At 41.3% G+C, this 141,104-nt stretch overlaps 12 protein-coding genes across 20 annotated transcripts; 8 read left to right on the top strand and 4 right to left on the bottom strand.

Annotated features, from left to right (window-relative positions):
- Window positions 1-21,286: 21,286 nt before the first annotated feature.
- On the top strand, window positions 21,287-22,754 carry LOC120050753 (zinc finger protein 462-like). Its single transcript, XM_038997315.1, has 2 exons — window positions 21,287-22,563; window positions 22,697-22,754. The coding sequence occupies exons 1-2, from the start codon at window positions 21,287-21,289 to the stop codon at window positions 22,752-22,754; spliced, it is 1,335 nt and encodes a 444-aa protein (XP_038853243.1).
- Window positions 22,755-23,219: 465 nt separating this feature from the next.
- On the top strand, window positions 23,220-30,574 carry LOC120056786 (zinc finger protein 462-like). Of its 2 annotated transcripts, none has more exons than XM_039005029.1 (9): window positions 23,220-26,461; window positions 26,616-26,896; window positions 27,343-27,461; window positions 27,716-27,868; window positions 28,154-28,403; window positions 28,672-28,808; window positions 28,972-29,195; window positions 29,363-29,987; window positions 30,094-30,574. In XM_039005029.1, exons 1-9 carry the CDS (start codon window positions 23,375-23,377, stop codon window positions 30,219-30,221), a joined length of 5,004 nt encoding a protein of 1,667 aa, XP_038860957.1. In that variant the 5' UTR covers window positions 23,220-23,374; the 3' UTR covers window positions 30,222-30,574. The 2 variants fall into 2 exon arrangements, with proteins under 2 accessions (XP_038860957.1, XP_038861038.1); XM_039005110.1 differs by having other exon boundaries at window positions 23,223-26,461; window positions 26,619-26,896.
- Window positions 30,575-31,133: 559 nt separating this feature from the next.
- Window positions 31,134-40,575, top strand: mfsd10 (major facilitator superfamily domain containing 10). Of its 5 annotated transcripts, none has more exons than XM_039004637.1 (13): window positions 31,134-31,234; window positions 34,703-34,874; window positions 35,391-35,487; window positions 35,749-35,852; window positions 36,058-36,216; window positions 36,439-36,627; window positions 36,853-36,967; window positions 38,382-38,493; window positions 38,632-38,740; window positions 38,861-38,951; window positions 39,046-39,093; window positions 39,206-39,295; window positions 39,430-40,575. In XM_039004637.1, the coding sequence occupies exons 1-13, from the start codon at window positions 31,218-31,220 to the stop codon at window positions 39,531-39,533; spliced, it is 1,407 nt and encodes a 468-aa protein (XP_038860565.1). In that variant the 5' UTR covers window positions 31,134-31,217; the 3' UTR covers window positions 39,534-40,575. The 5 variants fall into 5 exon arrangements, with proteins under 5 accessions (XP_038860565.1, XP_038860709.1, XP_038860785.1 ...); XM_039004707.1 differs by having other exon boundaries at window positions 31,149-31,234; window positions 34,707-34,874; XM_039004781.1 differs by lacking the exon at window positions 39,206-39,295.
- A 1,908-nt stretch (window positions 40,576-42,483) lies between these two features.
- LOC120056306 (selenocysteine insertion sequence-binding protein 2-like) lies at window positions 42,484-52,183 on the top strand. The gene is made up of 18 exons (XM_039004559.1): window positions 42,484-42,681; window positions 43,267-43,406; window positions 43,635-43,827; window positions 43,942-44,017; window positions 46,003-46,226; window positions 46,320-46,410; window positions 46,505-46,629; window positions 46,801-46,944; window positions 48,186-48,293; window positions 48,407-48,505; window positions 48,706-48,838; window positions 49,016-49,179; window positions 49,466-49,619; window positions 49,720-49,966; window positions 50,073-50,293; window positions 50,565-50,719; window positions 50,901-51,066; window positions 51,383-52,183. Exons 1-18 carry the CDS (start codon window positions 42,673-42,675, stop codon window positions 51,502-51,504), a joined length of 2,571 nt encoding a protein of 856 aa, XP_038860487.1. The 5' UTR covers window positions 42,484-42,672; the 3' UTR covers window positions 51,505-52,183.
- Window positions 52,184-52,596: 413 nt separating this feature from the next.
- Window positions 52,597-68,346, bottom strand: prlrb (prolactin receptor b). Its single transcript, XM_038997307.1, has 7 exons — window positions 68,183-68,346; window positions 67,582-67,751; window positions 66,111-66,283; window positions 65,736-65,877; window positions 53,787-53,883; window positions 53,600-53,669; window positions 52,597-53,421 (listed from the first exon to the last, which is right to left on the bottom strand). Exons 1-7 carry the CDS (start codon window positions 68,344-68,346, stop codon window positions 52,597-52,599), a joined length of 1,641 nt encoding a protein of 546 aa, XP_038853235.1.
- An 8,798-nt stretch (window positions 68,347-77,144) lies between these two features.
- On the top strand, window positions 77,145-84,508 carry malt1 (MALT paracaspase 1). Of its 2 annotated transcripts, XM_039004284.1 has the most exons (17): window positions 77,145-77,504; window positions 77,899-78,065; window positions 78,269-78,390; window positions 78,890-79,037; window positions 79,324-79,508; window positions 79,722-79,818; window positions 79,977-80,024; window positions 80,580-80,603; window positions 80,780-80,824; window positions 81,004-81,207; window positions 81,425-81,602; window positions 81,760-81,831; window positions 81,943-82,070; window positions 82,356-82,505; window positions 82,615-82,772; window positions 83,178-83,303; window positions 83,583-84,508. In XM_039004284.1, exons 1-17 carry the CDS (start codon window positions 77,356-77,358, stop codon window positions 84,030-84,032), a joined length of 2,451 nt encoding a protein of 816 aa, XP_038860212.1. In that variant the 5' UTR covers window positions 77,145-77,355; the 3' UTR covers window positions 84,033-84,508. The 2 variants fall into 2 exon arrangements, with proteins under 2 accessions (XP_038860212.1, XP_038860291.1); XM_039004363.1 differs by lacking the exon at window positions 79,977-80,024.
- Window positions 84,509-84,542: 34 nt separating this feature from the next.
- LOC120056202 (complexin-4-like) lies at window positions 84,543-89,032 on the bottom strand. The gene is made up of 3 exons (XM_039004481.1): window positions 88,968-89,032; window positions 87,197-87,284; window positions 84,543-85,307 (listed from the first exon to the last, which is right to left on the bottom strand). The coding sequence occupies exons 1-3, from the start codon at window positions 89,030-89,032 to the stop codon at window positions 85,080-85,082; spliced, it is 381 nt and encodes a 126-aa protein (XP_038860409.1). The 3' UTR covers window positions 84,543-85,079.
- Window positions 89,033-98,706: 9,674 nt separating this feature from the next.
- mrps30 (mitochondrial ribosomal protein S30) lies at window positions 98,707-101,390 on the bottom strand. The gene is made up of 5 exons (XM_039004038.1): window positions 100,763-101,390; window positions 100,439-100,584; window positions 100,174-100,279; window positions 99,365-99,541; window positions 98,707-99,174 (listed from the first exon to the last, which is right to left on the bottom strand). Exons 1-5 carry the CDS (start codon window positions 101,358-101,360, stop codon window positions 98,912-98,914), a joined length of 1,290 nt encoding a protein of 429 aa, XP_038859966.1. The 5' UTR covers window positions 101,361-101,390; the 3' UTR covers window positions 98,707-98,911.
- Window positions 101,391-101,917: 527 nt separating this feature from the next.
- Window positions 101,918-104,199, top strand: hint2 (histidine triad nucleotide binding protein 2). The gene is made up of 5 exons (XM_039004165.1): window positions 101,918-102,052; window positions 102,377-102,517; window positions 102,666-102,770; window positions 102,946-103,018; window positions 103,133-104,199. The coding sequence occupies exons 1-5, from the start codon at window positions 101,966-101,968 to the stop codon at window positions 103,222-103,224; spliced, it is 498 nt and encodes a 165-aa protein (XP_038860093.1). The 5' UTR covers window positions 101,918-101,965; the 3' UTR covers window positions 103,225-104,199.
- Window positions 104,200-105,240: 1,041 nt separating this feature from the next.
- On the top strand, window positions 105,241-120,221 carry LOC120055809 (long-chain-fatty-acid--CoA ligase ACSBG2-like). Of its 2 annotated transcripts, XM_039003916.1 has the most exons (16): window positions 105,241-105,389; window positions 106,104-106,182; window positions 107,388-107,462; window positions 107,627-107,901; window positions 108,524-108,795; window positions 109,321-109,409; window positions 109,611-109,731; window positions 109,986-110,066; window positions 110,430-110,579; window positions 112,821-112,988; window positions 113,170-113,351; window positions 113,598-113,831; window positions 114,036-114,253; window positions 117,495-117,634; window positions 117,847-118,090; window positions 118,597-120,221. In XM_039003916.1, the coding sequence occupies exons 3-16, from the start codon at window positions 107,398-107,400 to the stop codon at window positions 118,680-118,682; spliced, it is 2,325 nt and encodes a 774-aa protein (XP_038859844.1). In that variant the 5' UTR covers window positions 105,241-105,389; window positions 106,104-106,182; window positions 107,388-107,397; the 3' UTR covers window positions 118,683-120,221. The 2 variants fall into 2 exon arrangements, with proteins under 2 accessions (XP_038859844.1, XP_038859760.1); XM_039003832.1 differs by lacking the exon at window positions 106,104-106,182.
- Window positions 120,222-122,215: 1,994 nt separating this feature from the next.
- On the bottom strand, window positions 122,216-129,770 carry LOC120055690 (flavin reductase (NADPH)-like). Of its 2 annotated transcripts, none has more exons than XM_039003706.1 (5): window positions 129,725-129,770; window positions 127,621-127,776; window positions 127,252-127,453; window positions 126,816-126,980; window positions 122,216-122,582 (listed from the first exon to the last, which is right to left on the bottom strand). In XM_039003706.1, exons 1-5 carry the CDS (start codon window positions 129,755-129,757, stop codon window positions 122,419-122,421), a joined length of 720 nt encoding a protein of 239 aa, XP_038859634.1. In that variant the 5' UTR covers window positions 129,758-129,770; the 3' UTR covers window positions 122,216-122,418. The 2 variants fall into 2 exon arrangements, with proteins under 2 accessions (XP_038859634.1, XP_038859552.1); XM_039003624.1 differs by lacking the exon at window positions 129,725-129,770 and adding an exon at window positions 129,564-129,690.
- A 497-nt stretch (window positions 129,771-130,267) lies between these two features.
- On the top strand, window positions 130,268-140,548 carry LOC120055593 (N-acylethanolamine-hydrolyzing acid amidase-like). Its single transcript, XM_039003511.1, has 11 exons — window positions 130,268-131,015; window positions 132,475-132,639; window positions 132,829-132,952; window positions 133,138-133,228; window positions 133,311-133,396; window positions 133,518-133,690; window positions 137,050-137,112; window positions 137,200-137,266; window positions 138,458-138,486; window positions 138,859-138,928; window positions 140,182-140,548. Exons 1-11 carry the CDS (start codon window positions 130,849-130,851, stop codon window positions 140,200-140,202), a joined length of 1,056 nt encoding a protein of 351 aa, XP_038859439.1. The 5' UTR covers window positions 130,268-130,848; the 3' UTR covers window positions 140,203-140,548.
- The last annotated feature ends 556 nt before the right edge of the window (window positions 140,549-141,104 follow it).

Here is a 141,104-nt window from a genome sequence, read left to right as displayed (position 1 = left end):
TATACATACAGTTTATACAGGTTTATACCAATTTCCGATATAAATAGCCTAAAATATACAGTACCATTAAAAAGTTTGGGGTCACTTAGAAATGTCCTTGTTTTTGAAAGAAAAGCACATTTTTTGTCCATTAAAATAACATAAAATTGATCAGAAATACAGTGTAGACATTGTTAATGTTGTAAATGACTATTGTAGCTGGAATGTCTACATAGGTGTACAGAGGCCCATTATCAGCAACCATCACTCCTGTATTCCAATGGCACGTTGTGTTAGCTAATCCAAGTTTATAATTTTAAAAGGCTAATTGATCATTAGAAAACCCTTTTGCAATTATGTTAGCACAGCTGAAAACTGTTGTTCTGATTTAAAGAAGCAATAAAACTGGGCTTCTTTAGACTAGCTGAGTATCTGGAGCATCAGCATTTGTGGGTTCGATTACAGGTTCAAAATGGCCAGAAACAAAGAACTTTCTCCTGAAACTTGTCAGTCTATTCTTGTTCTGAGAAATGAAGGCTATTCCATGTGAGAAATTGCCAAGAAACTGAAGATCTCGTACAAAGTTGTGTACTACTCCCTTCACAGAACAGCGCAAACTGTCTCTAACCAGAATAGAAAGAGGATGGGGAGGCCCCGGTGCGCAACTGAGCAAGAGGACAAGTACATTAGAATGTCAAGTTTGAGAAACAGATTCCTCACAAGTCCTCAACTAGCAGCTTCATTAAATAGTACCCGCAAAACACCAGTCTCAATGTCAGCAGTGAAGAGGCGACTCTGGGATGCTGGCCTGATACAGCCTGGATTTGAACCAAGGACTGACACCTCTTGCACTGAGATGCAGTGCCTTAGACCGCTGTGCCACTCAGGTGCCCTTGGCTCAAATATACTGCTTGCTTATCAGTAAACAATGAGAATTATGTGTGCAATTATCTTGTGTCAATACTGTAGAGCCAAAAGCAGAGTTTCTGCAAGGTATTTACGATCTGGTTGTTTAGTCATAAAACCGGGGGGCGTTGCGGCCCCCCTCTGGTGGTTTACCCTGGTAGGCTTACTTCCAACGGAGCAGTCCACCACAAGAATGGGCAGCGGATGTCCGGGTTGGGGATCACCGTTCCGGACCCGTCGTCTGGTGATCCAGGCTGGTAGATCTGGGCATTAACTTAGGAAGATGTTAACAACGCACACATTCACAAAATATATAATTACGTTTCATCCCCAAATGCGTTGTGGCACTAACTGATGGATGTATTGGAAACTTGTTTATGGCTCTATCACTTCCTAAGTGTCAAAGACAATGAAACAAAAAATTGAATAAAAGCATAAAGAAAAGATATACAAAATATAGTTATAACACCTTAATCATCTAATGGGACTGTATTCCATATGTGCCCACGGTCTTGGCAAAATGACCCTATCATGGCATTGTCTAATGTCATATCTAGGGTGTTCCTACTTGGTAGTGTGTTGCTTAGGGCACTATCCTAAGTTGATAACTACATGATAAGTCTACAGCTGTAAGGCACCTAGCTTCGGACAGTCTAAAGGGATGACCTATGGACCTCTGGGGAGAAACTAGTGAGTACTGTAGCTGTAGAGTCAAAGGCCTCAGGGTAAATGTTGAACTTTACTAAGGCTGGTATTTGGCTTGGACTCTTTAAGTGATCCTAGCATAAAACCTCATTAAATGTTCTGTTGTACTTGTGCGTTTATCCTTACACAAGCGCACATACCAAGGGAAAGAAAACCAAGTATCCTGGTAGGCTGCAACCTGTTCAGGATGAGTCTGACGTCATTAGATAATTTCCATGTCAATGCCTTGAGGTTAGTAAGAATTGATGTCGACCTCAAGACATATGTTAAGGGGACCTGTAGTAGTTTTACTACACGTCAATGTGTCTTACACCATTGTAGTGGCGATAGGTATGAAGGAGTCTATTTCATAGCTATGTTATCCACGGAGAAGCTAACCTCACGACGGAGGTACTCTATAAGCACTGAACCAGTCGTACACGGTGTGATCATGGTTCATGACTATTTAGGGGATTCTATTTATTAGAGGCATGTGTGTTAACCATCAGAAGAGTGTTTTGGAGATTCCCTTCCACGTGTTGCAATCTGAGTGACTACTAACTCCTCTGATGCTGTCATCAATAGCAATTTGACTTGTGAGGTGTCACGCCCTGACCTTAGTATTCTATGTTTTGTGTATTATTTTGGTCAGGTCAGGGTGTGACGAGGGTGGATATGATTGTTTTGTATTGTCTAGGGTTTTTGTATGTCTAGGTGTGTGTGTGTAGTCTAGGCATATGTAGGTCTATGGTGGCCTAGATTGGTTCCCAATCAGAGGCAGCTGTTTATCGTTGTCTCTGATTGGGGATCCTATTTAGGTTGCCATTTTCCAATTTGGTTTGTGGGTTATTGTCTATGTGAAGTTGCATGTCTGCACTCAGTGTTTATAGCGGTCACGGTGTTGTTTTGTATTAGTTTGTTCAGTATGTTTCTTTATTAAAAGAAGTATGTATTATAATCACGCTGCGCCTTGGTCTCCTCTCTACGACGTTCGTGACATGAGGTCTCTTACCTTCTTACTGATTGTGGCTGGACTGACTGTGCTGGCATTGGTACTGGTACTCAAGGGGACCAGTTATCCTACTTATTTATTCTGAAATGTTATCCTACTGGAACACATGAATAGAGCATTTTACTAGTTGCATTGTAGTTGAAACTACACATGGCAAGCAATGCTTATTGTTGCCATTTGTTTTGGAGGTGGAAAGTCCGCTGGACTTCTTTTACGACCAGTGTGGTACACCTCAGTGATATCTTAGATGTATTCTAAGGTTATCCCTGTCGAGGGGCCTGTCCGCTCCTCTCTGTTCTCGTGGGGAAGTTTACAACTAGATTTTTCCTGCTCTGGCGGCCTCGTACAGTGTTGCACCTAATCTCAACCCCCCCACCGGCCTCGATGAGGCTCGTCCTGGGTCTGGGCTAGTATTCCCCCCCCACCAGCGGTTGGTGTTGGTATCAGAGGCACAAACGAAAAGGTTGGACCCTTTGTACGAGTTGTCAGCAGCCGCATTGTTATTAGATTGGCTGTAACCTTTCAACCAAATCTCCTGGTGTTTGTGCTTCAAAACACTCAGTGGCTGTCGAGGCCTGTCAGTCACCACAGCATCCTTGTGTGGCAACATCTCCAGTACCTGCAAACTGAGACAAGGATATCTGTCTGCGATATCGCACAGCGTTTCACCAGTGGGAGTCATCAGGTCAGTTGCGGGACTGATACCGTTAGTGTCATTGTAAGGGGTTTCAGTCCCCCACAAAGCGGGAAATGTATCATCGGAAGCAGAGTACACTCTGTACGTTGATGCTTTTATTGCTGAGACGGCCGCAGTGCTTGCGGAAGTGTCCAAAGGACAAGAGAAGTTCATCTTAACTACAGCATTGCACGACTCCAAGAAGGAGGGAAGTTGCTCATTCACAGAGACTGCTGGCTTGAAATCATGAAAAGAATGGTCAATCAGGTTTGCTGATTGAATGTGACGAGATATCATAATATCTCCTTGGTTCAGATTCTGCAGGTTTCGAAATGTCTTTATCCCAAGGGGTGCTGTCGACAGATACCTGTCGTGGATGACTGCATTGCAGCTAGCGTTAGGAGAAGACAGTGTGGTCATTGGAGACGGCACTGTGACCTGTGACCATATTTAGTTGGTTTTCCAGTCCATCAATGGGAGTAATAACCTAACAAATGAACAACTCTTAAAAAAATACTAAGACTTTAGATTGTCTTTATTAAGATATCCACTATATCAAGTTTTAGCCAGACCACCCATCCAGCCCGAGCCGCCTGCATGCCCGACCCCCACCAGTCTAGTACATAATCCAACTCTCTCCCGACACAATGTCCTTCCCAAGGGAAAGGTTTGGAAACAAAAGTAGAAAAAAACAAAGACACATACACCTCAAATACATTAACACACAGAAACAAAAAATCTTCCATATACACTGAACAAAAATATAAATGCAACATGTAACAAGTGATGGTCCCATGTTTCATAAGCTGAAATAAAAAATCACATACATTTTCCATATGCACAAAAAGCTTATTTCTGTCAAATTTTGTGCACAAATTTGTTTACATCCCTGTTAGTGAGCATTTTGTAGATAATCCATCCAGGTGTGGCATATCAAGAAGCTGATTAAACAGCATGATCATTACACAGGTGCACCTTGTGCTGGAATAAATAAAAAGACACTTTAAAATGTGCAGTTTTGTCACACAACACAATGCCACAGATGTCTCAAGTTTTGAGGGAACGTGCAATTGTCATGATGACTGCAGGAATGTCAACCAGAACTGTTGCCAGATAATTCCATTTTTATTTGTCTACCATAAGCCACCTCCAACGTCATTTTAAAGAATTTGGCAGTCCGTCCAATTCACAATCGCAGACCACGTGTAACCACGCAAGACCAGGACCTCCACATCCGGTTTCTTCACCTGCGGGATCGTCTGAGGTTGGGAGTGTGTGCTGAGGAGTATTTCTGTCTGTAATTAAGCCCTTTCGTGGGGGAAAACTCATTCTGATTGGCTGGGCCTGAGTCCCCAGTGGGTGGGCCTGGCTCACAAGTGGGTGAGCCTATGCCCTCCCAGGCTCACCCATGGCTGCACCCCTGCCCAGTCATGTGAAATCCATAGATTAGGGCATAATGAAATTATTTAAATTGACTTATTTCCTTTTAATGAACTGAAACTCAGCAAAATCTTTGAAATTGTTGCATGTTGCGTTTATATTTTTGTTCAGTATAGTTCATATCACAGGCCTAATAGTACTGTAGCTCTTTTTACTTGCACACAATTTAGCTGGATCACCCCGTCCTGTCCCTAGGGGTCCAGTGCCCCAACCCAACACACCCCACTCAGCTGTAGGATCTTAGTGAAACATTGGTTTCGGATGTGTTAGACCAAGGGCAGAGGGACAACCCACAGGATGGCTGACCCCCAGGACCAGGCCTGAGCAGCCCAGCAGCTAGGGATTGCTTAAATAGATATCTCCCCTGACAATTACATGTTTTCAATACAGACTCCTTTGGTCTTCCTGTATTCCATATAAGGTATCCAGACGTTATGAAAGTTTCCCAGTTTACCCTTAATCTTGTAATAAATCAAATCTGGTGATACATAACTTGACATTTCTGCCATCCATTGTAACATTGTGGGAGGATAACCAACATTCCAATTATCTGCAATGCATTTCTTAGCCACTATAAATGCTTGGTTACAGTTTCTTCTGACAACAGTCTCCAGAATCAACATTTCCAAGTAAACAAAAACAGGGAGAAGGGACAATCTGTAGACATGATGAGATAAAATAACATACTCTTTGCCAGAATTCAGCCAGAATTCACAAGACCATAACATATGCAAATACACCTAGGTTGGAGTCATTAAAACTTGTTTTTCAACCACTCCACAAATTTCTTGTTAACAAACTAAAGTTTTAGCAAGTCGGTTAGGACATCTACTTTGTGCATGACACAAGTAATTTTTCCAACAATTGTTTACAGACACATTATTTCACTTATAATTCACTGTATCACAATTCCTGTGGGTCAGAAGTTTACATACACTAATTTGACTGTGCCTTTAAACAGCTTGGAAAATTCTAGAAAAGGATGTCATGGCTTAAGAAGCTTCTGATAGGCAAATTTTCATCATTTTAGTCAACTGGAGGTGTACCTGTGGATGTATTTCAAGGCCTATCTTCAAACTCATATAGATACTTTGTACCTGTTTCCTCCAGCATCTTCACAAGGTCCTTTGCTGTTGTTCTGGAATTCATTTGCACTTTTAGCACCAAAGTACGTTCATCTCTAGGAGACAGAACACGTCTCCTTCCTGAGCGGTATGACGGCTGCGTGGTCCCATGGTGTTTATACTTGCGTAACCTGAAAGGCTGCTCAGCAAGGAAGAAGCCACTGCTCCAAAACCTCCATAAAAAGCCAGACTACGGTTTGCAACTCCACATGGGGACAAAGATCATACTTTTTGGAGAACTGTCCTCTGGTCTGATGAAACAAAAATAATTATGTTTGGCCATAATAACCATCGTTATGTTTGGAGGAAAAAGGGGGATGCTTGCAAGCCGAAGAACACCATCCTAACCGTGAAGCACAGGGGTGGCAGCATCATGTTGTGGGGGTGCTTTGCTGCAGGAGGGACTGGTGGACTTCACAAAATAGATGGCATCATGAGGAATGGAAATTATGTGGATATATTGAAGCAAGAGACATCAGAGATTGTAACATTCTCTGTTTCACGGAAACATGGCTCACTCAGGATATGTTGTCAGAGTCGGTACAGCCTGTCACGTTCGTCGTAACATTGAAGAGAGGAGGACCAAGGCGCAGCGTGAAATGAATACATATTTAATAAACGAAGACGAAGAACACTTGACAAACTATAAAAAACAACAAACGAACGTGAAGCTATATAACAAATAGTGCTGACACTAAACACTACACATAGTCAATCACCCACAAACTACCTAATGAATATGGCTGCCTAAATATGGTTCCCAATCAGAGTCAACGATAGACAGCTGTCTCTAATTGAGAACCATTCTAGGCAACCATAGACATACATACACCTAGACTGAACACTGCCCCATAAACATACAAAAAACCCTAGACAATACAAAACACATACATCCCCCATGTCATACCCTGACCTAACTAAAATAATAAAGAAAACAAAGATAACTAAGGCCAGGGTGTGACACAGCCACCCGGTTTCTTCATGCATCGCACCGACAGAAACAAACATCTCTCTGGTAAGAAGAAGGGCGGGGGTGTATGCCTTATGATTAACGACTCATGGTGTAATCCCAACAACATACAGGAACTCAAGTCCTTTTGTTCACCCGACCTAGAATTCCTTACAATCAAATGCCGACCGCATTATCTTCCAAGAGAATTCTCTTCGATTATAGTCACAGCCATGTATATCCCCCCCAAGCAGATCCCTCGTCGGCCCTGAAAGAACTTCACAGGACTCTATGTAACTGGAAACCATACATCCTGAGGCTGCATTTATTGTAGCTGTGGATTTTAACAAAGCTAAACTAAGAACCATACTTCCTAAATTCTATCAGCATATCGAATGCGCGACAAGAGCTGGTAGCTTTCCGGTTCATTGCTACTCAAACTTTCGCGACGCATACAAAGCCCTCCCCTGCCCTGCCTTTGGCAAATCTGACCATGACTCCATTTTGTTGCTCCTAGACAGAAACTAAAACAGGAAATATCCGTGCTCAGGTCAATACAACGCTGGTCTGACCAATCGGATTCCACGCTTCAAGATTCCTTCGGTCACATGGACTGGGATATGTTCCGGATAGCCTCAGACAATAACATTGATGTATCCGCTGACTCGGTGAGCAAGTTTATTAGCAAGTGCATCGGAGATGTCGTACCCTCTGTGACCATTAAAACCTTCCCTAACCAGAAACCGTGGATTGATGGCAGCATTCGCGCAAAACTGAAAGCGCGAACCACCGCTTTTAATCATGGCAAGGTGACCGGAAACACGACCGAATACAAACAGTGCAGCTATTCCTTCCGCAAGGCAATCAAACAAGCAAAGCGTCAGTATAGAGACAAAGTTGACAAAGTCTCAATTCAACGGCTTAAACACGAGACGTATGTGGCAGGGTCTACAGTCAATTACGGATTACAAAAAGAAAACCAACCACACTGCACACTGCCCTATCCCATCTGGACAAGAGGAATACCTATGTAAGAATGCTGTTCATTGAATACAGCTCAGCATTTAACACCATAGTACCCTCCAAACTCGTCATTAAGCTCAAGACCCTGGCTCTCGACCCCGCCCTGTGCAACTAGGTCCTGGACTTTCTGACGGGCCACCCCCAGGTGGTGAAGGTAGAAAACAACATCCCCACCCCGCTGATCCTCTACACTGGGGCCCCACAAGGGTGCATTCTCAGCCCTCTCCTGTACTCCCTGTTCACCCATGACTGCGTGGCCATGCATGCTTCCAACTCAATCATCACGTTTGCAGGTGACCCTACAGTGGTAGGCCTGGTTAGCCAAAACGACGAGACAGCCTACATGGAGGAGGTGAGGGCCCTCAGAGTGTGGTGTCAGGAAAATAACCTCTCACTCAACATCAACAAAACAAAGGAAATGATCGTGGACTTCAGGAAACAGCAGAGGGAGCACCCCCCCATCCACATCGACGGGGCAGTAGTGGAGAAGGTGGAACGTTTTAAGTTCCTCGGCGTACACATCACGGACAAACTGAAATGTTCCACCCACACAGACAGCTAGAGCGCCTCTTCAACCTCAGGCCAAAAATATCATCAAGGACAACAACCACCCGAGCCACTGCCTGTTCACCCCGCTATCATCCAGAAGACGAGGTCAGTACAGGTGCATCAAAGCTGGGACCGAGAGGCTGAAAAACAGCTTCTATCTTTATTTTATTTATTTTTATTTCACCTTTATTTAACCAGGTAGGCCAGTTGAGAACAAGTTCTCATTTACAACTGCGACCTGGCCAAGATAAAGCAAAGCAGTGTGACAAAAACAACACACAGTTACACATAAACAAACGTACAGTCAATAACACAAAATAAAATAAAAATCTCAAGGCCATCAGACTGTTAAACAGCCATCACTAACATAGGGAGGCTGCTGCCAACATACAGACTCAAATCTCTGGCCACTTAAATAAACTGACTTAATAAAGGTATCACTCATCACTTTAAATAACGCCACTTTAATAATGTTTACATATCCTACATTACTCAACTCATATGTATATACTGTATTCTACACCATCGACTGCATCTTGCCTATGCCGCATGCCATCGCTCATCCATATGTTATTTGTACATATTCTTATTCATCCCTTTACATTTGTGTGTATTTGTGTGTATAAGGTAGTTGTTGTGAATTTGTTAGATTACTTGTGTGTCGTCGGATGAAGAAGGAGACCAAGGTGCAGCGTGGTAGGCGTTCATGATTTTTAATAAACTGAACACCGCAACAAAATAACAAAGTAGAAAAAACGAAAGCTCACAGTTCTGTCAGGCAACAAAACAGCTAAACAGAAAATAACTCCCCACAAAACCCAAAAGGAAAATGACAAACTATATATGATCCCCAATCAGAGACAACGATAGACAGCTGCCTCTGATTAGGAACCATACTCAGCCAAAAACACAAAGAAATAGAAAACCTAGATTCTCCCACCCGAGTCACATCCTGACATAACCAAACATCGAGAATAAATAAGGATCTCTAAGGTCAGGGCGTGACAGTACCCCCCCCCCCCCCAAAGGTGCGGACTCAGGCAAACCTGAACCTATAGGGGAGGGTCCGGGTGGGCATCTACTCTCGGTAGATCGGCTAACTACGCTCTTCGCTGAAGGCTCTGGACTGCAGATCGTCGCTGGAGGCTCTGGACTGGGAACCCCCGCTGGAGGCTCTGGACTGCAGCTTGTCGCTGAAGACTCCGGACTGCAGATCTTCGCTGGAGGCTCCGGACTGGGGACCGTCGCTGGAGGCTCCGGATTGGGGACCGTTGATGCAGGCTCCTTGCCATGGATCTTCATTACAGGCTCTGGGCCATGGATCATCACTGGAGGCTTCGTGCCATGGATTACCACCACAGGCTCTGGGCCATGGATCATCACTGGAGGCTCCGGGCCATGGATCATCACTGGAGGCTCCGGGCCATGGATCATCACTGGAGGCTTCGTGCCATGGATCATCACTACAGGCTCCGGGCCATGAATCATCACTGGAGGCTTCGTGCCATGGATCATCACTGGAAGCTTTGGACCATGGATCATCACTGGAGGCTTCGTACGTGGAGCCGGAACAGGTCACACCGGACTGAGGAGACGTACTGGAAGCCTGGTGCGGTGAGCTGCCACAACACGTCCTGGCTGGATACCCACTCCAGCTCGGTGAGTGTGGAGAGCTGGCACGAACGCAGTGGGCTATGATGGCGCACTGGAGGCATAGTGCGTAGAGCCGGCGCAGGATATGCTGGGCCGTGAAGGCGCACTGGAGGTCTGGAGCGCAGCGCTGGCACTACACGTCCTGGCTGAATCCCCCCTGTAGCACGGCAAGTGCGTAGAGCTGGCACAGAATATCCTGGACCGAAGAGACGCACCGGAGGCCAGGAGCGCTGAGCCGGCACAATCCGTCTAGCTAGCACTGCGACTGCGGGGAGCTGGAATATAGCGCACCGGGCTGTGACTGCGCACTGGAGACATGGTGCGCATCACCGCATAACACGGTGCCCGACCGGTCACACACTCCCCACGGTAAGCACGGAGAGTTGGCTCAGGTCTAAACCCTGACTCTGCCAATCTCCCCGTGTGCCTCCCCCCAAAAAATGTGGGAGCTGCCTCTCGGGCTTCCGTTCTAGCTGTGACCCCTTGTATAGTTGCTCCCTCCTTGCTGCCTCCGTCTGCTCCCATGGGAGGTGATCCCTCCCAGCCAGGATCTCCTCCCACGTCCAGGATCCTTTACCATTCAGGATGTTGCTGATAATGGGCCTCTGTATGCCTATGTAGATATTCCATTAAAAATCAGCCGTTTCCGGCTACAATAGTCATTTACAACATTAACAATGTCTACACTGTATTTCTGATCAATTTGATGTTATTTTAAAGGACAAAAAACTATTCGGTTGACGCTATACAGTCAATGGGTCAATAAGCTGCAGTCTTATTTCATTGAAAAGCAAATATATAATATAAAATATAATGTAAAACAACATTCAATAGGTTCAGTGGTGATTTTAGCATGTAAATCTTGGTGGGGCAAACTCCCATATATTATTTTTATGCATGCCAGCAAAGCCACTACACAACACAACACTAAACAATACATGAATTGCACTATAACGGTGACAAACGGTGCCCACAAACTGATAGGGCCTAGGTAAAGCTGTCCCAACAGCAGAGCTTTCTTTTCATCACCATGGAGTGAATCCTTACCACTTACCACCTTACCACACCTGGCTATCAGTGGAGCCATGGTGTGGTATATCTCGAAGTGATATCTCGAAGTGCTGTACAGAAACCCAGCCTAAAACCCCAAACAGCTAGTAATGCAGGTGTAGAAGCACGGTGGCTAGGAAAAACTCCCTAGAAAGGCCAAAACCTAGGAAGAAACCTAGAGAGGAACCAGGCTATGAGGGGTGGCCAGTCCTCTTCTGGCTGTGCCGGGTGGAGATTATAACAGAACTATGCCAAGATGTTCAAAAATGTTCATAAGTGACAAGCATGGTCAAATAATAATCATGAATAATTTTCAGTTGGCTTTTCATAGCCGATCATTAAGAGTTGAAAAACAACAGGTCTGGGACAGGTGGCGGTTCCATAACCGCAGGCAGAACAGTTGAAACTGGAATAGCAGCAAGGCCAGGCGGACTGGGGACAGCAAGGAGTCACCACGTCCGGTAGTCCCGACGTATGGTCCTAGGGCTCAGGTCTTAAATTCACACAATTCAAACAGTTCAATCAGCCTCATTACTGCCTTTTAAAAAAGCATAGCTGATATGGCTGACTTGCTTAATGTGGTTTCAACTGACAATTGATATGTATAAACTATGGCATAAGGGGACAACGAGCGGTTAAGAGGCAATCCGTAATTCCGATTAAGACATTGATGAGCGAGCAAGGACGGACGTAGTCAATATAACTATTTGTTCAGCACTTTTGAAATGTACAGCGACAGAACATGGGTCGTTCTTACAGTATTCTCCCTGTACACCAAGTCAAAAATAAATAAATAAAGGGGGCATATAAGCAGACAATGAAAACTCTTACAATATTTGATGATAACATTTCTCTGAAACAGGCTATAGGCTACATGTGCACCACCAACTCAGAACAGTAGGCTAAGTTATAAGGGGGAAAGAGATCAAATTATTAGGGTAAGGCACATGGGCTACTAACAGCTTACTACATAACACACACGTAGTATTACTTTCTTAGTTACAGTTTACATATCTCCCTGGCATATTACATAATTTATGCAGCAGCACACAATACACATTTTTGGGCTCACCTTGTGCTGTGCTCACTTGAACAGGAAGGTGGCGCGGCGGTCCTTGTGGGCAAATTTTGTCATCACACTTTGTCATCAAAGTCTGGCATTCTCTTGATTTATGGTGCTTTCAAGACAACTGGGAACTTTGGAAGAAAAAAACAAGGTTGAATCATGACGTCAGTGATCTTCAGGTCGGAGCTCTAGAAAGAGGCCTTGGAATTCTGAGTTGGATGACCTTTCAAAACGCATTTTCACAGTTGGAGCTTGTTTTTTTCAGAGTTCCCACTTGAATTCACTGAAGTCTGAGATTTCCCAGTTCCGAGTTTCCAGTTGTTTTGAACGCAGCAGAAGTCATGCTGGATTGACAGCATGGCCAATGTATTAAAACTTTTCTGGCCCATGGTGTTGAATGTTCATTCTTTTAAGCTTGGAAAAGAGACCCTTAAACCCAGACTTGGACCACACATCCACTCCACTGAATAGCAAGCTAGTGATTGCTTTGCAACACTTGCAGTTAGCCACTGATTCCTTCCAAACCACTCATTGTTGAATTTGCCATTTCCAACTTTTTGTGTAATGTTTATGTCCAATGGCCGATGAGCACCGATATGCTTTATCTATAATTTCTCTTCATATGACAATGATTGAAATGGATTTGCTATTAGATTGTCGACGTGATTCATGATGAAGACTGCTTCTCTAGCTTGCTAGTTAGGATTTTGAAAGTATGATTTTGGCATGATCAGTCTATTCAAAGCTATGGTATATATAAAGTGATTTGACATCTTTTTATCTGTGGCCAATGACTTTGCGCCTTCTTGGATGGGCACTTCTAATGTAAGTCTATGGCAGCACCCAACAGACTTGAATTTTCGAGCTCTCCCCGTAGATTTTGCGGTGACGTAGTGTCCCCATGAGTGACAGAACACTGAGCCAATCACGGCGCAACTAGAGAACATTACCAACCTCCGCTGGCTTCTCCACCACCACAGAAAGCACTGAGTCAGACTGAAACACCTGCATTTTGGAGCTGCCTTACTTACTGTATGCAGACTTATTAACTCAATGATTTTTTACATTGTTTGCAAACTGATATGTGACACGTATTAATGCCAAAATAATCCTTGGGATGTCCCTACCCTAAATCATAAACCTAACCTTAACCCTTACCCTAACCTTACACATAACCAAATCCCTTACCTAACCTTAACCATTTTAAACGTCAACTTCAATGGGGTAGGGACGTCCAAAGGAAACTGAATATCACGGACCATATGTTTATCATCTGAGAGCTGTATCCATGAATTCTGTGCAAGGGACACAAGATAAGAGAGACTGGTGTGAGAGACAAGTAGTGGCCTGACCATAGAATTAGGAATTAGAATACTATTATGACATAGCCTGACAATAGATAGATATGTTTTTTTGGGGGGGGGGGGATTGATCCGAGGCCTTTGAGACCCATGGCCCGCCAGTTGCCATCCAGATCCTCTATATCAGGCAGTGTCAGAGGAATGCCCTAAAAATTGTCAGACTCCAGCCACCCTAGTCATAGACTGTTCTCTCTGCTACCGCACGGCAAGCAGTACTGGAGTGCCAAATCTAGGTCCAAAATGCTTCTTAACAACTTCTACCCCCAAGCCATAAGACTCTTGAATAGCAAATCAAATGGCTACCCGGACTATTTGCATTGTACACCTCCCCCCACCCACCCCCTCTTTTACGCTCTCTGTTTATTATCTTATCTATGCATAGTCACTTTAAATCTACCTACATGTACATATTACCTCAATTACCTCGACTAACCTGTGCCCCCTGCACATTGACTCTGTACCAGTACCACCTGTACATAGCCTCGCTACTGTTATTTTACTGCTGCTCTTTAATTATTTGTTATTTACATTTTTTACTTATCTATTTTTTACTTAACACTTATTTTTCTTAAAACTGCATTGTTGGTTAAGGGCTTGTAAGTAAGTATTTAACTTTAAGGTCTACACCTGTTGTATTTGGCACATGTGACAAATAGAATTTGATTTGATATCTCTTGATCTGTTTGACTCTGTGTTGAAATTGAATACCTCTGTGGTTATTGTGTTGTGTTGTTGTGCTTCCCATTTGAGTTCTGGATTGTGATTCCTATGATTTTTGTGTTGTGTCAAAACCTGACTAATTGTTGTAACTACTTTTTTGGCTAATTTTTTCTATTATTCAAAGGCACTGTCAGGGGAAAAACTTTCACATCCAAGGCTACAGATGGAGAGACAGAGAAGTACTTCATAAGGTGGATGCAGCTTGCACCAGACAGAGACAGAGGCAGAAAGGAGAGGACCTAACACGGCAAGGAAAGGGCGGATAGACCCAGGGAGACAGAACATTTACATACACACATACATTCATGCAAGGGATAAACACTGACGCTTTGTATATTATCTGGAAATAATGGAAGGCATGATACTGCCCAAGTTTATTAGTTCCAGATAATGTACAGAGCGGAGGCGTTTATCCTGCTTATTCCACAGTTGCCAAAGAAAACAAGCACACATTTACTGGTAAAAAATGACGGTTTTCATTGAGATTCAATGAAATTCAAATTCATACTATTTCATCCTTCCACTAAACATGGTTGTTAATTCTATTGGTTATGTTTCTAGAGAAGCGGATTGTTGTTCATACTGTTTGTTTGATTGCTATGCAGGCTGGCAATGTTCTTATCCCTTGCTTGCTGGCTAGCCAACTATGGCTAACACAGTCATGTCAAATCAAATCAAATGTTATTGGTCACATACACATATTTAGCAGATGTTATTGCAGGTGTAGCGAAATGCTTGTGTTCTTATCTCCAACAGTGCAGTAGAATGTGTCTGCAGATAGAACAATATCAAAGTAGCTGCATTTGTATTTAATCTGTAATTTAGTGACAATTATTTGGATATAAATGCTACCGTAAAATTAGAAAATGTAAATAATTTTTTTATGTTTATGTTGTTCATAGTTCGGTTGATAGCTACAATATTACTGCCTACATTTAATATAATATTTTTTTTGTGGTGGTGGGGGAGGAGGGGTAGAATCGAGTGGATTTGGGCCATTGCTGCGCCGATTCTGGCCCTAAAATGGCAGCTTTGGCTCATTTCAGTTTGCCAGATCTGGAACGATTGGCTTGGGCCTAGTCTGTACCGTCATTGATTTCGGACTCTGGCTGCCAGACCCGGGCCAGAAGTTTAAGATCTGGCATGCCAGAATCAGGCCAGATGTGGCTAGACCTTTGTGCTACCTGGGATGGTGCAGTTGGTGAGAAGAAACTGCAGCTACATGAAGACGACTTCATCAAAAACTGCATGACCTTTGATCAAATGATTTCAGTAAAGTTCAGGTAGTTGACATGTCGGAACATTTTTATAATCATAATGCAACACTCTTTGAAAGGCTGTGAATAATGATGGTCAACAACTTGACAAAAGTGATCCACTCCAATGCGCCCAATGAGAGAAGTTTCCTTAATTGTTAATTTTCTCAAAATCTAAAGACACAACCTAGATTTGAGCCAATGTTTTAAGTAGTTGAACATATTATTACTCCAACCAAGTGAAAGTGGCAAACTGACACGTTTTTATTTTCGTCAAAAAAACTTTCTTTCGAAGGTGTGTCTTTGATTTTGACGGCATGCACATGCGCAGTTCGGCGCGAGAGACCCTTTTTGACGCATGCGCTTAGCTAGACAACGTCGCCATGACATCGCCTACAAGCGTTATCGGGGATTTCTATTGGAGAAGCAGTTTCTGGTCATCTGCATGATTGTGCTGTCTTTGGCTTTATCGTTGATTGACAGATTTATTTGCATTGCACGCCACCCCTGGCACTATCGTGACTGCTAAGTTGTTTTGTGTGTAGCCCCTCTACCCCGGCGTTGCTGGTTCGCAGACGGAAGAGGACACATGAGGTTGTTGTAGGAGCGGGAGAAAATGGCGACGAACATCGACTACAGAGCTAACACATTGAGGAATCGAAAAATTGTCTGAGTCTCACCGATTCTCTGTGGAAACGTGTGAGTAGGCTATTCAATCTATTCCATTAACGTCTTGGTAAATGTTCATTGCGGGCCACGTTTTGTAGGTGTTTGCTTCGTAACATGTTTCATGTTTCTGAACTGGATCAATAGAAAGGCAAAGGGGGTTCCGATTCCACTCGCCTTGCAATTTTAGTTCCTGTTCGACAAGTGACAGAGCTGGGACTGAAATGGTGTAAACTTGATTGTTCACAAGTTTGATTCTAATAACAAATGCAGCAAGTGTTATTTGGTAAATCTGTGCAGTTTGCAATATGTTATCAGAGGTTGCATTTAAGAGACAATCTAGATATATTATGTCAATGCAGCCAGAGAGCTCAGCTCAAGCTTTGGCTACCTAGCTAATACTGTTGTGTTAAAGCAAATTACCCATTCTAGTATAAGGCTGCAAATGTCCAAATATTCTAGTTCACAATTTCACAGTGGTGTTGTCTCGCATGTATGGATTGTGTGCTGAAGTGCCCTAATACTTTGATCTATTGCTGGGTTGAGGATTTCATAGGAAAGATCAACTGACATTTTGTGGTTAATCATTTTGTGGTCCTCTTCGATCTGAGGACTAGGCTTATAAACATGCAATGTCTGAAGACACACAGTGTGGCCACTTAGGTGTGATTGCAAAGCAATACACAACTCTAGATTTCTTACATACTCATATTATTATATGATTTATTCTGGTCGCTCTAGCCCTTAAACGAGCTAATAACGCGAAACCAACTTCCAAATGTGCAGACTGCCCAAAATACTTGAACTGTTCAAGCTAAAGATACCAAACCAACTTTCAAACGTGCAGACAGCCCCAACTTAAATTGTTTAAGAAATTATTTTTGATAGCATCCATACTTTTTGTACTAGAACAATATTTAAATGCACTCCCAATGCATTTCAATGGCAATAAAAGGGCCATAGACTTACATGGGGAACATTTTGGCACGCATCTCCACTTACACGTTTAAGCTATCAACACCAAACCAACATTGAGATGTTCAGACTGACCCAAATTAGATTGCTTGCATTCAGATTATTTATACTTTAACTATAACCGTTTTAAATTTGATAAAATTAACATTGGTTTGATTTATACCCTGACTACACGACTCGAGCGCTGCAAAATAAATTTAGAAATCTATGTTATTCAATTATTGCGTGCGTCAACGAGCGTCTGCGTTGCCAGGGGCTAAAATAGAAGTCCTCTCTATTTCTGATGCAGATTGCAGCTGCTAGTCCTGCCTCTCCCATCTCCTCATTGGTTTATAGAAGCAGGTACCCATGTGCCATCTCCTCATTGGTTTATAGAAGCAGGTACCCATGTGCCATCTCCTCATTGGTTATATCCACGTGGGTGATTGAAAGACGAACTGTGTTGCCGGTCGTCGTGGTAATACTATGAAAGTTTAGATGCCAATCACCATATAAGTTCAAAGATGAAATATGCCTGGAAGGAGGAGAGATGACTTGAAACGATTCGGTTGACCGTTTTATGTGTGGATTAATTGTCGGAGTAGAGGACCTTGTGCATTTCAGATAAAATAACAACTCAATGTTTATATCCCAGGACAAATTAGCTAGCAACAGCAAGCTAGCTAAATAGGACAAATTAGCTAGCAAGTGCAAGCTAACTAGGTAAATTGCCATAAATGTTTATTGCTTCTCGACCTGTCCCCAAATTAATGTTGATATTTTGACCTGCGTTTCCTGATCACGTTTGGTGTAGGGAGACAAAATAAATGTATGCACGATGGCCCATGCGCGCAGCCGGTTTGGGTTCCGTGTTAGAATCACAGTAATACAGTGGTAGCTATTTAAAATGGTCCTGCTCCAATTTAAGCTACAAGACCAACTTTAAAACATTCAGGCTATCCTAACTTCAAATTCTTTAAAGTTTTTATTAACTATATACATTTAGCATAAATTAGCATAAAATTACTCACCAACAGGAACCCTTGCTAAGTCAGTTAAGAACACATTCTTATTTTCAATGACGGCCTAGGAACGGTGGGTTAACTGCCTCGTTCAGGGGCAGAATGACAGATTTTTACCTTGTCAGCTCGGGGGATTCAATCTTGCAACCTTACAGTTAACTAGTCCAACGCACTAACCACCTGATTACATTGCACTCCACGAGGAGCCTGCCTGTTACGCGAATGCAGTAGAAGCTAAGGTAAGTTGCTAGCTAGCATTAAACTTATATTATAAAAATCAATCAATCATAATCACTAGTTAACTACACATGGTTGATGATATTACTAGTTTATCTAGCGTGTCCTGTGTTGCATATAATCGATGCAGTGCGTATCGTTGCTCCAATGTGTACCTAACCATAAACATCAATGCCTTTCTTAAAATCAATACACAGAAGTATATATTTTTAAACCTGCATATTTAGCTAAAAGAAATCCAGGTTAGCAGGCAATATTAACCAGGTGAAATTGTGTCACTTCTCTTGCGTTCATTGCACGCAGAGTCAGGGTATATGCAACAGTTTGGGCCGCCTAATTTGCCAGAATTTTACGTAATTATGACATAACATTGAAGGTTGTGCAATGTAACAGGAATATTTAGACTTATGGATGCCACCCGTTAGATAAAATACAGAACGGTTACGTATTTCACTGAAAGAGATGATAGTTTCCGGATTCGACCATATTAATGACCTAAGGCTCGTATTTCTGTGTGTTATTATGTTATAACTAAGTCTATGATTTGATAAACAGTCTGAGCGGTGGTAGGCAACAGCAGGCTCGTAAGCATTCATTCAAACAGCACTTTCCTGCTTTTTGCCAGAAGCTCTTCGCTGTGCTTCAAGCCTGTCAACTCCCGAGATTAGGCTGGTGTAACCGATGTGAAATGGCTAGCTAGTTAGCGGGGTGCGCGCTAATAGCGTTTCAAACGTCACTCGCTCTGAGACTTGGAGTAGTTGTTCCCCTTGCTCTGCATGGGTAACGCTGCTTCGAGGGTGGCTGTTGTCGTTGTGTTCCTGGTTCGAGCCCAGGTAGGAGCGAGGAGAGGGATGGAAGCTATACTGTTACACTGGCAATACTAAAGTGCCTATAAGAACATCCAATAGTCAAAGGTTAATGAAATACAAATGTTATAAAGAGAAATAGTCCTATAATTCCTATAATAACTACAACCTAAAACTTCTTACCTGGGAATATTGAAGACTCATGTTAAAAGGAACCACCAGCTTTCATATGTTCTCATGTTCTGAGCAAGGAACTTAAACGTTAGCTTTCTTACATGGCACATATTGCACTTTTACTTTCTTCTCCAACACTTTGTTTTTGCATTATTTAAACCAAATTGAACATGTTTCATTATTTATTTGAGGCTAAATTGATTTTATTGATGTATTATATTAAGTTAAAATAAGTGTTCACTCAGTATAGTTGTAATTGTCATTATTACAAATAAATAAATATAAATCGGCTGATTAATCGGTATCGGCTTTTTTGGTCCTCCAATAATCGGTATCGGCGTTGAAAAATCCTAATCGGTCGACCTCTAATAATGACACCATTCTTGTGTGTTGATAAGCTAAAAGTCACTACTTTTTCAGTAATGAGAATGTGATATTGTGCACAGAGACAGAACTATAAGAATATCACTAGCAAACCATAAGTTTTAAGTCTCGACCTGTGACTGTACTTGTTTAGCAACACTTTTCAGTGTGACTAACTGTACTTACAATTTATTAAATGTATACATGACAGTGAACTTGTGGGACTTCCTGCAAAAATGTTATCTTCAGATCAGCTATAGGCCTAAATCCTATTCAGATAAATCACACCTATTGTCTTATTAAGTCATTTGGATCGGTTGTAGAGTCGCTCAGTTGTGGAGAAGTTGGTAAATGTCTCTCCTTTTATCAGTATGTTTGCATTTTACATGTTTAGTCTGGTTTTGCTAGTGTGTTATGTGTGACAATATCATCAAATTTTTATGCTCCCCCGTATGTTTCTCTCCCATTTGTCAGTAAAGTTCTGGGATCAAGAAACTCGCAGAGCCAGGGGAGATGGAGGAAGGTATGACTTGTTGTTCTTCTAATTTTTGACTTGTATACTCGATAAAAAAATTCTGCCAACAGCCTACCCCATAATACAAGTTGTTAACTGGAGAATGGTGAACTCTATCACCTGCCTTTTTAGGTGCTTGGTTGGTCTGATAATAGTTAGATACATAGCACATGTAATAATTCATATCTGATACACGTATTATTCTGCAGTTGTATAGATTAAGCTCTTTTATACACCCACAGATTCCGGGCGCCTCGACAAGTCTGATCAAATGACCCACGGTCAACCAGCCTCTCAACAATCCATGTCTCCAAGTCAGTCATTCCAGTGTAACCATTGTGTCCTCCTATTCAAGTCAAAATATTTCCTCCTTGAACACATGAAGAAGGTGCATGGCGTTGATGTGGATCCTTCACAAAATTATGGGAGTTCTAATCCCTCAGAGAGTTCCACACAACCTCACAGTAGCACTCTCTACAACAATTCAGAGGAGAGTTTCTCTTGCCGGCATTGTATGTTTACATCTTCCAGTTGGTCTGTTCTTATCAAACATGAAAGAACAAATCACAAGGTTTCGGTAAACAAGACCCTGAAAACACAGAAACGGTATTTAAGGGGCAAGCTGCTTAATGCCAAAGTGCCACTGCCAGGGAAGAAGAACCAACACAATGTGTCAAGACTCCAACGCAAACAAGGGGAAGTGGGGAGATTGAATTTCCCGATATCCAAGTCTACCTCAAAAACCATAAACATTCCTAGCTCTAGTCTATTGCTGGAGAACCTGCAAACTCAAGTGGGATCCTCAGAAAATATTTCCAAATTCAAAATTGCGCATGGGTCATCTTTAAATTCCTCACAACTGAAGTTGCCCAACCTCTCAAGGCCATCACGTGCGCATGATGTGACCCTCATGTCACATGCGCCTTTCCTTAGCTATGACCAAGATGGTGGTAAAGGTGTCTCTAAAGTAACTGAAGAGAGATCTCATACAGAAAGTGAACAGAAGGGCTCTCACTGCTGCTCACTCTGCAACTTTTCTGCAACTTGGCTAGAAGATCTTCACACTCACCAGCGAAGTGAGCACAGTTACCTTTTTTACAGCATGGGGCTAAGTCTGCTGGACGGAACAGCGACAGAACAGCGGGATCCCAAACCTGAAACGTATAATGAAATGTCACTAACAGAGCCATTGGCTAATGCCACCAAGAAGAGGATGCATGATGACACCGCTTTGAGTCCTGCTAAGAAAAAGATCAAAACAAGCCCTGAAAGTACAGTCATCCAAAGCAAGCTGTCAGGGGGCACTGCTTTCACCTTTGAGGTTAGCGAGGATGAAGAGGGTGATGCCTGGAGAACTGAACTAGATGCCTCAGGAACTGAAAAAGATGAGCATGATCAATTGGAAAATAGAGAAAGCAGGGACAAACAAAAAATACTTTATCGTTGCAAACATTGTGACTACAGTCACAAGTCATCTCGCAGTTTGAGCACCCATTACCAGAGAATGCACCCTTACATCAGGAATGACTTTCAGTACATCATTAATCCAGATGATTGGACTGCCACCTTCCGTTGCTTGGAGTGTCCTGTTGAGTTTGCCACCCCTGATGACCTCAAGAAGCACTATAGGGATCATCACCCAGAAGCTCCAGATGTGTTCATGATGCGATCAGATCAGCTTGATTTGGTGTACAAGTGCTTTGCCTGCCCATTCACCATTTCTAATGGCAAATACTTGAAACCCCATTACAAAAACAAACATCCAAAACTGAAAATGAGCAGTCCTTTAATGTACTGCAGTTTTACTGCCAAGCCTTCTAAAGACGAACCCTCTAAATCACATTTAGGGCAAACCTCCAGCCTAAAGAATGCAGAGGTTGTCTCTCCTGAGAGGTCTCTGACCCCATGTAAAGAAACTGTTAATATCAACTCTACACCCCCAAAAGAATGTTCTGCTTCCATGGGAGTGGATGAGGAACTGTACCACTGCAAACATTGTGCCTTCAGCAATAAGTCAGTGGTTGTTGTGCTTGTCCACTACCAAAAAAGCCATCCGAAGTCAGGATTGACAATTGATGACATAAAACAAGAATCTCTTGCCACTTCCAGGGAAGCTAAGGATGAAACACAGGCGTTTCCTCAAAATATGGTTTTGGAACCATTCAAACTCCCAGAAGTAAAGTCCCCCAACATGTCCCTCTTTAAACCCGATGTTGCACAGGACGATGTAGAGAACATGTTTTTCTGCCAGCATTGCAACTATGGCAACCTCACAGTGAGGGGGGTGTTGAATCACCAAAGGTCAAGACACAGTGATCTCAATGCTACTGTTGAACAGATCCATTTCCATACTGCGGAGGTTCATAGTCAAAGCAAAGTGTCACAGGGCATAGGAATAGTCTCACATAGCACTCCCCTCCAAAAAGATTTAGCACAGGAACATGTTTTAAAGCCATTCAAACTCCCAGAAGTTAAGTCTAACACATCCCCTCCCATATCCAATGCTTCGCAGGCAGATGATGAGAGTTTGTATTTCTGCCAGTTTTGTGGCTATTGCAACTCCACAGTGAGAGGCGTTATGAATCATCAGAAGTTGAGACACAGTACTCGTAAGTCAACTGCTGAACGGATCATTAAACATACTGCTGCGATTCGTAGCAACCCCAAATTGAGAGGGGGTTTGAATCATCAGAAGTTAAGACACAGTACTCGTAAGTCAACTGCTAAACGGATCATGAAACATACTGCTGTGATTCGTAGCAACCCCAAATTGAGAGGGGGTTTGAATCATCAGAAGTTAAGACACAGTCATCTCAAGGTGACTGCCGATAAGGTCATCAAGCACACTGCTGAGGCTCATGGTCAAAGTGAAAAGCTTCAGTCTACTGGATTTGACTCATCAAACTCCTCTCTCAAATCCACTGTTGAGAACGAGATAGCTGACTTGTTTTTTTGCCAGTACTGCAACTATGGCAACCCCAGAGTTATAGGGGTTTTGAATCATCAGAAATTAAGACATCGTTGTCTTCAGACATCAACTAGTCAGATCCTTCAATATACATCTGAGCTTCGTAGTCAGAAAGATACATCTCAGTCTGCTGGATTTGACTCCTCTCTCCTCACATCTGATATTGGAAATGAGGCAGGCAACTTGTTTTTCTGCCAGTTTTGCAACTATGGGCATCCCTCAATGAGAGGAATTTTAAATCATCAAAAGAGAAGACACAGTGAACTCCAAACAACACCTGGCGACATCTTCAGGCATACTGCTGAGGTTAGAGGGCAAACCGAAAAATCCAAAAAGTCTAAGAGAGTCAACTTGACAAAGTCTTCTCACATTTTACCTCTTCCTCTTGTGACAGAAGAGGCTGTGTTATTCTGTCAGCTTTGCAACTATAGCAACCGAACCATGAGGGTGGTTGTGGAACATCAAAGGAAAAGACACCCAGATCTTAAAGCAACTGCTAAACAAATCCTTGAATATACTGCTATGATTTTGTCCCAAACTAGCAAATCGCCTAACTCATCTTTCTTAACATCTGATGTTGTCCAAGAAGTGTTAGATAAGTTCTTCTGCCAATATTGTGACTATAACAATCCCACAGTGAGGGGGATTTTTAATCATCAAAGTAAAATGCATTGTGATCTTGAAACAAACGCTGCGCAGATCTTAAGGCATACTGTTGTCGTCCGAGAGCAAACCGAAAAATCTCAGCCAAAAGCAGTGAACTCACCTAACTCTCCTCACCTCTTGTCTCATCCTCTTTTGAAGGACGAGGTTGAACACATGTTTTTCTGTCAGCTTTGCAACTATAGCAATCCAACGGTGATAGGGGTTTTGAATCATAAAAGGAAAAGACACCTTGATATGAAGCCAACTGCTAAGCAAATCCTTGAATATACTGCTACTGTTTTGGGCCAAATGAGCAAATCCCACCCAGTACGAAGAAACTCGCTTATCTCATCCCAAGAAGAAGAGAGAAAGTTGTTTTACTGCCAGCATTGTGACTATGACAGTCCGACAGTTAGGAGGGTTTTGAATCATCAGAAATTAAGACATAGTGATCTGAAGGCAACTGCGGATCAGGTTGTCAGGTATACTGGAATTGTTCCCGGCCCAAATAAAAAATCAACAATGCAACAGCCTAACATGTCCTCCATGAAAGTCTCACAATCTCGCAAGCAGAAAGCTGCACTGCTCAGGTCCTTGAAGTGCCGCAAATGCTCTTATACAACTCCCCATATATATCTTTTGAAAAGACATCTGAGGAATAACCACCAAGAGAAAGCCCCAATCACTACGATTATACATTGGGCTTACCAAGATGGCCATTTACAGGAAGGTTATCACTGTGAGTGGTGTGCTTGTTCACATACTGAAGCGAAGGGACTCCTCCGGCACTACCGGCAACGTCATCCAGATAAAAAAACTGGACTTGAATCCATCATCCTGAGGTTACATGCCGGCCCTAAGACCTCTCGATCTAAAAAAACGAAGCCTAACCCAGAACACAATGAAAAACATGATCCGATTATCCTCAGGTTTGGGGATGTTCCAAAGACCACTCCATCTTTTCAGACCGGAGGAGGTGACACAAAAGTCTATCCATGCCGAGCGTGCCCCTTTAAGGATACTTCCATGGGGGGTATAAGCAGCCACTACCGTGCAGTTCATCCATGGTCTGTCAAGGAAGATGGGTCTGTGTTAGATGTCATTAGTAGTAGGCAGACCCAAGAACCGGAGGTCCATGAACAGCTTGATGTTCATGAAACCTTGAGTTCAAGCGAGACATATCGGTGCCCTGTCTGTTCCGGAGAGTTCAACACCCTCCATGGTATGTCTACTCATTGTGGAAAGAAACATCCGGAATATGATATGAAAGTCCATGAACAGCTTGATGTTCATGAAACTTCAAAGCCAAACCAGCGATATAGGTGCCCTGTCTGTTCCGGAGAGTTCAACAACCTCCATGGTATGTTAACTCATTGTGGTAAGAAACATCCGGAATATGATACATCAACTTATGAAAGGGAACCTGAAGCGGAACCTAGTACAAGTGAGGGGACTCTGGTATTCAAGTGTTCAATCTGTCCGTATGTGAACTCTCACGCTCATGGTGTTCTAACTCACTGCCAGATGAGGCATCCAGCCGTCAAAGCCAGAACTGAGAGACTTGAACAAGAAATTGTACACTTCACTGACCCAAATGAATGCCTGAAAGTCCGATCGGGTAAGCGGATGGGATTGGCAGGCTTCAGGTGCAATATGTGTCCAGTCATCCATGCAAAATTCAAGAAGTTGAAGGCTCACTATGAGATGGATCACAAACGATCTGCCGCAAATATATTCAAACCGGCTTTGAAACAATCCGCTGCCATTAAAAAACAATTGCTCTCCAAATACAGAGGCTCCCAGACCTCAATTGCCCAGGCTGCCATTTTAAAAAATGGAAAATCCATCATAGTCAAGTGCCACCTTTGCAAGTACCTTTGCACCACTAAAAAGGGCCTTGCCTGTCATCTTCGCATTAACCACAGTACAGTGGCTCCAATTGAGGACAAAGAGTTTTCCTACAAGTGTGCACTGTGCTCGTATACAACTTCGATTTGTAAATACCTTGCAGCCCACTATAGGAGGCAACATGGCAATGCTGCTTTCACCAACCACTTTGTTCCAGCATTCAGACCTCACCGCATTCTTCCAAACTCACCGGACCATAAGGCTTCTTTAAGTCAGGAAACCAAATCACCTGGTGAGAAGATAAGCTGTTCTCGCTGTTTTTTCCAATGTCTTAGTGAAAAGGGCCTGGTCTCCCATTATGCGATTTGCCACCCAGGAGTCTCTCCCAGCAAGCACAAATCTAGCAAACTTAGCCCGAATAACACACTGCACTCTCCCCCCAAGCCTAGAAATCATCCCCAGCAACAGAAACCTGTATGCAAATTATTTGATCCACAATGTGAGAAAGGCAAAACATTGCGTCCAGTTAAATGCAAGAAATGCGTGAAGTTATCTTTCAACTCAAATCTGCTGCTAAGTATCCACTACACCAATTTCCACAACGAAGATTTCACACAAGACTTCACTATACTTTCAAAGACTTCAGAGGATGGCACAGAATTCTACAGATGTGGATACTGTAACCTCCAAATCCAGGGCAGTGCGGACCTCTGCTCCCATCTCGACCATCATAATGAGGAGTTTCAGAAGCTGGCAAATGGACAGAAGAGGAAACAACACCTCAGTGCCCCACCGCCAAAGACCAAGCCTGTTAAGGTAAGTGGCACATAATGCAATAAAGTGCAACCCTATGCATTTGTGATTGTTTGACAGATGGTAGGACTGTGCAACATTGGAAAAATACATCTGTTTTTGCCCTTTATGGAGCCTATGTGCTCCTCAATCTTAATCATTTCTTTCTGTCTTTCAGCAGGAAAGACAAGAACTGCCCGAGGTTCTGACAGCAGAGGAATCGGACAGTCATTGGATTGTGACACAGGTGGAATCTGTTACAACAGGGATGGGTCCACTGGTGTCCCCTTCCCCTGTCCCATCGACAACAAAACCAGAGGGGGGGTCAGTAGGAGAGGAGTGCAACCACTGCGGGCGAACTTTCATGTCTTTGAAAGGTTTACGCTCACATGAGCGGAGCCATGCAGCTACAGCAGCGCTCAAACGGCTGGACAATGTACCTCATCAACAGAAGCAGATGTGAGAGGAAGAGATTTCTATTGTATATTTAAGCAATAAGGTCCAAGGGGGTGTGATTTGATTTGATATATGGCCAATATACCACAGCTAAGGGCTGTTCTTAAGCACGACCCAACGCGGAGTGCATGGATACGGCCCTTAGCTGTGGTATATTGGCCATATACCACAAACCCCTGAGGTGCCTTATTGCTATTATAAACTGGTTACCAATGTAATTAGAGCAGTAAATATGTTTTGTTATTCTCGTGGTATACGGTCTGATATATCAGCATTCAGAGCTTGAACCACTCAGAGGGGAGTATTTATAGTATGTGATTGATTCTATCTTGTAATGTTACCTTAGGTACCACCATACAACATTCTTTCTTGTTTGTATATAAACCATGAAGATTTGCTTAACCATCTGGATAAATCAATTTGTGAAATGTTTGCTAATGTCTCTTCAGGTTTGACTGCCATATTAGACATCGACCCGGGACCATCAAACCCTTCCACTGTGGGCTCTGTCGTTACAGAACTAACATCTTGAGCCTCTTGAAGAATCATCTGCTCAAAGTACATGGCGGTGAGACAACCTTACTGCTACAGCACAGAGACAACCTTACTGCTACAGCACAGAGACAACCTTACTGCTACAGCACAGAGACAACCTTACTGCTACAGCACACTGTCATTGTCACAACTTTTCAAAGGCTTACGAAAAAATGTATCTGTCAATTTGACAGAATCTGATACTATATGAAATGTTAATCGAAATGGCAAGAGCTGTGGAAAACATCTTAAACCTGTTTGCTTTTTTAATCTGTCTTGCTGGAGTAGCTCAGGACCCATCCAAGAACCTCCCTTCCTCCGTGACCTGTAGCGAGAACAAGGAGCACACCCTGAGGGCTGCTGAAGAGACCCAGAACCTGCCAGAACCTCAAGAAGGCAACCAAATGTCTGATGATTCTGAGGAATCAGACCCCACTGAAAGCAAGTGCTCCCATTTACGTTCATTGTTTAGGATTTGAATTATTAAACTTCATGATTAGAATACTTCCTCTAAAATAAGCAAATTTGTTATGCAGCATACAGACAAGACAATCAGTATAGCTATACAAAACCTGATTTTTGAAAGATGCATAATGTCTTGTATATATACTCCTCAAGAGTATTTTGCCATTAGCACCTCCCCTACCTTTCTGTAAATCAGAGAAGTCATCTGCTGAGTGTCTGAATGTAATGTGGTACTAATATCCAGTGTATTTTCCGTTACAGAACCAGTATACTCGGAGCCCCCAGATGTTCAGAGGCAGCTCAACCACTACAGGCAGGTGGCTCAGGCCAAGGCCTCTAGCAGCGCTCCAAGCCCACAGACCACCAGGACCACTCAAGATGGCTTATTCGTCTGTGAGTTTTGTATCTACACCTCAACACACATCAAGAGTATGCGTCGACACTACATAAATCGCCACAATGGGAAAAGGCTCGTGAGGTGCAAGGACTGCTCATTTTTCACAGGCTTCAGGTAATATATTCTTTTCAGAAGAATCTGCTCAAATGCCAATGCTTGCCTTTGCTGTGTCATATTTGTTGCTTAGTATACATATTATTGCTATGTCTAAAGAATAGTGATTGAACAAGAAGCACCTGTGACACCTAGTATTGCTACATTAACTGACTCTTTAAATGATGTACAAATGCTTCTTGGTCTCAATTGTTGCCATCTATTAAGCCTCAGTATGCTATATTGCCAAATTTGTGATACCATTCTTTTCTCTGAATGCTTACATTAGGAAGAAGTTGGATATGCACATAGAGACGGCACATGCCAGTAGCCCAACAGAAGCTCCGAAGGAGCTACACTGCCCTCTCTGTCTTTACCACACCAAAAACAAAAACCGCATGATCGACCACATCGTCCTCCATCGTGGTAGGTGTTCTTGTGGTATTGTTCAAATAAATCCATGCTTTATACATCATGACACTCATTAGACACCTTTTGTGGCTGTCTACCATTTATTCTGTCTTATACTTGTCAGTATCATACCCAGACTTTACACTGCTGCTCCTGGTTTGTTTATTTTTTTAAACAGAGCAGCCAGTGGCCCCTATAGAGGTGCGTCGTCCGAAGCTGTCGCGATATCTCGAGGGCATCGTGTTCCGCTGCCACAAGTGCACCTTCACCAGTTCCAGTGACAAGAAACTGCTACTGCACATGCTCAAGCACGACGATATCAAGCCCTACAAATGCAGACTGTGCTACTTCGACTGCACACAGCTGAGCGAGTTGGAGGCACACCTGTGCGATAAACACCAGGTTAGTGTTCTAGCTACACTCTCCTTATACCCCCTCAATCAGAAACAGCTGTATCAAGTCTTCTCTGTAAGACTTGATATATTGTATCAAGTCTTCTCTGTTGAGTCATTTGTCCTTCTGTATCTGATGTAAATATGTAATCTTTCTTGTGGTGTTCTCTCCGGGAGGTTGTGAGGAACCATGAGCTGGTGGGACAGGTCCATCTGGAGGAACTGGAAACAAGACTGAGCAGAGTCAACGAGGAGGGAGAACAATTCATGGACTGTAAGGAGACCCAAGGGCAACAAGATGAGGTGAACAAAGATGCCGATAATGAGGTGGCAGAGAACACAGCCCAAAACAGTGAATTCCAGGATTTTAGTAATGACGAGAACCAAGAGGGACAATATAAGCAATCCTATGAGAAGCTAGAGAATGAGGACAAGGAGAAGGTCGAGGAACATTTAATGGACTGTGAGGAGGAGAACCAAGAACCTGGAGAGATGGACATAGAAGAACAAAACAACCAATATCATGAGATGCCAGTGCTTAAAGATGAAGCCTGCAACTATCATGAGATGCCAGTGCTTGAAAATGAAGAGGGCAAAGAGGAAACACACAGTAATCATGGTGAGACACAGGAAAATGAGGAGGCAGTGAAGACTGACCGTCTAAAACCTGAGTGCGATAATAAACCGGAGCAAGGGTCTGAACAGGATGAAAAATATGAAGAAAACCCCAAGAGTGGCGAGAAGCAAGATCACGAGGTGGAGGAAAACAACAAGGAAAATGGCAACATATCTTCACCAAAAGGTAAGTCAATTTTGACATGAAACTATTGACATCCAATTAATCAAACTGTTTCTGGTACCCTGTCAGGTTTTTAACTCTGCTTCTTATTCTGTTATCATTCCTGTAGATGCCTCCACTACCTTGAAGATAATTCCAGTGACCAGAAATGAGAAAGCACTTTCCTGCGAGCTCTGTGGCCGAACTCTCATGAACAGCACTGAGCTGGAACGGCATGTGATGCGCCATGGCTTGTAACTCTGTGTCGGTGCAACTGATGAGGATGTATTGACACTGAGGGTGTTGCTGCTTAGAAATGGGAGACATGTCATAACAGGGCTGCTTTTAACAGCAAGCTGATTATGTGAAGTTCAATTGAATGTAATGTTTTATTGTCACTTGTTGCATACTGTTTCCACCTGTAACTAACTTTTCTTGACTGGAGACACTGCAGCTATTGTTGTAAAGGACAGTCTTTCATTATTGTATATTATGTCATGCCAGAATGACCGTACACATTTCCAACATATTGGCTGTTTTGATGCTTTGTAAATATGTTGATCTTGTTGTCTTTTAACATTTCTGTAATAAATGACTTTATCCTAAAGCTATTATATTTCATTTGTGAAAACGCTTTTCCTCGTTTTAAGGATATGAAGTGTTCCTTAACCAATCAAGACAAAATATTTTTAAAGGAGGACAAAGCAATGATAAAATCATTGACTAGGGAAAGAAGTGCAATAGTTTTTGTAAATATGTGCAATGAATGGTGGATAGTGGCAACAGCTTCTGTGATTCTGCATTGACTAAACAAATTCATACGTATTATTTTTCTCATATAAGTAGCCACAGTTTGTGTTCATAGCTGGGCCCAGTATCCCAAAAGCATCTTGAGGCTAAGTTAATCGTTAGAACCATTGAGATCGATGGTTCTAACGAAATGTATGCCTTTGGGAAACTGGGCGCAGGGCGTTTAAACATGCGCGGTTGTAAGCGGCTCATTGGGACGTCCCTATCCCATTGAAGTTTAAATGTAAAATGGTAAGGATTAGGGTAAGGTATGACGTCGCAAAGATTCCGCATAGAACTGACCCATGCATTGATCAGTGAAGGCATTGCTTCTGTGCGTATACGTCACATTCTTGTCATCGTAAATGATAAATGAAACAAGACACCGCTTCCTGGTCCAGTCAGTTGGAGACTTCGAGAATCAGATGAGTTCACAACCCTAAAGCAAGCTGCTCGCAAATTGATATGCCACTGGATTTAGGGTAAGTACAATGCATATGAAAAATGTATGGGGAATCTCCATGCATGGCTGATCACATTGTAACAACTAAACTCAACTCCATGGTGAAGGAAGTTTCTGATGAACCGTTGGAGTTCATCAGAAACTATTGCACTTCTTTCCCTAGTCAAGGATTTTATCATTGAGTGTATTCAGCTATAACAAACTATGATTACAATAACTGAATTAATTTGCTCACTACTTTAGGATGCAATGTATACCCCTGTTTCCATTTGCGATACATTGTAACCTTTTGAGTTGTACTTTATTAAAACGCATTTTATCCATATACTAAGCCTACAAAGTTGGTTAACACCTATCTGTCTAATGTCATGTGTCTGTCACACGTAATAATATCCATATAATTCCAATCTTCAAATGTATTCAGGTTTTGAGTTTATTCGGTCATGAATGGAATTATATTTTTTCCTACTTCCTCGAACATTGTCTTGCCTCACCACCTTGTTTCGTCGTTAACTCATTCTCTGTGAAGAGACTTGCACATCCACCGTCCTGCGAGGACGACTGAATAAGGATGTAAACAAGCATTTCCCTAACCGATTAAAATCAACCACGATTTTACCGTGGAGCTGAGCGGCGACTAGTGTGGGCAGACTGGAGCTCCGACGTCTTTATCAAAAACTACAATTTCAGCACCCAAAGAATAGCCCGCAATTACACACGACATTGTTGATAACTTCATCTCTGAATAATGTTTATTTGATATGATAGTGTTTTGCTTTTGTTGTTTTGTTTGCTTTTTATGTATTGTGTATATGTACTGAACAAAAAAATCTACGCAACAATTTCAACGATTTTACGGAATTGCAATTCATATAACGAAATCAGTCAATTGAAATAAATAATGCCCTAATCTATGGATTTCACATTACTGGGCAGGGGTTCAGCCATGGGTGGGCCTTGGATGGCATAGGCTCCACCCACTGGGGAGCCAGGCCCAGCCAATCAGAATGAGTTTCCCCCCCCAAAAGGGCTTTATTACAGACAGAAATACTCCTCAGCATCCCCCCCCACCCCCTCAGGTGTAGAAGCCGGATGTGGAGGGTCTTGGGCTGGTGTGGTTACACGTGAGGCCAGCTGGACGCACTGCCAAATTCTCTGCAGTCAGCATGCCAGTTGCATGCTCCCTCAACTTGAGACATCAGTGGCGTTGTGTTGTGACAGAACTGCACATTTTAGAGTGGCAATTTATTGTCCCCAGCACAAGGTGCACCTGTGTAATGATGGTGTTTTATTTGCTTCTTCATGTGCCACACCTCTCTGGTGGATGGATTATCTTGGCAAAGAAGAAATGCTCACTAACAGGGATGTAAACAAATTTGTGCGTATTGACATTTTCTGGGATTTTTTTATTTCAGCTAATGAAATATGGGACCAACACTTTACATGTTGTGTTTACATTTTTTGTTCAGTGTATGTATAGTGTAATTGTTTATTGATGTGGTCATGCAGGGCTCATCAGCGAAAGAGACTGGGTCTTAGCATGACTCCCTGCTTAAATAAAAGTTAAATAAATCTAGCCTAAATTGTAGTATACCCTTCAGGGCAGCAGACTGGGTGATTTAGGATGGCATTGACATTGGAGAGCTGCAATTCTTATGACATGTTAAGGCCCACTAAGTTGCTGGCATTTCTTGTCAAGTTGTGTTGGTTCATTGTAGTGAACACCTACCTACCTGCCTTATGTGTTTGTCATCATGTGTGGTTGCATCCTCCCCATACACCATAATGTCAACATATACAGCAACTCCAGGGCAGACCGTCAGGATGGTGGACATGATTTTCTGGAAAAAGCAATGTGCCAGCGTAACCTGAACAGCATAAGAGTGCACCAGATCATCCCCCAAAGCCAATTCTTCCTTTGGCTTCCTTTCCTTCCAGTTCTCTGCTGCCAATGACTGGAACGAACTGCAAAAATCACTGAAGCTGAAGACTCATATCTCCCTCACTAGCTTTAAGCACCAGCTGTCAGAGCAGCTCACAGATCACTGCACCTGTACATAGCCCATTTGTAAATAGCCCATCCAACTACCTCATCCCCATACTGTATATATTTATTTATCTTGCTCCTTTGCACTCCAGTATCTCTAGTTGCACATTCATCTTCTGCACATCTACCATACCAGTGTTTAATTGCTATATTGTAATTACTTCGCCACCATGGCCTATTTATTGCCTTACCTTCCTTATCCTACCTCATTTGCACATACTGTATATAGACTTTTTCTTCTGTATTATTGACTGTATGTTTGTTTATTCCATGTGTAACTCTGTATTGTTGAACTGCTTTGCTTTATCTTGGCCAGGTCGCAGTTGCAAATGAGAACTTGTTCTCAACTAGCCTACCTGGTTAAATAAATAAAAAATGTGCATCATGAATGCAGTGAGCCAGCAGGTCATGTTAGATTCAGGCACCCATATCGGACTAGCCATGAATCAACGCTCACTTGTAAATGATAAGGAGGTGATTTTAGAGCCCTATCCTGGAGGTACACCATGGGGGCAAATTGTTGATCTAGGGAGAGGGTGTCGGAGTCGTGGGTTGGATTATCTTTCCTTTCATTGGAGCCCCCGAGTTGCCTCCTTGATCTTTAGAGGCTTGTGACTTGGAGTACTTGGTGTTGCCATGCTAAGCTGTCTGTTGTCTTTTCTATATCCAGACAAAGGAGATAGTGTAGGTATATTGGATTCCCAACATAGTTGAATTGCACAAAAATAGTCTGGAGTACAGCTCATAACAGTGCATAAATCTGAAAGATGTCTCATTTTAAAGCATATATACAGGTGATTAAACCACCATTTAATGGTATTGAGGCAGCCATATTGGATTTTGGATTTGGAGTGAAAATTGCAAGAGTATGGGCTGAACAAATAAAATCCACAGAGGAACCTTTGACTGAACAAAAAAAGACAGTTTTCAGTGTCTTAGAGCTGATTTAGATTACAATAGCCACAACATCAAAAGATGTGTAACTGCATGTATTTTGTATATTAATCAGATACCAAAAAGTAAAGCTTACATTCATCATAAATATGCACTGTTTATATAGTGCAGGCAACTGAACTGACTACTTAAATTTCAAATATTTGCAATATGGGAGCTTGCGATATTGGGTTACATGTGTCCCATCCTCCCTCCAGCCAGGCATTATTCTGCACTTTTTTAGTTTAAGGGGTGTCACGAGCTATCAATTTAACCACTTTTGCAGTAAAATATTTTTGGACAACCATCCATTTCATAAATGGTAGACATAAGATACATGGTTGTGTTTTGTTCTACCGCGGTTGGGGTATCTCAAACTATATCCCGTTTTGAGGACTGGCCGCTAGCCGGGTAGTAGTTCAGTGCCATTTCGTCTTCAAAAAGTTTCGTATTAACATCTCCATTAGGCGCTGACACCCATGTATGCATTCCGTGTTTTTGTTTAAGGAAGGAGTTTAATCAGAAAGGAGGAATGTCAAGTGAAACGGGATCTGAAGAGGCCATTGGCTCCTCAAGAGTCATCAAGAGTGTTTTCTTTGCCCTCCTCTTGGACTTACTGGGATTCACTCTGATCCTACCTCTCCTCCCATCTATACTGGACCACTATGGCCAAACAGAGGTAAGTGCTTATGTTTGTCTGAGCTCAGTGAGCTGTCCTTTTTATTACAGTTTAACATTTCAGCCAACTTTAAAGTTACCCATGATGCATCACGGTCATCACGGTTTTTAATTATCTGGAACACGGCCAATGTCTGCTAATAGTAAATGTGAGCTCCCCTCTTAAAATCGAAATAGTTTTCCTCCCCATCATTATCATCATTAGTTAAATACTTTAATTTCATTGTACTATATTGTGAAAGACAAGCATTATATTTGCAATAATGTTGGGTTATCAATGCAATTTTCCATTTTGGTAATATGCCAACTCCAGAATCTGACATTTGATGGGTTTCTTTGTACACAGAATTTGGGGCCTCACTCCAGGGAGGACAAGGCATGCTTTGTGTGATTCAACTTTTCCATGAGACAGCGTAACAAAATGACAAACTTGTCAGCTGATCGAGTGTGTGAAATTTATCAGATTCAGATCTTGCACTCATTTGTAAAAAATATTTTCACGTTTTCCCCCTAACAGGACAGTGTCTATCAGTCACTACAGAGCATTGTGGACTGGTTCAGGGAAGCTGTCGGAGTTCCGATGGAAACAAAATACAACAGTGTCCTCTTTGGAGGTACAGTAACACAACACACTTTATTTAACTACATGTGGTTGTTACAGCTGAGCAAGATATTTTGATGTATATATTTAGACAAATGGCATCGTTCAAAATACTAGCTTGTCTTGTGAATGCCAGAAATAGTGTGTTGTCTGTGTATTAAAATGTGTGACTTAAAATTGATCAGATATTGTGTTATGTCTTAAAATTTGCCCGAAACGCTCAACCAGAAAGGACCATAATCACAGATTATGCTCTCTACATTCTATTCTTCAGGTCTGATTGGATCACTCTTCTCTCTGCTGCAGTTCATGTCGTCCCCTTTAACTGGGGCTGCATCGGATCATTACGGCAGAAAACCGCTACTCATTCTTACCACAGTTTGTGCAATGTTATAGAAATGTAGTTGATTAAAATAAGTGACTTGCCATTTAAGAATATTTCTATTGCTTTTTCATGGCTATGAAACTGGTTAACATATCAGTACTTATCTTGGGCAACTCTCCGTCCATTTCGGTGTGTTATTTGCCCAGTTTGCCAGCCTGATTTGATATGGTTTTAATTTGTATTTTTTTTGTGTTCCAGTTGGGATTGATGTCTTCCTATGCAGTCTGGGCAGTTTCCTGTAGTTTCAGCATGTTCCTTTTGTCTCGGGTGATTGGGGGTATTTGCAAGGGTAATGTGAGCCTCTGCACTGCCATGATTGCTGACCTTCCTTGCCCGAAGGCACGAAACAAGGGAATGGTAAGCACTGTGCATCAAGCTCATGCTATGATTTTTTTTAAAGACGTACAGTATATGCCATTCAGGATTGAAAGATCTTAATTGAAAGGAGATTGATAATTTAAGAGTATGATTAACCACGGACCATGCTGCTCTGTATTGCACTAATACACTAGTTGGTCTTTCTTTAGGCCTCGTGTATGCATTATTTTAATTTGGCAATGCATATTTTGTTGTTGTTAGATGATGGTTGGAATTGCCTTCTCGTTGGGATTCACGGTAGGCCCACTGATGGGGGCCTACTTTGCCATTAACTCCAGTAAGGAGGAGGTATTCTACCATGGCCCAGCTGTACTGGCCCTGGTCTTCAGTGCTGCTGACCTACTCTTCATCATTGTTATGCTGCCAGAGACCCTGCCAAAGCAGAACAAGGTGCGATTTCATTGGTATACCTCTTAGGAGAAACTGAAAACGGCACACTCGAAACTCATCACGGGTTGGGCAGTGTGCTTCATTGCACAGAAAGTAAAAGCCTTGGTGACTCTCTATTATCTTCTCCCAGTAATGTTTTATTGCAATGATACTATACACAGTGATTAATCCATATTAGTAAGCATTTCTGTTTATTATTTCTGACAAAGACTGGTATCTGCTCAGACCCAGGTTTCCTCAGTGACCTCTGGGATCCAGGAATCAGGAGATCTTCTCAACCCAGTGGCTCTGTTCCATTTCTCTGCCCTCACAAGGACAGAGGACCCACCCTCTAAAGAGAGTGAGTACATATTGATTTATGTGGTATTTGTACAGTATGAAATAATTGACAATCTATATACACGGGAAAAAAATAAACGCAACATACAACAATTTCATAGATTTTAGTGAGTTACAGTTCATATAAGGAATCAGTCAATTGAAATACATTCATTAGGCCCTAATCTATGGATTTCACCCAACGAAATACAGATATCCATCTGTTGTTTACATACCAAAAAAAAAAACGCTAGGGCCGTGGATCAGAAAACCAGTCAGTATCTAGTGTGACTACCAGTTGCCTAATGCAACGCAACACATCTCCTTCGCATAGATCAGGCTATTGATTGTGGCCTGTGGAATGTTGTCCCACTCCTCTTCAATGGCTGTGCGAAGCTGCTGGATATTGGCGGGAACTGGAACACGCTATCGTACACGTCAATCCAGAGCATCCAAAACATGTTCAATGGATGACATGTCTGGTGAGTATGCAGGCCATGGAAGAACTGGAACATTTTCAGCTTTGAGTAATTGTGTACAGATTGCTGAAACATGATGTGATGGTGGCGGATGAATGACACGACAATGGGCTCCAGGATCTCGTCATGGTATCTCTGTGTATTCAAATCACCATTAATAAAATGCAACTGTGTTCGTTGTCTGTAGCTTATGCCTGCCCCTACCATATCCCTACAGCCACCATGAGGCACTCTGTTCACAACGCTGACGTCAGCAAACCGCTCAGTTACGACGCCAAACTGCAGTGGTTACAAGTGGTCTGCAGTTGTTGAAGCCGGTTGGATGTACTGCCGAATTCTCTAAAACAACGTTGGAGGCGACTTATAGTAGAGAAATGAACATTCAAAACTCTGGCAACAGCTCTGGTGGACATTCCTGCAGTCAGCATGCCAATTGCATGCTCCCTCAACTTGAGACATCTGTGGCATTGTGTTGTGTGACAACTGCACATTTTTAGAATGGGCTTTTATTGTCCCCAGCACAATGTGCACCTGTGTAATGATCATGCTGTTCAATCATCTTCTTGATATGCCACACCTGTCAGGTGGATGGATTATCTTGGCAAATGGAGAAACGCTCACTAACAGGGATGTAAACAAATTTGTGCTCAACATTTGAGAGAAATAAGATTTTTGTTCACATGTAACATTTCTGGGATCTTTTATTTCAGCTCATGAAACATGGGATCAACACTTTACATGTTGTGTTTATATTTTTGTTCAGTATAAAATATCTATGAATATACAGTAATATATAAAGACCCGCTAGTCTGTAATAATGTATATCTTGTCAAGATTTATGCTTAGTAAGATGGACAAGAATCTATTGAAAGTACTTCATAATAACCAAAATATTGTGTTGAAATGTACCACAAAGCCGTTTTTATTTGTCCCTGTCTATTTTCTCTTGGACAACAGAAATGCAGAACCTGAAAGTGTTGGGCCTCGTTTACTTCACATATCTCTTCCTCTTCTCTGGTCTTGAGTTTACATTGAGTTTCCTCACCCATCAACGGTTCCAGTTTACAAGGTATGGGTTTAGGGACAAAGAAGGTCAATCTTCAGTCTATTTAGCTCCCTACACTCCAATTTGTTAGAATCTGTTCAACCAAAAAAGAGGCTACCTTAACTCCTTCAACTGTGCTACGATACTCTTCAATTTTTGCAGCATGCAGCAGGGTAAGATGTTCTTCTTCATGGGTATCACCATGGCACTGATCCAAGGAGGATATGCCCGTAGGATCAAACCGGGGCATCACATCAGGACTGTTCGTCTGGTAAATATCGTACTCATTACTACATGGCTAAGAAATCAGCATCAAGAAATCTTTTAAATAGTCAAGATTAGCTCTGGTATAGAAAATGTTGCCAAAGTCAGTATTCTTAATGTATTTTAGGCAATCCTATTACTGATTCCAGCATTTGCTCTCATTGGACTGGCATGGAATTTGAAGATGGTTTACATAGGTTTGATTTTATACTCATTTGGTAAGTTTTCATATCTTCAAAGGTCATTTAAAAAACTAACTTAAGTATATCCCTGAGGTGATTTTCCTTTACTCAAACATCTTCTTTGTCACAGCTGCTGCCATTGTTGTCCCTTGTTTGACAACGCTGGTTTCAGATCATGGTAAGATTTCTAACTGTACTAGCATAACCATTATGCACTCGCTCTCTCTTAGATACACACACACACAAATCGAATCATTGTGTCATTGTGTAACATGAAACTCCTCTTCTAGGTTCGGCCAATCAGAAGGGCACAGTGATGGGAATCCTACGTAGTTTAGGAGCCCTGGCTCGAGCACTGGGCCCCATAGTGGCATCCTCAGGTGACTTTCTGCATTGAATGTCACATTTTGTAAGGGGGCAGAAAAGTATGATGTCAGTTGTCAAAGGCTGTGATTTGTAAATAATTAGAATTTCATAACATTTCTGCTGAATGTCTTATTTTTTTGCTTTGCAGTTTACTGGATTGCTGGAGCAGAGACCTGCTTCATTATCAGCTCAACTTCTTTCATCATACCTCTGGTTTTACTGAGAAGACTGGGAGGGCTCAAACAAGAGTGAAAAGGGTGCTAAACAAGCCTTAACACAGGAGCGTTAAAGGGTTTTACCACGACAGACGGTTTCAGAGATACTCTAGACAGCTTTGATATTGTTTTGTTCATTGTTCTTTCATTTGTTTACATTTGCTTGGAATGCAAGCTATGAGAAAATAAGTACATTTATCATTGACAAATTGTGGTAATATTTTTACATTTTTTATTACAAGTAGTCCATGTATTTTCTTCTCTCTAACCACAAAGCCTTGGCAGAAGATACCGTTACGCGTGTCTACACTGAGCTGCACTGAGGTCGGATTGCAATCACCCTTTTCCTCCTCATACTAGCTAGCAGTAGCCACCGCAGCCATTATCGTAAAACTAGCAGTATTTCAATCTTCTCGATGGAGCAGTGTTGATAAAGGTAGGATTTGGAGTACAGTCACATATCCCAGCCCTGCATTGAGGTACGTTTTCCGACCACATCTCGCGCCGGCTCCACTGTGTCTTAATGTAACCATGATTGCGTTCCGACCTCAGTGCAGCTCAGTGTAAACAAGCCTTCCCATGTCAAATTGGCTTTGTATTTTGGTTTCTGATGTTATACCGTTGAAGTATGTCATATCCAGTGTTAAATAAAGAAAGAAAATATTCTCTCAATGTGACAAAGTATCTTGTAGCCAATGAAATGACAGCATCCAAAATACATTCAATAACGACATTTAGGACTCGCTCATGCAATCAGTCTCTACCTTTTAATGTATATGTTGACTTATTTTGCATATGCTAATGTTTCTGTCAGATTTCTGTAATAGAACTCTATAAAATCAGACATTGTTTGTTATAATACTATGCTTAATATTGTTGAGTAACACTATGGGAATATATTTGAGGTACTATTTGTTTATTACTTAAGAAAAGTAAATCAATGAGCTGTTAAAATAATGTTATGATTTAATTGTATTTTTAAATCAATTGAATGTAGTATCAGTATTGAGATTATTCAAAATATCTATCTATATTCTACTATTTAGATATATAAATAAAAAAGCTCTGAGTTTGTGTGATATTGTGTTGCCTTGCCCTTTATGCAATATACTCTTATTTACCACACAATGATCATGAAACATCCTCGTTCCCACTTAAAAAATTCATGAAAATAAAAATGTTTGCTTGTAATTGATGGTTAGGGTTAGCAGTATGGTTAGGTTTAAAATCACATTTTAGGAAGATAGGCAGGGTTTATGACTGTGGCTGTAGTAACTAATGATAAACGTACAGGTGAGGGCACTGCTGTACCTGTTGGTCGGTCAAATAATGTAAACTTTACATATAAACTTGCTTCTGAGGCAGAGAGTACCACAGTATGAGTCATAATACCCATAAAACCTAGCGGTCAAACAAGGAAATACAGTAGTTACAATTGTTTTTCCACCATTTATTTTTTCCATAGAGGATTTTAGAAACACTTAAAATAAGGGCTGTGTTTCGTGTAGGCTTAAGTTAAGACAGTGTAATTAATTGTAGTTATCAAAACTTGAAATGTTTAATAAACACAACTTATCTTGGTGGTGTTGATTTGACTTCTTGGTTCTGAATTGGAAGTTAAATTAACACACAGGTCTTAGCTGATTTCGAATAGTCATACTAACTGTACAATTAGTGACTTAATTGAGTATATAGGATCCTTATTGGTCATAGTATGTGTATAGTTAGTATGCCAAAAGTTCCCGGATGTCGTACTAAATTCCCCAAAATACGAAGTATACGAAGCAGTATACAAGCAGTGGAAACCAAGACATCAGTAGATTTATAATTGAACACATTTATGAAGATTTTACACTATTGTGGAGAGATGTACTGCTTGGATTCTTTACCTACGATAGAAATAAGCTGAAACAATTTTATGTACTTAATTTCATTATTCTTTTGGACAAATTTCATATTCACAAATGTAAATTTACAAACAAAACACCACATTTTCTTAACTTACAAACATTTATTGAACTATATTTTAAGACAATTAAATACTCTGCTAACAAAAAAAAGCTGTTAGAATTATATGTGTATGTATGTCCCTTAAGGTCCTTATGTAATGTGATATTGTACCCCCTAGACCAATTGTCCTTTGTATATTATTTATATATACTTGTGTTCCCACATGTACTTCCTGTATTGATTTGTTAATAAAAATTAAAAATATAAGCAGTGGACACTAGTTCCGTGCTTTTATGGACTATAATGACGTTCTTCACAAAATGGGCGTGGCTTTTCAGATTTTGAAGTAAATGACGGAAAATATGCAGCGGAAGTCCTACGAGAGCGGATACAAGTTCATTGCTTTAACTAATTATGACAAATGTTAATAAAATGTTGAGCAATGTAATAAAGTCATCACTTTTCAAATAAGTTACACGTTATGTTGGCTGACAATTTCTTAGCTACGCTATCCTTGCGAACCGCATAGAATTACAGCAGTATTTTATTTATATTTTTGTATTATTATTATTATTAATTGTTTTTGTTTGCATTACAGCAGTATGTAACGGTATGTTAGCTACTGTTACAAGGTTAGTTGGCTACTAATACATCGAACTTGCCAGGCAGTATATTAACTATATGCAATTTAACTACCCAACGTTTATTGATTTGATTATTCATGTCATTCTTAGATAAGTGGTATAGTCGTGCGTTCTCAATGGACATTGTTAATTCTGTCTGTCTACTCCGATTTCAGAGCACTATTGTCTAAACGTGCCAGAACGCAGAATAACTGATTAATTTACGAACGTTCAATATGGCCGGTGTCAGTAAACGTCGGCAAAGAAGCGTGATTAAATTGTTGTCAGCAGCAGAGTTCAGTCACCAACGCTCTGGATAACATGAAAACAGCCTATTAGCTCTGCTAGCGTATGTAGAATGGTCAGAGTGAGGAACGCCCCGAATTGCGGGCTGCAGTTGCACACTATTGAAGCTTGGTGCTACATCATGTGCACTCTGGGTGCTCAAATTTTCCACAGCTGATTTGCCTGAGAGTTGTGTTCAACCGATGTCATGCTATGTTTGTACAGTAACCGTGTAGTCAGCTAACTGTGTGCATATATATATATATACACGACGGAAACATGACCATCTGACTTCAACTGGCAATCACGAAACAGGAGATGGACAAGGTAAGATTAAGGATGCGGTTTGTTATTGAGAAATGCCTATAGCTAGCCAAGCGAAGTAGCTAACTAGCTACATTCGCTTGCTGAAACCAGGTTGCTAGATAGCAACTGTTGTGTAATACTAAACTGCCATATGCCAGTCAGTTTGTTTGATTGGACATGACTATCATGAAATTCGACTTCGACGATTTTATTTCACGCCGAATGATTAACGTTATGTAGTTAGCTAGCTAAGAATGATAGTCGCTAGTACCGTTACATGTGCACGAGCTAGGCTAACCATAACAAACAAATTGAGCTTGAGTGGATGGGCTAGGTAGGCACTGGCGCACTACTGTATCCCTGACTGGCGCCACTAGCAATTGGAAGCCGAGATAGTTTTAACTGACTTGTTAAACTAACGTGTGTATTCGTGACGTTGCAGACCCAATGTCCTTGTCCATTACACTTGTGTTGGCTTTGAAATGACTTCCCTTACCTGCTAGTGTTCACGTACACTTGTCGCTAACTTAGACATATCTTTCCTTGTTAGTTAAATTTCAATGTAATATTATTGGGTAATTTCTTATTTGTTTTGGTATATTGCAGCAGAGCAAATTGTCACCTGCAGTCCAGCCCTTTGTTCCAAAAGTCCAGCAGGAAGGGAGATTGGAGGCCCCTAAACAACTGACAACTTCACTGCCCCTGACACTACCAAACCCTTATCTGTTAGATCAAGGTTCTAGAAGGTAGGACTAATTCATTTATTTTGCCTTAATTGTTTCCATACATTTCTCTAAACCAAGTACTTGCCGGAGCTGGTGTCGGGTAGTGTGTTTTTAAATTGTAAACTATTTGGTATATTCTGTCATAGAGAATAAACATAGCTTTTTTTGCCATTTGTCTTTAGTTTATTGCAGATTGCGTAGCTAACGTGATTGTGGAGTGAACTCGTTAATTTCTAAATCTCCATCCAGGCATCAGGCTGGTAAGTCTACTTCAGGTGAGGACTCGAGAAAGAGCCCCAGGCAGAGGCCATCAATCACTGATGGTATGCGAGGAGACGCACAGAGCAAGCATGGCTACATCAGCAGCCGTCGTACCAAAGGGACAACTGAAACCAGTGCATACACACCTGGAGAACGACTCATACGTGATCAGCAGACAAAGGTCTGTTTAATTATACTGACCACTTTGAAACCAAACTTGATTATAGCTTAATACAAACAAATGTATTTTAATGTGTATTCATATATCTCAACTTATTCCCCCCCAACTTCACAGGCATCAAAATCTAGTTCTGAGTTTGGTTCTCAGGACAATAACATGATCAGGACATCATTGGATGCACCAGGAAGAGGTAATCACACACGTTGCATATAACGCACAGATATTCATAATGTTTTGTTAATGGTAGGTATCAATGTTTCCTCAAATTGTGCAACTTCCAGCGCGCGTTTACTGTGAACACTGAGGCTTTACCCGCTATAAGTTACAGTTTCAGACAGTGGTCAAGTAGGCTACTGTGCCTTTTTATCATAATTTAGGCCTTCCAGGGTGGCCTACCATCAAAAAGAATGGAGCAAATGTATCCCATAACATTTAAACATGGAAATAGCTGTTCTATCATCCAGCCTACAGTAGCAACCAATGTGTGGTGTTTAATGTAGTCCTACATTCCATGAGACTCTTGAAAAAAGGCTTGACAAGGAGGTGACTGAAAATGTTGTTTGATGCAATAAACCACTTTACAAAATTAAATGCATTATTATTCCTATACTACTATTACAGAGAATAAGACAAATTATGATGCCCTCTGCCTATTGACTACTTCGTTTATTCAAGAAGTCTCAAAATACTGCCCCTTTAAGACAAAAAAAGCTCTTTACCTGACTCGCTTTTCAAAGATGTCTAGAAATGTACTTGTTTTGTGCTCTTGTAGGAAGCAACCACTCCCCCATTGCTGACTACAAATGATCTATAACTAGGCTAATAACTCTCACTAACTAGCAAAGGATGTGAACAAATGTGCTCACGTGGCTACATGCAGCTCTTGCTTTGATCTCAAAACAAGTGCATCTACACATGACCTCTCATGCTGTAAACACAGGCCAGATCAAAGTGAAAGTGTAGTTAAACAGTGTAATTATTCCCTCCAAGGCAATCAAACAAGTGAAATTCAACGGCGCAGACACGAGACGTATGTGGCAGGGTCTACAGGACTACAAAAAGAAAAGCTAGCATGTCATGGACGCCCACGTCATGCTTCCAGACAAACTAAACACCTTCTTTGCCCGCTTTGAGGATAATACAGTGCCACCGTCGTCGCCCGCTAACGACGACTAACCATCTCTGCAGCACTCCACCAATCAGGCCTTTATGGTAGAGTGGCCAGACAGAAGCCACTCCTCAGTAAAAGGCACATGATAGTCTGCTTGGAGTTTGCCAAAAGGCAGCTAAAGACTCTCAGACTGTGAGACAAGACTTTCTGGTCTGATGAAACCAAGATGTAACTTTTTGGCCTGAATGCCAAGCATCACGTCTGGAGGAAACCTGGCCCATCCCTACGGTGAAGTATGGTGGTGGCAGCATCATGCTGTGGGCATGTTTTGTTTTTTTTTTGCGACGGACTGGGAGACTAGTCAGGATCGAGGGAAAGATGAATGGAGCAAAGTACAGAGATCCTTGATGAAAACCTGCTCCAGAGCAGTCAGGACCTCAGACTAGGGTGAATGTTCACCTTCCAACAGGACAATGACCCTAAGCACACAGCCAAGACAACACAGGAGTGACTTTGGGACAAGTCTCGGGAATGTCCTTGAGTGCCCCAGCCAGAGCCCGGACTTGAACCCGATCGAACATCTCTGGAGGGACCTGAAAATAGCTGTGTAGCGACACTCCCATCCAACCTGACAGAGCCTGAGAGGATCTGCAGAGTAGAATGGGAGAAACTCCCCAAATACAGGTGTGCCAAGCTTGTAGCGTCATACCCAAGAAGACTCTAGGCTGTTACTGTCAAAGTTCATTCAACAAAGTACTGAGTAGAGACTGAGTACTTATGTAAATGTTATATTTCCGTTTTTATTTTTAATACATTTGCAAACATTTCTAAAAACCTGTTTTTGCTTTGTTATGGGGTATTGTGCATTATGGGGTGTATTGTCTGTAGATTGATGAGGGGGGGGAAATATTTAAATCATTTTAGAATAAGGCTGTAACGTAACAAATTGTGGAAGAAGTGAAAGGGTCTGAATGCTTTCCGAATGCACTGTATATACTCTTCCATTTGCAAAACATTTTATTTTTTTTGTCTTTAGTGTGGTGTTTTATTTGCTTTGTCTGCAGGGGGTTTTAGAGGGACCAGATCTGCCACAAAGTCATCAGAGAGATCTGAACCTGCCCAGGTGGATCTTGTCACGTTTGAGGTGAAAATGGCTGAATTCCCAGAGCTGGGTGGTTTGGCACCCGGCAGTCCTGCACTTCCTGCCCCACAGAAACCTGGAACCTGCTGGGGATCAGCCTCACCATCCCTCACCCCCCATCATCAGAGCTCAGTATCCACTAGTAAGGTAGGTCTACTGAGCTATAGCATGCTGTCATAATTTCATAAATTAGAAATAACATTTATCTTAAGAAAAGCCATGTGATTTTTGGATCTGTAGACTACACCAGTAAGAAAAGGACAAAGACAGGACCCCAGTCGATGCACCGCTTCCAGTGAAAATAGTGATGCATCCTTGACTATCGCACAAGGTACTGGACCTTTTTTCATTTAGCATTCAAAAGTAATGTAATGGTTTGTGCTGTACGCCATTAAGAAAATAATCAATGTACTTGACCCAATCAGGTCAGCCTGTGGAGGCAGTTTCACAGAGCAGTGGCCTAGCAGTGACCTCCTGGGCCACTGTGGCCTCCCAGCCTCCAAAGAAAGTAATCCCCAAGAAAACAGTCAATAATGGCACTCCCTCCCAGGTACTGTGTGTGCTTGATGCAAATCCTACTGTACATCTCGATCTAGCTAAAGTGCCCCCTTGCTCTCAAACTGATATGTTTAAGCTTTGAAGATTTGCGGAGGTAGAAATTAAGTTGACCAACATTTTCACTTTTGAAGAGAATTTGACCTTTTTTCTTGTTCTTAATTAGAAGGAAACATCTGTGCAGCAAGAAGAACAAGCCTCTGAGAAGAAGAAAAGGAAGAAGAAGAAGAAATCCAAAATGCCGGGTGAAGGTGGAGCGTTAGAGGAGTCTGAGGACCTGGTCATTTATCAGGAGCCACCCAAGTTTGAGGTGCAATAAGTCAGTGCTCATGTACATATACTCAGTTTATTAGGTACACCCATCTAGTACCGTGTCGGTCCCTCCTTTGCCTCCAGAACGACCTGAATTCTTCGGAGGCATGGATTCTGCAAGGTGTGGCGTTCAAACGTAGCTCAATTGGTATCAAGGGACCTAACCTGTGCCAGGAAAAAAAATCCCCACACCATTACACCACTGTTATCAGCCTGTACCATTGACACTAGGCAGGATGGGTCCATAAATTCATGCTGCTTATGCCAAATCATGACTCTGCCATCAGCATGACGCAACGGGAACCAGGATTTGTCGGACCAGGCAATGTTTTTCCACTCCTCCATTGTCCAGTGTTTGAGCCGCTTCTTCTTTATTTTAGCTGATAAGAGTGGAACCTGTATGGTCGTCTGCTGCAATAGCCCATCCGTGACAAAGACAGACAAGTTGTGTGTTTCGAGATGCTGTTCTACACACCGCTGTTGTACTTCGCCGTTATTTGCCTGTGTTTGGCCCGCCTGTTAGCTTGCACGATTCTTGCCATTCTCCTACCTCTCTCATCAACGAGATGTTTTTGCTCACAGGACTGCCGCTGACTGATTTTTGTTTGTTTTGTTGGTCACACCATTCTTGGTACACCCTAGAAATTGTCGTTCTGAGATACTGGAACCAGTGCGCCTGGCACCGATGATCATACCACGCTCAAAGTCGCTTAGGTCACTTGTTTTGCCCATTCTAACGTTCAATCGAACAGTAACTGAATGCCTCTGTCTGCTTGCTTTATATAGCTGGACACGTGACTCACTGTTGGTGCGAACTATTTTTGTGAATGGGGTGGTGTACCTATTAAACTGGACACTGAGTTGTATAGTTATGTTTTAATAATATGCTCAAAGTGCTTTCCATTGTAAAGAGGGATATTTTAAAAAAACTTCAGGAGACCTCCCTTTTTCATATTTTTTAAATTGATTTATTCAACCTACCTAGGGAAGTCAGTTGAGAACAAATTCTTATTTACAATGACGGCCTACCCCGGCCAAACCCTCCCTTAACCCGGATGACGCTGGGCCAATTGTGCGCTGCCCTATTTTTTATAAATCAAATGTGTTTATTAATAGAGCCCCTTTTACAACAGCAGTTGCTACAGTGCTTATACAGAAACTGAGCCTAAAACCCCACGCTGATGATATTTAGTATTAAATCAATTGAATTTATTTGTTGACTGTTTATTTTCCTCCTAGGATGAAGAAGAGTTTCCAGACTTGTCTCTGGCCTTCGCTGGTTTAGGCAGAGTGCAAGGCCACAACTCAATAGTGTTTAGCAACATGGCAAAACTAGTCAACAAGGAGGTATGGAATTAACATTACTCTTGAAAATACAAACCAGAAGCATTATATGTGAAATTACAACTTAATTGAATCAATAATCAATACAAAATCATGTGTTTTTATTTATGGTACAGGAGGGTCACAGAGAAGGAACAGCACTCAGGCCAGGTGACCAAAACAAGGACAAAGCCACAGCAGGAAAAGCTCTCCCTTCAGAGACAAAGAAGGGACAGGTCAGCACTGAACTTTACTCATGATTTATAGGAAAATATTGAAATCTGATTCAGGCTGGCTTATTCTGTACAGACGCTGTTCATGATGTTAGAAGAGCAAATGGGCTAAAAAGGAGCAATATAGCCTAAAAGTCAACCTCCGTTGTTGTTTAACTTTGTCCAAATGGTTATTCTTGTAAATGATGAAACCTTCTCATCAGAAAGCTGAGAAGACCAGTGGGAAGAAGAGCAAAGTCCCTGTGCAGCTGGATATTGGGAATATGCTGGCGGTTCTGGAGAAGAAACAGCAAACTCAGAAAGACAAGCAGGACACCAAAGGGGTCATCCTCTCAGGTTATATTACAGCAGAAAAACACTTCTGTCATTTTTTATTTTTTTTATTTACTCATGGAACTTTTAAATGAAAAGTGCTTGAAAAATAGCACTGATGATGATACAATGCATACACATTGCTACCCACATTTTGTATCATGCTATTCTAACATATCTTCGACACTTGTTACTATGTAGTTGGTGGGTCGCTACCTGTCGGCCATAAGAATGCACTAATCCAGAAGAAACCATGGACACAGGATAAGATAGCCCACAACCCCTTGGACTCGACCAGCCCTCTGGTAAAGAAGGGCAAGCAGAGAGAGGTTCCCAAAGCTAAGAAACCCACACCACTGAAAAGGGTGAGTCTCTCAGACCCCAGCTATCTGGAAATATGTATGGACTGTTATTCCCTAGCTTGGATTTACTCTGACTTTCTTTACTCCCACAAACATTTTCTGTGATGATTAAATGTTTTTACCCTATTGAATGCTTTGCTGAATGGTGCACTGCTATTGGACGAGATCATGCTTGATAAGCCTTACTTTTGCATGTTTTTTTAGACCAATCCGTCTTTCAATATGTTTTTATAGTCCCGTACTCTACTGCCGCCCTTTACCAGTATTGTTTTGTCTGTTCAATCTGCAGGTGATTCTCAAGGAGAGGGAAGACAGGAAACAGAACCGTTTGCTGGAGGAGCGGGCACTGCCCTCTTCAAGTGAAGAATCCAAGATGTCCGGCGACATAACAGAGGAGCTGTGTGAGGCCATCGGCATAGACCAGGACCAGCGTGACTCTACAGGTCAGACACAACTTCACTTCATCATTTTTAGAGTAGGAAATGTACTTGGTGTAAGTATTTCTGACTAAGTGTAAGATGTAATGTGTGTGTGATACTTCAGATGTAAGCAGCAGCCCTACTAGCCCCTCTGTGCTTGAGGAGGAGCAGTCAGAAGTACATGGGGAGACTGAGAAGGAGACGGAGACGGAGACTGAGAAGGAGACGGAGACGGAGACTGAGGAGGAGACGGAGACGGAGGAGACTGAGAAGGAGACGGACACGGAGGAGACTGAAGAGCCAACCAATCAGTCTCAGCCACAGCCCTGCCCTCCCTTTCGACCCAAAATCCACAGCAGGAAATTCAGAGAGTAAGCCATCATGGTTTCCATTTCTTACACTGACAAGATAAGATTCTAAACATATACTCTTAACCATACTGGATGACACACACACCATTTAAATATTGTCTCCCAGTTACTGCAGCCAGGTGCTGAGTAAAGATGTGGATGAGTGTGTGACCAACCTGCTGAAAGAGCTGGTGCGCTTCCAGGACCGGCTGTACCAGAAAGACCCTATGAAGGCCCGCATGAAGAGGCGTCTGGTCATGGGCCTCCGGGAGGTCCTCAAACACCTCAAACTCAGGAAGGTCAAGTGTGTTGTCATCTCCCCCAACTGTGAACGCATCCAATCTAAAGGTACAGTATACTCATTAGACTTAACTTCTACAACCTGGGTTTCCTGTGTAGACTGAGATTCCAGGGGCATTATCTCACCATTGGCTCTTAGAATTGTTGCTTTTCATTGTGTTTATATTGTACATGCAAGAACAAAATGACAATACCCAGTCCTTGTAATGTAAGTAGAGAAAAAATTGAATGTTTATCCAAAGATCTTTTTTCATGTTTTTCCATTTTTTCAGTGTTTACAGTGCACAATGCTAAGGATCATGTATTCCCTCTTCCACAGGCGGTCTGGATGAAGCTCTCCACACCATCATTGACACCTGTCGGGAGCAGGGCGTTCCCTTTGTGTTTGCCCTCTCCAGGAAGGCCCTGGGCCGGTGTGTTAACAAAGCTGTGCCTGTCAGTCTTGTGGGCATCTTCAACTACGATGGAGCACAGGTATGGGCATTCAATAAAACTGGAGGCTTAGTAAGTGCTGCTGGACATTTTTGTTTAGTCTTAATGATACAATGTTGGAGACTTGAGTCACATATTGCATGATACAAACCAGAGAATTGTTCTCTTGAAACTTAAGTGGTGCGTGCATGGATGTGGTTACGGATTATATTTGATTCTACAGGACCATTACCACAAAATGATTGAGCTGTCGTCAGAGGCGAGGAGAGCTTATGAGGTGATGATAGAAAACTTGGACTTGACATCACAAGGAGAACAAGAGAACCAGCTGAGCACTGGGCCACTGCCATCTCCACCAGCCTGCTCAGAATTAGAGGAGCCAGAGTACAGTAAGTGAACAAGTTCCATTCACTGACTGTCAAAAGCTATTTACATTACGCTAAATACTTGTGGAATCTGCCATGACTGGAATCTCCTTCAAACATTTCCCTAGGTTAATTTCCATTTAGCTACATTTCTTGGCGACGCATGGGTGGCCTGATCTGGGCTTAGAACAGTTAGTGTAAATTGTGTCTTACCTGATAAGAAAAACAGGTATTTACCAAGCCTGTTTCTCTGCCCTAGTTTATGTAAGGTGAGGTACTAACTGAATGAAGGACTGCTCAATGATCTTGTTTATTTTCTCTAAATCCTTTTTTCCCCCAGTAAAACTGTGGAAGAAAATGCTGGAGAAGGAATGCAATCACAAGTTTTTAAACTTTGAGGAGCAGTTTAGCTCCGTTCCCAGGGCCAGTGACTGTCAAGAACAGATGGATGAGAAGAGTTGATGATGGAGACTGCCTAAAAACCCACTTGATGCCAGCGCTGACTATCAGTCCTGAAGGAAATACTTGATGGCACACTATAGCACGATTAACCCCATGATGTTGTATCGCAAATGGCACCCTATTCCTTATAGGGAATATTGTGCCATTTCAGATGCTGACAGATCAAAATTGATCTATTTCCTGGGACCAAACCAATCACTAGAAGTGACCCTTCAGCATTTATTTACACTGCTCCATGATTGAGTATGCAGAACAATTTGAGCTAGGTTTATTTACCTAATGTGCCTATATAAAATAGAATCAAAGTATACTTTATCTGTGAACGTTAGATGAGCGACATGACGTCCAGAGGTCCAGTTTTTTTTCTGAACCAATGGAAATGCCACAAACTTTTGTTTGCCTGTGTTCAAATTAGGCATTATTTCCTTTGTCAATCATGTGTGTACTTACTGTATAAGGTTGAGATTCAGTGAGGCTACACCAGTCTACAAATGTCTGCTGTCATATACACTGATATGAACTTTGGTCTTTGACATTAGCCAAACTAAATTATAATTTTATTCTTAACAGAGACAATGTTTTGTCTTTAAATAATTGTCAATACCTAATGAAGCTGATATAATTGTCAATTTACTTTGTTACATTCTTGTAATAAAGACATTCATGTGCAATACTTTAATAGCATTTTTTTATAACAGATATTATGGTTCAGTGATTAATAATGATCTGAAGTGATGTATTTTTACATTCTATTCCTTCTGATGAATCATTTTGAATGGGACTAGTGTCAATGCAGTAAAACCGCCCCCAAATCAAAATGATCAAAGCTGTACAACAAATCAGTTATTCTTGTTTAAAGCAATTACAATGAAAAAATGTATTCACCAAAACTATCCATATTCAAGAGTTAAGTGAGTTTGCTTTCTTGTGTGTAACCTGTGGTGAGTTTCTCAAATACATTAATCAGAAAATACCATATTTATCCAGTCACTGTATACAGTACATACAAAAACAATATCCTGAGGAACATAGTCAATTCCCACAATCCCGAGTATTAAAAAAAAAAAAAAAAAAAAATGTAATTTCAGACAATTACATTTTATAAAGTGTGATAATGACAGGCTCCACATAACCATTAGATCCTATATGCACTCCCTCTTTTGCAGGCACTGTCATATTAGGTTTACATGGCTTCTGGAGACATTTCTCTGAATGATTGCCTCTTACCTTACAGGAAGTGCAATTGAGGGGGACCGTTTCTCTCTTGAGCAGCACTATATTATCATTCTCCACCACACTCACTTTGCTATAGTCCTCCTGCTTCTTATCCATCTCAGGTACCTGCACCTGTAGGCCTATGCTCTTTGTCCACCTCTGAACCTCCACACAACCAATGGCCTTCGAGGGAGTCACAATATTCTGTGATGACAAATTATGTTTGTCATCACAGTTTGATTGGCTCTTGACCACTGTTTCCCTGTAGTCTAGATGTCTGGCTAAGCTGTCCCAGAGATCTTTATGATGGCTTAAGGATCGATACTTGCTGGAAACAGGCGCTTGCTTTGGCGTTTCAGTAACATTGTTGAATGGCTTCTTCTGAGGACATGGGTGAGATGTAACGTCAGTGGACAGGCTCTTGGTCTTCCTAAAAGTAGATTCAAGCCCCTCAGAATAACCCTGTTCCACCATCTCTCTGCTTCCAACTTTTACTTCATTATTAACCTTCATCAAAAGGCTGTGGTTATAGCAACCATGATCTATGGAGTTCTTTGTCCTTGTTCGTCCATTCTGAAGATCTGGTGTCACCTGTTCACTATCAAACACCAGCAGATAGTCCACCTGCTGGTCCTTAGTGGATATGGTGGGAGGAAAGCTCTGGTTGATCAGAGAGCTTAAAATGTCCTCCGACCGCCCACTCTGGAAGAGAGTTGCATAAGATGAACAATACTGGAAGAGGGAAATATTAACATGTAGACCTGCATGTCTAAATTCATGCTCTGAATAATTTGTGTGTTTAGTGGCTGTGATGTCTGGTGGTTGGGAGAAGAGCAAAAGAAGAATTTAGTATAAGATAGACAAGTATATTGCACTTTACCTTGAGGAGTTGTGTATCTAGTCCTGATATCTTTGGACCAGGAACAGGAGGCAGAAGACAATGCTTCACACTGGGACAAAAAAAAAAGAGTAAAAGAAGAGTTTTTAATTGTACTCACAATTTGAATATATTATGGATCGTTTGAAAATAAAACTTTGAAAATATTCTGTTTAAGGAAAATATATACTATTTTCTCTTCATGGCCAGGGTGAAGGTAACAAGCAGGATTATAAAAGCAGAAAAGACGGTGACCACAATCCAGATCGATCGCTCCTTCAGAATGTCTACAAAACACATGGGAGAGAACCGCTTCAGACTGAATTTCAAATGCATACTCTATATCAGGGTTGTGTTCAATTCAGATGTAATTGAGAATGCCTCATGAATTCCAATTCAATCATTGAGTTTGAATTGAAGTAGTAAACAGGATACAGAATTGCAATTCAAATTTTAATTAAAGGAAATATAATTTAATTCAGTGAAATTAAAATGCCTATTCTATATAAGGTGCAATCTACACAAATATACATCTTGTACATAAAACATGTCATTATATACAATACCAGTCAAAAGTTTGGACACACCTACTCATTCAATGGTTTTTCTTTATTTTGACTATTTTCTACATTGTAGAATAATAGTGAAGACATCAAAACTATGAAATAATACATATGGAATCATGTAGTAACCAAAAAGGTGTTAAACATAGCCTGTTTACTTGGTTTAGATTTTGAAATCAAGTAGCCGACCTCTTGGTATTCTCTCAACCAGCTTCATGAGGTAGTCACCTGGAATGCATTTCAATTAACATGTGTGCCTTGATAAAAGTTAATTTGTGGAATTTCTTTCCTTCTTAATGCGCTGATGAAACTGGTTCTCATGAGAACCACCACAGGAAAGGAAGACCCAGGGTTACCCTTGCTGCAGAGGATAAGTTCATTAGACTTACCAGCCTCAGAAATTGCAACCATAATAAATACTTCACAGAGTTCAAGTAACAGACACATCTCAACATCAACTGTTCAGATGAGACTGCATGAAATCAGGCCTTCATGGTCGAATTGCTGCAAAGAAACCACTACTAAAGGACACCAATAAGAAGAAGAGACTTGCTTGGGCCAAGAAACACAAACAATGGGCATTAGGCCGCTGAAAATCTGTCCTTTGGTCTGATGAGTCCAAATGTGAGATTTTTGGTTCCAACCGCCGTGTCTTTGTGAGACACAGAATAGGTGAACAGATGATCTCTGCATGTATGGTTTCCACCATGAAGCATGGAGGAGGAGGTGTGATGGTGCTTTTCTGGTGACACTGTCAGTGATTTATTTAAAATTTAAGGCACACTTAAATGTGCCTTAAGTGGCTACCACAGCAGCATGGCTACCACAGCATTCGGCAGCGATACGCCATCCCATCTGGTTTGTGCTTAATGGGACTATCATTTGTTTTTCAACAGGACAATGACCCAACATACCTCCAGGCTGTGTAAGGGCTTTTTAACCAAGAAGGAGAGTGAATGCTGCATCAGATGACCTGGTCTCCACAATCACCCGACCTTAACCCAATTGAGATGGTTTGGGATGAGTTGGACCGCAGAGTGAAGGAAAACCAGCCAACAAGTGCTCAGCATATGTGGGAACTCCTTCAAGACTGTTGGAAAAGGATTCCAGGTGAAGCTGGTTGGGAGAATGCCAAGAGTGTGCAAAGCTGTCATCAACGCAAAGGGTGGCTATTTTGAAGAATATAAAATATATTTTGATTTGTTTAACACTTTTTTGGTTACTACATGACTCCATAGTTTTGATGTCTTCACTATTATTCTAAAATGTAGAAAATAGTAAAAAATAAAGAAAAACCCTTGAATGAGTAGGTGTGTCCAAATGTTTGACTGGTACTGTATATGCATCTAAAATATTGTTGAAACATTTGATTTTCAGGACAAACTATTACATTTAATGATTAAGAATAACAAAACCTGTATACAAATATTATATTTAATTAATCACCTAAATTTTCCCAGAATGCATTAGTTTAACCCTCAAGTTGACCATAAAGCCTTCAAAAAGAAGCCAAACAAAAAAAATGGTTTGTGGAAATATAATTGGCTACTCTAAGTACTAAGGTTAAAAGAGTATGTGAACATTGTTTCCAGAGAAAAATATATATTCTTTGGGATCTGGAAGTGTGACGCGTCAGATTCAATGAAACTCTCATGTTTTATGAATTGCACTGAATTACATTTTACATCCTGTCACTCAAACTAAAATAACATTTTGTGGCCAATTAAATTAGAATTGAATGGGAGAGGCTTTACGTACACACCTGGTGCTCTAATTGATGACGTATGTCGCGCAACAAGAGTCGCCGAAAGAATTTAGTTCAGTCAGTCGTCCTGATGAGCCCTTCCCAGCTAGCTAGTTTAAAGATTTGGCTCGAAACTTCAGGGATAATTAAAAACTTGTCTGCCGAAGTTGGAACTTGCGAGCTTGTTCAGAATCATTCCATCTTTATCAGGAGTAATTGTTATTTTTTTATTTACAAAAATTTAGAGGTTAATGCCATAGTTCTACATTTACGGTGAATATCGCTACAATACATATGCTTTAGCTGTCACCCTGGCCTGATATTGGCTACACTATCCAGCTACTTCCCTCCTTACTGCGGGAGCGAAGGACACTTGTTACCGGCTTGCAGTGCATACTCTCCCCATTGAGCAGTAAACTATATAAACGGTGACATCCCGACTGTTACTAGTACTCAATACCAATACTACAAGTTATTTCTTGTGAAGGCTGTTATCCTTCTCAAAATGAAATCAAATGAGATGGGAAAAAAATGCCACTTTAACACCGCCGACATGTGATACAGCTTCCCAGTGGGAAGCAACTCACGTCGGCAAGTACTAGCCTATTCTGTCACCCGTAGCAAACAGGCTAGCAACACCCTTGCACTGGTCATTCGCAACGGCTTGTCCTTATGTTAACTAATTGGCATGTCAAGGGGACATCCAGATGGTGACCAATACTACAATTTATTTATACCTCACCCATCGAAATTAACCACTTTCTTTTACAGGTTTTAACTAGCGCAATGCTGCTGCTGTTGTTGCCAGCTAGCCAGAATAAACTATACTGAACAAAAATATGAACACAACATGTAAAGTGTTGGTCCCATGTTTCATAAGCAGAAATAAAGGATCCCAGAAGTGTACCATATGCACAAAACTCTTATTTCTCTTGTACTATACCAAGAAGCTGATTATACAGCATGATCATTACACAGGTGCACCTTGTGCTGGGGGACAATAAAAGGCCACTCTAAAATGTGCAGTTTTGTCTCAACACAATGCCACAGATGTCTCAAGTTTTGAGGAAGCGTGCAATTGGCATGCTGACTGCAGGAATGTCCACCAGAGCTGTTGCTTCCATAAGCCACCGCCAAAGTCGTTTTAGAGAATTTGGCAGTACATCCAACCGGACTAAAAACCGCAGCCTACTTGTAAACACGCCAGCCCAGGACCTCCGCATCTGGCTTCTACACATGCGGGATCGTCTGAGACCAGCCATCGGGACAGCTGATGAAACTGAAGACTATTTCTGTCTGTAATAAAGCCCTTAAGTGGGGAAAAACTAATTCTGATTGGCTGGGCCTGCCTCCCCAGTGGGTGGACCTATGCCATCCCAGGCCCACCCATGTCCGCGACCCTGCCAAGTCATAAGAAATTCATAGGGCCTAATTTATTTATTTAAATTGACTGATTTCCTTATAATGAACTGTAACTCAGTAAAATCTTGAAATTGTTGCATGTTGCGTTTAGATTTCTGTTCAGTATATCTTGCTGGGAGGGGCTCATCAGGACGACTGTGTCGTGTCTTTGGCATCATTAAATTGAAGACTTATTTTATCAAATCAATTCTCTGTAATTATTATTACGTGATTAAACTAATCATGTAAATGTAATTAACTAGGAAGTCAGGGCACCAAGGAAAATCTTCAGATTACAAAGTTATAATTTTCCTAATATAACTTCAGATATTTCAATATCTGATCAATTAGTCTTCTAATTAATGAATTATTCTTTACCTCACGTTAGTCTCATTACAAACGTCGTAAATTGTTGGTTATCTGCACGAACCCAGCCTTTACTATGAATCATCCATACACCAATTGTCTTAATCATTTATTTACTAACTAACTAAATAATCACAGAAATGCATAAACAAACAAACAAACAAACATTAGATATGGTTACAATGAAATGATAGGGGAGGTTCCCTAGTGGGCTAAGCCGATATGGCGGCTTGGTGGACAAAGGGAAGTGGGTGTGGACTGAGAAGGGCGGGAATTACAAGAGTCACTACACAGTTGATAATTATATTGATTGAAATACTAATCCTTTGCACATGAACACTCACTCATTCGGGAATAATTGCAATCAATATATATTGACGCTCAGTGTGTCGTCGTGATCTCTGTTGGAATCGTCCCTCTTTCTGTTGGAAAGTTCATCCACCCGTCTCTCTCTGCTCCCATGAAGTCTCTCGTGATTAGAATGGATACTTCAGAGTCCCATTCAGAAATGTTCTTATAGAATAGTTTTTTCGGCAGTTGTTGGTCTTCACATTCCAGCTCGACATAATTCCTAGCTGCAGACTAGTAATTAGTATCGAAGATTTGCTCTTATTCTGTCGGTATCGATAGTCTCAGAGTTGAACCATTTCCACCCGTGTAGCCAATGCTCCACGTGGTTTGGTTAGGAATTCAACAACCATTACACCCTTAGCTTATACTGAGGTTTTTGTGGTCTTTACTCAAACCTGTGATCGAGGTACGCATGGTCTAAAGAGGATTTCTCCAGGTGGGGGTTTTATTCAGAACAGTAGAAAAGGGGTGTCCCATGAGCCAGATCATGTCTGTGCTCACGGGGGCGGGCCAATGACTTAGTTAAACTTTGAAGGGAATACAATTCTCTCACATTAATGGTTCAAAATGACATTACATAATTTCAAATAGTTTCATCTTTACTCATTCATTTTATACTATAATTAGATGAAAATCTCATAACGGAGACTCTTGTATAAACAGAGTTATGGTAATGTGGCTGTATTGTCTTTCAATGAGGTCACAACATGAAACAAAATGGACCGGTCGTAGCTGGCTTCTCCACCGACCGGTTACACATTCTCTAAAACATGGATATTGTTCAGTTCTCAAGTTCTGTGATGTAGAATAAGTTCCTTTGTTCTACTGTGAAACTCTCTCTCTGTATACTGCCTGGCCATGAGGAGAGTCTCCTCTAGGAATTTGCAACCTGAGATAACAGAACCTGGGTGCAGGGGGAAGAGAGAGGTGGTGAGAGAGGGGGATGGTACTCGCTATACCCAAAGAGGGCCACGTCATGACAACTGACTGAACCAAATCCATTAGTCTCCACTTGACTCTCAGCTGCGCAACATACAATTTGTGCACCAGGCGTGCAGGCCAGCTGTAACGGATTACATTTACGTTACTTTCTAAATGTAATCTTTTACAGTTACTGTACGAAAGGCTGTGAATTATTTGTATTTAATCATATTAGTAATGTTAGTTCATCATATACGAGCTGTAACTCACCGGTGAAGTGGAGCAGAGCATGCTGGGCGATCTCAAGCTCAGAGAAGAAGATCAGCTCGAGAGAAGTCAAGTGAGAGAAAGTTCCAGCCATCCTTGCGTTTTCCCACCAGTTAGTTTTCAATGTGTTAGCCAAGGACAGTGTGCGTCCTTATTGATACGCAAGTACATATTTATATATTTCAGGACGACTGACTTAAAACCTAGTGGTTAAACACGGAAGTAGTTCCAATAGTTTTTTCACGTTGGGGATTTATCAAAACAACCCAACCAAGCCGCACTGCTTCTTGACACAATGCCCACTTAACCCGGAAGCCAGCCGCACCAATGTGTCGTAGGAAACACCGTACACCTGGCTACCGTGTCATTGTGCACTGCTCCCGGCCCGCCACAGGAGTCGCTAGTGCGCGATGGGAAAAGGACATCCCTGCCGGCCAAACCCTCCCCTAACCTGGACGACGCTGGGCCATTTGTGTGCCGCCCCATGGGTCTCCCGGTCGCAGCTGGCTGCGACTTGAACCCAGAATCTCTAGTGGTACAGCTAGCACTGCAATGCAGTGCCTTAGACCACTGCACCACTCGGGAGGCCCACGCATACTCGGGCTGACTGGCTCTCGTTCAGGCAAATGAGAAATAAGTGCACGCAGGTTATCCGGAAGGCCAAAGTTAGTTACTTTAAGGAGCAGTTCTCTCTGTGGGTCTAACCCCAAGAAATTCTGGAATACAGTTAAAGACATGGAGAATAAACCCTCCTTCTCACAGCTGCCCATGTCCCTTAATGTTGATGTGGTTGTTACTGACAAGGAGCACATGGCTGAGGTCTTTAATCACCACTTCATTAAGTCAGGATTCCTATTTGACTCAGCCATGCCTCATTGCCCGTCCAACATTTCCTCATCTCCCACCCCTTCTAATGCAACTAGCTCTAATGCTCCTCCCTCCCCTTCCCCACTACAAAGTATCTCCCTGCAGGCAGTCACTGAGTCTGAGGTGCTAAAGGACCTCCTTAAACTTTACCCCAAAAAACAATCTGGGTCAGATGGTTTGGATCGTTTCTTCTTTAAGATTGCAGCCCCTAATATCGCCAAGCCTGTATCTGACCTTTTTAACCTGTCTCTCCTCTCTGGGGAAGTTCCCATTGCTTGGAAGGCAGCCATGGTGCGTCCTCTATTTAAAGGGAGAGATCATGCTGATCCTAACTGTTATAGGCCAATTTCTATTTTGCCCTGTTTATCAAAAGTGTTGGAAAAACTTGTCAATAATCAACTGACTGGCTTTTTTTATGTCTATAGTATTCTCTCTGGTATGCAATCTGGTTTCTGCTCAGGTTATGGATGTGTCACTGGAACCTTAAAGGTCCTAAACGATGTCACCATTACCCTTGATTCTAAGCAATGTTGTGCTGATATTTTTATTGACTTGGCCAAAGTTTTTGATACAGTAAACCATTTCATTCTTTTGGGCCGGCTAAGGAGTATTGGTGTCTGAGGGGTCTTTGGCCTGGTTTGCTAACTACCCTATCAAAGTCTCCAAGGGAGTACCCCAAGTCTCGATCATAGGACCCTACGCACTGCTCAATTTGCATCAACAACATAGTACAGGCAGTAGGAAGCGCTCTCATCCATTTATATGCAGATGATACAGTCTTATACTCAGCTGGCCCTCCCTGGATTTTGTGTTAAACACTCTACAACAAAGCTTTCTTAGTGTCCAACAAGCTTTCTCTGCCCTTAACCCTTGTTCTGAACACCTCCAAAACAAAGGTCATGTGGTTTGGTAAGAAGAATGGCCCTCTCCCCACCAGTGTGATTACTGCCTCTGAGGGTTTTAGAGCTTGAGGTAGTCACCTCATACAAGTACTTGGGAGTATGGCTAGATGGTACACTGTCTATGGGCCTCCCGTGTAGTGCAGCGGTCTAAGGCATCACTACAGACCCGAGTTCGATCCCAGGCTGTGTCGCAGCCGGCCACGAACATAAGAGACCCATGAGGCGGCGCACAATTGGCCCAGCGTCGTCCGGTTTAGAGGGTTTGGCTGGCCGGGATGTCCTTGTCCCGTCGTGCTCTTGTGGCGGGCCGGGTGCATGCACGCTAACTTCGGTCGCCAGTTGTGTTTTCTTCCAACACATTGGTGCGGCTGGCTTCCGGGTTAAGCGAGCAGTGTGTCAAGAAGCAGTACGGCTTTGCAGGGTCATGTTTCGGAGGACGCATGGCTCCTGAACTTCACCTCTCCAGAGTCCGTACGAGAGTTGCAGCGATGGGAAAAGACTACCTACCAATTGGATATCACGAAATTGGGGAGAAAAAAGGGGTAAAAAGTACAACAAAAATAAATAAAAATAAAAGCTGCAGGCTAAGGTTAAATCTAGACTTGGTTTCCTCTATCGTAATCGCTCCTCTTTCACCCCAGCTGCCGAACTAACCCTGATTCAGATGACCATACTACCCATGCTAGATTACGAAGACGTAATTTATAGATCGGCAGGTAAGGGTGCTCTCGAGTGGCTAGATGTTCTTTACCATTCGGCCATCAGATTTGCCACCAATGCTCCTTATAGGACACATCTCTGCACTCTATACTCCTCTGTAAACTGGTCATCTCTGTATACCCGTCGCAAGACCCACTGGTTGATGCTTATTTATAAAACCCTCTTAGGCCTCACTCCCCCCTATCTGAAATACCTACTGCAGCCCTCATCCTCCACATACAACACCCGTTCTGTTAAAAGTTCCCCAAAGCACACACATCCCTGGGTCGCTCCTCATTTCAGTTCGCTGCAGCTAGCGACTGAAACGAGCTTTTTTTAAAAACACTCAAACTGGACAGTTTTATCTCAATCTCTTCATTCAAAGACTCAATCATGGACACTTACTGACAGTTGTGGCTTCTTCATGTGATGTATTGTAGTGTCTACCTTCTTGCCTTTGTGCTGTTGTCTGTGCCCAATGTTTGTACCATGTTTTGTGCTGCTACCATGTTGTGTTTCTACCATATTGTCATGTGTTGTTGCTACCATGCTGGGTTGTCATGTGTTGCTGCCATGTTATGTTGTTGTCTTAGGGCTCTCTTTATGTAGTGTTGTGGTGTCTCACTTGTCATGATGTGTGTTTTGTCCTATATTTTTAATCCCAGCCCCCGTCCCACAGGAGGCCTTTTTTGGTAGGCCGTCATTGTAATAAGAATTTGTTCTTAACTGACTTGCCTAGTTAAATAAATTAAAAAGGTGTTTATGTCTGAAGATGCACTCTGCGACGATAATGTCAAATTTATGGTTACGCTAACTAGTAGTTTCTACTGCGAGCTAGCTACTGTGAGCTGTCTAGCTCTGTTGTGGTTGTCATATCATTTCAGACATTTAACCCTGTATTTGTATTGGATAATTTCCCCCCGTGCGTCATTTATATGCCCTGCAATTGTATAGGTGTATGGTACATCATTATATTATATTTCACTGTTTAAAGGTATTCAAGTTCATTGTGCAGTTGTAGCCCTGTACTGAAAATGATGGCGCTATGCTTTGTAGTACAGTTGAAGTCGGAAGTTTACATATACCTTAGCCAAATACATTTAAACTCAGTTTCACGATTTCTGACATTTAATCCTAGTAAAAATTCTCTGTCTTAAGTCAGTTAGGATCACCACTTTATTTTAAGAATGTGAAATGTCAGAATAATAGCAGAGATTATGATTTATTTCAGCTATTATTTCTTTCATCACATTCCCAGTGGGTCAGAAGTTTACATACACTCAATTAGTAGTTGGTAGCATGGCCTTTAAATTGTTTAACGTAGGTCAAACGTTTTGGGTAGCCTTCCACAAGCTTCCCACAATAAGTTGGGTGAATTTTGGCCCATTCCTCCTGACAGAGCTGATGTAACTGAGTCAGGTTTGTAGGCCTCCTTGCTGACACACGCTTTTTCAGTTCTGCCCACAAATGTTCTATAGGATTGAGGTCATGGCTTTCTGATGTCCACTCCAATACCTTGACTTTGTTGTCTTTTAGCCATTTTGCCACAACTTTGGAAGTATGCTTGGGGTCATTGTCCATTTGGAAGACCCATTTGCGACCATGCTTTAACTTCCTGACTAATGTCTTGAGATGTTGCTTCAATATATTCACATAATTTTCCTCTCTCATGATGCCATCTATTTTGTGAAATGCACCAGTCCCCTCCTGCAGCAAAACACCCCCACAACATGGTGCTGCCACCCCCGTGCTTCACGGTTGGGAGGGTGTTCTTCGACATGCAAGCTTCCCCCTTTTTCCTCCGAACATAATGATGGTCATTATGGCTAAACAGTTATATTTTTGTTTCATCAGACCAGAGGACATTTCTCCAAAAAGTACGATCTTTGTCCCCATGTGCAGTTGCAAACCGTAGTCTGGCTTTTTTGTGGCGGTTTTGGGCAGTGGCTTCTTCCTTGCTGAGCGGCCTTTCAGGTTATGTCGATATAGGACTTGTTTTACTGTGGATATAAATGTTTCCTCCAGCATCTTCACAAGGTCCTTTGCTGTTGTTCTGGGATTGATTTGCACTTTTCACACCAAAGTACGTTCATCTCTAGGAGACAGAACGCGTCTCCTTCCTGAGCGGTATGATGGCTGCGTGGTCCCATGTTTATTATTTGGCACAGCCAGTCATAAAATCTGATTTTAAACCTAACCACACTGCTAACCTTAATGCCTAACCCTAACTTTAAATTGAGACCACAAAGCAAATTTTTTTTTTTTTTTTTACAATATAGCCAATTTTGACTTTGCAGCTGGCCCATCTAATGGAGATCGCTCAGTTCTGCCTCAAAGACAAGACTCATCCCAATAACATCAACCTACCTGCTTAAGAGGCCTTAGAAGAAGACAACAAATGTATATTAGCAATTGAACGACATCTATTGTAGGATAAATTAATGTCAAATTTTACATAGCTGGCCATAAATTGATGTATTTTTCTTTATGGGTTGGTTATGTAGGCTTCTTCTAACCCATTGCTTTCTACTACAGATAATAATATGATTAAATTATATCTTTACATTAAAAACCAAAGTCTGTCAGATTTCCAGTCATTCCAATTAATTTAATACCCCTTGATCTTCAAGAATAGGACTTGGAAATACAGATAAACCAAATTGTTTTACCTGAGCATAACCCCAAAACTAAGGACTAATTAGCCTACTCTGTTAATGATTTTGTTGTCATCGAGGACTGATTTGGCTCATTGATTCGAGTTGAAAAAGGAATTCTGCTCTAAAAATGGCATGCTTTGAGCACTACCGAAAAGTGCCATTTGCATGTGAAAAATGTATGCCATATGCTGCATTTGCTATAGGCCTATTGTTTACCTTTTTGTTGGTGACACTTTGATATCTCGATAATTTGCAGCTGTTTAAGTCTATCAAAAGTGCACCAGTTTGAGCATGTGTCTGTTTAGGCCTATGGACATTTTATTTTTGAATCAGCACGAATTAGATTGAGCAATAAAAGCCCCACTTGTGGTGTTCTTAAATTAAACTTGTTTATGACAGTATGGAGCACAATACCACGGGGCAGTTTAGAAGGGAGGAACTCAAACTTTTATTTGATAGGCTGGGTGGGATCCGCACTACCACTGCAGCTGTTGCAAAACCTTTCTTAAACGGAAGCAAACGGAACGGGGAGGGACCTACCTGAATTTTTTCAATAGAAACTCTTGTTTTGCTTAAACGGTAAACGGTTTCCGTAATGAATACACCCCTGGTCACAAAAACAATGATTGATAGGCAGTTTAAATTTCTTCAATTCAACCATTATTGGGTTAAAATACACATATGTACATTTGTGAACAGCCATCCACAGCAATCAGTCTCCGTAAAGATCAAATTGACAAATGAGAGCAGTAGTGTGATTCACACCAATGCCCTATGTAGCCTAGATATTAATAAATGCTATCCGTGTCTCCTATATGCTACACGACTGCTACACCATTGGAAGACATAGCTTGGACGTTAGCCTATTCCTGCTCTTTTCTCGCAATCCATCAGACAAATTTGGTGTGTCATCAGTGGTCTCTGACTTATAGAAAAGTTGTCACATTATTTTTGCAACATCCTTTCTGAATTTTAAAGTAATCCTAGAAGTAATCATGTCGTTTTTCAAAAGTATCTGCAATCTGAATACAATTTTTTGCTGGTAACGTAACGGGTTACAGTTACAGTTCAAATGTGATCCGTTACTCCCCTACCCTGCAGACGTGTTCGTATAGCCTCTCCCAATTTTAACTCATGAGTTGAATAAGAGTCAGTTCCAAAATTCTGAATTGAGCACAACCCTGCTGTATATCAACAGTAAGTATTGTATGTCCAAGTATGTTCACTATGCACTTTCTGCTTATCTGAAATTCTCTTACTGGTGGACACTTAACCTTGATCCCATCTGTACATCAACCACCTTGGATGCCACAAAGTGGTACAGTAAGGACCAAGATAGCATAGAACCATTGAGCTCTGCAACTTATTGAGGGAAATAAAATAATCATAAAAAAATCTTACAGTCAGGGACCTCTGTGTGTGTAGTGGTGCTCCACTCGCTCCAGAGGCTATGGTCTAGTTTACAGCGAAGCTGGACCATGTAGACCTCTCCTGGATGCAGACTGTAGATGATCAACTGGGTCTGCTTCCCTGAGGCATACTCCTATAAAGACAAATATAAGGAAACTAAGAAGAGCCTGGACCTGACCAACTGTTTATATATAACATCAACTAAATGGAAACTAAACAGTTAATAAATAAGTTTACATTTCTAACTTGACCCTCACGGAGTAAACTACAATGAGAGTAAAATAAAAAACAGGGAATTTATCAAATTTATCTCTTTTTGCCTTGTCTGTCTACTCTATAGAGTAACCCATCCACACACACACACACCTCCCACTCGCTCTCCTTCTTATTCTGTCGTTTCAGCCGTAGTTGGTAGGTAAGAGTGATCCAGCCAGAGCGTGTGTCGGCCTCATGAGGGGGCTCCCATTTCACCAGGAGGTGTGGACTCTCCTCAGTCTCCACCACAGACACTGTCACATTCTCTGGGGCATTGGGCTGGACTGCATGAAGCACAGATAGAACACAATTCATTTCTGTAGGGCTCCAATAGGCTTGATCCATATTCAGTAAATTCTATATCAGGGATGGGCAACTGAAGGCCCACCCCACCTTCTGTAGACTCGCAGATTGTGGAGACCTCAGTCGGGGTCTCAACTTACTGTTGACAATTGGAATAGTAGAATACACAAGGTGCAATTTCGAAATGTGGTTGTGCATCAGCAGCTTTTCTCTTATGTCATTCACTGACAGTCGCTCAATTAACCCATGTCAGCTAAAATGTTTTAGATTTGTAAATTAGTCTAGCCAGCTATCTAAACTTGTAGTAACCATGGTCGAATTACCAACCGGGGGGCCCCCCATTGATTTTGTTTATCACTATCACTCAGATATCATATAAAAAACTGCAAACATTTCTCTTCACCCTATGGCAAAATATGTAGAATTGCAGGAAATTAGTTGTAAAACCGCACATTTTCCTCTCTGCCCCATGGCAAAATATGTAGAATTGCCGCGAACTTCCTTCAAAACTGCAAAATGTTCTCTACGCCCCATGGCAAAATGTGTAGCATTACAGGAAATGAACTCTAAAACGTTCCCTCCGCTGTCAATTTCCAAAAGGCTAGGGCCGGCTCTGACTGCATACAGTATGTGGGTATGGATGTGGGTACACAAACCCGCAAGTCCCTGCAGCCCTTCGTGATGAGTTCAGATGTTTTGCCCATCCCTGCTCTATATAGACATAAGAATGGATGTTCGCTCAAACATATGCAAATCAAATCAGGTTTTATAAATGTAAAATCTAAACATAGTAATATTTTGTTTTCCTGTTTTTCAATGATTTGTTTGTTTTTTGGTCATAATGGAGTAGATCCAGCCACATGTCAATAAAGTATCACATCAATAACTAAATTTGTTTTCTTTGCATTTATCCTATGCCAAAACAAACAACAAGTAAGCCAGAGTCTACACAGTCGGGTCGAGAGCATGTAATCACATACTACAAGATATGAAACATGATCTAAGTTGTGCACATGACCCAAACCAGTTCATCCTCATTCTAGTCCAGTAAGTTCAGGTGGTTCCTGTGTCCAAACCAGTCAGTGAGTATTTTTCTATTCTCCCAAGTTGATCTCAGGGATACTTCTTTATAGTAAATTGACATATGGTGACTGATGAATATTCTACTGTAGGTTTGTGCGCTGCAAGCTCTGCTACCTAAAGTGTCAACTAATTAAAAAACTAATGTTAATACATGAATGAACGGTTGATTATTTCTAACACCAGTAGAGCAGTTTACCAATATACATAACATCCACCTCCAGCGGGTCAGAGACAGTGCTGCCCAGAGAGTTGATGGCCACCACTGTGATGTTGTAGTTGACCCATATAGAGGTGTGGCTCTTGTTGAAGAAGCACGAGTTGCTCCCTGCAGCTTGGTAATCTGGACACTCGTACATTCCATCGGAGCTGCACAAAGACAAACAAGACCTTTTCTGACATTCATAGGGGTGAATGCTGGTGATGTGTGCTGGTGCGGGCATCACAGTAAACTTGCATTACATCAATGTAGATAAATACAACACGTGAACACTCAAGGCTGTTTTGCAATGCAGGGCTGATTGGGGCTGTCAGAGGTAACTCACCAACAAAGTTGTGTACTCAGTTGACTGATCTTGCACGTGATAAGTATGGAGACTGAGCTAGTACTTTTCTACAGTCAGTGGATTTCAATGGTGTTCAGTGCTGACACAGGACAGCTTCAGTACACATATCAATAATGTTGAAGCTGGGTAACTAGAACTACCACCATATAATCATAATAAGAGTGGTCTTGACTCTAGACCTACAAATCAACAGTGGACACAAAAATATAAATGATTAAAATGAGTGCTACGAACTCTTCTTTCTGGTAATAGAGGTGGTGGGTTGTGGGTAGTCCTCCATCAAAACCAGGGTCCCACCGGCATGTAAAGGTCTCCTTCTCAGGGGATCTACAGTTGATGAGCACAGGTTTCCCTGGGTGAGAGATACCTGGGTGCACACACATGCCACAGCTGGACATTAGCGCATGACAATCTACCTGCACATAACATGTTGGGGAACATCTATATTTATATTCCCGAAAAAATGTACAAAGACTCCAGCCACCCGAGACATGGACCGTTCTCCCGTGCTCCTGTCCGGCAGGCGGTACCGGTGTATCAAGGCTCAGACCAACAGACTTCTAAACAGCTTCTATCCCCCTAGCCATAAGACTGGTAAATGGTTAACAACTACTGCTAAAATTATTTTTGATTAGATGTATAACTACCACTACAATACTGTTAATTGATTATTGATTGCGATTACCATTAGCTTCAATCTATTTATCCTGTTACTAGTGACTATTACTCCTGTTCACATTTAATGTTGCCATTAATATATTACCATAAGTATTTATATATTCCTGCTACTAGTCACTTTTTAGCCCTGTTTACATGTACACTGAGTGTACAAAACATTAAGAACACCAGCTCTTTCCATGACACAGACTGACCAGTTGAAAGCAATGAGTCCTTATTGATGTCACTGGTTAAAACCACTTCAATCAGTGTAGATGAAGGGGGAGGAGATAGGTTAAAGAAGGATTTTTAAGCCTTGAGACAATTGAGACATGGATTCATTCAGAGGGTGAATGGGCAAAACAAAAGATTTGTGCCTTTGAACAGGGTATGGTAGTAGGTGCAAGAACTGCAACACTGCTGAGTTTCACGCTCAACAGTTTCCCGTGTGTATCAAGAATGGTCCACCACCCAAAGGACATCCAGACAACTGTGGAAAGCATTGGAAACATGGACCAGCATTCCTGTGGAATGCTTTCGACACCTTGTAGAGTCCATGCCCTGACAAACTGAGGCTGTTCTGAGGGAAAAAGGGGTGAAACTCAATATTAGGAAGGTGTTCCTAATGTTTGGTATACTCAGAGTATATCTGCCTATCATGCCTACACTGACACTCTTGCACACACACACACAAACCCACTAATTTTTTTTTTTTTTTTTAAATTTAACTAGGCAAGTCAGTTAAGAACAAATTCTTATTTACAATGACAGCCTACCCCGGCCAAACCCAGACGATGCCGGACCAATTGTGCGCCACCCTATGGGACTCCCAACCACGGCCGGATGTGCTGGAACCTGGATTCGAACCAGGGACTGCAGTGACGCACTGAGATGCAGTGCTCTTAGCCCACTGCACCACTCGGGCACAATATTGTTTACATTGTTTATTATTACTTGGAGTGAAAACCTACAGGAGGGTAGCTCTCCAGGAATAGAGTGGGAGTGAAAACCTACACGAGGGTAGCTCTCCAGGAATAGGGTTGGAGAGCCCTGATCTAAAGATGGTGAATCATCTTTAGAGCAGTGGGGAGAAAGCCTCAATCTGCTCCACGCTGATTTTTTTCAGTGGGTAAAAAAAGGCCATCTAATAATTTGGCCAGGTAAAAATGTATTTGAACACGCATTTCACCATCTGACATAATGGCAGCCTTTTGGGCTTTATACATTTTGAACAAAGAGCGATTTGGGAGCCAAATGAGCCGGCTCAAAGACTCGGAATGCCCATCACTACAGAGCAGGCTCAACTGTCGAGAGGGGTAACGGGGAAATCATTCAAAAAATGACATGCCCTCCTAAATCTGGTTCTGTTTGTGATATTAACATTCTAACAATGACACTTTATATAGACTTATTTACTGTATTACTCTTTAAAATTGGTAGAGTAATTAAACATTTACATTTGTCTTGAGTCATTAGGATGCCCTCTGTCTTTCTAGTGTTAATATACACAATCACAAAGAAAGACATCAATTTTAATTTAGGAAGGTAATAAAAAGCATAGGCCTACAAGACAATTTATTTCAAAATAACAGAATAGCATGTTTTGAGTTTTATTTACCTGTGCTTAGTAGCCAAGGCCATATCAATAATGAAATCAACTTGTTAGTTTAGCAGACATCACAGGCCCTGCCCTACCACAGTCAACACACATCTTTTACAGTAAGTGTATAATGGAATAACAGAAGAATATTAAAGGATATTTTTCCAAAATGACTATTGCTGATTGTCGACAGTAGCCTACTTACATGAGGAACATGCATGGAGACACAGTTATTCCAGGAAAAAGTAATATTTTGAAACAGAGCAATTTGTTTGGCAAAAATAGGTTCATTAGAAACCTTGGAATCTGCTCTTTCTGATAGGGTATAGCAATCAAAACATCTGGCCTGCATGGACCTCTGTAGGATGATATGGAACAAGTGCTATTTGGGATGCTCCATTCCCTTCTTTGTCAACGCACGCTGGGCATCAGTCTCTTCATTCTCCATTTGACAATTAATAATATTGTCACCCATCAGACTATTGTCAATTTAATCTTGTCTTTAGGCCACATCTATTATTATTTGTGTGAAATAAGTTCCAATATAGTTTAGGTGTATTTTGGACGGGCCAGCTGGGCAGGCAACTATCTTACAGTCAGAAAATACACTCATCTTATTTTAGTATTTCCAGTCTTTTTTCTGTCTGATTCCAATTTACATTTGGTGTCCTGAGGTTTCTTATGACCATTGTTAACATTATGCATGCATTATTTATGATGGAATATTTACACAATTGAAATATCAACGTCAGAATGACTCATGGCCATTCAAGTAGTTATGGAATTCCAATGCTCTGCGCTCTAGCTAGCTAGCTGGCTAATTGGTTTGTTCGAATGATACAGCTGGACACCAAACATACAGTAAATTGAAGAGTCGCCTGAAGCTTGAGAGGAATGGGAGATGCAGTAGAGCAAGGATGGGCAAACACCAGTCTCAACGTCAACAGTGAAGAGGCGAATCCGGGATGCTGGCCTTCTAGTCAGAGTTGCAAAGAAAAAGCCTCAGACTGGCTATCTCAGACTGGCCAATAAAAATAAAAGATTAAGATGGGCAAAGGAACACACACTGGACAGAGGAACGCTGCCTAGAAGCCCAGCATCATGGAGTCGCCTCTTCAATGTTGACGTTGAGATTGGTGTTTTGCGGGTACTATTTAATGAAGCTGCCAGTTGAGGACTTGAGGCGTCTGTCTCTCAAACTAGACACTAATGTACTTGTCCTCTTGCTCAGTTGTGCACCGGGACCTCCCACTCCTTTCTATTCTGGTTAGGGCCAGTTTGCAATGTTCTAAAAAAGGCCAGTTTTATTGCTTCTTTAAAATCAGGACAACAGTTTTCAGCTGTGCTAACATAATTGCAAAAGGGTATTTCTAATGATCAATTAGCCTTTTAAAATTATAAACTTGGATTAGCTAACACAACGTGCCATTGGAACACAGGAGTGATGGTTGCTGATAATTGGCCTCTGTACGCCTATGTAGATATTCCATTTAAAAAAACAGCCGTTTCCAGCTATAAAAGTAATTTACAACATTAACAATGTCTACACTGTATTTCTGATCAATTTGATGTTATTTTAAATGGACTATTTTTTTTTTGCTTTTCTTACAAAAACAAGGACATTTCTAAGTGACCCCAAACATTTGAACGGTAGTATATTGACACACCATATACAGTGAGTGTACAAAACATTAGGAACACCTGCTCTTTCCATGATATAGACTGACCAGGTAAATCCAGGTGAAAGCTATGATCCCTTATTGATGTAAAAAATCCACTTCAATCAGTGTTGATGAAGGGGAGGAGACAGGTTAAATAATGATTTTTAAGACAATGTTTTGACAATTGAGACATGGATTGTGTATATGTGCCATTCAAAGACCCATAAAAGAATGCACAACTCATCGTAGCTTGACACAAATGGGGTATGGCTGCCAATAACCTTACAGAGTACCACATCTTTCAGCAAAAAACAAGAAACGGTGGTTGCAGTAGGCAAAAGAACAAAAACATGGGGCACTGGAGAATTGGAAACACATTGCCTGGTTTCTGCAATTTCACTCTGATGGGAGGACTAGAGTATGGAGAAAACCACAGGAGTACATGCATCCTCATGGCAGCAGTGTATCCATCTGTAAATTCATTTCAGCACGATAATGGCCCATGCCACAAGGCTATGATTGTCCAGTAATGGTTCCACGAACATGACAGTGAATTCAGCTTCCTGCAGTGACCTGCCCAGTCACCAGATCTCAGTCCAATTGAGCATCTGTGGGATGAGATGGAGCAAGCTATTCGGAGTAGAGATCCACTACCAGCCAACTTGACACAACCGTGGGGAAGCAATGGAGTCAACATGGGCCAGCATCCCTGTGGAACGCTTTTGACACCTTGTAGAGTCCATGCCCCGACAAACTGAGGCTGGTCTGAGTTCAAAAGGGGGTGCAACTCAACAGTAGGAAGATGTTCCTAATGTTTTGTACACTCAGTGTACAATGCCAACTTAGATTAATACAATATGATCCCAATAAAAAAAAATGCAATTCCCAAGACTAATATGTTGTTTGTTTGCGATGCAGCAACAGTTACATCCATGCCTTTATTATAACTTACCAATGCAGTCCAAGACTTCAGAAAGCAGCAACAACAACACCAACGCCCCTCCAACTTCTCCCCACATCTTGCCGCTAACCTCACAGACAGTGATGGTGGACCCTGGAAAGGGATGTGACATCACATGGCTTAAGTTAAAGCTACAAAAGTCTTGTTTTTACTTGATAAAAAAACATATAAAGGGTAAACAATGGCAAACGTGCATAAAAATGGCAGAATTCAGATATGACGTCATTGTTTTAGCACTATCCAAAGAGTTTTTAAACTATGCCCCACGATATGGTTCAATGTGCCAGTACAGTCTATTTTTTAGGTTTTTCATATTACCAGCATCTTGAAGCTAAAATTGGGATCATGTATCATGCCAATGACCATACAAAAAACAGAGTAACGGAGAGCAATGTACAATACGGCGAACTTAGCAAATCCATAAATAAATAATAAATATCTCCTTTTAAATACACCATTGGCCCCCAAATTAAATGTAACAGATGAGAAAATACATAATGATTAGACATCAAATTAATTATACATCTAACTCATTAACAGCAACATCAATGAAATGCCATTAACCACAAAGTTAAGAAATCCCCCAGTCTTGACATTTTACAAGTAAACACAAGAGAGTGGGATCAAAGATGAGACATCTGGTAATGGACTTTGAGACGGTGTTCAGTTTAAAGCACTGTGAGAGGTAGGGTCCTGTCACTAGGGCCCTTGACTAAGTGATTGTTTTCAGAAGGAAGATACAGGGTCATGTCCGACACACTGCACTGACCCAGAAAGGGGTGTTGAAAGTAGTATAGCTGGTATAGCTTTCTAAATCCTACACATTTATTTAGTAAACCCTCTCACAATGCATACACACATACTATGTTTCTCTGCATGAAATATTAGCGATGCACTGGAGTAAAATTTGTGGTAGTATGTGAAATAAGTTGGACACAAACTTTGCAACCATATTCTTCAGGGCTATATTTCTCCTTTATGTGATCTAAGGAATTTCGCTACTAGTGCAAGAGAGTGCAAAGTCAAATGAAAGAGTAGTTTAAAGAGATCACTAATCACGATCAAGGAGGGATAAGATGAGCATTTAGAATGAGGAGGGAGGCTATTCTTGTACAATTTGGGATCATTTGGCCTAATTTCAAAACACACTTCTGACACTTATGATTAATAACAGCTTAATTTACTTACTGAAACATATTTAGTGTTTAGTACTTTTACCCTGTGTTACCCTGTTGGTAAGTTAATCTTTCTGAGTCTCTGCCCTGATATAAGCAACTGAAAGACGAAAGACTAACAACCCAAAACAGTTGATAGAAAAGAGATGTGCCTAAGAATGTTATTGCTGCACCCGTGACCACAAACATTGGCTATGACACTGTGGGTCATTCAAAATAAAAATAAATACAGGTCAATACAGGTCAATACAGGTATGACTAACCCAGATCATTTACAAGGTAATGTGATGGTGGTTTCTCAGGGCAACGCTTAGGTGGGTTGTGGAGAGCTGGTGTATGACCTCATAGAAAGTTACTGAATTTGCTTTTGGTGTTGTTCAATATAAAATATGGTTGTGAGAAAACATTTGATATTAATAATAAACATTTAGACATTGTTTTTTAAATGCATGTTATCTTAACATAAATAAAATGACGTATCCAAGTGTAAATGTTTATTAGTAATATCGTGAGTTTGGCATACTAGTTATTTATAGGGCTATTTCAGGCCAAGTTCACATTGCCATTGTTCACCAGCCCAAAGACTGTTCCTGGACTATCGACTGTAGCCAACATAACCCAAATCGTCATATCACATTACTTTAGTCTATAAAGGTAAGTCAATAAAATGTAATTTACATGAAGTATGTAATACACGCAATATGTTTTAACTTACATAATGTTGTATTTGAAAAAACATGTACATTTGAGTAAAAAAGTCAAATTAGTTGCAATGAAAAACGTATAGTACTCACCTAGGTAAAGCACGAATCCACTGGACTCGTGGTTAAAGTGCTGACACAAGAGGTGGGTTCTTGAATTGCATGAATATTTCTTATCTCAACAAATATCACATCTTATTTTGTAGCCTACAGTTGTCGAAGCCTCTGCTGCGTTGGAACAATTCACATCGCTACCTGTATAGTCAGAGAGGAAGAGGTTTTGCTCCACCCCAAATCTGCCCAAGGAAATCAACCCACGAAATAAATATGGAGGTCAATGAGGAGTGTCGAATTTGGTCAACAAAAAATGTTATTGCAAATTTGCTACATGGAGCTTACTTGATTGAATAGAAGTTTCGTAATGGTGAGGTTGTTATGAATGCACGGATATAAGTGGACGCACGTGGCATTTTGCCAACTTTGAAAAAAAATACTTTAAATCTGGATATCTACTTAAATATTTTAGCATGGACATTGCCATTGAGGGCTTCCAACATTTTGAAGTAGTCAACTAGTTTGGGATTCCTATTAGTTGGGAGCAATCAGCCAATGAAGAAGAAGAAGAAAAATAAACTACTTTAAAATGGAGATAGCCTCAATGGCGCTAACCATGCTCTAGCAGACGCTATAATGGCACAGATTAAAATATGAATCCTCTATCTATCTCTATGGCCCGTTTATCACACGCGTATCTACCCTCATTAGCTAGAATGGTCGCACCTGATCTCGCCTCTTCCCGCCTGGCTTGCATCTTTGAGGACATGTATTTCTATTCTTAGAGCGGTCACTCTATTATCTTGTCAATATAATAGAGAATATTTAATGGAGGTCAAATAAAATAAAATGTTATTTGTCAAATGCACCGAATACAACAGATGTAGACCTTACAGTGAAACGCTTACTTACAACCCTTAACCAACAATGCAGTTCAAGACAAATAATTAGGAAAATATTTACTAAATAAATAAATAAAATTATAAAAAGTAACACAATAAAATAACAATAACGAGGCTATATACAGGGGGTACCAAGTCAATGTGTGGGGGTACAGGTTAGTCGAGGTAATTTGTACATGTAGGTAGGGGTAACGTGACTATGCATAGATAATAAAGCAGTGTAACAACAAGGGGGGAGGGGGGATCAATGTAAGTAGTCCAGGTGGCCATTTGATTAATTGTTCAGCAGTCTTATGGCTTGGGGGTAGAAGCTGTTTAGGAGCCTTTTGGACCTAGACGTGGTGCTCCGGTACCGCTTGACGTGCGGTAGCAGAGAGAACAGTCTATGACTTGGGTGAATGGCGTCTTTGACAATTTTTTGGGGCCTGGATGGCAGGAAGCTTGGCCCCAGTGATGTACTGGGCTGTACACACTACCATCTGTAGCGCCTTACGGTCGATGCCGAGCAGTTTCCATACCAGGCAGTGATGCAACCGGTCAGGATGCTCTCGGTGGTGCTTTTGAGGATTTCGGGACCCATACCAAATCTTTTCAGTCTCCTAAGGGGGAAAATGTGTTGTCATGCCCTCTTCACGACTGTCTTGGTGTGTTTGGACCATGATAGTTTTTTGGTGATGTGGACACCAAGGAACCTGAAACTCTCGGCCGCTCCACTACAGCCCGTAGATGTTATTCGACAATGAGCATGTTGAATTTGGTCAACAAAAAATGTAATTGCTAATTTGCTACCTGAGGCTTATTTGATGGAATAGAAGTTTTGTAATGGTTAGGTTTTTATGAATAGAAAATGGTTCGGTTTTTATGAATGCACTAATATAAGTGGACCACGTGGCTTTTTGGCAACTCTGAAAAATATGACTATATATCGGAGTTGTGCCTGTTGTTCACAGGCGTATCTGCCCTCTCATTGGCTAGAATGGTCACACCTGATCTCGCCCCCACCCTCCTGCTCTCCATCTTTGAGGACATGTATTTTTATTGATAGAGTGGTCACTCGACTATCTTGTCAGTATAATTGAACATATTTGGTATTACTAACCATTGAAAAATGTGAGATGATCTATGACTAGAAATAATTAAAGTTGAACCAAACAGATGAATACAAATAATTTATTTCAGATGTGGGAATCCTTTAGGCAGTTTATAAGTAATAATAATAGTTTTAATTCGGAATTATTCAACCAAATTAGGGTTTAAATGCGGAAGACACATTTCAGTTGAATCCATTCAGTTGTACAACTGACTAGGTATTCCCCTTTCCATTTCTCTCTCTCCTTCAGAGAATATCGTGATCAAGGAGGTAAGGAAGGATGCGAGTTTAGAGTATTGGGGCAAAAACGGAAGACCCATAACTAAACCGAAAGTCCCACCCAGTGGTAGGAGTGTATATCACTATTTGTAAGCTGTTTCAGGAAGTAACACCAACTCGTCTGAAGATGTGTGTCTTTTTGGCCCTCCCCAGAATGATCTTCGGAAATCCCCCAAACTTCTGCAGCGACCATGCCCATGTATCTACCTCTTCTGTGTAGAACACCTGATTTTAAACTACGACATATTTTTCATTTCACAAATATTCAGATCTTTTTGCAAGTAACTTTTTCAAATTGACTGAACTGAACTACAGTAACTCGTTGAGATGTCGGATTCATCTGACCGGTCTTTAAACTTACATTTTCTGAAAGAACCTGTCATGAGGAAACTGTGTGAGGTTCTGGATAAAACCAACAGTAAAGGATGGCGTAAACTCGGGGAGATGGTCGGCAATGACCGGCGTTTTAGGGTGAGGTAAGCCTAATTAAGCAGTCGGACAGCCAGTCTGACGGTCGCGCGGAGATCCTTAGAGGGCGTAGTTCTTCCTGATGCCGTATTACCTAACGACCTAAAAGGAATAATAGCGCTATCGTGTGGCCGGTTGGGCTAGTCTGAAGGGTTATTCTTTATACATGTTAGTGTACTTGTTTGATTTTACAGTAGAAATGTTATCCCTATCGTCAACATACTGTTATAACACAATAATACATGTTATCAGTATTCCTGTGCATTTTTCATTTCCTAAGTGTGAACTAACTTGTGAGCTATGTGCCTCTGCTGTTCATATAATTTTTTCTTATTAAATAGTCTCATAGACAGTGTGTGCATTACTGTGTGCATAAATTCTGCCTTTTCCTCCACTGTGCAGTTCAGATGAGATGGAGATGTGCTCTCTGAAGGTGTTGGAGCTGGAGGGCAGCCCCAGCCGCGTGCTGCTCAGGCTCATGGGAGACAGAGGGTGCACACTGGGCCATCTGGTAGACTTACTACAAACCATGGGCCATACAGAGGCCCTACAGTGTGTCAAACCACCAGGTATACAGAGCATCTTTAGAAGATGTGTTCGCTGACTATTATCTGGTTGGTACTTGGAGGGAAGGCTCAGGATTATAAATGGTTTTGGCGACAAGTTAATCTCGACTCTTGATTTTGGTCCCTGTATGTAAATGTATTGATTATTTATTGTACATATATTTGAATCATTATTGAGAATTTCTTCCCATAATGGTTGTGTTTAGGTATCCAGATCCTCATTCAGCCCCAATCTGTGGCTATAATAGTGGGACACAACCTGCGACTCAGCTGTTATGCTGTGGGAAAGGCTGGTGTTCAATTCCAGTGGTTCAAAACCAAGGAGGAGGTGGGTAGCCTACTAGGGTGTGTTTTGAAGGTAGACCGTACTGTTTATGCATTGGTTGTAAACATGTCATTAAACATGTTTTCAGATAATCATATTGCTGATATCTTGACCAGATAACATTGTGACAGCTGTGGCTTCATAATGAGATATATATATTTTTCACCTTTATTTAACCAGGTAGGCTAGTTGAGAACAAGTTCTCATTTACAACTGCGACCTGGCCAAGATAAAGCATAGCAGTGCGACACAAACAACAACACGAGAGTTACACATGGAATTAACAAACATACAGTCAATAATACAATAGAAAAAGTCTATATACAATGTGTGCAAATGAGGTAGGATAAGGGAGGTAAGGCAATAAATAGGCCATAGTGGCGAAATAATTACAATTTAGCAATTAAACACTGGAGTGATAGATGTGCAGAAGATGAGTGTGCAAGTAGAGATGTATATTTCATGTGTTTTGAATTGATTTGATACATTGTGACTTCTACAGGTACACAACAGTTCTTCTCCAGACCTGGTGATTAGCCCAGTCCAACTGACAGACGCAGGCTTCTACATCTGCAGGGTTAATTGTGGAGACTCCTTTGAGTTTAGCCAGTGGGCTCAGGTGGATGTCCTGAATGTTGCAACATCTTATGGTGAGACACTATCTTTTACCTCCCAATCAGTTCATGGACAACATTGTTATTATATCTTTCTTCTGCCTGGGATTTTTTGAATTTTATTTCTATCAGTTTCCATTTTAATAAGGCTAACATTTTCTACATGTTGTCAGTTCCTCCTTTCTGTGAAAGACAGACAAAACAGGGTTTGAGTTTGCTGAACGCTTTGTAGCACTAACGTCATCTTTTATCCCTCCAAAGCTTTCGCTAAACTCGCCCCCAGAGCGACTGCACATTGAATAAACTTATGTTTTGCATGCAGGGTTGGGATCCCACTCGTTGGAGGGCAGGCTGAAGGTGGTGATCCAGCCCCAGGGCCAGAGACTGCTGGTGGGGGACTCTCTGCAGCTGGAGTGTGGGGCGGTAGGGAGGCCTATCCCCCGCTACCAGTGGCACAGGAACGGGGTGCCCCTTCACTTCCCAGAGGCCTCCAAGAGGAGACTCACGGTAAGGAGGTCAGAGGAGGATGCTAACATCCTTGAGCGCTTATGTAGAAGGTTCCACTTTTATACTGTTAAAGTTACACTGTTACAGTATATTTTGTAGTTACAGTACAGTAACTCTACAATACTGTTGAATGTTGTACAAATCAGATGAAAACAGTTAGAGTTAGTTGGAATTTTTTTCAAATAGCTTGATCTTGTTTGTTAATTCAAACAGATTCCGTATCTGCTGCTGGAACATCATGGAAAGTATCGCTGTGAGATTTGTATTAACAACGAAAGGACGTGGACGAATGAAGTAGACGTTTTAGTGGGTATGTCACTGTCCTTTATTTTACAGTACTATAATGATGATATTGATCCTAGCCTCAACAAAAGGTCTGTTTATCAGTATACAATATGAGCAAAAATGACTCACATTGAATTTGGTGACAGTTCTTGATGATTACTTACTCTTGTTCTTGAATGAAAGGACCAAGGATATCTGTCCAGTTTTCAGGGGCAATGGAGTGTTCTGAAGGTATAGTTGAAGTGCCTCGTTTCTTAGTTTGGCCATCTGAGATGTACAGTATGTGCATGAATAAAACAGGGCCATGTTGGAAACAGTGGGATGGCAAAATGAATCTGTTTTTATAGAGAAGGAGGGTTTGGTTCCATGTGTTGCATGCAGTTTTTTCATCCTTTGGATTTTTGCCCGTTCATTTGATTGATTTATATTTTTGAGAGCACATCATAATCATAACAATCCCACAGAAAGTATGAAATTGTCTGTAATTTGAAAAATTGTCTTTACCGCTCAAAATCGCTACATTTCAATTATATAATCATTCACAGCTTTCAGTGATTCAGCTTAGATGTCACGTATTAATTTTTTTAATTAATATTTGTAAATGTTCAAGACAGGACATATTTTCAGTGGGTACTCATTTACTAATGGCTAACATTAGGCATGTTGATCCGTTTGGCTTCTGACTGACCCCCACCTAATCGGTGACACTTTTTACTTTAATTCAGTTGAAATGAAAGCACAGGAAATATAAATTCTAGTAATTGTTCTAAAATTGTTTTCCCACAGATGATGTTTTTGCCTTTGGAGCTGGTAAGTGACACACATTGAACGTATATCTGAGATGATCTATCACTGTTTATTGGACATTGTTTCCGGCAATTATAGATGTTTCTGCACATTACATATAGCAGTTTATCTCCTGAGAATGTTTATCAATCCACCATGTGTAATATCTGTATAATATAATGATAGTGTTGTGATTGTAGGTGCCAGTGAACTAATCCTGAACAGCAATCAAGAACCACCTTATGGTAAGCAGAACAAAAAATGAATCCACCCAGTACTTGGTTACCTTTTATTACTGCTAGAATATCAAATGCCTCTTAACATTTATTCTGTACAATTTTTTCTCCGTGTTGGTCAATATGTTAAATTTTTCCACAACTGATTTCAACTCGTAGTCATTGATGGTATTTGTCTCTCATCACAGCGACAGATAAAGTGGCCCTGCTAATCGGGAACCTCTCGTACCGAAACCACCCCCAGCTGAAGGCGCCAATGGTGGATGTGTATGATCTCACCAACCTCCTGCGCCAGCTCAACTTCAAGGTAGTATCGCTGCTGGATCTCACCGAGTCAGAGATGCGCAACGCCGTGGATGAGTTTCTGCTCTTACTTCACAAGGGTGTCTATGGTACGCCATTCATTATTATGGCCTATTAGAGTATGAGAGACCGACCTAGAAGAATTTGATCAGTCAAATATTAGTTTATTTGATCTGGTTTTCCAAAAATATAGTGAATCATAAAAAATAAAATACTAGTTTAAAAAGTGAAGTCTATTTTCAGTCTTATTTCATTGACTGCTCTATTTACTGTCACGTTCAATTCACTCCTATAACCTTTTCCTAGGTTTGCTGTACTATGCTGGACATGGTTATGAGAACTATGGCAACAGCTTCATGGTACCGGTGGATGCTCCAAACCCGTATCACTCAGCCAACTGCCTGTGTGTGCAGAGCATCCTCAAACTGATGCAGGAGAAGGAGACAGGCCTCAATGTGTTCCTGCTGGATATGTGCAGGAAGCGGTGGGTAAAGACTAGTATAGTGTGCTAACCATGTTTGTTTTATGTATTTGTTTTTCACTACTATTCAATGTCCCTTCCCTGTTAGTAACATGGGATATAGACCACTCACCATTTCTTGTTTGTTGTAATACTGTAACTATTACATTTTTATTTTTAGAAATATTCATGATGATACAACCCCAAACATACTATTGAGGGTCACAGCTAACATTGTCTTTGGATATGCAACGTAAGTAATCTGATGATCACTCAAATATATGTCTAAACTTCTATTCGTAACTTTGTATGAACAAATTAAATGATATATTCCCCAATTCTGTTCCATTCTTCTATTGTGCAGCTGCCAAGATGCAGAAGCGTTTGAGCTGAGCTCTAGTGGATTCACTAACGGTGTCTTCGTCAAGTTTCTGAAGAAACGTCTTCTGGAGGATGAGAAGATCACTGTGTTGCTGGACAGAGTGGCTGAGGGTAAGGAGCAATGGACCAATTATGTATTGGTGAACTAATCATTTTAGTAAATGTCACCCCATCTATAGTATTTGTGGTCATGGAGTACAAATCAATGTAGCATGAAATATACAGTATTGATCTATTGCAGTGCCGTGCAAAATAAGTAACAGGAGTACAGAAACAAATCTATCCTACCCTGTATACTTCCATGCATCGATTATCATGGCAATAATACCTTGCCTAACAAATTTCTTCTGTGAGAGCCTGAGGTAATGTTGTTATGGTGTTGTTTGTGTTATCCAGACATGGGCCAGTTCGATGCCACTAAGGGGAAGCAGGCTCTGGAGATCCGCAGCAGCCTATCAGAGAGGAGGGCTCTGACTGACCCTGTACTGCCTGGTGACAGCTCTGACATGGCCCTGGCTCACAACCGTCAGTGGGCCAAGGCTCACGGTAAGGACACGATCAACCAATGAAAGTAAATGCAGTACATTTCAATTTGAATTGTTTAGCTGAAGCAATCAACGTACTTATTGTGGACATAATGTTGTTTTCATTCTAGAACTGCCTGAGAGTATGTCTCTGGACTTTGACTGTGGGGCTCAGATCAAGCTGGGCTTCGCTGCAGAGTTCTCCAACGTGCTGGTCATTTACACCCACATCGTGAAGAAACCAGAGGACATGTTCTTCTGCCAGGCTCACGTCACGAACTTCTCCCCGGTGAGACGCTACAGTTTTTTGCCTTGTTCAATTATGCAAACTTGTTTCTTTCCCCAAGCTCCTGTCACCAGTTTCTCACAATTTGTTCCCTGTCCCCTAACCCTTGTGTCCACAGATCTGAAAAGGTGTAGCTAATCCATCCAAGCTTTTCCGATCAGTGAACACCAAAGGGATAGGAGGATAGGGAAAGGAATTTAAAATCAATATGCCACTGATGTCATTATGGTTTTCCTCAGCTCTGTTCAATACCAATGAGAGCGATTGTCTTTCTTTGGGTTTACTGAAACAACATTAGGAGCATAGTAAAGCGTCTGTCTGCTGAAGATGCTGAGACTCCAGCACCTGCCTGAAAACTTTGCATATGCAGGTCGTCTTGTCCAAAAACATTTCCGTTGTTCTGTCCAGGACCTTGACGTTGACCCCAAAGAGATGAACAGGGAGACACCAGAGGAGACTGGCATCTACCTGCTCTCGAGCAGTCTTCCCCAGCACTGCCTGTACACACGCCTCAGCTCTCTACAGAAGCTCAGGGTAAGTGTACAAAGGATAATCACCACTTTCTACATTCTCACATTACTACGACATTATTATATTGTCTTTACCCCTTTAGTTTGATATCTTGAAAAAAGGTTTTAAAAAATCGACCTTCCTGTTCATATGTGTGCTCTGTGTCCCCTCTGTAGGAGTAGCTGGTGTCATGTTAGAGCAGAGCTCACCTTGGACAAAACTGTTTTGATCTCCGTTAGAGCTCTAGTATAAACATATTAGGTTAATAAAATGTTCTTCTACTCCTTGTCTTCTCCTCTGTAGGATCAGCTGGGGTTTACAGTTTGTCTACAGGGCTCTTTCAAGGCCATGGATGAGCTGGTGGACTGGACCACTGACGTCAACATTGGCAAGCCCCTGATCGCCAGACTAGACCTGTACCGCACCATGAGGAGGAACAGCTGCCTGCAGACCTGCCCCATGCCCCACAGCCCCTGCCATAGCCCCAGAGCCGAGCACCTCCACCACCACCCCCAAGACCTTCTCTCCCCACACTGCTCCAGCCCTTACCTGGATGTGTGCGAGCCTTTACAGGGAGCTGTGGGAGGCTCAGGTTGTGTGAGCTCCACTCTGTATGACAACTGTAGCTTCTCTCGCTATGGCTGTACTAGTAGTGACTCCCCTGGCAGAGCTAGCATTCCCATAGAGACCACGGATGACATAAACGAGCTGCAGACAGTCTTCATTAATAGCCTGCAGTTTCACCACCAGTGATGAGGCCCTCTCTAGGGCATTGGTAGGCTGGTGCCAGATCTGTTTCTGCTGTTTTGCTATCTCCTATGGCCATCAGATCTGGGATCAGGCTATGGTGGATTTTTGTAGGTCTACTCTGTAAATCCTAGTTTATTCCATGGCAACTCTTTGATACAGTTGCCTGGCTTTAGTGGAGATTACATGTATTTAGTACTTTAGACTAGATTTTTAAATTGAAATAACTGTCAGAGTTGTATAGCTGTACTTAAAAGGTTACATATCCAGCCTGCTGTGAAAAGGTTGTTTATTGCGATTCTTTTTCCATTTGTTAGATAATGATGATATAATGTGTAATATTAAGCTTTGCTAAAACGATCTTAACCATTCTCTTTCATATTCTATAGATGATCTTTAAGAGCAGTTACTAAATGTAATAAAACTGTAATAACTTCATCCACAGGGAGGCGTTGTCTCACTATATAAACAAGAGTTCTGGACATGGATTGTTTTTCATGGGGTTCTTATGATTCGTCTCTATTTATTACAAACGAAAATACCAAATCCAGTTATATACACTGTTTTACAAAGGCCGAAAATTCAGAGGGATGTCTTTTTTAACATGAAGCAATTCAGAGCATTTATAACCATGATACCATTGTTTTTTTTCCCCCTCCCAATTGTACCTTCTTGCAAAGAAAACATGAGGTTGCTGTATATAAAAAGAACAGAAAACCTTTTTTTAATTACAACAATGAAAATACTCTTACTCCCTCCCAGCCCTGGGATGTTTTTCCTGACCTCTTCCCCACAGCTTTGTGAGAAAGACCGATTTAAGAGTCATCTCTTCAACCCTCTATTGACAGATTAGCCAACCTAAGACTGGTTCAATTTAGACTTTGTGTAGAAGGTCTACTATACGTGTTTCGGATCAATCCAAGTCCACAGTTTAGATTAGAATACTTGAAAGCTGGGATATTTCAGGGAAGTCCAACCTTGGAAGTTATATCCTTGGTCAAACTTGGTGCTTAGGAACTAATCTCAAATCAACTGAACCAATGTTTTCTCTCATCACATGAGACAGCACTTCTCCTCTGCTTTAGATTTCATCTCAACCATAGTTGCCGACGCTTTCTCCTTGATCTGGTCCATGTCCATGTTCTGTAGGTTCTGTATCTGGCCCAGGATAGAATCCTTCTCTTCCTCCTCTGTGGCGTCCTCGTCCACCATTTTGAGTAGTTCTTCTGGCACGTCGATGTCGTCTCCTGCCGACTCCATCAGGTTTGCATCCTGTTCACTCTAAACACAGCAAGAAAGACACAGGTCAGACTGGCTGAGTAGGAGTGTATTATACCCATGTACTGTCTCAATATCATCATGTCTAAATTCTATTGTTTTTCTTCCTGGACTATATTTTAGCATACAATAGGTCCTGTTTTTACTGAGGGGATTTATGTCCAACAGCTAACACTTCAAACAACAGCTTAATTTAGCATCACATGTGACCCTCTATGACCCTGTAAGAGAGGGAGACTCCCTGCATATCCTGTGAGACAGATGGCATACAGACACATGCACACAAACACAGGGCATGTTGGGTCTTGGGCTCAAACGTGAGATATCTGCGATCAGTCTTTTTTTTATGCCTTAATCTTGTGACTGTATTTAGGCATATCTGACTAGCAGGCCTTAGACTCCCGTGCATGTACTGAGTCACTCTGACACTGACCAACACAGCCTCTGCATCATGTTATTAATTTATGTTAGTGTTCTCATTTTCTGAGAAAATACGTAAGATTATCACCTTATGTTATTCATAGAAAAGGGAAAATTATATACTGAACAAAAATATAAAGGCAAGTGTTTGTCCCATGTTTCATGAGCTGAAATAAATGAACCCAGAAATGTTCCATACACACAAAAAGCTTATTTCTGTCAAATTTTGTTCACAAATTTGTTTACATCCCACAACACAGATCCACAGATGTCTGAAGTTTTGAGGCAGCGTGCAATTGGCATGCAGACTGCAGGAATGTCCACCTGAGCTGTTGTCAGAGAATTGAATCTTAATTTCTTTACCATAAGCCACCTCCAACGTCATTTTAGAGATTGGCAGTACATCCAACTTGCCTCACAACCACAGATCACATGTTACCAAGCCAGCCCAGGACCTCCACATCCGGCTTCTTCACCTGCGGGATCGTCTGAGACCAGCCACCTGGACAGATGATGAAACTGTGGGTTTGCCCAACCGAAGAAATTCTGCACAAACTGTCAGAAACCGTCGCAGGGATGCTCATCTGCATGCTCGGTGTCCTCACCAGGGTCTTGACCTGACTGCAGTTCGGCCTCCGGTAACTGACTTCAGTGGGCAAATACTCACATTCGATGGCCACTGGCATGCTGGAGAAGTGTGCTCTTCATGGTTGAATCCCGGGTTTCAAATGAACTGAGTACCCCATGGTGGTGGCGGGGTTATGGTATGGGCAGGCATAAACTACAGACAACGAACACAATTGCATTTTATTGATGGCAATTTGAATGTACAGAGATACTGTGACGAGATCCTGGGGCCCATTGTTGTGCCAGTCATCCGCCGCTATCATCTCATGTTTCAGCATAATAATGCACACCCCCATGTCGCAAGGATCTGTACAAAATTCTTGGAGGCTGAAACGGTCCCAGTTCTTCCACGGCCTGCATACTCACCAGACATGTCACCCATTGAGCATGTATGGGATGCTCTGGATTGACGTGTGCGACAGCTTGTTCCAGTTCCCACCAATATCCAGCAACTTTGCACAGCCATTGAAGAGAAGTGGGACAACATTCCACAGGCCACAATCAACAGCCTGATCAACTCTATGCGAAGGAGACGTGTCGCGCCGCACGAGGCAAATGGTGGTCACACCAGATACGGACTGGTTTTCTGATACCTTTAAAGGTATCAGGGACCAACAGATGTATATCTGTATTTCCAGTTATGTGAAATCCATAGATTAGAGCCTAATTTATTTTTATTGACTGATTTCCTTATATGAACTGTAACTCAGTAAAATCTTTGAAATTGTTGCATGTTGCGTTTTATAATTTTGTTCAGTATAGTTTTTTATTATTGAGGGCATTTGTATCTAAATAATTTCTCATCTTGTTTCATATGACATGAGAATGAGATGAGACTGTCTTACCTTTGGTAGTCTGTATTTGTCTCTTAAGCACGTTCTCAATGTAGCCCTCTCAGCTTTCTTTACCAAGAACTCTGAATCTCTCTCCATCCTGTTTTCAGACAAGAACAGAAACCATGTTATCAAAACTATAAAAACATTTTAATATATTGTTGATTAGAATATCCAAAATGGTTAAAAGGCATTGTATTTTCACTGTGGGATACTGGTTGTGTAAAGGTTAGCATTATATTTTCAGAGATAATGTGTTTCTAGGCATTTGTGTAATCATAATTCCTAATGGCGTTGCCATTTTCATATCAGTCAATCACATGTTACTGGTGTCACTTCTAAATCAAATACAATATGAAGACTCAGTTTCTAGGGCCGCAGAGTAATACTTTTGTTTGTGTTGATCTCTAGATTATGACAGCATTTGTCAATCTACCAATTTTAGCAATTGGAGACAGAAAGTTATTCAGAAATAATCTGGATGTGATGTAATCTAGGACTGCATGGTGGTAGTCTGCTTTCAGTTTTACTCTTGTGATATGAACCTAATATGTGGTAAAACATTCTTCACAAAAATGTTAAAATATGTTTATTTTTATTACTCTTGACTCAAGGTACATTTACAGGTGTTTTTTTCATTGCCATTGTATCTCCCTTACATCTGTTTGGCTTTTATACTTCACATATGGTCTAATTCAAACATTCGCTATATATACAAAAGTATGTGAACACCCCTTCAAATTCGTGGATTCAGCTATTTCAGCCACACCGGTTGCTGACAGGTGTATAAAATCGAGCACATAGCCATGCAATCTCCATAGACAAACGTTGGCAGTAGAATGGCCTTTCTAAAGAGCTCAGTGACTTTCAATGTGGCACCGTCATAGGATGCCACCTTTCCAACTAGTCAGTTTGTCAAATTTCTGCCCTGCTAGAGCTGCTTCGGTCAACTGTAAGTGCTGTTATTGTGAAGTGGAAATGTGTAGGAACAACAATGGCTCAGCCGCAAAGTGGTAGGCCACACAAGCTCACAGAATGGGACTGCCGAGTGCTGAAGCATGTAGCGTAAAAATCGTCTGTCCTCTATAGCAACACTCACTACCGAGTTCCAAACTGCTTCTGGAAGCAATGTCAGCACAATAACTGTTTGTCGGGAGCTTCATGAAAAGGGTTTCCATGGCAGAGCAGCCACACAAGCCTAAGATGAGCAGTGGAAACGCGTTCTCTGGAGTGATGAATCATGCTTCACCATCTGGCAGTCCGACAGACGAATCTGGGTTTGGCGGATGCCAGGAGAACACTACCTGCCCCAATGCATAGTGCCAACTGTAAAGTTTGGTGGAGGAGGAATAATGGTCTGGGGCTGTTTTTCATGGCTCGGGCTAGGCCCCTTAGTTCCAGTGAAGGGAAATCTTACCGCTACATCATGCAATGACATTCTAGACGATGCTGTGCTTCCAACTTTGTGGCAACAGTTTGGGGGAAGGCCCTTTCCTGTTTCAGAATGACAATGCCCCTGTGCACAAAGCGAGGTCAATACAGAAATGGTTTGTAATCGATGTGGAAGAACTTGAGGTTGGGGTCAGATTCAGGAGCATAATTTGTCAACGTATTTTCCATTTAATTTCAATTGTATTTTGCTGAATTGAAATGGAATGGACCCCAACCCTAAAGCATTCCTTTCTAGGGTTGCAAAGCTACCGGTAATTTACCGAAGTTACCAGAATATTCAGTAATTTAGGTAATTAACAGAAAATTGATGGCAACTCTAGTAGTGACTTACTTTTCCTCCACCAGCTGTTTCTGGTACTCCTCTGCCTCCTCTCTAGACATCCCCTCGGTGGCCATGGAGACAATGTTTCCTCTGGTAGTCCACTGTAGGAGAGAGCTGGACTGGACAGTGCTCTACTACTGTAGCTCTTCACCAAACTGCTCCACTACTTACCATCAGCTTCAACTGTGTGAATATCCTACAAGGGGATTTGCAGGCAACACTTGTTTTTTCTGTCCTCAAGTTTTGGTCACTGAGTCCCAGCCTTCGACTGAGGGATGGCAATGTGAAGGGCACGACTGATCCCTGATGGGCCGGCTGACTACATAAGCCCTCATAATCAGAGTCATTCCTGCCAACGCCATGATCTGGATTAATCCTTTTGGGGACAGATTATTTAAATTAAAACATTTAATAAAAGTAATAAAAGTAAAGTTCACAGGGACTGCTTTTGAGATGGGTAACATTGTGGTGTAGACTGGTATAGTGGTATATTCCACTAAAGACAGGGCAGAGCACTACTCACTAGGCCTAATCCGTGTCATGCTGCTTGTGTGAGTTTGACCTTAATCCCTTTATATCACCAACCATATCCTGAGTCCCACTAGATGTCCCAGACTGAGGGTGCAATCTGTATACTATACCATTGAGTAAATCGCTAAGTCTGCACTCAGTTAATGAAACTATACTGTCTTGTCCAAAGTAAACAACTTGAAACATATACATTTCATTAGGACATCAAAATTGTGAATACAGAAGTAATTTCAAACGTTGCCAATATTAACACAGGCGATGTTCACGGTATAAATGTGATATTGCACGTATCATTTTGGGAAATAATGGACACAGACTTTGAACAATGATCTCCAAGATGACAGGCATACCATGTGACCTATAGCTGTCCTACATCACATCTCACATGACTTGTGTATCTATTTACCTTCCCTCCCACCCCAAGTCATTTTTCAACCAAATGTTTGTACTGTAGTATAGGGGTTGTCATATGATACTCACTGTACTGTACTTTGTTTGCACCTTCCATTACAGGGTTGCTGTTGCACAATGGGACAGGACTGTCTGTTCCCTGGGTCTGTGTCTGTATGAATAATAAAGGAACACCAGTTTATTTTATTTTTTATTTCACCTTTATTTAACCAGGTAGGCTAGTTGAGAACAAGTTCTCATTTGCAACTGCGACCTGGCCAAGATAAAGCATAGCAGTGTGAACAGACAACAACACAGAGTTACACATGGAGTAAACAATAAACAAGTCAATAACATGGTAGAAAAAAAGAGAATCTATATACAATGTGTGCAAAAGGCATGAGGAGGTAGGCAATAAATCGAATAATGACAATTTAGCAGATTAACACTGGAGTGATAAATCATCAGATGATCATGTGCAAGTAGAGATACTGGTGTGCAAAAGAGCAGAAAAGTAAATAAATAAAAGCAGTATGGGGGGTGAGGTAGGTAAATTGGGTGGGCTATATACCGATGGACTATGTACAGCTGCAGCGATCGGTTAGCTGCTCTGATAGCAGATGTTTAAAGTTTTTGAGGGAGATAAAAGTCTCCAACTTCAGAGATTTTTGCAATTCGTTCCAGTCGCAGGCAGCAGAGAACTGGAAGGAAAGGCGTCCAAATGAGGTTTTGGCTTTAGCGATGATCAGTGAGATACACCTGCTGGAGCGCGTGCTACGGGTGGGTGTAGCCATCGTGACCAGTGAACTGAGATAAGGCGGCACTTTACCTAGCATAGCCTTGTAGATGACTTGGAGCCAGTGGGTCTGACGACGAACATGTAGCGAGGGCCAGCCGACTAGGGCATACAGGTCGCAGTGGTGGGTCGTATAAGGTGCTTTAGTAACAAAACGGATGGCACTGTGATAAACTGCATCCAGTTTGCTGAGTAGAGTATTGGAAGCTATTTTGTAGATGACATCGCCGAAGTCGAGGATCGGTAGGATAGTCAGTTTTACTAGGGTAAGTTTGGCGGCGTGAGTGAAGGAGGCTTTGTTGCGAAATAGAAAGCCGACTAGATTTGATTTTGGATTGGAGATGTTTGATATGAGTCTGGAAGGAGAGTTTTCAGTCTAGCCAGACACCTAGGTACTTATAGATGTCCACATATTCTAGGTCGGAACCGTCCAGGGTGGTGATGCTAGTCGGGCTTGCGGTTGCAGGCAGCGAACGGTTGAAAAGCATGCATTTGGTTTTACTAGCGTTTAAGAGCAGTTGGAGGCCACGGAAGGAGTGTTGTATGGCATTGAAGCTCGTTTGGAGGTTAGATAGCACAGTGTCCAAGGAAGGGCCAGAAGTATATAGAATGGTGTCGTCTGCGTAGAGGTGGATCAGGGAATCACCCGCAGCAAAAGCAACATCATTGATATATACAGAGAAAAGAGTCGGCCCGAGAATTGAACCCTGTGGTACCCCCATAGAGACTGCCAGAGGACCGGACAACATGCCCTCCGATTTGACACACTGAACTCTGTCTGCAAAGTAGTTGGTGAACCAGGCAAGGCAGTCATTAGAAAAACCGAGGCTACTGAGTCTGCCGATAAGAATATGGTGATTGACAGAGTCGAAAGCCTTGGCCAGGTCGATGAAGACGGCTGCACCAGTAGGCAGAGGAGGCAGTACGGTGATGCCGAGGGGAAGAACAAGGAGGGGAGGGAAGGGGGGCCCATAGAGTGAGAGAATAGCAGGAAGCTGATGAGAGACAGAGAGTAACAGGAAGTTGATGAGAGAGAGAGTAGCAGGAAGCTGATGAGAGAGAGAGTAACAGGAAGCTGATGAGAGAGTGTAGCAGGAAGCTGATGAGAGAGAGAGAGTAGCATGAAGCTGATGAGAGAGAGAGTAGCAGGAAACTGATGAGCGAGAGAGAGAGTAGCAGGAAACTGATGAGAGAGAGAGTAGCAGGACGCTGATGAGAGAGAGAGTAGCAGGAAACTGATGAGAGTAGCAGGAAACCGATAAGAGAGAGAGTTAGTAGCAGGAAACTGATGAGAGAGAGAAGAGCTCTATGCAGCAGATTTTAAGGGACTAGCTGACTGACTAAAACAACCATGTTTTCTCACTCGGTTCCTTCCCTTCAACTCATCCTGATCCTGCTTCCTTTCTTCTGGAGAGGCATCTATACAAATAAATAATAATCTGAATTTTATATGTATCAGCTTTTTAGGTCTTTCTGCTTGGACGGTTGTGATGTGACCTTAGCCAGTGGAAACATTGTGGCTGTGTGTCTTGGCTGTATCAGTACATCAGCAAAGGTGCATTTGATTTGCACAGTAACTGCATTGATGTGGTGTATTCAAGATGTCTTTAATCCTACACTGTTATGTATTACGTTGGACCCAATGACTGGGTCTGTTGTTTGCTTTGATACTGCATCACAGGAGAGGTAATTTTCCATTACTGAGCCACTTGTAGTGATGTGCTGCTGGCAATGGCTTTGAAGTGGGTACTGCAAGCACCATGTGCTTTACATGACTATTACTGTACATGGCCTACCATTTGTAGCAGTTAACTGCTTCAATGTCAGGTGTAGTGGTTAGACTACTGAGCTTTGAAAAACTATGAACTATGTGGATGTGCTGATTGATTCAAATGTGGATTCAGTTAAAATGCTGTTGTCTCCATTATATCAATAGAAATTCAACAGCTAGATACTTTATGCTCTGAATATGGACTGCATGTGATCTGATGATATTACTCTGTGGGAATTTAAAGATTATTTGACACTGGCACGTTAATTCACCCTAAATATCACCATTAGTATATTATTATAAACATACTTTATGTAGCTTGTAAAAAGCAAGCAACAATGTTTATGTTAATTTCTCTTATAGCTGAAACAAATCCTTCCTTGGTTTTGAAGGATCCAGTCACAACAGTCTTTAAGAGTGCAGTCCTGAAAGGTAACTATTAGTTCTTATTTGAGCCACTAGTTTGTGTTCATAATAATGTAGTGTCACATTTGTATTCCATTCTTCACTCAGTCATCTTGTGCTACTTTAGAAAATGTTTGTATTTAATTTTGTCTGAAATTCTGGTATATGCTCATCTGAATGTTTTGTGTATAGTTTAGGTTGGTTCATTAAATTAAAGATGACATTGTCTAGCCTACATGTGCAGTAAAAATCTATTTATAATACAGGTGACAGTCTGGTTGAAAAAGTTGAAATCTTGAAACCCATCGATTTAGAGCAAGCATGTACAGTTGAAGTCGGAAGTTTACATACACCTTAGCCAAATACATTTAAACTCAGTTTTTCACAATTCCTGACATTTAATCCTAGTAAAAAAAAAACTGTTTCAGGTCAGTCAGGATCACCACTTTATTTTAAGAATGTGAAGTGTCAGAATAATAGTAGAGAGGATGATTTATTTCAGCTTTTATTTCTTTCATCACATTCCCAGTGGGTCAGAAGTTTACATACACTCAATTAGTATTTGGTAGCATTGCCTTTAAATTCTTTAACTTGGGTCAAACATTTTGGGTAGCCTTCCATCAGCTTCCCACAATAAGTTGGGTGGATTTTGGCCCATTCCTCCTGACAGAGCTGGTGTAACTAAGTCAGGTTTGTAGGCTTCCTTGCTCGCACACGCTTTTTCAGTTCTGCCCACACATTTTCTAAGCCCTTTCTTGAGCTCAGGGCTTTGTGATGGCCACTCCAATACCTTGACTTTGTTGTCCTTAAACCATTTTGCCACAACTTTGGAAGTATGCTTGGGGTCATTGTCCATTTGGAAGACCCATTTGCGACCAAGCTTTAATTCTTGTCAATAGGGGGGCGCTGTTTTCACTTTGGAAAAAATCGTTCCCAAATGAAACGGCCTCGTACTCTTTTCTAGATCATACAATATGCATATTATTATTACTACTGGATAGAAAACACCCAGAAGTTTCTAAAACTGTTTGAATTATGTCTGTGAGTAAAACAGAACTAATTTTGCAGCAAACTTCCATGTAGGAAGTGAAAAATCTGAAAACGAGGCTCTGTTTCAGGGCCTGCCTATTCAATTGCCTTATATTTATCGATATGCATGCACTTCATACGCCTTCCACTAGATGTCAACAGGCAGTGGAAGGTGGAATGGGGTGTCTAGCTTGATCTGAGGCCGAACAAGAGCTTTTGGAGTGGCAGGTCAGGAATTTTCTTTGTCTACCAAGGCGCGCCGCGGAGCTCGACATTGGCTTCTGAAAAGCGTTACGTATACACGGCGAATATCTCCGGCTCTGATTTTATTTGATACATGTGATAATAACATCATAAAGTAGGTTTTTTCAAATGAGTTTTATCAGTTTATTCAACGTTTATTGGGACTTTTGGAATTTTCCGTTCTTTGCGCCAAGAGTTGATGGGCATGTTCGCGCCACATGGCTAGCTAAGGTTGCTAATTCGACAGAAGAAATGGACATTCTAAAACCAAACAACGATTTATTCTGGACCAAGGACTCCTTGTACAACATTCTGATGGAAGCTCAAAAAAAGTAAGAAAACATTTATGATGTTATTTCGTATTTCTGTGTAAAATGTTGAGTCCTATTCTCCGTCGTTTTGGTGAGCGCTGTCTCGCAATAACGCAAGCTGTATGTTATGGTAAAGTTATTTTAAAAAATCTAACACAGCGGTTGCATTAAGAACCAGTGTACCTTTCATTTGCCATACAACAAGTATTTTTATGTAAAGTTTATGATGAGTTCTTTGGTCAGATTAGGTGAGTGTCCAAAATATCTCTGGAGATTCTGGTGAATCGATGCTACGTATTCACAATGTATAATCAGGATTTGTATCTCTAAATATGCACATTTTCGAACAAAACAATTGTATTGTATAACATGATGTTATAAGACTGTCATCTGATGAATTTGTTCAAGGTTAGTGATTAATTTTATATCTTTTGCTGGTTTTTGCGAAAGCTACCTTTTGCGGTGAATAAATGCGTTTGTGTGTTTGGCTATTGTGGTAAGCTAATATAATTCTATATTGTGTTTTCGCTGTAAAACACTTAAAAATCGGAAATATTGGCTGGATTCACAAGATGTTTATCTTTCATTTGCTGTACACCATGTATTTTTCATAAATGTTTTATGATGAGTATTTAGGTATTTCACGTTGCTCTCTGTAATTATCCTGGCTGCTTTGGTGATATTTTTGATGGTAGCTGCAATGTAAAACTATGATTTATACCTCAAATATGCAAATTTTCGAACAAAACATAAATGTATTGTATAACATGTTATAAGACTGTCATCTGATGAAGTTGTTTCTTGGTTAGTGACTAATTTTATCTCTATTTGGTCGGTTTTGTGATAGCTACCTATGCGGTAGAAACATGGTGAAAATATGCGGTTGAGTCTTTGGCTATTGTGGTTAGCTAATAGAAATACATATTGTGTTTTCGCTGTAAAACATTTTAAAAATCGGAAATGATGGCTGGATTCACAAGCTGTTTATCTTTCATTTGCTGTATTGGACTTGTGATTTCATTAAAATTATATTATATGATATCCCTGTCCCGTTAGGCTAGGCTATGCTAGTCAGCTTTTTTGATGAGGAGGATCCCGGATCCGGGAGAGAGAAGTGGTAGAGGTTTTAACTTCCTGACTGATGTCTTGAGATGTTGCTCAATATATTCCACATAATTTCCCTTCCTCATGATGCCAACTACACTGCTCAAAAAAATAAAGGGAACACTTAAACAACACAATGTAACTCCAAGTCAATCACACTTCTGTGAAATCAAACTGTCCACTTAGGAAGCAACACTGATTGACAATAAATTTCACATGCTGTTGTGCAAATGGAATAGACAAAAGGTGGAAATTATAGGTGGAGGTCATTTTGCAGGGCTCTGGCAGTGCTCCTCCTGCTCAAAGGCGGAGGTAGCGGTCCTGCTGCTGGGTTGTTGCCCTCCTACGGCCTCCTCCACGTCTCCTGATGTACTGGCCTGTCTCCTGGTAGTGCCTCCATGCTCTGGACACTACGCTGACAGACACAGCAAACCTTCTTGCCACAGCTCGCATTGATGTGCCATCCTGGATGAGCTGCACTACCTGAGCCACTTGTGTGGGTTGTAGACTCCGTCTCATGCTACCACTAGAGTGAGAGCACCGCCAGCATTCAAAAGTGACCAAAACATCAGCCAGGAAGCATAGGAACTGAGAAGTGGTCTGTGGTCACCACCTGCAGAATCACTCCTTTATTGGGGGTGTCTTGCTAATTGCCTATAATTTCCACCTGTTGTCTATTCCATTTGCACAACAGCATGTGAAATTTATTGTCAATCAGTGTTGCTTCCTAAGTGGACAGTTTGATTTCACAGAAGTGTGATTGACTTGGAGTTACATTGTGTTGTTTAAGTGTTCCCTTTATTTTTTTGAGCAGTGTATTTTGTGAAGTGTGTTAGTCCCTCCGGCAGCAAAGCACCCTCACAACATGATTCTGCCACCCCTGTGCTTCACGTTGGGATGGTGTTCTTCGGCTTGCAAGCATCCCCCTTACTCCTCCAAACATAACGATGGTCATTATGGCCAAACAGTTATATTTTTGTTTCATCAGACTAGAGGACATTTATCCAAATAGTATGATCTTTGTCCTCACGTGCAGTTGCAAACCGTAGTCTGGCTTTTTTATGGCGGTTTTGGAGCAGTGGCTTCTTCCTTGCTGAGCAGCCTTTCAGGTTATGTCGATATAGGACTTTTACTGTGGATATAGATACTTTTGTACCTGTTTCCTCCAGCATCTTCATAAGGTCCTTTGCTGTTGTTCTGGGATTGATTTGCACTTTTCACACCAAAGTACATTCATCTCTAGGAGACAGAACGCGTCTCCTTCCTGAACGGTATGACGGCTGCGTGGTCCCATGGTGTTTATACTTGCGTACTATTGTTTGTACATATGAACGTGGTACCTTCAGGCGTTTGGAAATTGCTCCCAAGGATGAACCAGACTTTTCTTTTGAGTTTCCCATGTCAAGCAAAGAGGCACTGAGTTTGAAGGTAGACCTTGAAATACATCCACAGGTACACCTCCAATTGAGTCAAATTATGTCAATTAGCCCATCAGAAGCTTCTAAAGCCATGACATCATTTTCTGGAATTTTCCAAGTTGTTTAAAGGCACAGTCAACTTAGTGTATGTAAACTTTTGACCCACTGGAATTGTGATACAGTGAATTAGAAGTGAAATAATCTGTCTGTAAACAATTGTTGGAAAAATTACTTGTGTCATGCACAAAGTAGATGTCCTAACCGACTTGCCAAAACTATAGTTTGTTAACAAGAAATCTGTGGAGTGGTTGAAAAACGAGTCCGACTTCAACTGTACATGGACCGGTAATCCAAATAAATTACCAAACATTACTGGGTATTGGAGAAAAGATGGAAGTGAAATTGTTAACACTCGGCTTACTATACTTTTGGAGAATGAACAATACCATCTAAAAAGAGTGTAAGTATGTATTTATTGTTCCATCAGGTTTAGAGACTGTAAACCAGAAATGTCACTGTCAACTTTTTATGCAAATGTATGTACACCATGGTCTATTATAATTGATATTCATAGAGTTTAGGAGAAATTTCCAAATTAGGCATTATGTATTACCGTATGCAAATATGCTTTGGTAATATTTCACTACTGGAGGAGTTAAAATGATGCACTTTGCCTGTGCTATATTGTTTCCCAGAATGGTGGGTTACATGACTACCAGCAATCACCTGTTTGTCAGACTGTAACCAATCCTATCCCATTGCCAGAGGCCAGAACCCATGCTTTTCCAACATCTAATGATGTGGCTAATTGAAATTTGACAGTGAATGTTTCTTAGACTGACAAAACATCCTTATATTTTAGACATATTTTCCTTAGACATGTGGAAATTAAGCTATGATTATATTAGCAATGATTATATCTTCTTTTACAGGTTCAGTATTAATGGAGATACCCTTGGGAATTACTCATGCGTCTTTAGTGGTGTGGACAAGGAGGCGGAAATAGATTTCAATTTGGCAGGTACAGTGTGTTGTGTCATAAGTTGTTGGATATACTGAGACATCTTAGTAAAATATGTTACTTTTTGGAACAACAATTATGTTCATGGACAATACTTTTTCTGCATTTTTACAGAAATGTTCCATTTGTATTTGTCCATGTTTCATTCACCATCATACTACCGGTACCTATGAGGTTGCGAAAATAGCAGTGATATCTGAGCAGTGTTTTTGGTTCGGTTGGTGACAGCTTGAGAGGCTTTCTGTTGCCTAACAGGATATGTGTGTCTGTGGTTAAACAGAAATACAAACGTCTTCTTGTTTGACAAGACTTCTTGCACTTTTCTAGCCTGTCCATCTTCAACTGCACTTAACATTTACACAAATTAGTTTGTGTGCTGCTCCTTATACTTTCATAAACAGGTAAATTCTCTGCTTTGCTGACAATGAATCCCTTGAAGTCCCCATATGATGCCTGATTATTTGACAATATCTGTAAATGTTAAAGCAGTGTGCCTATAACTCATGTTTTTGTTTCAACTCAGATATAACTTTCCTGTTGTATGTGGATGGTAAATACAAATCTAATGATAGATCAGCTTTGTCAGTGTGCCTAAAGAATTGTTGTGCCGTTTTCCCACTGACTAAGCACCACGTAGTGACGAACAGCAGAACAACCAGTTTGAAAACATTGGACTGCGCATTCATTTAATTCCATACACACAGCTGAAAAACAACCCACTGACCTGTATGCAACGGTGTCCATTCTTTTAATATTTATTTTTATTCCATTCTACATGAATACATTCTGCCAGATTATACCAGCGATGTACTGTATGTATGTATGCATGCATGTTCAGTTGTGTCCTTAAGTTGATATTGGCCAATGTTGAATACAGATGGAAACACTTCAACAAAAACACTTCCTTTCTCCCACAAACACTAAACTCTCCATGTCAACCTGACCTGTTCAGTAGGAACTGGACAAGGAGCTTGAGGACCCTGTCGTCCAGCCCCACCACAGCCCCATCCTTCACCCCCTCATACAGACGCATGCTGTCTGTCCCCCAGCACACGTTCTTCCTGGGGTTCCCAGCGGCCGTCTCCATGGACAGGCCCAGGGTGTTGAGCTGGTAGCAGAAGAAGGAGAAGTACTGGCCGTCGGTGATCACAGCCTGGGACACAAAAGGCCTGGTCACGTCCTCATGGCTCCAGAAACCTGGTGATGTTTTGTTCAAGATTACAAATGTGCTTTAACAAATGGTGTTATTCACAACTATTAAGAATATATTAATTCAAGAGCAGGCAGAGAGAAAAGTTGAATGGTAAAATTTTTTTTTTTTAAACTACTGATTATTCTCAGGTAGGTAAGGAGAATAACATCTGATATTCAAGTTATGACTAGACACCTTGATACATGGCCTGTGCTCCTGTCCATGCAAATAGACTGGCAATGCCATTGGCTCTCAGGTAGACCTCGATCTGGTCAGTCAGATTCCGTTTGGCCATTTTGTCCCTGCGGTACCTGTCAGGGACCAGGTGGAACTGGGTGTGGCCGTAACAGCCTGGATCATGAAGCTTGGCTCCTGGGAAAGTAAAGACGATAAAATAATTATGTTGAAATATACACCCACACAGAATACTTTGACACTACCACCACTAGTGGACGAATTGCAGTTGGTTGATGCACCACCTATGACTATGACAAAGTAAATGGCTGAGGCTGAAACAGACCGGCAGCCAGGCAGGCACAAATACTTTGATCAATATTACTAAATTAACAACCAACACCGTGTGACAATTTTACATCCAAAGCCTACTCCAGGGATCATCAACTAGATTCATCTGGGGGACGATTTTTTTTCTTGAGTGGATGGTCAGGGTGCCAGAACATAATTTAAAATTCATTTGTAGACTGCAAATTGACCGCAAGAAGCCCAAACAGATAATATTGGACTAGAACAATTTCAAACCTTGCTTACATTTGTATTTGATCACATCTCTCCATTACACGTGGGAACACTTTTGATTTCCAAAATTAAAAACACTTGGAGTTGATTTGCTGGTGTTTTTACAGTCTTATGTCCAACAATAAAAAAGTAAAAAGCACAAAAACAAAATTGCACTGAAAATTTTGTTGGCCAAATAAAAATAACTTGCGGGCCGAATTTATCCCCCGGGCCACCAGTTGGGGAACCCTGATCTACTCCATTATTACCTGTGAAGATATTGTTCTCATACTGTCTCCTGAACATAGGAAGCAGGTCTGGGGCAAACTTTATCTCTGGGACTTCGGCAGACATCACCACCTCAAGGGGGACAAACTGGAAGAGGGTCAGTGGAGATTTATTTGGAAACTACTTGCACTCAAATGTAGGTCTAAAAAAAACATTTGGCCAAATCCCAGCTTCACATCAATGTTTTGTAACAGCTAATGGAGCATCACATTAGCCCTTTCCAATCTGCTGGTGACTATGTAGTACCTGTGGAAGTTGTTGAGGTATCCTTATCTGACTGTGTGGCTTATCATCAATCTGAAATCTGATTGGCTCGACGCGGCCACCCCGATGTCCCCTTGGAATGGTCCTCTGCCCTCTCATCCAGTAGAAGTTAACCTGAGGGTCAAGATCTAAACAGAAAGTGATGTAAGAGACAGTCTTTTGCATAGCAGAGACTGACATAATCACAACTTCCCCTTACATATGAGTTAGTGCCACTGATGACTTTTTAATGCTTACACATCATGCCTTGGACTGAGGGTGGAATCAAGGAGTGATTATGAATAAATGAACAAATTAATGGTTTACCTAAACTTGACAGCTGGAGTACAGGGTTGTGTTTGGCCATAGTGTGTGTGAGTCCAGATACCAGGTTTCTCAGAAAAGGTGCCACATAATGTTCTTGTTCCCTTTGCAAGAACGGTTGACGTTTCTTCATGTACCAGTTCTCTTGTAAAATTGAATGGCAGACATGGGAACGGATGTCAGCAAATGTAGTTTCGTCAATGGTGGATGACGCATTCTGAGTGTCAGGTACTGATTCCTCCTTGGTCTCTTCAACAATGAACTTCTCAGGTAAGCCAGGTAGGTATGCAGTCTTTGTGAAGTGCTGATACCATTTATCAGCATTAAGAGCAAAGGTTTGCGGACACAACACATATTTCTTTCGCTGAACTCGTGTGAGGAATGTTAGTTTTTCCTGCACATCGGCGGCACGTACTTTGTCAAGATGTTCTGCAATCTGACGTCCTTTTGCAGACTTACTTTTAGCGGTCAGCGAAGGTACAATGGGAGGGTATACAGGCTCCTGAATTGCTGTCTTTGTATGAACGATCCGGTCGCTTCTAAACACATGTCCATTTTTATGAAGTAATGACTGGAAGGGCAAGCAAGTGCGCGCCGCCATGTTTGTCGCTGATGACGAGAGCGAGTTCTTCTTCTCGTGCGTCTCGTGCAAACTGGTTAAATGCAGAATATCGCCACCACGTGGAGGGTAAAAATAAATACTGCTCGAGCGAAAAACATTTCTGGGCCACTCATTCTCTAGTGTTGTTTTCGGAATGTGTATGCTATTAATGGAATGGTTATTTTAATCGAAAATATTATGTTTACAGCATCTTACACCAATCATGAGAGGCAAACTTTTGAAATTGTAATCGTTTTGAAACACAAGAGAACGTTTTGATTGATGAATACAACTTTTTCATCGGGAGAGGGTTCACACTAGATAACATAGCCATAAAGTAAAAATTGGTTATGTCGTAAAAATTTATTAAAACAAAAATTAGCTTTTTAATTTAAGATTAGGCATAATTTTAGCAGTATAGTTAATGTTATAGTTAAGGTTAGGCTTAGATTTAACATCTGATTTTAAAAAGAGAAATTGTAGAAATAGGCGAGGTTCATGACTTTGTGGATGTGTTAACTAGTGACGAACACGGGGCAGCGCAGACATCATATCCGGTAAGATTGCAACTCTCCAAACGGAATTTGCACAGTGCACTCATAGCTATGAATTTTCGCCAACTTTTGCCGACACAATGCTTCAGGAAAAGTGTTTCCCATTCACGCATTTTTCGCCCTGCATGCCGAGAAGAGGTAGCTATTCTGAGAATAAACCTAATTGTTTTAATCTTAGTAGTTAACACTTTTGTGTTGTTGACTGTCGGAGAGCGTCATTGTCATGGACAGGTGTGTCCTCCAGATGGCACAGGAGCAGTGCCCACTCACCAAGAGATTCGGGCTGTTAGAATGGTTCATGGACGTTTTTGCAATTGACGGTGCCGCAGTATTGCAGTATCTGCACTGTAGTGTTTGCAATAACACGCCTCCTTCTAAAGATCAATACAGAAGCTAAGTTAATGTAAAAAAAATTGCAACCTGCTAATTTGTCAACCTCTGTTATTGTTTGTCATGTCACAGAGACACTTCTGCACATCAAACACAAAGAATGACGAGGTGCGTCTTGCTGAAGAAGCAAGGAAGAAATATGGATCGCCAACTATCTTTTCCAAAGTGATTGACAAAAGTATTCCTGCAGATATCATTTATGAAGATGATAAGGTATACACCGCACACAGACATGTATGCATATGTTTATTTTACTGTAGACAATATATGATCAACATTCAGCCACAGGGTTTAAGGGCATTATATTGATGTTCAATATTTTGGAATGTTATCATGTTTTTGTTGTTTTCCTTTTCTTCAGTGTTTAGCTTTCAGAGATATCAGTCCACAAGCTCCTGTGCATTTCCTGGTTATTCCAAGGGACCCTATCCCAAAAATCAGTGAAGTTAAAGATGATGATGCTGAGGTATCCTACTGATTTGTCTCTACTTTCTCTATATGTCATTTTCTGATTTTGATCACACGAAAGAATCCTATTACGTTGAATTGTGTTGGTTTTTCCCCCCTCTGGCTTCTGCTAAAATTTGTCTCAATCCAGATTGTCTTTCAACTTTAAAAACACTCTTTGCTATTTTATGTAGCTGTTAGGTCACCTCCTAGTGGTTGCAAAAAATGTGGCGAAGAAAGAGGCATTGCACGAAGGTTACAGAGTGGGTAAGTATTAAGATGACCATAATAAGTAGTGTCAAACTACATATGAGCTTCACGCATTTCACAGACACATATTTAGTTGTTATAAATATGTAACTGCATTTCTATCTTCCACAGTGATCAACGATGGGAAGCATGGTGCCCAGTCTGTATACCACCTTCACATCCACGTCCTGGGAGGCAGACAGCTGAACTGGCCTCCAGGTTAACATATGGACTTCCTGCCTTAGAGGGGTTAGTTTCATGTTAACCTTAAAGAGCAACTGCCCCAAAAAAACAACTTCTCATTTAGAAAACTCGATATGAGTCGGAAACATTATTCTACTGTCAAAATTGACTACATTGTGTAAATAAGATCATTGTGTTCATAAAGTCCGTCTCATCCAAAAATAGTTTTGTGACACTTGTGGTCAGGATTGAATCACAATGTATATTAAGATTGGGTTTGTTTCAATCCTGCCCAAATTCCCACATCTGGCAGCACCCATGAAGTAATCATCAATTAGGAGCTTAATGCCCATGGTCAATTTGGGTTGACTATGGATATCCAAATGGGGCTAGTTACGGACAATCAGTAAATTACACAATGTACATGGGACAATACGTTAAAATTCCAATAGCTCCAAATGTCAATGACTTAACCTCAAACCAACTATAAATTGTAGAAATTCATATACAAATATTGAAAGCATTTAATGAGAACTTAAAGGTGTGCAACATGAAAATATTGTCATTTACATTGTGTAATTTATTGATGGTCGCTAACTATCCCCGGAGATATGTTATCCAAAGTCGAGCCAACTTTGCCACAGTTGCACACCAGCTGGCTTAAGCTAATTGGCTAAATAATTTGGCTAACTCTTCCCACCTGCGAACACACACGAGACAACCACACCCGAAACCAACTCATGTTTTGAATTCAGTCATGGCCACTAGCATTTCATAATGAACCAAATTTAAATTGAGGACCAAAACAGGAAGTGCAGTAACCCTTTAACCTCTGTCACATACAAATATAATGAAGCTCTTCAGTCTGACTATTTGATTTTTTCCCAAAGTTAAATATTTTCATCCTATTTAACTATTATGTAATTAACTATTGTGTAATGTGATATGTTGATTGATGTAAGTGTACAATTTGCCTGTATGTACAAATATGGAATAAAACGAAGTTGTGTGAATGATTTCTACATTTTGTCAAAATGAAAGCAACTGTTTGGGAGATGTCACAAGCTGGCCCAATTCCATAGGAAATTTCACATATGTTAGATGTTGTTGTTACTATGTGCTATTTTGATATTGTAGCCCCCTTAATATTTCTGGCAGATCTCCAGAAACATTTTGCAGCAATATAACTGAGGGCAGGTGTTGTGTGACTGTTGGTATGACTAAATGACCTTGGTGCCCAGGATATACTGTAGGTTACTCTGTATCATCTGGAGTGCATGGTTGAACTTTCACCTGCATTTACTAAAACCCCATGTCCATGTTCAGACTATTGCAGTTCTCAAATCGCACAAACACCCCTCAATACATGAAATAAGAATGATACTTTGACCTAAGATACAGAATTTAACCCCCAGAGATACATGTCAATAGCAATATCTATTAATCTTAGAACACAACTTAGTTCACATTAATTTGTTAAAAAATGTTCAATGCAGAGGTTTTTCACAGCACAAAAGGTATTGTTGCACAATGTTTGTTCCACAGATGAAGGATCTGTGTATTGTGGGTCAAAGTATCCTCTTTCCTCATAAACTTTCAGAAGTTATCTTGCTTTATCAATTCATGTTATATCCTGATGATATAAATCCGATAAGGGCTGAATCGATAACTTGCTTTGGTCCAGTCTAAATGACCAGTGTCTTACCCGAAAGTGGTTGTTTTACTTCATATTCTTAGAATATACTTTGAATCAGAAATATTTGTCCTCTATGCACAAAAAAAGTGAATGAAATTTGTCTTAACTGTGTTTTACATTCACTTAAACAGGCACAGCAATGTCAACACTGGCTTAACTCAGTTCCCTATGCTATAATGTAGTCTGCTACCCCCAAACAGCCTCCTTGTCAGTTTCCAGAACATATAGCTGCAGATGGGAACCTTATTTCAAGTCTATTGGTGGAACGTTAACTAGGCATTTGACCCATAGTAGGTGTGGGGGAAATTACGTAAGAGTGCAGACGGACCCGAGTGGGACGGTACTGTCACCCGTACAAGACCTCCACAGGCTTATCAGCTGCTGTCCTGGGTCCCATGTTGTGCACATCACATCGAGGCCCACCAAGTTTTCCCTGCACTCTCCTGCCAAGTTGATATCGTATAGCACCTGACTCTGTCTATCCCTGTCTGAACAAGGTCTCAGAACAAGGTAGGATATCATCTCTGTCTTTTCAATAGAATGGTATTCTGCTGAATATTACTACTCTGGAATTAGTTAATCTCTTTTTTATTGTGTCCTTGGACTCTTTCACAATATGCTTATTTTTTGATGTGCCAGAGCACCACCTCAATCTACAACTCACAGACAGCTCTTGCAACATGTTCCTACAGTCCTTGCTCACATGTCAGAGTGGTGAACAGGGGTCATTTGTTTGTCTGTCTTGGTTTGTGAAATCAATTTGAAACAGTTCTTGCATTATAAACCTTTGTGAATATTTAGTATTAAGACAAATGTGGTAGTCAGTATCTAAAGCAAAGCATTTACTGATGCTGGGATGTGTTCAGTTACCTATAATTGGATGTATTTGTCTAACCATTAAAACCAAGAGTAACTGTGATTTTGACCTTTAGATTGCCCTCTGGTAACAATACAGTAGCCTTCATCATTGAATCTCAGTAGCGAAGGCATGTTCAGAGTGAAAACATGTGACCAGTAGCCTATAATAGCCTCAAGCATTGGTTGCCTGAGATATACAGTATATTCAAAAATGTGTTCAAAGCAAACAAACCAACATGACCTAGCCTACATCTCAGGACATAAATGTAAAACCATGTTCGAACTAAACTGAACCAAGCTGGTTCCTCGTGTTTTATTGTTTGGCCAACAGGCTCAAGCTTCTTCTTTATTGTCTCCTGCTACAAGGCCTCTTGTTAAAGCCAAAACAAAACCGTGCTAAACTGGGTCACTCTGAGGCTGTTGCTGTTGGAGAGATACACAGACTGTGAGCATCTATAAAATATTTCTAAAATATATTTCAATATTTTATATGGACATGTAGGAGCATAGCTACCACTGTATATTTTTTGTGTCAAGTTGCTATCTTTAATATATAATCTTTTAAGATGTAAGCAAAGAGATTCTATCCAATTGATGTATTACAGTTAATTGTCAGTGAGCAGAAATGTTTGCATAATTGTGTGCAAAAGTTTAGTGGCTACTATATTGCCACATAACACAGGCAATCGTTTTGCAATTATGATGAACTTTGCCCTAGAGAAATCTTGGCCCGTAGTTATCCGATCTATCTGGTCAGATCTTCTGTCCTTTTCTATTTTAAGTGGTGATAGTTATAGGAATGTCCTCATGAACCAGATTCAAATTTCCAATCACTGTTATAAGCTCTATGTCTCAATATTTTAACTGCTTGTTTGGAATTTGAACCGCGTCTTTCTCTCCATACATGTTTAAAAACTTATTGGCAATATTGTGTACTCAAGACATGGTCTCATTATGATCTGAATGTCATAGCTAAACTATAGCGGCTCTGCTTGAAAATTGTCTTCACAATTTCAAGATAAAAACACTAGATGGCACAATTTGACTGAAATTGTCCATCATAGCCTGATTGACTTCATGCCAGAGATAATGATGAGGTATCATGGTCAAGTAACCCAACATGTTACTTCATATACACTTCAATACATGCTTTGGGCCTATGCTGTATTTGAAGACATGTAATAACCAAAACATGCACTATGTGTGTGTATGAAGATAACTACTGTACAGAATCTTGACAGATCTATCCAAGATGAGACAAAAACGTTTTTTTCACCATAAATGTATGCTCACCCCTTAGCTGTCTCAGACCCTTTTTCAATATCACTTTCTTGGTCAACTGTCTTGATGTAACCTACTGTATTTAAGTTAAAGGTTGGAAAAAGCTCTGCAAATTGTTATGTGTTTTTGGCACAAACCCCTTAATTTCGCCATTCTTTATCAATCTAACCAAGCAGTCATTGGCACACTGCCTCTGACACTGTCATGTTGCAATACCCACTCATATAAGGATCCAGGAGGAAACACTTATTTTCTTGAAATTAGTAGAATATCAGGAGCCTTTGCACGACCTAGTTAGAGATTTTATTAATTTGATGATCTAGCGGTTTTTGCATATCTAACGTCGATATTTGACCTCTTTTATTTAAGCAATTACAAGATGTCTGACCAACAGGATTCCGTTGTCACCAATGGGGTTCCTGACATAGAAAAGAGTTCTGAGAGGTATGTGGACCTATCGTAACCTTCTATGCTGGAGACTAATTCTGTCGGGACTGTTGAAATAACATTTTATTATTACTGAATATTTACCAAATAATGGTACCGTATTTAATGACTGAGTGTTTATTAATTTAAAGTATATTTTATTTTCATGTGTTTTATTCTAGTTGTGCGAGTGACATTCCTCTTGGAGAAACCGAACAGTTAGTACCAGTTGCCAAACTCCAACAGAAGGAAATCTACTCCAGTCCCCTCATCAACGGAGGAGTAGTAGACCATCCACAACCAAACTCAGAGTCAGAGTCTGATGGAGAAGACAAAGACAACCAGGAGACAGCTGCTGAGGAACCTGCAGTGATAACCCCATCAAGAATACCTGAACCACCAGCCAAACTACCCAGATCCCCTGAACAAGAGGGACCTCAAGGGGATCCTCACTCAGGTAATAGCAGCGTATCATGGTAGGGATACAAGTTTTTTTATATATAGGATATTAACTCAACCTAACTGAAGCAGATCAGATGTTTTATCACCTGTCACAGGCACATGATATATGTTTTGTAATTCATAATACAGCAGCTATAAAGACATTTGTTAAAGAGGTTGACAGAACTGTGCCTGAAATCATAATAATTTAAGGGTTACAGACACTCATGAACAGTCAATTATTATTTGATCTATGACACATTTTTTGCCTGTAATTCTTTTTGTTTTCGATCAATCAACTTTAACCTTTTTATTTAATCAGAGCCATGTTCAACACTAAAATATGATTGGTGTGTAGGCAGGGACATTCCATAACTTCCTCTATTCTCTATAGTAATCTGATACAGGCAGCTTCAAATCCAAATATTTATGCTTCACACTGTGACAGCGAAGGAGGGTGGAGTAGAGCTGGACCAGTCTGATTCTCAGACGTAGCCATACCTCCCTGATTTCTGGTCCTACCTGCGTTCCACTACATTCTTGTGGGAACAGGGAAGGGGAATACTAATCTCTGAGATTACTCCATAAACAACCAATGATGGCAGGCAACTGCTGCCCCTGCTGTCCCCATACTACAGGTGCCTCGGTGCCCCTGAAGCTGTCGGATGTGTCCCTGGCCACAGCAGAGCAGCTCTGGTGCACCTCCAGGGACCAGGCGGTTAAGCTGAGGATGGCTGAGACTGGGCCGGGATCCGAGGCCCCCATGACTGTCCACCAGATGTTCTTAAAGACGGTGAAGATCTATGGAGACCTGCCCGCGGTGGCATCCAAGAAAGAGGGGCAGTGGGTCACCCTGACCTGGAGGGAGTACTACCAGCAGTGCAGAGCGGCGGCCAAGAGCTTCCTCAAGGTCTGTATATTGATGTAGTTGTTGTGTGAGTGTCTGTGCTCTTTAGTTGCTCTATGGTCTATGCTTGCATGAGATTTAATAGAAAACGTTTTCTATGCTTAATGTTATGATGTACTTGTACCTGGATGTTCTCTGCATTTTCAGTGGCTCGAGGCCTAGGGGTGTTTTTGAACTGCGCCAGTGAATTCTAATAGAATACGAACTATAATGCAGATCGGTTAACATCACTGAATCTTCAAATAGGCTATGGGCTATTTAGAATTTGAACTCCAGAGACAGGATTATGAATGTTTTCACAGCAGAAAGAATGTTCTCCCATTGTCATTTCTGTCTCCTTGTAAGAATGGTGCTGGTGAAAACCAACACTTGGGTGTGTCAAAGCTAAAGTTACTTGTCACGGAGAGCGATAAAGTGGAGTAGTTTACAAAGCATCATATAGGTCAACAGTAAATGAGGCAGTGTGCCACATTCTCATTGATTAAACATTTTTATTTCGGACTCTGTCTCTTCCCCCCTCTACTGTAGTTGGGGCTGGAGCGTTACCATGGCGTCGGTATTCTGGGCTTTAACTCTCCCGAGTGGTTCATCTCAGACATCGGCTGTATCCTGGCTGGGTAATAATAAAAACAATTTTCCATATAGCATGCACTGTCTTACCATACACTACTCTGCACTATTGTTCATACTACATTCTGTGAGACTTAGACAACTTTCTCATAGAAGGCTAATTCATCCCACACACTCCAAGGACAGCAATCACAGTCTTAACCACCTCAATAAGAAAGCTGTCTGATCTGACGTGTGTGGTCTGCCAGGGGGTTTGCTGCAGGCATATACACCACCAACTCCCCCGAGGCGTGTCAGTATGTGGCAGACAACTGTGAGGCCAACGTCCTGGTGGTGGAGAACCACAAACAGCTCCTCAAAATCCTCCAGGTGAGACCCCATAACGGAACTATAATGTGGTCCTGGTTGTGTCTGCCAAAAGCCATAGAACCTATGCACAGAATTATGCAAATATACAACCATAATTCTGAAGAAAAAAATATATTTTAAAATTACATTTATCCAATACTGCACTCTAAATTGTACTTGTAAGTAGATCGAGTGAACATAACCTATTTATATATTTATTGTTTTTGTGCCAAAATGATTAATTATAAATTCCCTACTTTGTTCATACCTTTCAGATTAAGGACCAGCTTCCACACTTGAAAGCTATTGTTCAGTACAAGGATGAACTTCAACAGAAGTTGCCAAACCTGTACACTGTAAGTTTCTATTGAAATGAAGAAGATCTATATCTTGTTTAGCCAGCCGGGAAAAAAACATTCCTGATTTGCATTACAGATATAGCAATGTTAGTAGCACACAGTATTTCCTATAATATTGTAGAACACAATATTTCCTGTCACACACTGTAACTGTGAGACTCTTAATCCCTTCACATTACTAAGCAAACTGAGCCAAATCGAGCTGTACCGGGCTGGCTTGGCTACGCATCCACCATAGTTGATGGAACCTTTCAGGAAAGGACAATGTGAAAAGAAAATATCCAAGCCAACACAATACGGTTGGGATTGGCCCTATATTGTGAATCAGGTGTTACTGACTCAACCTCTGTCCTCCTACAGTGGGCTGAGTTTATGAAGCTGGGTGAGGAGGTGTCTGATGAACGGCTAGATGCTGTGGTGGACAGTCAGAGGGCTAACCAGTGTTGTACGCTCATCTACACCTCTGGAACCACAGGCAACCCCAAAGGGGTGATGCTAAGCCATGACAATGTGAGTATTGTCAATGACATGATGATGTACAGTGCATTCGGAAAATATTCAGACCCCTTGACATGTTCTACATTTTTGTTACAGTCGCTTTTGTTACAGTCGCTCCTATGGCCTATTTATTGCCTACCTCCTCATGCCTTTTGCACACATTGTATATAGATTCTCTTTTTTTTCCTTTTTTTTTTTTTCCTACTATGTTATTGACTTGTTTATTGTTTACTCCATGTGTAACTCTGTGTTGTTGTCTGTTCACACTGCTATGCTTTATCTTGGCCAGGTCGCAGTTGCAAATGAGAACTTGTTCTCAACTAGCCTACCTGGTTAAATAAAGGTGAAATAAAAAATTTAAAAAAACAGCCTTATTCTAAAATTGATAAAATATTTTTTTCCCTCATCAATCTACACATAATACCTCATAATGACAAAGCGAAAACAGGTTTTTAGAAATTTTTGCAAATGTATTAAAAATAAAAAACTGATATCACATTTACATAAGTATTCAGACCCTTTACTATGAGACTCGAAATTGAGCTCCGGTGCATCTTGTTTCCATTGATCATCCTTGAGATGTTTCTACAACTTCATTGGAGTCCACCTGTGGTAAATTCAATTGATTGGACATGATTTGGAAAGGCACACAGCTGTCTATATATGGTCCCACAGTTGACAGTGCATGTCAGAGCAAAAACCAAGCCATGAGGTTGAAGGAATTGTCTATAGAGCTCCAAGTCAGGATTGTGTTGAGGCACAGATCTTGGAAGGGTACCAAAAAATTTCTGCAGCATTGAAGGTCCCCAAGAACACAGTGGCCTCCATCATTCTTAAATGGAAGAAGTTTGGAACCACCAAGACTCTTCCTAGAGCTGGCCGCCCAGCCAAACTGAGCCATCGGGGGAGAAGGGCCTTGGTCAGGGAGGTGAGCAAGAACCCGATGGTTGCGCTGACAGAGCTCCAGAGTTCCACTGTGGAGATGAGAGAACCTTCCAGAAGGACAACCATCTCTGCAGCACTCCACCAATCAGGCCTTTATGGTAGAGTGGCCAGATGGAAGCATGGTGGTGGCAGGGGGATGTTTTTCAGCGGCAGGGACTTGGAGACTAGTCAGGATCGAGGGAAAGATGAACGAAGCAAATTACAGAGAGATCCTTGATGAAAACCTGCTCCAGAGCGCGCAGGACCTCAGACTGGGGTGAAGGTTCATCTTCCAACAGGACAAAAACACTAAGCACACAGCCAAGACAACGCAGGAGTGGCTTCGGGACAAGTGGGGCTCCCGAGTGGCGCAGCGCTCTAAGGCACTGCATCTCAGTGCTAGAGGTGTCACTACAGACCCTGGTTCGATTCCAGGCTGTATCACAACCGAACGTGATTGGGATTCCCATAGGGCGGCGTCGTCTGGGTTAAGGTTTGGCCGGGGTAGGCCGTCATTGTAAATAAGAATTTGTTCTTAAGTGACTTGCCTAGTTAAATAAAGGTTAAATAAAAAGTATCTGAATGTCCTTGGGTGGCCCAGCCAGAGCCCGGACTTGAACCCAATCGAACATCTCTGGAGAGACCTGAAAATAGCTGTGCAGCAACGCTCCCCAGCCTCCTAACAGAACTTGAAAGGATCTGCAGAGAAGAATGGGAGAAACTCCCCAAATACAGGTTTGCCAAGCTTGTAGCGTCATACCCAAGAAGACTTGAGGCTGTAATCGCTGCCAAAGGTGTTTCAACAAAGTACAAAGGGTCTGAATACTTATGTAAATGTGATATTTCAGTTTTTTATTTTTAATACATTTTCAAACATTTCTAAAAAAAAATGTTTTTGCTTTGTCATTATGGGGTATTGTGTGTAGATTGATGAGGGAGAAAAAAACGATTCAATCAATTTTAGAATAAGGCTGTAACAAAATCTGAAAAAAGGAAAGGGGTCTGAATACTTTCCGAATGCACTGTAAATAGACTAGTGAGGAAAAAGCTCTATATTTACATGTACATTTACTGTACTGGCAGTATCCAGGTTGCTCTTCCTTCGTCCTCACAGAATGTGGTGACGCCCTCAGACACATTACATGTACTATATAGTGGAGCTCTGGGTCCACTGGACACTCAATTCAGTATGTGAAAGTGTCACAGTTTTGTCCATGTATTGTTCACGGCAAGTAAAGGACAAACAAAACATCTGGCTTATAGTTTTCCTCTGTGGTAAAGGAGGTTGGAATAATATTAGTTGAATGTCTCATCTGACTCTCTCCTCAGATCACCTGGACTTCAAATGCGGTCGGAGCCATGACAAGTCTGCAACATGGTGTGGAGTGCGTGGTGAGCTACCTGCCCCTGAGCCATGTAGCTGCCCAGGTCAACGACATGTGGATCTGCATGAGATTTGCAGGGGCAACGTATTTCGCAGAACCAGACGCCCTGAAGGTCAGAATCCCTGAGTGTTGTACTACAGATAATGATGCTGTGCATTGCTTTCCTTTCAAAATGCTGTTTACGAAGGCAAGAATTGATTGAGGTTTGGTGGTTTGGTTTTGACTGGGTTGAGGAGGGTAGGCCTGGGGTAACTTTATATGACTTGATAACTGCTAACTTTCTGATTTCCTAGGGCTCTTTGGGGACTACTCTGAAAGAGGTGCGCCCCACAAGTTTCCTGGGAGTTCCCCGTGTGTGGGAAAAGATGCAGGAGAAGATGAAAGCCATCGGTGCCAAGTCCTCTGGTATGAAGAAAAGAGTGGCTGACTGGGCCAAATCCATCGGATTGCAAGCCAGCTACAGTGCCATGAATGGGTAAGGATTTATGTCAGGTTCTTGTTGTTCATTAAACCCACACTTCAGAAAGAATGTGTATTTTCAGTGCATCAAATAATTTTTTTGTTGTTTCACCCATCGATATGATCTTATCAATAACATTAGAAAAAACATGCATCCTCACTCACACCCAACTAATATTTTTACATCTTAAACTGGATTAAATTCCAGCCATAATATTTTCCACAATGTGTGGTATTTCTCCGTGTTTTCTGTGGATTACAGTGAGAACCTGGTGCCCTGGGGCTTCATGCTGGCAAACAATCTGGTGTTTAAGAAAGTTCGCTGGGCCTTGGGTCTGGACCGCTGCAAGAACTGCTTAACAGGGGCCGCACCCATCACTAAGGAGACTCTGGAGTACTTCATGAGCCTTAGCCTCCCGCTGTATGAGCTGTATGGGATGAGTGAAAGCACCGGCCCTCACACCATCTCCTGGGGGAATAACTTCAAGATCATGAGGTCAGCAACTGGAAAACTAGGGTGTGAACTGCCATTTGTAATGACAGTTACATTAATTAATTTGTAGTTGACAAAGCTATCATTGTATAATAGCAAATAATGAATTGATACTGATAAGCCATCAGATATGAAGTGACATCTAATAATCCTTCTTGCTTTTCGGTCTCACCATATGAAGAATTGATACCATGATGTTGTCCTCAGCTGTGGAAAGGTGGTGGTTGGCTGCCAGACCAAGTTGGACAAGCCAGACGAGGATGGGAATGGTGAGATCTGTTTCTGGGGGCGTCATGTGTTCATGGGCTACCTGAATGAGCCAGAGAAGACTGAGGAGGCCCTGGACCAGGAGGGTTGGCTGCACTCTGGAGACCTGGGCAAGCACGACAAGGACAACTTCCTATTCATCACAGGGAGGATAAAGGGTATAGTACTTATTTATAGTTTATTTTGTAGATGTATATACAGTAGCCATTATACAACATGGCTACCAGTGCTGGGTGTCAATGGGAGTAGGATGCAGTTGCTCCTAGACACTGATCAAAGTAAAGTTTTGTGTACCTTCTCTTGATACTAAGTCTGTGCCTTAGGTTAACTTCCCCATAAGAAAAAATACTATAGTATACTATGCTCTACATACTGTAGTATTACTATATTTATATACTATAGTATTCACTTGAGTGTTTTTGTGGAAGTCCTTTGGGTGGTGGACCATTCTTGATAGTAGAACACCTATATTCACTATACTATACTATAGTATTAACTGTAGTGTTTTTGTATACTGTTGTATAATGTAGTAAAGTTTATAGTATGAATACTGTATTGTATATGATATCTATAGTAATTACAGTAGTGTTTTTTGCAGATAATACTGTAGTATTTACTATAGTGTTTTTTTGTTTTCATTATCTTTGACATAGAAGTGCGGACATGACTGTAGTATACTATAGTATTCACTGTAGTGTTTTTTCGGAAGTATACTGTAGTAACGTTTACTATAGAATTTACTATAGAATAATATAGTAAAAACTATTTTATACAGTGTAACGACCCTGGGTATATAACTTTTTATGGCTGCAGGGGCAGTATTGAGTAGCTCTGTTTAAGGTGCCCATTTCAAACGGCCTCGTACTCAATTCTTGCTCGTACAATATGCATATTATTGTTATTATTGGATAGAAAACACTCTCTAGTTTCTATAGCCGTTTGAATTATGTCTCTGAGTGGAACAGAACTCATTCTACAGAACTTTTCCTGACAGGGAGTGAGATTTCAGAAATCTTGGCCCCTGCTCCCAGGTCAGTTCATAAGTCCCTGTGAATGCTATGATGCTACAAACACTGCCTACGCCTTCCTCTAGATGTCAGTAAGAGGTGACAATTTGAATGGAGTCGATTGCGCAATCAGGGCCTGTATAAAAGGCCAAAGACCGGATGTACCGTTCTTTTCCTGCTGCGCCTGACGCACGATGTACGTCGGACTTGCTCTCTTTCCAAGCTTGGGTTTAGCCAGTAATATTTCGCCGGTCATGTTTTTACTCGTTATAGGTGTTAAAAACATCATACGGTAGTTAATTTAAACCGTTTTATAGCAATTTATATCCGTTTAGTGCGATTTTGAGGCATTGCTTTGTGTTGCACTTTGAAGCGCCGGGCACATTTCGGGGTCCCGGTCGAACGTTAGTGGGCATTTCGACGGACAAGAGGACATCTTTCGACCAAAAGAAGATTAGACCCAAGAAAGGATACATTGCCCAAGATTCTGATGGAAGATCACCTCATAGTAAGAAATATTTAAGATGATAAATTGTTGTTCTGTCGAAAAATTTTAAACGCATATTCCGCCATTTTTTTTGGTATAGCTTCGCTTGGCGAACCTTGTATTGCACAGTAAGGATAATTTTAGAAATGTAATTCAGCGATTGCATTAAGAACTAATTTGTCTTTCGATAGCTGTCCAACTTATATTTTTTTAGTCAAGTTTATGAATAGTTATGCATGAGACAAGATCACTGTTAAAGATGGCGCCCGACATTTTCAGGCTAGTTTTGCTAGTATTGTCATTGTATAACCACGGTTTTTTGTGGCTAAATATGCACATTTTCGAACAAACTCTATATGTATGTTGTAATATGATGTTACAGGAGTGTCATCGGAAGAATTCTGAGAAGGTTAGTGAAAAAATTAATATATTTTGGCGATGATTACGTTATCGCTCTCTTTGGCTTGAATCAATGCTCGGGTAACGTTTGCACATGTGGTATGCTAATATAACGATTTATTGTGTTTTCGCTGTAAAACACTTAGAACATCTGAAATATTGTCTGAATTCACAAGATCTGTGTCTTTCCATTGCTGTGAGCTGTGTATTTTTAAGAAATGTTTTATGATTAGTAATTAGGTAATTCTCGTTGCTCTCTGTATTTATTCTAGTCGAGTTGTGATGGTGGGTGCAATTGTAAACTATGATTTATACCTGAAATATGCACATTTTTCTAACAAAACCTATGCTATACAATAAATATGTTATCAGACTATCATCTGATGAAGTTTTTTCTTGGTTAGTGGCTATTTCTATCTTTATTTGGTCGAATTGGTGATAGCACCTGATGGAGTAAGAAACTGATGGAGTTGTGGTGTCTTTTGCTAACGTGGTTAGCTAATAGATTTACATATTTTGTCTTCCCTGTAAAACATTTTAAAAATCGGACATGTTGGCTTGATTCACAAGATGTGTACCTTTCATATGCTGTATTGGACTTGTTAATGTGTGAAAGTTAAATATTTAAAAAAAATATTTTTTTGAATTTCGCGCCCTGCACTTTGAGCTGGATGTTGTCATAGGTGTACCGACCTCGGGCTTGCAGCCATAAGAGGATTTATAAGCGCGGAAATCGACTCGCACGAGCATGCTTTTGCGGCACAGTCGATAGCGCGCCGGACCTCGGGCTAGAATGTCGAGGGTTCGAGACCTGCTCCCTGCTGTTTCATTACAATACTATAGCAATTACTGTAGTGTTTTTGCAGATATTACTGTAGTATTTACTAGTATTTAATGTTTTTTGTTTAATTATCTTTGACAAAGAAGTGGGGGCTTTCTCCTTGAGCAATTTTTCCATAACCTGTTGGTAGGTAGGTAAATATTACTGGAGTGGATAATGGATAATTCAAACCCTCTGCTCTTTTCTATAACCTGTAGGGAACACAATATATGGTCTATACTTTGCATGTAGGTGTGTCATTCATGGGTGGCACAAGTAGGGATATGGGGGATTGGAATGGGTTGAGTATATGCAAATGAAATACTGTAGTATTACTATAGTTAAAAATCTTACTGTGGTCTTTACCACAGTGTTTTTTGTGTGGAGAATACCATAGTATTTAATATACACTGAGTGTACAAAACATTAGGAACACCTTCCCAATATGGAACACCTTCCCAATATTGAGCACCCCCTTTTGCCCTCAAAACAGCCTGAATTCGTCTGGGGCATGGACTCTACAAGGTGTCGTTCCATAGGAAGGCTGGCACATGTTGACTCCAATGCTTCTCACAGTTGTGCCATGTTGGCTGGATGTCCTTTGGGTGGTGGACCATTCTTGATAGTAGAACACCGTGTAGACCTATGATCTAAATATCCTCAGAAAGAAATCTCTTGTCCTGCAGAGCTGATCATAACAGCAGGAGGAGAGAACATCCCACCTGTACCCATTGAGGATGCAGTGAAAGCAGAGATCGCCATCATCAGCAACGCCATGTTGCTCGGAGACAAGCTGAAATTCCTCTCCATGATGCTCACGCTCAAAGTAAGGCCTCCAACGTTAGATGTGTCTTGTATTGCCAACTCTTATGGTCATTGGCTTGCTTTAGAATTCTCGCTTTTGAATTATTAAGCAATTAGAATATAATTATACAGCACGAACAGATCTGGAACCAGGCTATTTGATGTTTGCTCTGTTCAGCAAATACTACCACTCCTGGATCACTCCTAACCTTTGACTCCACTCTCCCTCCATAGTGTATAGTCGACGACAATGGCGAGCCGACGGACGAGCTGACCCCAGAGGCTGTGGCGTTCTGCCATCAGCGTGGCATAACGGCAACCAAGGCCTCTGAGATCATAGCCAGTAAGGAACCAGCTATTTACAAGGCCATCCAGGAGGGCATAGAGCGTGTTAATGCTAAGGCCACCTCCAATGCCCAGAGGGTCCAGAAGTGGGTCATTTTGGACAGAGATTTCTCTATATCTGGGGGAGAACTGGGTGAGTCAGTCAGTGTGAGAAATCAGTTGCTGGTTTTTATTGGATGGTTCTGTCTGTTTGAGCATGTGACAGAAGAGAGCAGTGAATAGTATTGGATTGCATTTTCTTCCTCATCTTAGTGAGTTGATTTTGTGTGCTTCTTGTTCATTGTGGGATTAAAATAAATATAGTTTAAACTAAAGCTAGATAACTAAACCAAAGCTAGTCTGTGAGGTTGTAGATAATGAGCTTTTTCATAATTTGACACACTTTTACAAAGAACCCTTAGAGAGAAAGAAGTAAGTGTTTTGCCAGTAATGTTTATCATGTATTGTATCTGACGAGGCAGTCTTGTGACTGGTTTATATACCAAACAACATTCCTGTAGATACCATTGCATAATCTGTCTTCCAAGCTGTTAAGTAGGTCAAATGTTGTGATTGAAGAAGCACGGGAAAGAGAGTAGTCTTTTTGAGAGCACAGTAAGTCTGATTGAATATCCATTGTTTTGTCTATCTTTTCTCCAGGACCTACCATGAAGCTAAAGAGGGGGGTTGTTGTCAAAATGTTCCAGGAGAAAATCAACAAGATTTATGGAATGGCACAAGAATAACAGAGGAACTCAACATGGACTAGAGAAGACTTGAGGACTGTAGTTAATGGACTATTAAATGCATCTGTAGACATTTGAATGTGTCTCGTTTTCCAGTAACTAGAGAATTATTCCATTGGTATCTGCTCCATATCAATATTTAAGCTGTTTTAATGTACATAAGATTTCACAGCATTGATACACAGCATTGATATTTGCACTTTTTTTGTAAATAAACCTTATAATCATCATTGCGAAATCTAGTGTCCACAACTGTAAAAGCATTTTGTGCAGTTTTACAAGCTACACTGCAAAAATGAACTATTATTGCAACCATGGCAATAGTTTATCATATCACTATCATAGGCTTTTTAGTTTATTATTTGTTAAATATATGAACATGTTTGCAAAAACCACTCTCAAAATGTGTCAGGAGAATCTAAGGAGATACCAAGGAGAATCTAAATTTAGCAATGCTATACTGTACCCACTTCAAGTAAAGGAGAGTGCCTCAAAACAAAATCATTGTATCATTAATGTAATGTTTGTCAAGTGATTCCATCATTATTTGGATGGTATACTGTAATGTTTTCATTTTATTTTAGCCAATTATTTCCCATGTACATTATAATCAATATTAAAATGTTTATTTTTATGTGTTAAATGAACATGATCAATAAAAGCAAAAAGCAAACAAACTGTTCTGGACCCCCCCAAAAAACATCACGTTGGTAGTATCTCACACGCACCGTCTTTGTTGTTTCATTTGAACAGCAATTATGAATTTCCTCATCAGAGGACGGTGCCTATGATGTGACAGCTACTGTATGACGTCATAGAAACCATTTGACAAGAGGTTCTGCTGAGATAGCTCATGCTGAACTAGATACGTACTGTATGTTCTTATAGATTTCCTACGAATGTCTGCTACTTGTCTTTTACAGGTGACCCCTTAATTATTGAAACCTCCATCCTGAGTAAATTAGGCAAGAGCCTATTCGGTTGATGGGGAACTCCCTGGACAGTGGTCTTATAATGCTATGTATTACAAACTGGGATACATACCCCACCATGAGAGGTGTTGTGGAAAAGTGATGTATTACAGTGACACTGAGTACCAGTGTGGTTGGTCCTCCTGAAGTACTGTATCAAAACCTACTGATGTCACCAAACTACAGGAGCCCACTGTAAAGTTTGTAATTATGGTAACTGAAGCCATAAGCGTGGAGGTTCCACACAAATAGGTGTCCTTTAAATTCTTATAATACTAGAATTACCATTGAATTATCCCTAGTTTTGCTACCATGCTGTGTTGTCTTAGGTCTCTCTTTTTTGTCTTAGGTCTCTTTTTTTGTTGTCTTAGGTCTCTCTTTATGTAGTGTTGTGGTGTTTCTCTTGTTGTGATGTGTGTTTCGTCCTACCTTTTAATTTTTCATCCCAGACCCCTTCCCAAGCAGGAGGCCTTTTCCCTTTTGGTAGGGCGTCATTGTAAATAAGAATTTGTTCTTAACTGACTTGCCTAGTTAAATAAAAGGTTCAATAAAATACAAGTTCAACTGACCTCATGCCCCTTTATAATTTCCCCTCAAATATTTAACAGGATTGACTAGTTGAGTCCTATAGAGTAGGTACAGTACTAGCTCCATCTGGTTTCTGGCATACTGTTTACACATATCCAGGCCTTTCAGATCTTCACAGAAGTGTCAAGGACTGTCAGTAGTGTGGGTGACAGACAGTAGTGGTCAGTTGTGATTGGGAAGAATGTCATCTCAAAGCCTTCCAGGCCATTAGCTTGGTCAACTAGACTGACTGCTGCTCTCACGTTTGGTTTCAGCGCAGTGTCCTTCTAGTTTACAAGGCTTCAAGGCTACTGCAGGACAAAGAGAATTTGGCCAATTGTCAAACAGAATTTCAACAGACAAATTGGTCAATCAAAGACAGGTCAAAGTAATTTCACAATTTATTAGTGGGGAAAGGTTGCTGATGGCTGCATACTGATTGCACAAAGTTAAATCCCATAGGGGCTTACAGCAAGATAGGCAACTGACTTCTCTCTGAGGTTGAATATAAGCCAAATCTCCCCAACAATTTATGATTTTATGTAATGGGTCAATCAAATGATCCTTTGACAGAACAGTGAGCTCCTTACTGACCGATATTCACACCTGCACCAGGAACCTTTGGTCAATTACACACCTACACGCAGAATGCTGACCTACCTGGGCAAACATTTGTTAATTATGTTCAAAATGTGTTAACGTATTACAGTATTCAATTAATCAATAATATCTGACTAGCATTAATGATGAACAACTACAAAATGGAAAATATGCTATTTTACACCATATCAAGTGAGTCCAAAAAGTTGTATCCTCACGGTAATGATGACAGTTTATGATACGGTAATGCCCCCATGTGGTAACAATAATTTTTGACAACACCTTCACAGTGCAGATTTACCATGAACATACAGCGCATTCGGGAAAGTATTGCGACCCCAGACAGCTTTATTCTAAAATTGATAAAATATATTTTTCCCCTCATCAATCTACACAGAATCCCCTTGACAAAGCAAAAACATTTTTTTTGAAATTCTAGCTAAATTATTAAATATAAAAAACATACCTTATTTATATAAGTATTTAGACCCTTTGTTATGAGACTTGAAATTGAGCTCAGGTGCATCCTGTTTCCATTGATCATCCTTGATATGTTTCTACAGTTGATTGGAGTCCACTTGTGGTAAATTCAATTAATTGGACATGATTTGTAAAGGCATACACCTATCTATATAAGGTCCCACAGTTGAAAGTGCATGTCAGAGCAAAAACCCAGACATGAGGTCGAAGGAATTGTCTGTAGAACTCCGAGACAGGATTGTGTCGAGGCACAGATCTGGGCAAGGGTACCAAAAAATGTCTGCAGCATTGAAGGTTCCCAAGAACAGTGGCCTCAATCATTCTTAAATGGAAGAAGTCTGGAACCACCAAGACTCTTCCTAGAGCTGGCCGCCTGGCCAAACTGAGCAATCGGGGTAGAAGGGCCTTGGTCAGGGAGGTGAGCAAGAACCCGAAGGTCACTCTGACAGAGCTCCCCTATGGAGATGGGAGAACTTCCAGAAGGACAACCATCTCTGCAGCACTCCACCAATCAGCACTTTATGGTAGAGTGGCCAGACGGAAGCCACTCCTTAGTAAAAGGCACATGACAGCCCACTTGGAGTTTGCCAAAAGATACCTAAAGACTCTCAGACCATGAGAAACAAGATTCTCTGGTCTGATGAAACCAATATTGAATTATTTTGCCTGAATGCCTAGTGTCACGTCTGGAGGAAACCTGGCACCATCCCGTATGGTGAAGCATGGTGGTGGCAGCATCATACTATGGGGATGTTTTTCAGCGGCAGGGACTGTAACGTAACAAAATGTGGAAAAAGTCAAGGGGTCTCAATACTTCCTGAATGCACTGTAATTGTGCAAAATACTTGAAAATTATGTAATTTCTTTTTCAAAGAGTCCCTAGACCTTCAATTACTTTTTATACCATTTTAAATGTTTGCTTCATGCCAAGCCACAAAAATATAGCTTGTCTTTATTGGGTAACAAACTCCATATCATAAATGGAATAAAAACATTGACACATTTTGCTCAACCCAGCAGAAATACATTTCATAAAATATTCACAATAATGAAAATAGCACAAGATGGTAAACAATATTACAATTAAAGGCTGAAACAAACAGAACATTGATAGCATTTCATTCATTTTTGGTTGTGATGGCAACCGCTTTGTTGAACCAGACATCGGTGTTGAGGAGGAAGAGCATGAAACGAGCCACATCACCCCTTCCTACAGCACTTCCTACAGGCAGGCCATTGGAGTCAGGAACAAAGTAGCCCTCGTGGGTAAGGAACTCTTTACCTGGTGAAAAGAACTAAGTAAATAGAGATCCATTTGTTTGCATCATCATTATGATTGGATAAGAGGTCCATTTCACTAAGTCTTCTGAGAAAAGTGCAGGGACTTGTGGTAGTAGCAGAACTATGACCCTAAGTTAAACCCTTACACTCGTGGGAATTGGCCTATATGGATAGATCTAAATTGAAATGTTTCTTACAGAAGAAATATGGAAAGCTTATACATAACCATGGTAGCAATCAAAAGGGAAACGTTTGGAGACTATGGGAAAATCATTGTCCTAAAATGAGGACAAAACAGCTAATCTGACACAAGACAGACATCGAGTCCAAACATTACGTTGCTGATTTTATGTGCATTTTACATTTACTGTACTTGGTGCCGCATTTGTTGATCAACCGAATCTGAAAATACTCTGGATACATTCAGTAACATAAGAATATTCATGGTAATTTGGGGTAGGTGCAACATAAGACTAAACAATGACAAGGGTTTGAGTGAGAGGTCTAACTGGTGTCTCCAAGTGGCCACACACCTCTCTAAAGTGTGCACAGTTCCTGTGTAATTTCAATGTACTTTTATGACTCAAAGAAGAGTCTTCAACTATAAGGTGCTATTTTGAACTCCCATAGCTGTGCTGTTGAGGAACTAGAGCAAGCACACTTGTAATTGTTTTGTTTGGAACAGAGCTCTGCATCCCCGCCATCACACAATTACTCTTGTTGTTTACGCATTCCAGAAACGGTCCATTATAAATCGCAATCTGAGTCAGGTGGGCATCATTTGAAAGTGTGTTCTATTGCCAACACGGCTAGCTAAGTTACAAAATACGATCTTACAGTAGTAGGCTTTCACGAGGCAATTCAGAGGAGCAGATGGTAATTTTGGTCCGCATAGGATAGAGTCACAACTGCATTCAGATGCGTGTTCCCTGCCAAATTTCTTCACAATACAGCAAACATAGGCTCCTTCTGTTCAGAACAATTCAGGGTAATACGCCATGTCATCTTGTAACTGTACATCAAGCATAGTGCTCATAAACGTTGACACATTGGCTTGCTTTTATGACATCAAAGCGGTATTTATTATAATCTTCAATGTCTCATTTTTCAAAAATACATTGAGTCCTCTTTATTTATTTTCCTTCACTCAGAAAACAAAACATTTGCAAAAGGGATGGGGGCAACTTCTGCCGTGCACAGTGCTCAAGTTCAGAACCGCTGTCAGTCAAAACCAATACTGCGCTGTAAAGCAGAGACCTTCAGCTCTGACATCATGTACAGCATAGCAACTGCATTCCAATTTAGGTGCTTATAATAATAATAATGTATTTTGTAAAGTGCTTTTCATTATATAGAATAGTCTCAAAGTGCAAAAAATAAAAGATAAAAAACAAATAGTAAAAAAATGTAATAATAATGGACATAACTAGACAGGGCAACTGTCCAAGGAGCACAGCTATCAACAGAAAGCCTTCCTAAAGAGAAAGGTCTTTAGTCCTGTTTTAAATGAGCCCAGAGTCTGGTGCCTTCAGGTGGTCAGGGAGGGCATTCCAGAGGCTGGGGGCAGTCAAGCTGAATGCCCGATCCCCTAAAGAGCACAGCTCAGCTATCGCTTGATAGGGGTTATGGAGGGAGAGCAGTTTTCGTGAATACACTGGAAAGTCAGCAGGAGTGTTTTGAATACAATCCAGAATGAGACAGGGAGCTAGTGCAGAGATGCTAGGATGGTGATGTGATGGTGTTTCCGCACTCTCATCAGGATCCTGGCAGCGCTGTTCAGGATGTATTGGAGCTTCTGGAGACTCCTGCCTGGGATCCCGATGAAGAGTGTGTTGCAGTAGTCCAGCCTTGAGGAAATAAAGGCATGGACGAGCTTCTCTGCATCAGACTGAGTGAGGGTGGGACGGAGTTTGGCAAAGTTCTTGAGGTGATAGAATGACGATTTACACAGTTGTTTGATATGGCTGTCAAAGTTCAGGGAGGAATCAAGCTTTACATCCAGATTGGAAACTGAGGGGGAGAGTGATGTTCTGTCCTACAATGGTGAGGTCTGTTAGTGGTGAGTGCTGGACCTGGTAGGGGGTGCCAACAGGTAGGGCCTCGGTTTTGCTGCTGTTCAGTTGAAGGATGTTTTGCATCGCCCATGCCTTTATCTCCTCAAGGCAGGTGTTCAGATGGGCACATGCATCAGAGGTACTTGGAGCAGTTTTTATATGCAGCTGAGTGTCATCAGGATAGCAGTGGAATGAGATTCCATGCCAGCTGATGAAGCGCCCGAGGGGCAGCACGTACAGGATAAACAAGATTATCATCTTATCAGTGTACAAATGCCATTTTCAACCTGTATATGGGTACGAGTGTAAAAAGCTAGCCAGGGAGGGTTACTGCTGAACCTGAAAGTGGTTCAGTCTTACGTGATGACTTACGTGATTACTGTAAGTCAATATATTAGAAACATGCATACTGTATGACAAAATTAATCCTGTAACAATGAAAATGTTGGAGTCTTTTAGAACAATCTTTTAAAGGTGCAATGCAACAGTTTTCATCTCAATATCAAATAATTTATTGGTAACAATTAAGCACCTTACTGTGATTCTTATCAATTAAAATGGTCAAAAAGAGCAATTTCTCAAGCAAGAATTTTGCTAGGACTGTCAGAGTGTTCTGAGTGGGGAGGGGAAAACAGAAAACTAGCTGATATTGGCAAAGAGGTTTGGAACTCTCTTTCTTATTGGTCTATTTAATAATTTACTGCCTACTGAAGTCACCAGGCAGGCCAAAACTCAATTGACTCATTTTACTAATTTATTACCTACTGATATCACATGGCAGGCCAAAACTCCATCCCACCACAACAGTCTTTTCAAACAGCTCTTACACTGAAAGGGCATTATGATCATTTTCACAATTTCACAGTATTATTCCAACCTCATTGTGTGGAAATATAAAACATGTTTTTGACTGCACTTGGCCTTTAACCCAGCTCCAGAATACAGTATACACTACATTGTGAGCAGGTGTATGTGGACACCTGCTCATCGAACATCTTATTCCAAAATCATGGGCATTAATATGGAGTTGCTGCTATAACAGCCTCCACTCTTCTGGGAAGGCTTTCCACTAGATGTTGGAACATTGCTGTAGGGACTTGCTTCCATTCAGCCACAAGAACATTAGTGAGGTCGGGCACTGATGTAGGGCAATTAGGTCTGGCTCACAGTCTGCATTCCAATTCATCCTAAAGGTTTTCGATGGAGTTGAGGTCAGGGCTCTGTGCAGGCCAGTCAAGTTTTTGCACACTGATCTCGACAAACTATTTTTGTATGGACCTCGCTTTGTGCATGGGGGCAATGTCATGCTGAAACAGGAAAGGGCCTTCCCCAAACTGTTGCCACAAAGTTGGAAGCACAGAATCGTCTAGAATTCCATTGTATGCTGTAGCGTTAAGATTTCCCTTCACTGGAACTAAGGGGCCTAGCCCGAACCATGGAAAACAGCCCCAGACCATTATTCCTCCTCCACCAAACTTTACAGTTGGCACTATGCATTGGGGCAGGTAACGTTCTCCTGGCATCCGCCAAACCCAGATTCGCCATCGGACTGCCACACGGTGAAACATGATTCATCACTCCAGAGAAGCTTTACACCACTCCTTCCAATGCTTGGCATTGCACATGGTGATCTTAGGCTTGTGTGTGGCTGCTTGGCTATGGAAACCCATTTCATGAAGCTCCCGACGAACAGTTTTTGTGCTGACGTCGCTTCCAAAGGCAATTTGGAACTCGGTAGTGAGTGTTGCAACCGAGGACAGATGATTTTTACACGCTATGTGCTTCAGCACTCGGCGGTCCCGTTCTGTGAGCTTGTGTGGCAAACCAGTTCGCGGCTGAGCTGTTGTTGCTCCTAGAATTTTCCACTTCACAATGACAGCACTTACAGTTGACCGGTACAGCTTTAGCAAGGCAGAAATTTGACAAACTGACTTGTTGGAAAGGTGGCATGCTATGACGGTGCCACGTTGAAAGTCACCGAGCTCTTCAGTAAGGCTATTCTACTGCCAATGTTTGTCTATGGAGATTGCATGGCTGTGTGCTCGATTTTATACACCTGTCAGCAACGGGTGTGGCTGAAATAGCCAAATCGAATAATTTGAAGGGTTGTCCACATACATTTGTATATATATATATATATATATAGTGTATCTAAACTAGACCCTATTCGTCTGTCTTACCTGTGGCAGGTAAATTCTTGAGACCCGGCGGCCTGACAACTGTCCAGTTAACATCCTGTGTCTTCTTCAGAAAGTGCTCCATCTCAAACATATTGCTAAGGACACTTCGGATCATTGGCAGCAGCAGGAAGCGGATGAGGTAAGATGACTGTGTGCCAGAGTTAGCTATGGGGATGAAAATGAGAAGATGATAAGGGAATGCTGTTTCACAATGATAAAAACACACAACTGACTTTGTACATTAAAAAGGCAACATGATCACTGACAAAATACAGTCATGGCATTGTTTATTTAACCCTTATTTTACCAGGTTAGAGAGGCTCTATTCATCCCTTGGTGGATTGAGGCCTAAGTAAGTAAGTTACCAGGTAAGTTGACTGAGAACACATTCTCAAGTTGTTCTCAAATGTAATCAGTCATATTTTACTTTACTTACGGTCAGTGTACCATGAAGTCATGGTGATAATGCGGTTCACTTTGGCCTCTCTCATGGCATTTACTGCAGCCCTCATAGACAAGGTGTATCCAGTGACTCCGGAGAGAAAGGATGCAGGGAACCCCAGGCAGGATATAACTGCATCTTGTCCTTGGAAGTGAAGTTTAAGGCTGTCTTCTGAGAAGATATTGCCCTCAACCACCTGACAGAACAGAGAAAATAGCAGTTTTATGGTATAGGCTATCTCAGGCCTGGTGTAAGGTTCACACTTCATAAAGCCTCTATAAAAAACATTGCTGCTGCGTACCTTACAGAGGAAATGTAAAAAGACATACAATTGGTGCTCAGACAAGATATTACATTATTTACCTTTAATTTCTCATGTTGCACTGTCAATTTCCCTGGGTTCCTGACAATGGCAGTGACAGCGTGTCCCTGCTGAAGAGCTTGGTTCACCAGATACTGTCCCGTCTGTCCAGTGGCTCCAAGCACGGCTATCTTCATCTTGACACTCGGAAATACACTCTAAAATAAAATAAATATAATGTATGAAATATAATCATTCACAGTCAGAGGGTCAATCAAACCATAGACAGATACTTTTTTGTAAACAGAAATCCCGACGATGATAAGTTACAAAATCATGAACTCACATTTACAACAGTACAAGTTTACAAGCAAGGGTGTGCAGTGGGCGTAGCACGACTTATCACGTGAATAGACTGTGTAGCAACACCCACATTTTCATAACTGCTTGAAACATAATCAACTTAAAATGTATTAGTTCTTATTCTTCTATTACAACAAATGTCCATTTGCATTTAAGTCATTTAGCAGACGCTCTTCTCCAGAGCGACTTAACAGTAGTGAGTGCATACATTTTCATAGTTTGGTACGTTTAACCCATAATAGCCTTTAGGATTTTGATTCATAACGTGTTAATTGGATGGTTCAATTATAAATGTTTCAGACACATACTAGAAAGGCCAAAAAAGGACATGACCTGTGTGCATTGAATGGACATTTACAAGAGGTCTATTTACACAGTAGATGGCAGTGTGTACCCCTTCATTATTCCACTAACAAACCAACCCACCCCAATGTCACCACAGCCAACTGCATCTCTTTTCATAATGGGCATAACAAACAGCCTTATAGAGAGCCATAACAAAGCTGATCATAATGAAATATGATACATTTTCAGTGAGGAAAACCCCCGATTTGTTATCTGAAAAGTGAACTTGGATTTTGATTATGAACTGTTGAAATTCAAAGGGCAATACTGAGAAAACATTAATTGATTGTTCATTACTTTTATAGACTGCCTCCTGCGTTTGCCTGTAAGGCCCTTCAGTAGACAGAATTAAACCAGGATTAATCTAGGGGGAAATTTGACTGTGTGGCACGAGGTCTGATCACACTATCTGTGTTGTATCCATCTGAAAATGATTATTTCTGCAACTGTGAAATGATAATGGACAGTAAGCTAACGCAAGGAATATAAAAGGCAGCATTATGAAAATCAAACCAAGAAATTAGAAAATGCCAGGAGATGTATTTTATTTTATCTGATAGGCATCACATGCACTGAAAAGAACCTACAGACTCTGGCTACACTGCATAGGAATAATCTTATATACAGATGACATGTTTCATTTCATAACTCATATTTTGCATCAAACTTGATTGAATTTCCCATGTCCTATCCCTTGGTGATGACCAAATTACACAAGGTTTGTAAACTGTTAGGCTATACCTGGACAATCTACAATACTCCGAATGGTTCATGCATAGCAACATGGCTAACCATGTAGGGTAATGTAGGGTAATTGACTCACAAATGCGATCAAAAAATCAGTTTGCTCCAACCGTAATGTAAAAGCTTATGTATTAAAGGGCATCATACAACCAAGTTGTGTTGTGTAATTATTTTCCCCAACTCAGTTAAGCCAAACCACGCCCCATTATTCAGAGGAGCGTTCTACAACGCTTTGCGCGCTCTCCAAGTCCGGAAGTGAATATCACGTAGCGCGAAATTTCAGTCACTTATTAATAACGTTTGCCCTTGTATTTCAAGATTGAAAAATAAAATAATGTTGTGGACAGAGCCAGCCATTAACGTCCCTTAACGCTCAAAGACAGATTCAATGGCTGTAGCATAGCGTATTCGACTGAATTATTAGCTAATAAATATTTGAGAAATGATGAATAATAAGCATATGCTTTTACCTGATAATAGACTACTCATGATAATATACCTAATTAAAATACCGAGCTAGTAACGTTAAGTAGCCTAGCTAAACTTAACTGACCTTCAATTGAGGGAATTCAGCAGAGTTCTGAGACATTTTTACAACTCATTGAAACTCTTAAAATAAATACATGGGAAAATGTTACCAAACTTGATAATAATAGGCCTGCATTACGGTTGGCAACTAATTGTTAAATTACACTTTCCAGTTTCCATCCTTACCTTGGAAGGCCACTGTCTCTGCGCTGATCGCATGTGAGTGAGACAACGCTAGCTAGCCAATGGGAGCGTAGTAGAACGCCCCTCTGAATAACGGGGCGTGGTTTTGGCTCAACTGCGTTGGGAAAAAGAAAGACTCTTGCTTGTGACTTGGATGCGTTCAAGATCTGCAATGTTTCACATTGTTTCGTCTTTTGATTGAGCACATCACGATATAGTCAATGTTACTTTTTCTAATCACAGTCACAATTATTTATTTCTTATGAAGCATTGTTTTGCTGTAGGCTTAACGAAAAAGGCATTTTTATGAGAAACTTATAATGAAACTTTTTTGCTCTGACACCGGATGTGCGTTCAGTTCGTTGAAGAACGGTTTGTACTGAACGACACGTTACCCCCAAACGTTATTGTATGTTCTTGAACAGACTTCGAACTACGTTTTCTCCGGTTTGGTGGGTGTGGCTTTAAGCAATGAGTGACGTATTTAAAAGGCAGTGGCCATGCTAACAGCGTTCCCCAACTGGTTGTGCAGTATAGCATCGTTTCCGTTGAATTGAACGTTCCAGAACGTAAACACGTACTGTACGCAGACCAGGCTTGGGATCCTCATATCTGCTGCAGTTGTCAGACGATCTACTCTCACCTTGAAGCGGCAATCTGTAGTTTAAACAACAACAAAGGTTAACCCGCCACAGATTTGGCAAACGGCTGGTGAAATGTAACCACGGAATTCAAAGACAGAGCTATTGATTAAAGAACTGACCATCCATGAGATCATTAAAAGTTTTAACCATGTTTTGAAGCTATACAGAGTTTGTTTACAAACAAAGGAGTAAAACAAGTGTATATTTTGGATTCTGATGGGGTTACACAGTTTAACTAAGTCCATGAACCATTTGTAAGATATATTCTACAAGAATCAATTGCTATATATCATTATTTGAAATGTCCAAAAATGTATGTTACAATCGCAGATTGCCCCTTTAACCATGCTCACAGGCGCTACCCCAAAAGAGAAACAAAGGAAGTTATGGAGAAGTTGCAACGATGTTGCCTGTAAAGTTGCGACCATTTGAATTGGAACACACAAGTTCCTAGGCTACTGCCATATCCGCGAAAAGGGCACGATGTTGTCAACATTGCTCCTGCTCGGTCTGGTCGTCTCATGTGAGTCAGACTTCGCTCCAGCTGTGGTCAACGTCAGCTTGGATGATCCCCCAGAAGTGCGATGGGCGTCTCTATCTAAAGTTTTTGATGTCGACTACCTGGTGAAAGCAGCTGCTGAAGTGATTGAGTAAGTGCTTAAGGCGGAATGCCTATTTACAGAAGTTCTAGTTGCCTCCAAAAGTTGGTTTAATAATGTTTGTCTTAAACTGTAAAATATAGATTTTTGCTTTAAAGTCACATGATGGACGGGACTTTTGATTATGTAGCCTAAACCTGAATTGCAGAAGTTTTACGTCTACTTCAGTATATGGACATTGATCAGACTTAACCATTTATTTTCACTTACCATTCAATATGTCAAATATGAGAAAATATGCCATGATATGTTGTTTGCATAAAATCTGTGCTTGCAGTTTAATTATGTATGAATATCTGCAGGCATCAAATCAAGTTTATTTTATATAGTCCTTCATACATCAGCTAATATCTCGAAGTGCTGTACAGAAACCCAGCCTAAAACCCCAAACAGCAAGCAATGCAGGTGTAGAAGCACGGTGGCTGGGAAAAACTCCCTAGAAAGGCCAAAACCTAGGAAGAAACCTAGAGAGGAACCAGGCTATGAGGGGTGGCCAGTCCTCTTCTGGCTGTGCCGGGTGGAGATTATAACAGAACATGGCCAAGATGTTCAAAATGTTCATAAATGACCAACATGGTCAAATAATAATCAGGAATAAATGTCAGTTGGCTTTTCATAGCCGATCATTAAGAGTTGAAAACAGCAGGTCTGGGACAGGTAGCACGTCCGGTGGACAGGTCAGGGTTCCATAACCGCAGGCAGAACAGTTGAAACTGGAACAGCAGCAAGGCCAGGTGGACTGGGGACAGCAAGGAGTCATCATGCCCGGTCGTCCTGACGCATGGTCCTAGGGCTCAGGTCCTCCGAGAGAGAGAAAGAAAGAGAGAAGGAGAGAATTAGAGAGAGCATACTTAAATTCACACAGGACACTGGATAAGACAGGAGAAGTACTCCAGATATAACCAACTGACCCTAGCCCCCCGACACATAAACTACTGCAGCATAAATACTGGAGGCTGAGACAGGAGGGGTCAGGAGACACTGTGGCCCCATCCGATGATACCCCCGGACAGGGCCAAACAGGAAGGATATAACCCCACCCACTTTGCCAAAGCACAGCCCCCACACCACTAGAGGGATATCTTCAACCACCAACTTACAATCCTGAGACAAGGCCGAGTATAGCCCACAAAGATCTCCACCACAGCACAAACCAAGGGGGGGCGCCAACCCAGACAGGAAGATCACGTCAGTAACTCAACCCACTCAAGTGACGCACCCCTCCTAGGGACGGCATGAAAGAGCACCAGTAAGTCAGTGACTCAGCCCCTGTAATAGGGTTAGAGGCAGAGAATCCCAGTGGAGAGAGGGGAACCGGCCAGGCAGAGACAGCAAGGGCGGTATGTTGACCGACAGTATGTTGACCGACACAATGTGAGTAGCCTAAGCTTGCCCATGGTGTTGATTAATATTAACACCTAAAACGTTTTAATATTTTTTTTTGTTGCAGTGCCACTATTCCAAAATGGGTGCATCATGCGGTAACTCCGATTGTGGAGGCCTTGGAGAAGTATGTACCTCCTCCATACGCAGGGGAGATCAGAGGAATGGCCTCATATTTTCGAGGGAACCTTTCCGATATCATCCTTCTCAACTTTGCCTATGAAATATCAGCGTATGTATGACTTGATCTGCTTTACATGTAGGCCTACTGATACAAATGCCATTCAACCAGTTGAAACAAGAATGTAGTCACAGCTTCTTGTTGTCAGAAGCACAAAGAAGAAGAATGAAAGTATGTGTTGTAAGAACCCCCCCCCCCCCACACTTTTCATGACTTAACACGCTCCTATTGGATCCGTAGGTTTTGCACTAGTATTGTAGCTCAGGACACAAGTGGACGTTTGTATCATGGCAGGAACCTTGATTACCCACATGATATACTCCGGAATCTCACCATCAATGTTCTCTTTCTCAAAAATGGAACGGTATGTTACACATGGTTACACAGCTCAACCTTTACATCTGCAGTTTCACTTTTGCAAGTCCACGGTGTCAATCAGCCGATAATGCCAGAGAGCTTAGTTTGGGCACTGTGAAGTAAATCTGGAGTGTGATGTTAGGCTGAAAAAGGGTCAAGTAAAATCACCTCCTAATTACTCAACCTTTCCAGGTGGCTTATCGTGGTACGACTTTTGCTGGCTATGTCGGGCTGTGGACCGGGCAGAGTCCAAATAAATTCACAGTTTCTGGTGACCAGCGTGGTAAGGGTTCACTTTATCTTATTGTCCAGGACATATCCATAAAGGTGTGAGTCAGTCATTTAAGGCAGTGTGTTATCATCAGGTGACGACCACTGGTGGAATTGGTGGAAGAACTGGGTCTCTGCTTTCCTGCTGAAAAGATCTCCAGTCAGCTGGCTGGTGAGAGAGGTAAGTCAGGAAGTTTAACCATCAACATCCACAAAAATGAACACTTTGCTAACCACAAATTACTATTATGGCTTGTCTATTAACCTACTATTGTGGCTTGTCCTTTCTTGTTTTTCTTCAGACGTTGGAGGAAGCAGCAGACTTTCAGGATGCTGTGATGCGGCTGTCCAAGATCCCAATCATCACAAGCGTGTACTACATCGTTGCCGGAGTAAAGCCTGGGGAAGGAGTGGTGGTCACCAGGGACAGGAAGGGCCCAGCTGATATCTGGCCTCTGGAACCCTTAAATGGAGGGTAGGAAATGAGGGGTCTCCTCCATAACACAAATTGTATTAGTTTGTTTTAAGAGCTGCTGAGATTTATAAAGCCGAGTTATGCTAACTGTTATCATTGAGTCTGACCCATATTTCCAACCTCACATTTTTATCTTAAGTCAATCAATCAATCAAATGTATTTATAAAGCCCTTTTTACATCAGCCGATGTCACAAAGTGCTATACAGAAATCCATCATAAAACCCCAAACAGCAAGCAATGCAGATGTAGAAGTACGGTAGCTAGGAAAAACTCCCTAGAAAGGCAGGAACCTAGAGAGGAACCAGGCTCTGAGGAGTGGCCAGTCCTCTTCTGGCTGTGCCGGGTGGAGATTATAACAGTACATGGCCAAGACGTTCAAACGTTCATAGATGACCAGCAGGGTCTAATAATAATAATAATCACAGTGGTTGTAGGTCAGCACCTCAGGAGTAAATGTCAGTTGGCTTTTCATACCCGATCATTCAGAGTTAGAGATAGCAGGTCCGGGACAAGGTAGCACGTCCGGTGAACAGGTCAGGGTTCCATAGCCGCAGGCAGAACAGTTGAAACTGGAGCAGCAGCACGGCCAGGTGGACTGGGGACAGCAAGGAGTCATCAGGTCAGGTAGTCCTGAGGATTGGTCCTAGGGCTCAGGTCCTCCGAGAGTGAGAGAATTAGAGGGAGCATACTTAAATTCACACAGGACACCGGATAAGACAGGAGAAATACTCCAGATATACAGACTGACCCTAGACCCCTGACACACAAAGTATTGCAGCATAAATACTGGAGGCTGAGACAGGAGGGGTCGGGAGACACTGTGGCCCCATCCGACGATACCCCCGGACATGGCCAACCAGGCAGGATATAACCCCAACCACTTTGCCAAAGCACAGCCCCCACACCACTAGAGGGATATCTTCAAACCACCAACTTACTACCCTGAGACAAGGCCGAGTATAGCCCACGAAGATCTCCCCCACAGCACTAAGCCGAGGGGGGCGCCAACCTGGACAGGAAGATCACGTCATTGACTCAACCCACTCAAGTGACGCACCCCTCCTAGGGACGGCATGGAAGCGCACCAGTAAGCCAGTGACTCAGCCCCCGTAATAGGGTTAGAAGCAGAGAATCCCAGTGGAGAGAGGGGAACGGGCCAGGCAGACAGCAAGGGCGATTCGTCGCTCCAGTGCCTTTCCGTTCACCTTCACACCCCTGGGCCAGACTACACTCAATCATAGGACCTACTGAAGAGATGAGTCTTCAATAAAGACTTAAAGGTCAAGACAGAGTCTGCATCTCTCACATGGATAGGCAGACCATTCCATAAAAATGGAGCTCTATAGGAGAAGGCCCTGCCTCCAGCTGTTTGCTTTGAAATTCTAGGGACAAGGAGGCCTGCATCTTGTGACCGTAGAGTACGTGTAGGTATGTACGGCAGGACCAAATCGGAAAGATGGGTAGGAGCAAGCCCATGTAATGCTTTGTAGGTTCAGAGTAAAACCTTGAAATCACCCCAAGCCTTAACAGGAAGCCAGTGTAGAGAGGCTCGTACTGGAGTAATATGATACAATTTTGGGGTTCTAGTCAAGATTCTAGTAGCCATGTTTAGCACTAACTGAACTTTATTTAGTGCTTTATCCAGGTAGCCGGAAAGTAGAGAATTGTAGTAGTCTAATCTAGAAGTGACAAAAGCGTGGATACATTTTTCTGCAACATTTTTGGACAGAAAGTTTCAGATTTTTGCAATGTTATGTAGATGGAAAAAGCTGTCCTTGAAATAGTCTTGATATGTTCGTCAAAAGAGAGATTAGGGTCCAGAGTAACGCCTAGGTCCTTCACAGTTTAATTTGAGACGACTGTACAATCATCAAAATGAATTGTCAGATCCAACAGAAGATCTCTTTGTTTCTTTGGACTTAGAACTAGCATCTCTGTTTTGTCTGAGTTTAAAATTTAAGAAAGTCCTGGAGAAGATGTTGGCAACTCAACTTCACTCACACCTTAGCACTAACAAGCTTTATGAGGTGCTCCAGACCAGCTTCAGATCCATGCACAGTACTGAGACAGCCCTGGTGAATGCTGTTAATGACCTGCTCATTGCAGCAGATGCAGTATCCCCCACCATCTTGATTCTTCTGGACCTCAGTGCTGCTTTTGAAACAGTAGATCACATAATTCTACTGCAGTGCCTCACAGGGAACACTGCCATCTGTGGGACTGCCCTAAACTGGTTCACCTCTAACCACAAGCAGTACGTCATCCTCGATGTCCACCATAACTTGCGGTGTCCCACAAGGGTCGATGCTAGGACTCATTTTCTTCCTGCTCTACATGCTCCCACTTCGTCAGATCTTCAGACAGTACAGTGTTCGATTCCACTGCTACGCAGATGACACAGAGGTGTACATTAAAACCAAGCCTGACACATCTGTTTTGTCAACCTTGCAGAACAACTTCCTCCAACTCAACAGCACCAAGACCGATGCAATGCTGATAAGCCACCCCCAGCAGATCACCAAATCCTGCAGCATCCGCCCTGCCATAGAAGGCCACATCATTCCCCCTCGCTCCTCAGTCATCACCAACCTGGATTTGATATTCGACCATGCTCTCTTCTTTAATGCCCACATTAGACTGTAAAACGTCATTCTTTCACCTGAAAAACATCTCCCTAAGACCCTCTCTCACCACTTCTGACACAGAAAAGCTTATCCATGCATTCGTTTTCTCCAGAATTGATTATGGGAATGCAGTACTTGGGGGGCCTGCCTGCAAACTCAATTCATAAATTACAGCTCATTCAGTGCTGCAAGGTTTCTGACACAAACAAAAAAGTCTGCTCACATCACCCCCATCCTTGCTGACCTCCATTGACTACCTGTCTTCTTCAAAGAATTTACTTTAAAATTCTCCTCCTGGTCTACAAAGCCCTTAATGGAATCGGCCCAGGGCACCCAGAACCCAGAGCAGAACCATTGGGGACCGTGCCTTTTCCTCCCACGCACCATGACTTTGGAACTCCATCCTGACAATCTCAGGGCTGTTCAGACTGTTGGGGCTTTTCAAGCAGGCCTTAAGACTCCTCTTTATCGGCTGGTCTACCCTTCCTCCTAGACTTTGTTGCTTTTATGATATGGTTATATACGTATATATGTATATTTTATTTTTTTCTTTCTATTAACTTTTCTTTTATGCACTTTTAGATACTTCACTTTTCATTATACAAGAATAAACAAATGTAATGTATTATAATACTATCAGCAGATATTGGGCTTTTTAAATAAGATGCCAAAACATATCGTGGTGTTTACTCTTGAATGTGTAAATGAAGTGTAGTATCCTTTCCTACTATAGGTGGTTCAGAGTAGAGACCAACTTCGATCACTGGCTGCCGCCTCCTGCAAAGGATCATCGCAGGTAAGCATAATGCTCACTTTACATGACTCCATAATTACATTTTAATTGATTTCATGTGAATGGATGGCTTATGTATCTTTCTTCCAGAGATGCAGCCAACAAAGCATTAAATGCAACTGGTCAAGATAATATCAATATGGATACAATGTATAAGGCAAGTAGATGGCTGTATGTATTGGTGAATATTTGTTTTGATAGTATTACATTTGACAATGTTATACTGTATCATTGACTATATTTGACTACAAGTTATCCTAATAGCAAATTCAGAAATACAGTGCATTCGGAAAGTATTCAGACCCCTTGACTTCCACATTTTGTGGAATAATAATGACAAAGCCAAAACTGTTTTTTTGAAATGTTTGCAAATGTATTATATATAAAAACTGAAATATCACGTTTACATAAGTATTCAGACCCTTTACTCAGTACTTTGTTGAAGCACCTTTGGCAGCGATTCTTGGGTATGACGCTACAAGCTTGGCACACCTGTATTTTGGGAGTTTCTCCCATTCTCTGCAGATCCTCTCAAGCCCTGTCAGGTTGTATGGGGAGTGTCACTGCACAGCTATTTTCAGGTCTCTCCAGAGATGTTAGATCGGGTTCAAGTCCGGGCTCTGGCTGGGCCACTCAAGGACATTCAGAGACTGGTTGGCTGTGTGCTTAGGGTTGTTGTCCTGTTGGAAGGTGAACCGTGGCCCCAGTCTGAGGTCCTGAACACTCTGGAGCAGGTTTTCATCAAGGATCTCTGATTGGTGGAGTGCTGCAGAGATGGTTGTCCTTCTGGAAGGTTCTCCCATCTCCGCAGAGGAACTCTGGAGCTTTGTCAGAGTGACATTCGGGTTCTTGGTCACTTCCCTGACCAAGGCCCTTCTCCCCTGATTGCTCAGTTTGGCCGGGCGGCCAACTCTAGGAAGTCTTGGTGGTTCCAAACTTCTTCCATTTAAGAATGATGGAGGCCACTGTGTTCTTGGGGACCTTTAATGCTGCAGACATTTTTTTGGTACCCTTCCCTAGATCTCTGCCTCGACACAATTCTGTCTCGGAGCTCTACTGACAATTCCTTCGACCTCATAGCTTGTTGTTTTTCATCTGACGTACTGTCAACTGTGGGACCTTTTTATATAGACAGGTGTGTACCTTTCCAAATCATGTCCATTCAATTGAATTTACCACAGGTGGACTCTTTTGAGTCTCATAGCAAAGGGTCTGAATAATTATGTAAATAAGGTATTTCTGTAGGGGATTTTTTAAGAAAAAAAGGCGCCCGAATGCACTGTATAACTGTATTTTTTTTTTTAAATAAATGGTTTAAGCATCTTAAATCAGTAATTTTGTCTCCCAGGTCCTGTCAATGAACCCAGTATGTAACAGGTAAGGAAGAAGTTTGTTTATTTTGTCCTCATTTCTCTCTGTGGCATTCCCCAATGTGAATCACTCAGTGTGTGAGCAGCAGGAGGGAGGGTTCTTGTGCAACTAACGTTGCTTTCACTTCCCTTTGCCTTACCACAGCAATAAAGTTAATAGGCCTCTGTTATGAAACTGTCTGAAAAAATGTCTGTAGTATATTGTCACTGAAGATCTGGGTAGAATTGTCCCCGTTTTGAAGCTTTTCATGTCACACTGGTATTTAAGTAGGTTTCCATCTTACCCATACATGCACTAACTGTGATTTGTATGTTTCATATAACTTTCTGTGGGTAGATGGGTGTGTCTTATATTAAAAATATGTTCCTTGTTTCTCAGAATTACTGTTTTCACAACAACAATGAGTGCAGCCAGCCCTGAGAAATACAACACAGAGGTCAGACCAGAGGTAATGAAACTACTAACATGTCTAATCATTGGCTCTCAGTTGTGTTCCAATTAGGGCTGTCATAGTTCATCAGTTAACTTTTTGTAATGTCAGTGTATCGTGATTAATCGCATTGTCGGAAAGCATTGAAAATCCTCTGAAAACAACCAAAATACATTACTCTACACAGCTAAAACAATGCCATGTCAAAACAAGTTGACGTTGAGTATGGTTACATGCACTCAATAATGTGATTCATGTGGATAGTCAGATTAATATAATAATTAAATTAAAACGTTTACATGCTTTGCAAGAAGAAAGATTTCCCTAATTATCCTGTTTGCATGTACACATCTGAAATCAGGCTACCTGATGGCACGCTCTTAAAAGCATAAAATCGGCAATCAAAGTAAACGTTCTACCACAGTGACCATGTTATTTTTGAGAAGCATATTTGATTCTGAGTACGGACATATAAAGTTTGTATGTGAAAACTACTTTTAAGACGCATACATTCAGTTGTTCCCAACTCTCTTCTGAGCTAAAGAGGGAGGCTCACTTGGCTGGTGCTAGCACATGTGCAGATCAGATACACCGCTGGAATGCAGATTAAGGTGTTTAGATGTCCTAGTAATTAGACAGTTTCCCCAAAAAATATTTAATCAGCTTATGCTCACTTCGATTCTGACCTTACACCGATTAAGATGAGCAGAGTAAGGTGTTTACATGACTATTGCATAATCAGTTGTATTAGTGTGCATGTAAACATACTCATCGAGGTTAAAGAAAGTGTGCTTTATAAATTAACCTGATTTTGCTAACCGTTACGCTGGACAAAATCAAGACGTTAATATTCTTGTAATGCTATCTGTATAAAAAAAATCTTAATTTACAGCTCCAATTTGAGCAAATTCTCAATTTGCAATTAATTGTGATTAATCACAGCAAATTCTGCGATTTTTAACTCAATTGTTTTAAATTGTTTGACAGCCCTAGTAGTCACAATACACAATGTTTACTTACAATATAGTTGGTTACTTAGTAATAGTTGATTACTTACAGTATGCTTTATATAATGTAATTATATTAACCCCATTGCCCTACTAACTAAGCATATGTCCATTCTCAATGTTCTATACTATGGTGTAAAGTTCTGTAAATTAGACCTACTGCATTATTGCTCACATCACTGATGTTGCAGATCAAAACATTTGTCTGACATGCAAAGCATCATTGTGGTTGTTGATTTAACCTTCTGTTTCCTGTGTTTCCAGGGCTGCCATAGCAATGAATAAAGCTGGGTCATGGACCAAAACCATGATTATGTTGTTGTCCAGAAAGGGCAGAGCAGAGATTTTCTGCATTAAAAGTGCCTTCCTTTTTTTATTCCATGAGTTATTTGTCATGTATTTTTTTATGTGTTCAAATTAATCTCTTTTTTACCCAAAATGTGTTTTGGAAATATTAATTACGATTATGTCCACACACATTGAGTCTAGTATTTTAGAGTGGTGAACATGATTATATTTAAATAAAGCTCATTTAATTTTGATGAATTCATGCAACATAAAATCCCTTATGTGAATTTATACAGATACATACACTGTCAAAATGAAGAATAAAACTTGTAATAAAAATTCAATGTCTCTACATTGTTGACCTAGCAGAGAGCTACTGTTACTGCCACAAAATTAATACATCAGTAATAGAAACATTTTGAATTTTAGAAATAATACAGAAACAATGTCTCTGGTGCCTGCATGTGAAATATTCCTTATTTAGAGAAGAATGTTAAAACACGTGTTACGTCCCCCAGTTTCTGTGTTGTGAGTTTGTGTGTGTGTATGTATGTGTGTATTTCAGAAAATGGCTTCCTTGATTCCCCCAGGCAGCTGATTGGTCGGCCCCATTGCGGATTGGAGCTCTGGTCCCGCCCTCTCGTCAGGAGATACTGCAATTACCGACTCCTCCTGCAGCTGGATAAAAGCCAGTGTTCCTTTGTTAGGAGAGAGCTTATTTGTATGTCCTGTTTCGTTGTTGGTCTGTATACGTTTTTGTGAAGGATTTTGTAGCCGGTCTTGCTGAGGTATGTGTAGGCCAAAAGGACTTTGTGATTATTGAAATTGTTTACTTTAAAGTTAGTAGTTATTTCATTTGTTCCCAGGGGGGAAGGGGAAGGCACCTTGGAAGTGCTTAG

Source organism: Salvelinus namaycush, chromosome 1 (assembly GCF_016432855.1).
Source record: "Salvelinus namaycush isolate Seneca chromosome 1, SaNama_1.0, whole genome shotgun sequence".
Taxonomy (NCBI): Eukaryota; Metazoa; Chordata; class Actinopteri; order Salmoniformes; family Salmonidae; genus Salvelinus; species Salvelinus namaycush.
The sequence above is the reverse complement of the archived record's forward strand: the minus strand, read 5'-3'. Positions and strand labels throughout refer to the sequence as shown.

Coding starts and splice junctions, on each gene's coding strand:
- hint2 (XM_039004165.1), top strand. CDS start 101,966: ATGAATTTTCGCCAACTTTTGCCGACACAATGCTTCAGGAAAAGTGTT. Junction 102,771..102,945: donor TTAAAGATGATGATGCTGAG/GTATCCTACTGA, acceptor TATTTTATGTAG/CTGTTAGGTCACCTCCTAGT. Junction 103,019..103,132: donor GCACGAAGGTTACAGAGTGG/GTAAGTATTAAG, acceptor TATCTTCCACAG/TGATCAACGATGGGAAGCAT.
- LOC120055593 (XM_039003511.1), top strand. CDS start 130,849: ATGTTGTCAACATTGCTCCTGCTCGGTCTGGTCGTCTCATGTGAGTCA. Junction 131,016..132,474: donor GCAGCTGCTGAAGTGATTGA/GTAAGTGCTTAA, acceptor TTTTTGTTGCAG/TGCCACTATTCCAAAATGGG. Junction 132,640..132,828: donor TTTGCCTATGAAATATCAGC/GTATGTATGACT, acceptor TTGGATCCGTAG/GTTTTGCACTAGTATTGTAG.
- malt1 (XM_039004284.1), top strand. CDS start 77,356: ATGTCGGATTCATCTGACCGGTCTTTAAACTTACATTTTCTGAAAGAA. Junction 79,509..79,721: donor CCTCCAAGAGGAGACTCACG/GTAAGGAGGTCA, acceptor TAATTCAAACAG/ATTCCGTATCTGCTGCTGGA. Junction 81,208..81,424: donor ACTTCACAAGGGTGTCTATG/GTACGCCATTCA, acceptor ACCTTTTCCTAG/GTTTGCTGTACTATGCTGGA.
- LOC120050753 (XM_038997315.1), top strand. CDS start 21,287: ATGGGGCTAAGTCTGCTGGACGGAACAGCGACAGAACAGCGGGATCCC. Junction 22,564..22,696: donor GTTCATAGTCAAAGCAAAGT/GTCACAGGGCAT, acceptor AATGCTTCGCAG/GCAGATGATGAGAGTTTGTA.
- LOC120055809 (XM_039003832.1), top strand. CDS start 107,398: ATGTCTGACCAACAGGATTCCGTTGTCACCAATGGGGTTCCTGACATA. Junction 113,352..113,597: donor AGCTACAGTGCCATGAATGG/GTAAGGATTTAT, acceptor TGTGGATTACAG/TGAGAACCTGGTGCCCTGGG. Junction 118,091..118,596: donor TATATCTGGGGGAGAACTGG/GTGAGTCAGTCA, acceptor TCTTTTCTCCAG/GACCTACCATGAAGCTAAAG.
- LOC120055690 (XM_039003624.1), bottom strand. CDS start 129,599: ATGTCTCAGAACTCTGCTGAATTCCCTCAATTGAAG. Junction 127,777..129,563: donor CTGAATTCCCTCAATTGAAG/GTCAGTTAAGTT, acceptor ATTTTATTTTAG/AGTGTATTTCCGAGTGTCAA. Junction 126,981..127,251: donor GACTTCATGGTACACTGACC/GTAAGTAAAGTA, acceptor TCATCCCCATAG/CTAACTCTGGCACACAGTCA.
- mfsd10 (XM_039004637.1), top strand. Junction 35,488..35,748: donor CAACAGTGTCCTCTTTGGAG/GTACAGTAACAC, acceptor TCTATTCTTCAG/GTCTGATTGGATCACTCTTC. Junction 38,741..38,860: donor ACATCAGGACTGTTCGTCTG/GTAAATATCGTA, acceptor AATGTATTTTAG/GCAATCCTATTACTGATTCC.
- LOC120056306 (XM_039004559.1), top strand. Junction 46,411..46,504: donor ATCCTTGACTATCGCACAAG/GTACTGGACCTT, acceptor TGACCCAATCAG/GTCAGCCTGTGGAGGCAGTT. Junction 49,967..50,072: donor CACAGCAGGAAATTCAGAGA/GTAAGCCATCAT, acceptor ATTGTCTCCCAG/TTACTGCAGCCAGGTGCTGA.
- prlrb (XM_038997307.1), bottom strand. CDS start 68,346: ATGTCCAGCTGTGGCATGTGTGTGCACCCAGGTATCTCTCACCCAGGG. Junction 66,284..67,581: donor GGTGGATGTTATGTATATTG/GTAAACTGCTCT, acceptor TGCTTCATGCAG/TCCAGCCCAATGCCCCAGAG. Junction 53,670..53,786: donor CTGGCCATGAAGAGAAAATA/GTATATATTTTC, acceptor TTTTTGTCCCAG/TGTGAAGCATTGTCTTCTGC.
- LOC120056202 (XM_039004481.1), bottom strand. CDS start 89,032: ATGGCCACCGAGGGGATGTCTAGAGAGGAGGCAGAGGAGTACCAGAAA. Junction 87,285..88,967: donor AAACAGCTGGTGGAGGAAAA/GTAAGTCACTAC, acceptor GTCTGAAAACAG/GATGGAGAGAGATTCAGAGT. Junction 85,308..87,196: donor ACAAATACAGACTACCAAAG/GTAAGACAGTCT, acceptor TGCTGTGTTTAG/AGTGAACAGGATGCAAACCT.
- LOC120056786 (XM_039005029.1), top strand. CDS start 23,375: ATGAGAGGAATTTTAAATCATCAAAAGAGAAGACACAGTGAACTCCAA. Junction 26,462..26,615: donor CAAAGACCAAGCCTGTTAAG/GTAAGTGGCACA, acceptor TCTGTCTTTCAG/CAGGAAAGACAAGAACTGCC. Junction 27,462..27,715: donor TCTGCTCAAAGTACATGGCG/GTGAGACAACCT, acceptor TTGCTGGAGTAG/CTCAGGACCCATCCAAGAAC.
- mrps30 (XM_039004038.1), bottom strand. CDS start 101,360: ATGGCGGCGCGCACTTGCTTGCCCTTCCAGTCATTACTTCATAAAAAT. Junction 100,585..100,762: donor ACTCCAGCTGTCAAGTTTAG/GTAAACCATTAA, acceptor CTTTCTGTTTAG/ATCTTGACCCTCAGGTTAAC. Junction 100,280..100,438: donor TACCTCAACAACTTCCACAG/GTACTACATAGT, acceptor ACCCTCTTCCAG/TTTGTCCCCCTTGAGGTGGT.